This window comes from Nothobranchius furzeri, chromosome 1 (assembly GCF_043380555.1).
Source record: "Nothobranchius furzeri strain GRZ-AD chromosome 1, NfurGRZ-RIMD1, whole genome shotgun sequence".
Classification (NCBI taxonomy): domain Eukaryota; kingdom Metazoa; phylum Chordata; class Actinopteri; order Cyprinodontiformes; family Nothobranchiidae; genus Nothobranchius; species Nothobranchius furzeri.
Genome location: NC_091741.1, coordinates 44,485,568 through 44,629,388, shown reverse-complemented (window position 1 = coordinate 44,629,388; position 143,821 = coordinate 44,485,568). Strand labels below are relative to the sequence as shown.

Genomic DNA, 143,821 nt, shown 5'->3' with positions numbered 1-143,821 from the left:
GGATCCATATGCGGGTGCAAAGGCAGGCAAGCAGGAAGACTTTACAAAAGGTTTTAATAATAACAACACGCTGGACTACTGAAACAATGAACCAACAAGAGGCACAGGACTGAAGGGGTTTAAATACATGAGGGCTGGGAGCTTGGGTGATTGGAAAAACAAGAGGCAGGTAGGAGCAATTAACAGAGACACATGACTGAACAGAATGGGGAGACAAGACAGGGTGTGACACCATGAGGAGGAACTCCAGGTTGGGATGTGAACCCAGGACCTTCTTTCTGCAGTGCAACAGTGCTAACCACTGCACCACTGTGCAGCCCCGCCTTATATATAAATTAAAATTTTCTAAATATAATGCAAATGTCAAAATAACATAGAAATAAGAAGGAACAACTGTAAAAATTATATGTTCCAATACAGCAGCCTGATCACGTCATAATATGCAAATTAGATGAGTGAATTTGCTCCCAACACAAACTTTGGGTTCAACTGAAGATTTTTCTCATTAACAGTTTACCTTAATCTCTAACCATTTCCAAGCTGTAACCTTTTGAAAAAGGCATGTCAAATTGAATATTTCCTTGAAAAAACTCTGGCGCCCAAAGAGTTAACTTGCAATGCTGTTAAGCAAAAAACGTCTTGGCTAGTTTAATCTAACTGTTAGCAACACCACCACACGCCAGAAGCTCCTCCAGGCTTGTGTTAATTGTGGAGATAAAACATCCACATTGCAAATCAGTGGTAGAGTTGTGTTGCTGTTCTCCAATCCGGAGGGAGAGGTCCAATTATCAGAAAATAAGGTTCCAAACACTGCCTTCTGACGCTCAGCTGTGATGTGTGTAACTTTTAGGCCAGAGAAAGGGTAGATCTCTATTGTACACCCACCCCCACCCTCACCCCACAGCAAATGCATTGGTTAAACGAGTGAACTACTCCTTTAATGAATCGTCGTCTTTCTCCGCTTATCAGGGTCGCGGGGGCAGCATCCCAACTAGGGAACTCCAGACCGTCCTCTCCCCGGCCACCTCCACCAGCTCCTCCGGCAGGATCTCAAGGTGTTCCCGGACCAGATTGGAGATGTAACCTCTCCAACGTGTCCTGGGTCGACCCGGGGGCCTCCTGCCGACAGGACATGCCCGAAACACCTCCCCAGGCAGGCGTCCGGGAGGCATCCTGACCAGATGCCCAAACCACCTCAACTGACCCCTTTCGATCCGGAGGAGCAGCAGTTCTACTCCGAGTCCCTCCCAAATGTCCGAGCTCCTCATCCTATCTCTAAGGCTGAGCCCGGCCACCCTACGGAGGGTCTCGTTTTTTCGGTCATTACCCAAAGCTCATGACCATAGGTGAGGATTGGGACGTAGATCGACCGGTAAATCGAGAGCCTGGCTTTCTGGCTCAGCTCCCTCTTCACCACGACAGATCGGCTCAGCATCCGCATCACTGCAGATGCTGAACCAATCCGCCTGTTGATCTCCCGATCCCTCCTACTCTCACTCATGAACAAGACCTCAAGATACTTAAACTCCTCCACTTGATGTAGGACCTCTCTCCCGACCCAGAGTTGGCAAGCCACCCTTTTCCGGTCGAGAACCATGGTCTCAGATTTGGAGGTGCTGATCCTCATCCCAGCTGCTTCACACTCGGGTGTGAACCTACCCAGCAAGAGCTGAAGGTCAGAGCTGGATGAAGCTAGGAGGACCACATCATCCGCAAAAAGAAGAGACGAGATTCTCCTGCCACCAAACTCAACACACTCCACACCACGGCTGCACCTAGAAATTCTGTCCATAAAGGTTATGAACAGAACCGGTGACAATGGGCAGCACTGGCGGAGTCCAACCCTCACCGGGAACAGGTCCGACTTACTACCGGCTATGCGGACCAAACTCACGCTCCTCTGGTAAAGGAAATGAATGGCCCTTAACAGAAAGCCACCCACCCCATACTCCTGGAGTGTCCCCCACAGGGCGCCCCTGGGGACACGGTCATAAGTCTTCTCCAAATCCACAAAACACATGTGGATTGGTTGGGCAAACTCCCTCCATCACTCTTGCAAGGGTATAGAGCTGGTCCATAGTTCCATGGCCAGGACGAAAACCACATTGCTCCTCCTCAATCTGAGATTCAACTATCGATCAGACCCTGCTCTCCAGTACCTTGGAGTAGACCTTTCCAGGGAGGCTGAGGAGTGTGATCCCCTGTAGTTGGAACACACCCTCAGATCACCCTTCTTAAAGATGGGGACCAACCCCCCCCCCCCCCCCCCCCCCCCCCCCCCGTCTGCCACTCCACAGGAACTGCCCCCGATGACCACGCAATGTTGCAGAGACGTGTCAACCACAACAGTCCTACCACATCCATAGCCTTAAGATACCCAGGACGAAGCTCGTACGCCCCCGGTGCGCCGCCGCTGTGTAGTTGTTTGACTACCTGAGCAACTTCTGCCCCCGAGATTGGACAGTCCATCCCCAGGTCTCCTGGCTCTGGTTCCTCCTCGGAATGCACGTAGGTGGGATTGGGTAGCTCTTCAAAGTATTCCTTCCACCATCCGACTATAGTCCCAGTTGACGTCAGCAGCTCCCCATCCCCACTGTAAACAGTGTGAGCGAGTTGCTGCCTCCCTCTCCTGAGGCGCTGGACAGTTTGCCAGAACCTCTTTGGAGCCGATCGATAGTCTTTCTCCATGGCCTCACCAAACTCCTCCCACGCCCGAGAGTTTGTCTCGACAACTGCCACTGCTGCACCCCGCTTGACTATCCGGTACCTGTCTGCTGCCTCCGGAGACCCACAGACCAGCCACGCCCTGTAGGCCTCCTTCTTCAGCCTGACGGCTTCCTGAACCTCTGGTGTCCACCAGCGGGTACGGGGGTTGCCACCACGACTGGCACCGGCCACCTTGCGAACACAGCTTGCAACAGCCGCCTCAACAATCGCAGAGTGGAACAAGGCCCACTCGGAGTCAATGTCCCCCACTGCTCTCGGGACGCAGTCAAAGCTCTGCCGGAGGTGGGACTTGAAGACCGTCTTGACAGGTTCTTCTGCCAGGTGTTCCCAGCAGACCCTCACTATGCGTTTGGGTCTGCCAGGTCTACACGGAATCTTCCCCTGCTATCTGATCCAACTCACCACCAGGTGGTGATCAGTTGACAGCTCCGCTCCTCTCTTCACTCGGGTGCCCAAAACATATGGCCGCAGGTCAGATGATACGACTACAAAGTCTATCATCGACCTGCAACCTAGGCTGCCCTGGTACCAAGTGTACCGATGGGCATCCTTATGTTTGAACATGGTGTTCGTTATGGCCAAACTGCGGCTTGCACAGAAGTCCAATAACGAAACACTGCTCGAGTTCTGATCAGGCAGGCTGTTCCTCCCAATCACACCCCTCCAGGTGATGCTGTCATTGCCCATGTGAGCATTGAAGTCCCCCAGCAGTACAATGGAGTCCCCTGATGGAGCACTATCTAGCACTCATCCCAGGGACTCTAAAAAAGGTGGGTAATCTGAACTGATATTTGGCCCATGAGCACAAAAAACAGTCAGGACCCATTCCCCAACCCGAAGGCGCAGGGAAGCTACCCTCTCGTCCCACGGGGTAAACCCCAACACACAGGCAGAGAGTCTTGGGGCTAACAAAAAGCCAACCCCAGCCCTCCGCCTCTCACCCGGAGCAACTCCAGCAAAGGAGAGTGTCCAACCCCTCTCAAGGACTTGGGTTCCAGAGCCAATGCTATGTGTCGAGGTGAGTCCGACTATATCTAGCCGGTACCACTCAACCTCTGCCACAAGCTGATGCTCCTTCCTCGCCAGTGAGGTGACGTTCCATGTCCCAAAAACCAGTTTTCTTGTCCGGGGATCGGACCACCAAGGCTCCCGCCTCGGTCTGCCACCCGATCCACACTGCACCGGACCCTTCATGTTCCTCCTGCGGGTGGTGGGTCCACAGTTGGATGAGCCCATGTATCCTGTTCGGGCTGGGCCCGGCCGGGCTCCATGGGCGAAAGCCCGGCCACCAGGCGCTCGCTCACGGTTCCCAACCCCAGGCCTGGCTCCAGGGTGGGACCCCGGTAACCCTCTGGGCCGGGTACTCTGACTCCTTGATAGTTCATCCATGAAAGATCCTCTGAACCATTCTTTGTTTCACCCTTCACCTAAGACCAATTTGTCATGGGAGACCCTACCAGGGGCACAAAGTGCCCCTGACAACATAGCTCCTGGGATCATTAGGGCACTCAAACTCCTCCACCATGATAAGGTGATGGTTCAAGGAGGAGTCCTTTAATGAATAAATTCATCATTTAAAAGATGCCTTTTTAAAACTCAGCTCAAATCCTCTACATTACACAAGTCAAACACATAAATATTAAATAAATAACAAAGCTATTTATCCTTATTTTGCCCAATGTTGTTTTCCATCTTTCATGTCCATGGAGACATTAGAGGTGTTTTCATCATTAGGTCAAACTGAGATGCAGCCTATCTGCAGAACTTCCAGTAAGTAGTTGCATCATAGGAGACGAAAATTCAGGATGGGCGTGACTTTCCCGCAGCTGAGTCAGTGTCTGGGTTCACGTAGCCCAGGTTCCAGAGCAATCTATTAGGGTCACACTCAGATTGGGGGTTGGAAGTGGGGTTGTGTGTGTGTGTGTGTGGGGGGGGGGGGGGGTAGTCCCAGACAAGGCCAGGCAAGACCTGTGCTGGAAACAGACCATTTAAATGAGACCTGTAAAGAGCATGTGCCATCCCTCGTTCATTCAGCGTTCCTGGAGCCCAGTGGGACGTAGGAATTCAAAGGTAAGACAAATTACATTATCAGAAATTTATTTCCGTATTGGAAAAAAGGTGATTTGTACAACTTTTAAATACTTTTTTATTATTTCTATTTTTTACAAACACCACAAAAGTTGCACATTTTTACTTTACCTTATAGGATGCACATCCCTCTGGCACTCCTTTACATCGTCCTCATGGTGGCTCCTGAGGGAACAAGTCTTCCTACAAATGGTGAATCCATCAGAAATAACATCCACAGCATTTTAAACATTGCCCAGATAACTCTTGTGCACATCAGAAAACTAAACACAGAGGTATGTGCAGCATGCATTACAGGACATATTTAGATACAATTATTTCATGTGTGTGTAAATGTGTGACCAAAAGCTCTCCTCTTCAGTGGATGGTGCTTTCACAAATATAAGTTACGTCTCCACCCGTGACGAGCCTGGCTGAAATCTGTAAATACCTCCAACACTTGGACAGTGAACTGCAGAGCCCCTCCACGGAGCTCCTGAGCCAGATCCAGGCTGACGTCTCCAGCTTGGAAGGGAGGGTGCGCTTGCTCGCCTCCATGATGGACTGTCCCGTCCAGGACAGAACGAGCTCAGAGACCAGAGAGCATTTGTTCCCAGACAGCCAGCATTTCCTGACACTGGCCAAGGTGCAGCACTACCTGGAGAACCTGCACCTGAACAAGGACAAACTCAAGGTCTGCTAGCAAATGTTAAATCTGTATTTTTCTATTGCTTGTTATTTGCTTTTAGATTTTTAACAAGGCAACTTTAAAAATATGTAAATGTACAGGAATGAAGGGACAAAAGTCTTGAATGTGTCTTTATATATAAATATTTTTAGATATTTTGTTGTAAAACATTAAATCTGAAGGGCTTTTGCTGTTGTGTGCAACCAAAACTACAGTAAATATTACAGAAGCGATGATTTTATTTAAACTGAATGTTTATACTGATGTATTTTAACGAGTAGAAATACATTTTGCATTGCCAATATGTTTTAGGATGCTTTGTATTCCTTTATTTAATAAACTTTACAATGAAAATTCCAGAAAACTCAGAATATGACGTACTTTGGAGAAAAAAATCTACATTCTGTTATTTTAAACGTTCTTTTTCAGTATTCAGCAACAAAAAAGGTTAGATGACTGTGGACAGAAAGTGAAACAGGAATTTCCCAACATGTGTTATGCAATTTGTTCTAAAATTATAGCATGACTCATCACTTTTAAAACTATTGCTGGTTATATCCAGCACGTGCACGGCCCTGCTTCTTTTGAAGGGCGTTCTCTGTTTCAGCAGCATTTGTAACAACAGGCAGCTAACAATGCTTCTGAAACTCTGAGGAGAACATCTATGACTGATCATCTTCTGGAGTCGATCCAATCCAAGACAAACACCAGACATGGCTCTGACTCAATCACTCCTACTGATGCGGAGCTGAATCTTGGTGTGTTGGTGGATTAAAGTCATCCCCAAACAAATGTGCTGCAGTATCGTGTTGCATCACAAATTACATTTGATTTGACCCAAAGATTTATGAATCCATCATTTATCAACACAAGATCTCCGTAAGGAAATGTGTAAACAAACATAATTGGAATTTATTTAATAATCAGTAAAAATGGCACCCAATAATTAGTCTGTCTTTACATGGCCTTATCGGGTTACAGCTGTAGAGTTTGATGGATTGCACATGCAATCAAGAGACTGGTGCAGAATCAGTCCTGTTATTGTTGGTGGCTGCTTTAGGCTCCGCCCCTTCATGCTCCGTCCAGTAAACTTCCACCAAATGGATTTTTGGGCTTCCTGCCAAACCTCCTCTATCCCTCCTGCCAATTAACTCTTCTTGTCCTTTATCTTATCCGGGATGGAACAAAACAGTGAAGAATCCATAGCTGGAATTCTGTATGGAATTGCCACATAAACTCAATTCTGCCATGTGAATTACCTCGATTTTATTTTGTAAGAGCAAAAATAAGTCTGGAGAGATCAGATTCATATTTTTATTTTCTACTGTTGCGCAGAAACTAGATGCTTTCTCAGAAAACAACTCATAAATCAATATTTGTTGTTGGTAGATACACTGGTTACTGTGCAAAACAAACATTTAGAGTCAGAGTGACTTGCTAAAATGACCTTGAGCAAAAAGTATTTGCTTAAACTAATAAAACCCGAAACAAAGCAAATTAAAAGAGCTTTTTGGGTTTAAATCATAGTGCATGCCACAAATGTTCACATTTTAGGTATGAGGGAGCAAGTGGGCAGAGAGTTCAAGTAGTTCTGCAAAGTGGAAACGTACTCCTCCGGGTGGCATCGCAGGTGGGCGGCATGTGTAGACACCTCCCACTTCCTGCTGCTGATGGCCACGCCCCTTTGCTTCCAGAAATCCATCAGCCTGCCCAGGACAGCGGGGCTACACATGACGTCATTTTCACAGAAGAAGAAGAGGGCCGGAGAAGTGACTGGGCTGTTGTAGAAGACGTGGATGCTTCTCTCATAGAGGTCTGCAGTGTACGCTTTGAAAAGCCAGAAGTAGAACATGGCCGTTTTCCGGATGAAGCCCTCTAATCGAGGAATCAGGGTTTTGCCGAGACCTTTAAATGACAAGTTAGACTGAATTATGGAACAGTGTGCTTGCATGCACCTGAAACATGTGATGCTGCCTGAAATAAATTCATAAAGACAGACTTTGAATCACGGATGCTGATGTTATCGTCTGAAATTGGCATTAAAATGTGACGTCAGATATGGTCTGCGTGGGTTTTAACTCTTTTAATGACACAACTTTCACATACCATCCACATTTTCTACATTAAACTCTTCAGCTTCGGAGATCAATATTACTGAAAACACTATATGGAACAATTTGTTTTTGTTTTTTTACCTATGCTCTAAAATAAAAGGAATGTAATCCTGTTAAAAACTGGAGCAGAAGGTCATCAGATGATGAATTATTAACAGTTCAGACACACAAACCCACATCAACAGTAACCTGAGCTCCAATACAATTGTAGCAGATCACTTTCCCTCACCTGTTGCCATGTGCTCCAGTGAGCCGACCACTAGGCTGTCGTAGATGTGCCCTACAACCCTTTGTGCCAAACAGGCATGTCGTTTTGGCTCTTGAGCAACGTGGCTGAGCATCTGGGTGAAAGTGTATCCCCCGATGGAGGAAGCATGAACAAGTATGGCTCTGTTCGAGAACGATGGCTCCTCCAGAATACTCAGAACCTCCAACCCATAGCTGAGCCCCCATCGCGGCCACAGGAAGTGAATTACGCTGCTCTGAATCAGGAGGACATCCATGTCCCGGTCCAGGTAGAGGTCCCTGTATTTGGCCACGGCATCCGGCCGAGCGCCAAGCCAGGAGAAGAAAACGAGAAGTGGACGGGAGGAATATGACTGCTTTTGGGAGAAAACAGTCATGTGTGAAGCCGTTTCAGAGATTGGTGGAAAGGAGGAAGAATCTGAGAGGTCACTGACAGGCGGAGATGTGGGCGAAAGGGATGAGATAAGACAAGGAGGTCCAGAAGTATGGAAATCCTTGGCAGGACAAACCGCCTCAGATCGTGCCTCTGTAACTGGACTGTAATAATAAATCACACCACTGCGGATCCTTCTGGCTACAAATCTCTCTGTGATGACTTGATCAGATGTGGTTGAGTCTGTCTTGAAGAAACTAGAACAAAAGAAAAATCAGAATAGGTTTGGGTTTGATGAAGAACACAAAATTTTTCTACAAAAACACGTTAAATCATAAAAAGTACTCTAAGGTAGGGCTGCACAAGCGAAAAGAATTCAGACTCCCGTCAATTTTTCTATTCTGTTTATTTATAAAGCGCCAAATCACGACATGATTCGTCTCAAGGCACTTCACATAGTAAACCTCCCAATACAGGTCAGTTCATTAAGCCAATCAGTAAAACATTTCCTATATAAGGAACCCAGCAGATTGCAGACTTTACAGCAATCCTCATACTAAACAAGCATTTAGCGAGAGTGTGTCATGAGCCGGGGTGAGTACTCAGCACTTCATCTAATCATCTCGGAGTTTTTACCTGCAGGAGAGGGAGCGCAGCTGATCCGCATCAGACTCATCAGCGGGGCGGCTTTAAAAGGAGGACGGCTTTCCTCATTCGACGCCGGATGATTTTCTACTGCCTGGTAGATCCTAGCCTCACCGTGTTGTTTAAAGACTCGTCTCGTTTTTGCAAATCTTAAAACTTAGAAACTCGTTTTGACCTGAGCTCGTTTTCCTGGATATTCATCCACAGACTCAGACTCACCTCATCGTTGGATCCTTTCCCGTCTACGATTCATTCTCCGGTTCGTTTCCTGGATTCCTACTCCACCCAGCCGTCCCGCTCTCCACCGATCACGCTCTCTCTCCACTGCCTCATCCCCTTCCGCCTTGTCCGTGCCACTCACCACCCCGGTAATCACAAGTCTCTTCTGGATTTCACCCCGGCTCAACTCCCCTCCAGATTCAGCATGTACTTCCTCATCGTAAGTCCCGCCTTCTTACTTTCCTTCTGAACTACAATTCCCATCACTCACCTCTGGTCTCCCCCCTAGTTTCCGCTTCCGGATTCGTCCTTCCACTGGATTGCCGGAACGCCTTCAGTTCACGTCCATAATTAAATAAAATAATTATTTATTTTTCTTTACATCGTCTCTGTGCCTGATTCTGTATGTCTTGGGTTAGATACCTACCTCAAAACATGACAGAATCATCCGGCCAAGACTCTAACCCTACAGAATCGGCACTCGCTGACATTTCTCACAGATTGACCCAACAGGAACAGACCCTTCCGTTATTAATGGAACAGCTCTCTTCATCTAATCAACGCTATACACAATTGGAAGCCATGGTCCGTCAGATACATGAATCTCTTTCCCAACCTCGTCAACCACCTCCACCAGTGGAACCCTCCTCTTCTGCCTATGTAGCCACAGGACCTCCGCGACTGGAGGGAGCATCCCCCATGGAGGGTACCCATTTTCGCGTCGCCCCTTCACCACCATCTGTGACTTTCGGGGGTGAGTTCGATGAATGTCACAGTTTTATATTACAGTGTAAATTGGCCTTCGAACGTTGCCCTACAGCCTTCTCCACGGATTCATCAAGGATTTCGTACGTGGTGGGTCTTCTGCGAGGGAGGGCGCTAAGGTGGGCTGAAGCAAAGAGCCATAATGACTCGTTTCTAAACGGATCATTTAACGACTTTTTGGCGGACTTTAAATTAACTTTTGGTTGTTATGAGTCCTCCTCGGACATTAGAAAGAGACTCCTAAAGCTTTCCCAGGGAAGAAAAACAGTGGCGGACTTGGCGGTGGACTTCCGCATTTTGGCAGCCCGGACCACCTGGAATGAGGATGCCCTCATTGGAGCCTTCACCGAGGCGCTTAGTGACAAGGTGAGGGACCAGTTGGCCTTATGTCCTGAGCCTAGCTCTTTGGATGATCTCATCAGGCTGGCCATATCGATTGACAAACGCCAGCGGGAGCTAAGGAGACATGAACACGAGCCCCTAGCCTGTTCTGCTCAAGAACGTTCCCCTAGACCTCCTGGACGTCATGTTTCTGAACCCTCTGAGGAACCGATGCAGATGGGTAGGACAAGACTCACCCCAGAGGAGAAGCAACACCGTCAGAGATCTGGATTGTGCTTGTATTGTGGAACTGCTGGACATTTTGTTAATAGTTGCCCTGCACTGTTAAAAGGCAGAGCCCACCAATAAGGCTGGGACTATTGGTGGGTGGTACTTCTTCTTCTGTGAGTTCCCGGTGTTTCTTCCCCTGTGTTCTATCTGTTCCCTCCAGACAGATTACCATTGAGGCTCTATTGGATTCTGGATGCGAACAATCTCTTGTGGACCCCCATCTCGTGGAAGAATGGAATATACCCACTACCAAGCTGTCTATCCCTCTCTCAGTGTCCTCGCTCGATAACCGCAACCTGTCCACAATCACCCACCAGACCGTTCCCCTGCGCCTGTTGGTTTCAGGTAACCACACTGAAACCATAACTTTTTATGTGTTTCCCTCTCCTCAGTCCCCCCTAGTGTTGGGACATTCCTGGTTGGTTCGTCATAACCCTACAATGGACTGGAAGGAGAACAAGATACTCGGTTGGAGCTCAGAATGTTCTCTACTCTGCTTACGCTCAGCCTCTCCTGCCATTCCTGGTCATCCTTCTCCTCCATTGGAAAATATAGACCTGTCCACTGTCCCACCGGCTTACCATGACTTGAAACAGGTATTCAGTAAAGACCGAGCTTCCTCTCTACCTCCCCACAGGCCGTTTGACTGCGCAATAGACCTCCTGCCGGGAGCTCCCTTACCATCAAGTCGTCTTTACCATCTATCTAAACCAGAGAGGGAAAGCATGGAGCGCTACATCCAAGACTGTCTTGCAGCTGGAACCATTCGTCCCTCTTCATCTCCTCTGGGCGCCGGGTTCTTTTTCGTTCCTAAGAAGGACGGCAGCCTTAGACCTTGCGTTGACTACCGAGGTTTGAATCAAATCACAATCCGGAATAAATACCCTCTGCCTTTACTCTCCTCCACTTTTGAACCCATCCAGGACTCAACCATTTTCAGCCGTCTGGACCTCCGAAATGCTTATCACCTGGTGAGAGTGAGAGAAGGAGATGAATGGAAGACAGCATTCAAAACACCCCTAGGACACTTCGAATACTTGGTAATGCCCTTTGGACTCACGAATGCTCCAGCCGTCTTCCAATCCCTGGTGAACTCAGTACTAGGTGATTTTCTGAATCGTTTTGTGACTGTGTATTTGGATGATATTTTGATCTTTTCCCAGAACCAGGAACAGCACACTCAGCACGTGAGAGCGGTATTACAACGGTTGCTAGAAAATCGCCTCTACGTAAAAGCAGAGAAGTGCAAATTTCATGTGTCCACGGTGAAGTTTCTGGGATTTGTGATTGAGAGCGGGCGGCTGAGAGCAGATCCGGAGAAGGTGCAGGCTGTCGCAGAATGGCCCACACCCACCACCAGAAAGCAACTACAGAGGTTTCTTGGGTTTTCTAACTTCTATCGTCGCTTTATCAGGAACTACAGTCAAACTGCTGCTCCATTAACCAACCTGACATCCATAAATAAACCTTTTGTGTGGTCCTCCAAAGCAGAGTTAGCTTTCAAAGAACTCAAAAGCAAATTCACTAATGCCCCTATACTACATCGTCCTGATCCGCAGCGCCAGTTTATCCTGGAGGTCGATGCCTCGGACACCGGGGTCGGAGCTGTGCTCTCTCAGATCGCAGAGGGGGATAAGAAGCTTCACCCTTGTGCCTTCTTTTCCCGTCGTTTAACGCCAGCTGAAAGTAGGTACGACGTTGGTGACCGCGAGCTCCTGGCTGTGAAGTTGGCGATCGAAGAGTGGAGACATTGGTTGGAGGGAGCAGAGACCCCATTTCTCATATGGACGGACCATAAAAATCTCATTTACCTAAGGGAGGCAAAACAGCTGAACCCTCGCCAATACCGCTGGTCTCTTTTCTTTTCCCGATTCAACTTCCAGCTATCATACAGACCCGGTTCTAAAAACACGAAGCCTGACGCCCTTTCCAGGCAATATGCCTTGGATCGGGAAACTGAACCTGCCACAATCCTTCCCCCCAGCTGTGTCATAGGTGGGGTCACGTGGGAGATACGAAACCAGGTCCTGGAGGCGCTCAAGACCGACCCTGGACCTAACAACTGCCCTCCGGGAAGATTGTATGTGTCCCAACCACTCAGAAGTAAGGTTATCCACTGGGCGCATACAGGCAAGTTCTCCCTTCATCCAGGGGTGGGAAGAACGGTGGCCCTCATTAGGAGGTCGTTTTGGTGGCCATCCATGTACAAGGATGCCAAAGACTATGTTTCGGGTTGCCACACTTGTTCCCAGCAAAAGGGGGACCATCGTCCTCCGGCAGGATTCTTACAGCCTCTACCCATTCCGTCACGCCCCTGGTCCCACATTGCCCTGGATTTCGTTTGTGGTCTCCCCAATTCACGTGGTTTCACGGTCATTCTCACAGTTGTTGATCGGTTCTCCAAGGCATGTCACCTTGTCCCTCTTAAATCTCTCCCTTCCTCTGCAGACACAGCGCAGCTCCTGGTTAAACATGTCTTCCGTCTCCATGGGATTCCTGAGGAGATCCTGTCAGATCGTGGTCCACAGTTTGTGTCTCGTGTTTGGAAGGAGTTTGCGGAGGCCCTTGGAGCTCAGGTGGCGCTAACCTCCGGACACCACCCTCAAACAAATGGTCAATGCGAGCGCATGAACCAGGAGCTCGGAGCCATGCTGCGCTGTGTCTGCTCTACGCATCCTTCCTCCTGGAGCACTCATCTCCCTTGGGTCGAATATGCTCACAACAGTCACGTTTCCTCGGCTACAGGTCAGTCTCCCTTTGAGTCCTCCCTTGGCTACCAACCCTCACTCTTTCCCCAGCAGTCCCTGGTGTCACCCTCTGTTCCCCACTTCCTCCGTGGGGCCCGTAGAGCCTGGAGATCCACCAGAGCGGCGCTTGACCGCACGGCCAGGCGGAACAAGCAATTGGCAGATCGCCGGCGGCGCCCGGCACCCGTCTACGCCCCTGGACAGTCGGTGTGGTTGTCCTCCAAGGACATTCCCCTCAAGGCCTCGGCCCGCAAGTTGTCCCCGAGGTTCATAGGTCCGTTTCAGGTCCTCGACGTCCCCTCAGCCACCACTGTTCGTCTGGACCTTCCCTCTTCCCTCCGTGTTCACCCTGTGTTCCATGTGTCCCTTGTGAAGCCTGTTGTCTCCAGTCCCCTCTGTCCTTCTCCTCCTCCCCCTCCTCCGGCTCGCCTCTACAAGGGGGGCCTTGTTTATTCTGTCCGCAGGATCCTGGCCTCTCGTCGTCGGGGGCGCGGCGTCCAGTACCTCATTGACTGGGAGGGGTACGGTCCGGAGGAACGTTCTTGGGTACCTGGTTCCTTCATTGAGGATCCTTCCCTCATCCGGGAATTTGAGGCTACCTCTGCCAGGACGCCAGGGGGCGTCCGTTGAGGGGGGGGTACTGTCATGAGCCGGGGTGAGTACTCAGCACTTCATCTAATCATCTCGGAGTTTTTACCTGCAGGAGAGGGAGCGCAGCTGATCCGCATCAGACTCATCAGCGGGGCGGCTTTAAAAGGAGGACGGCTTTCCTCATTCGACGCCGGATGATTTTCTACTGCCTGGTAGATCCTAGCCTCACCGTGTTGTTTAAAGACTCGTCTCGTTTTTGCAAATCTTAAAACTTAGAAACTCGTTTTGACCTGAGCTCGTTTTCCTGGATATTCATCCACAGACTCAGACTCACCTCATCGTTGGATCCTTTCCCGTCTACGATTCATTCTCCGGTTCGTTTCCTGGATTCCTACTCCACCCAGCCGTCCCGCTCTCCACCGATCACGCTCTCTCTCCACTGCCTCATCCCCTTCCGCCTTGTCCGTGCCACTCACCACCCCGGTAATCACAAGTCTCTTCTGGATTTCACCCCGGCTCAACTCCCCTCCAGATTCAGCATGTACTTCCTCATCGTAAGTCCCGCCTTCTTACTTTCCTTCTGAACTACAATTCCCATCACTCACCTCTGGTCTCCCCCCTAGTTTCCGCTTCCGGATTCGTCCTTCCACTGGATTGCCGGAACGCCTTCAGTTCACGTCCATAATTAAATAAAATAATTATTTATTTTTCTTTACATCGTCTCTGTGCCTGATTCTGTATGTCTTGGGTTAGATACCTACCTCAAAACATGACAGAGTGGAGAGGAAAACTCCCTTTTAACAGGAAGAAACCTCCAAAGGATCCTGGCTCAGTATAAGCAGCCATCCTCCACGACTCACTGGGGATCAAGAAGACAGAGCAGACGTGTGTGTGTGTGTGTGTGTGTGTGTGTGTGTGTGTGTGTGTGATTTTTTTATTCTTTTTTAATATCTTTGTTTTTGATTTTTTTGTTTTTTAGTTAAGTATTTGTAGACTAGTGAACTAGACCAAATTCTTGCTTTGCAAAGTTTGGTCTGGGAACGCTCCTTTGGAACCTCCGCAGCCCCTAGCAGCATTCTGGCTGGCCAATCACAGCTCTCTATAGGGGTTTCAAACACAGAGAGAGCTGTGATTGGTCCATAATGGTGGGCCATTCATAACGCTCTATCTCCTTTGTGAACCAGTCACAGAGCTTTATCTGCTTTGTGGGCCAATCAAGGCCACAGGTGGAAAGTAACGAATTACATTTACTTGCGTTACTGTAATTGAGTAGATTTTTTGCGCATTTATACTTTTTAAGTAGTCTTTAAAATCTGTATTTTTACTTTTACTTAAGTATTGTTTTTTGTAAGTATTGTACTTCGCTACATTGTTTATCTTATCCGTTACCGAGTAAAAAAAACAACATTGTAAAACACTGTGTCGGCACGGTTCGCACTGGATTCATACGATGATTCAGACACAACCACAGAGAAGAGAGACGAGAGTATAAACATATACATATGTAGAAGCGTCTTAACGCGCTCGAGAGTGATCCAGCGCTTAATGAAGTGTCTATGTGTATATGTCTACACTGGTAAGACCCAAACACGAAAGTGCTGCGGACGCTGAAGGCGCGCACCAGAAGAACTGAGTGCTTAAGTTACGAGAGTGTAACGGGGTACGAAGGAAAGGATAAGAAACACTAACTGACTACTCGTATGACTGGAGGATCACCTAAGATCAAAACTTGTGAGAAGGAATGAAGGGATGTCTGAGCGGTCAACAGGTGAGTTGAACTTCTTAGTGTGAAGCATGTGTTCAGTGACCTTACAGTGCAATGATGATGGGTAGGAGAAGAAAATAGGTGCTAATGGTACGAGAAAGATAGCCTGGCCTGCCAGACTCCTCCTGTTTAATTCACGTCATACACAGCGATGCTCAATTTCTCATAAACAACGAAGACAGCGGCGGAGTTCGCTGCGGCTCTTTCCTCTGTTCTAAATGACTCAGATGTCTTTAAAACCACAAGTAGAAGCGCTACAAGCATTTCTTCTAAAAAATAAAAGATGTTTGTGCCATTGTCAGACGCTATTTTTTTTTTACTACAACTAGAAATCTACCACGTCGTGTGGTACAGTCAGGATTTCCTTCTTTTTTCTGATTGGTCATTTTTGAGCTTCCTAGTCCCGCCCCTCAAGTGATCTTCCAGCTAAAAGAAAAACTCAGCAGACTGGAGACTGTCTCCAAGATGTGTCTGCCACTCTTCAGAGCCATTCAGGATGGTGTCCAAAAGCACTTTGGTGAGATGATGGAAGACCCTGAGCTGACTGCTGTTGCAATCCTTCTTCCAAAGTTCAAGACCACCTGGACTGAGAGGCACGATATCATTGAAGCAGGCAATTTTTTATAATTTAATATCATACCTTAATCTGTTTCTTATTCATTTCAATCCTGTCAACATACTTAAAGTTCAATTATACGAGTCTGTCGACACAAATTATAGTGTTTGTAAGGCATGTATTACTAAAAACATAATTGCCAGATATATTAAATATTTGTTATGTATTTGTCATTCAACAGGTTTGATCAATATGAGAAGACATCTTGACCAGATGGCAGAGGCTGGGGCGGAGCAAGTAAAGCAACAGTCATCACATCTTACCCTCATCTTCAGTCCATCGGTCCCAGCGTGCTCTCTATAATTAATGCTTCTCTGGTTTCTGGTCAGGTCCCTGCTTACTTTAAGAACGATGTAATCCACCCGCTTCTTAAAAACCCGAGTCTCGACTCCTCTCTCCATAGCAGCTTCAGACCCATCTCTAAACTTCCGTTCATCTCCAAGATCTTGGAAAAGGTTGTGGCTAAACAACTCACAGCTGCTCTTGATGAACATAACATCTATGATAGCTTCCAGTCAGGTTTTCGTAGAGCTGATTCTACTGAAACAGCTCTCCTTAGGGTCTCTAATGACCTTCTGACTCACAGTGATGCAGGGGACTGTTCTGTGGCAAGGTCAAGTCTCTGAGCAACACTATATTAGACGCCATGTCTTCTACGGGAGCCTGTGAATAAAAAATTTATTTACTGATTTGTAACAAGTTAAAAAACTTTCTGCATTCATAAACTTCTTATAATTCATAAAATGTGTTTCTTCTCCGGGCTCTTGGAAAGTACAGATGCTTTTTTTTCTCCTCTCCCTCCCTCGTCATCCCAAGGCTCTTTGTCCTGTCTTTGTGCGCACGGCGCTTTCTGCATTTTTTCTGGAAACTGGAAATTATTAAAAATGGATCTGGTCAGTTGGTCTCTCAACGCGATTGACAACATTTTTTCAACGATGAGAACGGGAGAAGGGGCTCTGGGCTACCCCTCTGGGACTGAGCCAGCCGGGAATATCATGGACTCCTGGAAACAGTGGAACCTGATCTGCCTCTCTCAACTGTCTGTAGAGGATTCTGAAGATGTCTGGATATTCATGGTTTTGGTGTCAGGATTCCTGCTGTTTGGCCTGAGCGGTTACCTGGCTTACCGGAAAATTAACGAGCTTTCGAGGAATATTGGCTCAATACCGGAGCTCAGGGATGGAATGCATCGTGCTGTGAGCGCACAAACTCATATAATTGTCGAGATGAGTCGTAAGCTTGGAACTTTGGCTGAGATTCAGACTCTGGCACAGAAGATGGATTCCATCAAGGAGCGAGTTGATGGATCAGCACGGATTGGGATAGATTAATTACGCCATTATTGGATCTAGAGAGGTTGAAGACAAACAGAACACTAAGGCAGAGAGGAAATTGTCTCCGTCTGTCCCCAAAACAATTCTTATCTGAATCTGGTGCCCTTGGAGCCTGTGAGGCTGAAATGTAAACTCCCCCCTCAGAAGAAATGTGTAATGCTGCTGTCGCTATGGAAACTCTTTCTCCCTATCCCAGCCTGGGCGGGACTGTGACCGGTGAAGGCTGTGGAACCGTATCCAGGAGTCAATGTGCCCTCTAATCCATTATCTCCCTCCCCTGTCCAAACGGAGGTGGTGAGCGCTGCTCTTGCGGCTGCACACTCTGAAGTGAGGAGAGTCCCAACCCTACCTCCCCACCTAGAGGACACTTATGTAATGTTTGAAGTCTGTGTGCATATCTGTCTGAGGTGTTTATTTTTTTTTTTTTTTTGCATAGCAAAGCTGCCATCTCGGTTGAGGGTAACTCTGAAGTGCCTTTTTTCCCTCCCCCTGACTCTACCCTCATATAAACCCTCTTGATCTATAACGGTAGCGCGACTCGGGTTGCGAATGACCACAGTCACCAATTCTTGTCATGTGTCTGTGTATGTATGTCTGATCTCAGAATTGTGTGTACTGAAACTCTAATTTCCCTCTGGGATTAATAAAGTATTATTGAATTGAATGGAATTGAAACGTTGTACACATTTACCTCTTCGCTCGTTACCCGTGATGAAAAGGAGTCCGATGTGCTTGTTGTCATTTTGCTGGAGGTTGTGCTCCCAGAGGTTTTTGACCCTAATGGCCATCCGTTGGTAAGGTCTCACTCAAACATAAAAGTACTGTTTGCTTGCAAGGATTTAGGTACGTACTGCCCCCATCACCAAGGAAAGTACACATAGTCACATTAATAGTAATTCAAAAATAGTTTTACACTTTACCATATTGCTCCCATTGTAGTTGTGGACATTTAAATAACTGTGACAAATATAATATTGTGGTGTGTTTACAAGTTTGTAACTTAGTTTGGAGTATTTAACATAGGAACTCTACAATTAATTTCTTATTATTTGATAGCAATGTCCAAATGTGAAAATATCAGGTAACATTTTTAGATAAACCCAATTAACTGGCCTCGCTAAACTGAAAAGTCTCATTAATCCAGTTGACTGGCCGCCAGTGGCAACTTGTCCATAGGGGGCGCTAGGATGTCAGCCCACCAGTCTCACAGAAAGAAGAAGAATAAGAACGTAGGAATCATACACTGTAAAAAAAAAAAAAAGAAACTAAACGATCTACACATCATACAGACTATATGTGCTGTGTATAATCTGCATTTAAGTATAGTTTATAATTGTTATTTACACTTTTACCATGACCGAATCATCTTGTTATGCATTTCCTGTTCCTTTTGGGTGCAGTAATCTCACCCATTGGTCCAATCCCAATACTCGCACTGCACCTTGCAGAAAGTGCACTTGGTGAAAGTGTACAGTAAGGCTTAGAGTGCGTGGCACACAAATATACAAATAATTGCCAAATTGAGACCAGGAGCATTGCGAAATAGACTGCAACGAATGCCGGGATGCTGGTTGCTGGGATACTTTTTTACAAAAACATTTATTAACAACTTTCAAACAACAACCAAAGAATGATTGGAAATAAAATTTACATTCATTAATGCTTTGTCTAAAAGTTTCAGACTTTCATTAGAAAAAACATTTTCAGAGAAAGAATGCAGCAGTGGTTTGTTGTAATACACTTCACCCAGGTCCGCATCGCTGCTGACTTGGGTGAAGTGCAGAAGCATGAAGCAGGGCAACAGTAAAGATGCAGAAACTACCGTTGTTAAAAGAAATGTGTTTCATTTAAAAAATGTGGGCGCAATTTTAATTGTCAAAAACTCCAGTGAACCAACCAACCCCCCCACCAACCCAACCACTGCGGCCGCTTATCTGATCTAGGCCTAGTCCACACGTAGCCGGGGTTTTTTAAAAATGAATATCCGCCCCTCCAAAAACTTGCATCTACACCACCGCGTTTTTAAAAAAAAAAAAACGTCCACACGTACCCGGATAAATACGTTGTTAAGGACATGCCAGACCTGTAGGCGGCAGTACTTCCCCCGTTCTTAACCTCGTCCTTTGTCTGTGGTCTTCCGCAACGAGCAGTAATTCCACTTGCAAAAACAAACAAGCAAAAAGAGCTTGGACAATTGATGGATCGGGTAGTGACAGAGCGCAGCTCTGAGGGCATCCATGATGTCGGCTAGTGTAAACACAGGTCGCACACGTGATGTCAGCATTTTTTGTCGCGGAAAGTGACGTTGCGGACCTTAAAACTCCGGTTTTGTCCGTCCACACGCAGACACCCAAAACGGAGAAAACGCAGATCTTCACTTTGGCCGGAGTTTTTAAAAAGATCCGTTTTCGTGTGAAAAAAATCCGTTTTCGTGTGGATGACAAACGTAGAAAAATATCTACGTTTTGGCAGATCCCCGGCTACGTGTGGACAGGGCCCTAATCTCTAAATGGAGGCTGATCGTAGAACAGGTTGAGTTAATCGTTTCCTTTCCATAAAACTCCCTTTAGAATATCTGAACTGCCCCTTTAAAATTAAGGATATACATGATAAATGCACTTATAGCACCTTTCAGAGTCAGAGGACTCCAAAGGACTTTACACTTCAGTCATTCACCCCTTCACATGCTGGTGGTGATTGTAGCCACAGCTGACCTGGGGCATGCTGACGTAGGCAAGGCTGCCTACCACCAGTAGGCAAGGGGGGCAAGGGGGGATGAAGTGTCTTGCCCAAGGACACATCAGCAGACTTCCCAGCAGAAAGCCTGAATTGATCCTGCAACCTTTCGATAACTGGACAACCAACTCCTCCTCCTTAGCAACTGCTGCCCCAATTATGTTTAAATACACTGAACAAACATTGTTTTTGCTCCCATTTTCATTGGAGAGTAGCACACCTGTCTAATCAGCACCTTGATAAGCCACACCTGTGAGGTGGGATGGAGTGTCTCTGCAAAAGGAAGAACTCACTAACCCAGATTTATGAATAACATTTGAGAGTAATATATATTTTGTTTGTAGAAAATGTTTCAGATCTTTGGAGTTCAGCTCATGAAACATTGGAGGAAAAACAAACATTTATATTTTTGTTGGCTTTCCTTTGCTCCAGAATAAGGCTATTTATGGAGTCAGTGATGTGTTTTTCCTTCAGCGATTACAGAACTTAAGCCATTTTTACTGTATCATTTTCTGCTTTAAGATTACTTTTCTCTCTAAAAGCTTCATTTGAATTCTTACGAATCTTACGAACATTTTTTACATAATAGGCTACATTTCTGTCAACAATGAATGGAATTTTCTGCTTCAAGGTTATTTGACAACCCAACTAGACGTCATATCTCCGTGATGACGTATTAGTCTACAAGTGACGTATGCTGCACATCCCTAAATGTCTGTTTGGTGTAAATAATGATGGAAAAGCACAAAGAAGGTAACTGAATGTGATCGAATGGAATTTGAAACGTCATTCTTTGTTGTTTAAATGACCAAACGGTAGTTTAATGTGACGTCTACCTCGTGGAGAGTGGCAGGTTCCCCATGCTGAGACGGACTGGAGTGTGTTGTAGTCCTCCTGGTTCTCCGTAACGTCGGCCGGTTTCCCGTAGCTACGAGCAGCCAGCTGAATGTGCCGGTAACGGACAGCAGCCCCTGCTCATATAGATCCTCTGCCCCTTTAAATTCCCGCAGCCGTGAGCGCGCGCGCTCGCGCCCGTCAAGGACTCTCAAACAAAATGGGGCACTAAAACACCTCAACACCTCAACGTGAAAGAAAATTAACACCGTTAATCTAAATAAAGTGATTTGTAAGTTTGTAAGTGATACTTTGGAGGCCATCAGCATTAATGCAACAGAAACAGGCAGACCACTCATCAGGCTAAATAAAGAAACATGAGAAGGTCAAACTGAACCACTTTTGTTCTGACCAACTAACTTAATAACTGCCGTACCAGTGTTGCACCACAAGATGGAGCCAGATTCCTATAATTAGGTTGTCCCACGTCCTCGAGGAACGTGATTTTTCATTTATATTATGACATCATAGACAGACTGCTATAATGCCATTATTAATATAACTTTTAAAGCATTTAAAGACGGTGCAGGCTACCTCTTGTGCATAAGGTACCCGGTATACACATGAAATACCTTCAATCAAATGTAATCCTTGTTTAGATTTTCCCATACATGCTTATTTTAGGTCTGTTTTAAGCAGTACAACAAATAAATTCAAATAACCGAAAACATTTCTAATAAAGTTTTCATTGCAGGTGGGGCATTATAGCTGAATATATAATGTTTAATCTTTTTTCGATTCTCAGTCATCATTTCTGACTACTTTACAGCCAGACGGGGGGGGGGGGGGGGGGGGGGGGGGGGGGGGGGGCGGCGATGCACATGACCCGAAATAGATATTAATTGAATCTGGCAAAAAAGTTTTTGGGATTAAACTGGATTACTGCATCTTTACCGGCCAAAGGGTGAGTCAACCTGTGTGTTTTAGCTATTGTTTATTGAAAATCAAGCCACTTGTTTTGATTTGAATCAGAAGTGATTATTGCAAAGGCACATTTTTGGTTTAAATATGTAAAAACATGTATTATAATCTGAGATCTATTTCTGAAAACATATCACATTAAGGAATAACTCGATAGCAAAAAAAAAATCTAAATCAAAACTATAGTTTTGCTATTTTAACATGACTCTTTAGGCTACAGGAAAAGTCCGAGGTGCTTTTCTAAACTCAGTGGGGCCACTTTCAGGCTCAGCCAGCCAGAAAAAACGTTTAAATCCCACAATAACATAACTCTCACCATACAGAGGCCATGCTCCTCATACCAACAGCTCCCTCTCTATTCTACACATCATTCCCATTTTACATCATCCACTTGAACATCCCCTCCCCCATCACGGCTGATTTTCTATACGTTCTCTTTCGCTTAAAAAAAACCTCCATCAAAAGAAAAGGGGCTGCGGGGACCACCTCAACTGCTGGCACTCTACCCCAAGGTCTGTCCTTTGTTGCTTTGTTGCATGGCCGCTATTGTCCAAGCAAAGAGAGAAAGTTGGGAGGGAGGGGAATGCAGAGAAGGAAAAGAGGGAAGAGAGGGGAAAATGTGGAGGGGTCCACCCACATCAGGGTGTGGAAATTCCTCCACAGCTTCCTGCGTTTTCTCCCCGTCTTTTCCTTTCACTCAGTCATCCCTGTCACACGTTCACCCAGCAACAAGCATCGCCCCGTGTAAAAACTTCAGCTATGGGCTTTAATAGAAACTGAAGACTTGGGAGGGAAAATAAAACCAAATCCAAATACGAAAAAAAAAATGTTCAAGTTTGCGTCCTTCATGGTTTCTCCTGCTGTGAGGGTGTAGCAAATCATAATGAACCATGAAAAAGACTCTTTGGTAGCTCTTTGGCTCAGCAGTTCTGACTCTGTGGCACGACACGTAACAAGCGAGTTTGGTCTGGACTTGTCCAAAAGACAGGTACCCTCTAGACTCAAGTGATGCTTGGGTTTGACAACTCTCCAAGGTCCAAACTTCTTCACCGTAGAATGAAAACGGACAAGTAAACCAAGCGCTTTGACTTTCAGCAGAGCAGAGAGAGATGTCCTCATTACTGCAGGCACTCTGATCCATGGGTCTACTCTCGCTCCATCACTTGTTGACACCAAAATAATTAAACTCTGCATGAGGCAAAAACCCACCCTCCACCTAGAGGCGGCATTCCAACATTTTCAGGGAACCACTTCACACTTTGCTATTAAAACAGGCACCAGAGAATTCAACAATCAGGGAATCACATTTCTCATGCCTCCACAGAAGGTTCCCTCTGCGGTGACCGAACGCTTTGGCTGATAGACGAACCTTGGCTTCAGGAGGAGCAGGGTTCTGTTTAGGTTGTGGGACAGTAGCTGCTTTGATAAAATCTATAATAGTTAACATCCAGCTACAAACAGAACTCCATTTGCTGTTGGTCCTTGTGAGTTGATGCCCATAAGTCTGTGCTAATGGCGGTCACGTTCAGCTCCACTTCCATCTTTCTCCCACACAGCCCTGAAAGCTTTAAACATTATTATGATTCAAATTTTCCAAAACCAGAGCAGCAGTGCTAAGCTTGGCACGACTCTAAACGTGTCCAGCTACATTTTTCCATCGTGTTGCTTTCCCTAACCTTGTCCTCTGGCCCTATTCCTCTACTCTTTTTGCAGAGTGCCATTTGCATTCATATGATGAAAGGCTTTTGCAGCAACAACTGTCTTCTGATGGAGGAGCCTTGTTGTTATTGATCTTTTCTATTTGGAAACCATTAGAACTCCTCTGGTGGAGATCTGATGGTTTAAACTCACTGACTGATACAAGCACGAGGGCAAACGCCGTTCTAAACCCCCAGATGTTGTTTTTACTCTTCGCAAAATTCTGCAAAATGCATTTATTGTTAAAAATCGGACGCTCCCATCCGATGATTTTCTCTGAACGTGAAATAAGAATAAGAGTTGATGAAAAGAGATCTGATTCTTTTAGGATCCTGAGATCTTTAACATCTCTAAACAGCAGTTTAAACGCCCCTACCAGGGTGTGTGGACACAGCGGAGCCAACAATGCATTGTGAGAGTCCATTGTTTGTTTGTCTTTTAAAGAAAGCAACTTTCTTTGACCTCCACAAATAACCATTGTTTGGCTCTTTCCGTGAGCTGAGGCTGGCAGCCTGTTTGAGGAAAGGACAGTCGCACAACCACACAACACGCCGATGCTTACGCCAGCTTACACCAGTACTACTCAGCAGGACAGGAAAGGCGGTTAAATCAACCGTCAGTAACGGGAACATTTGTGCAGTCATCATAATGGTTTGAAGGTTAAAATCTATTAGTGTAAACCACAACAGTTTCCATCTTTTACATAATCATAAACAAACTCAGCTTTTTTGGTTTTTGAACATTTAATTAAATACCTGATTTTGATTTTAAATAATCTAATATGGACGTTAAAAATGAGTCAAAGAACAAAATAATTGAAAGAATTTTCAAAAATCTGAATTACCTTCAAGGGTCCCTTATTAATGTCACTTAGTGCATTATTAAGCATTAATAAACTATTTTGAAAAGTATTAACAACCGCTTAGCCATATTATGTAATGCATTATTAAGCAGACACCCTCCCTAGCCCTTTGTCCTAACCTTAAAGGGGTACCATGTGGTTTTGACTTGCGTTTAGCACCCTCTAGTGCACATGTGTCAGACACAGGGCCCGCGGAGCATTTTTATGTGGCCCGCGAGATAAATGTCAAAAATATATTAAAACTGACCCGCTGGCCGATTTTACCACAAGACTACAACTCCCATGATGCTTTGCGGCATTAGCACAGAGCCGAAGCGCCCTCTCTTTTGTGTTTTTTCCAGCGTCTGCTGCCGGTGTCTGCAGCTCCGTTGTCTCGGACAAACTAAACACTCCTCTCACTCAGCGCTGAGATTACTCAGCTATTTGCCGACGTTCAAGCCCAGAAACGGAGATTTTAACCGCTCAGTAATGTGTTCACGACTGAAAGAGAAAGTTTTCCAACTAACGTCCAGACAAAGCTGATATAACTCCAGCGAGCAGCGACACGCTCAAACCAGCATGACTCTGTGGCTGCTGTCGTTTTTCCTCCCCGACACACAACAACGTGGTCAAGCTGCTCAGACATGTTCAGCAGCACAAACCTATGTGAGCACCTGTTGTCATCTAATGTTGTCATTATTATGATGAAGATGAACAAAACAACAGGAGTCTCCTCCTCACCTCAGATCAACCCCATGATGCAGGTATCTGGCTGGAACAGGTGAGCATCACAGTAAACCAGTAGAGCAAACTGAGCTTTAAATATGTTGGTTTTATGCTCTTTTTCTGCTCCAAAACATGAAAGTTAACAGGTGAGATGTTGCATTTTCATTTAAGATTAAATAATATTTTTATTTTGTTGTTGGCACGTGAGAAAAGATTTAACCTACAGTAAAACAGGAAGTGGAAAGGTTGCAGATCGATGAATAGAATAGAAAATCCCTTTATTGTTCCTCAGTAGGGAAAGCTAGACGTCACAGCAGCGATGACACGTATTACAGGAGAAAAAAAGGAGAATAAAAAATAAGAAAAATGAATAAACAACAAGAAAACATAAATCCTGAATAGATTTTAAAAAATGCCGAATTTACCACAAGCAATGAATACCACTGATGTGTTTTATTCAAAATCGACTTGCTCGTGTGTAATAAGGTTGTTTCCAAATTAAAATGTTCAAAATTGCATACATGTTAATAAAGAAAATGTGCAAATTTTCCATCACTTTGCCCGTGACTTCGTCCCAGAGTTTCATTTCGGCCCAGTGTGAATTTGAGTTTGACACCCCTGCTCTAGCGTCTGTTAGTAAAACCAAAAGTGAAGCCTATCTGCATTTTGTGGCTTTTAACACCTTAATCTACCTGCTGAAATGTCTCTCCAGCCTTCATTAGTGTCTACAGCGGTTCATCCCTAAATTAAACAAATCAGCTGTGTTCACGATGCAAAACATGCAGGAAATGTGCCGGAAGCAGACTGCAGCGCTGGCGTGTCGACTCCACTTTACTAAGTCTAAAAGGTGACGGTCCGCCATTCTGGAGTTGTAATTGTGATTGTCTGGCTACAGAGGACGGTGTGGTCTGAGAGACATTTCATTAACACTTTAAAGGGTCACTTTAGCACACACTGGCTTAAGAGAACGATTTAAATATTTGAAAAAGTGGCATTTTACAGCATTAAGGACACTTAATATTTAACCCTCTCAGGCTCTAAATGAGTTTTGGTAAAAGGACAAACAACTAAGTCCTTCAGAGGTACTAAAAAATGCTCATGAAATACGTATGTGGAGTAACCAGGTAGGTAGGTTTTAACGTTGCAAATCTGCAATGCCTGCCTCCAGAGGGTTAACAATAGCAGTAATGTCAATAAAGTAACCCATTTTTTATTAACGCTTAATAACAGACTAACTAATGTTAATAAAGGGACCCTTATTGTAAAGTGTTACCAGACTATCCTTTATGTTGGGCTTTCTGTGTGGTTTAGTAATAAATAACAGATATAAAAAGGCCCTAAATTTCACAGTAAGACATTAGAAATTCAATGAGCTGGTACAGAAACACACCAGTGTGTCAAAGGTGTTATTGTTTGTTTTATTTTGCTGGGGCGAATGAAAGCTGATAATAATAGAAAGCAGAGTCAAGGTGAAACATGTTATCTTCAAGGCGATCTTCTCGGAGGCGGTGGGATTTAGCCGAGCCGCAGAAGGGGGCTTCATCACAGGCGGGAGCACTGAGCTGCCGCTCAGGAAATTATGTTTCCTCACTGATTGTTTCTATATTTGAAATTCCTGGGGATCATTACAGCAAAGATCTGAAGAATGTTGGGCCAAAGTTATTGCACAGCAGCAACACCCTCTCAATGTCATCAGAGACAAGTCTGGATGGCAAAACAATGCTCCAAACTGGGCTAAAGGTGAGCTTTAATTACCTCTTTGTTAAGTGATGTGGTTATTTATATCTGGACAAAGATGAAAACAAAGAAAATCTGAGTGTTTGGAGGAACCACGTTACATGAGTAGAGACATTTAATTCCCTACTTTACCAAGAAAATCAATTATTAAAAAAATATAAAAACTAGAAAATTGTTCATTTTCAAGATGCTTTGAACCATTTTCAGGTGTGTTTTTGTGTAGCTAGTTAGTTCCCTGCTTATCTGTTTTCAGAGAAATAACATTTAGATTATTCAGGATTGATAAGCTAACGGCCAGAAAGAAAGAAGGCATGACCAGGATGTATAGAGGTTGTTGGAGGTCATTTAAAAAATAAATCTGCACCAATAGTTTTTTACAAGGAATTTGTTGACCAGCAGCGGCAAAACATTAAAATTTGTCAGTTTTGTTTTTGCCCAAATAATCATGTGTTACTAAAACAACAGTATTGGTTTAGAACAGTGTTTGCTTTATTTACTTTACAATTTAAACAACCAGAGCTGTTTAAGACTGCATCTATTCTCTTTGGCCTTGGCTGTGCTCAGACTAGTTGTTAGCTTATCAATCATGAAGGACGTATAAGGCATTTCTCTGAAAAAACAATAAACACAAGGAACGCTATCTACACATAAACGTCTCAGGCCATTGGTTATCGTTTTAAAAGCTAGTTTGAGTCCTGTGGATCTTCTCGTGTTCCCGCCTCATGTTTCATCAACCACAAATGGGTGGAGCCAATGGCCTGTTAGAACTCCCCTGATGCATCGTGGTGTCATACGTTCTAGTCCTACAAAATACAGTTTTGTACCAAAACAAATCTGAAACTAGAGCGCTGCTTTCAATCGAATATGGTGAGTTTTGGTCAAATAAAAAATAAATGACATGCAAAAATCATCATAAACTCTGTGAATTCGTTAAATCCTGGTTGTTCTAAAGCTGTATTTCATTATCTTTAAGTAAACTGAAACATTATTTGATTAAACGAGCATCATGCTGTGTTAGTGACTGATGCGAAACCAACTAGTGTGGCTATAAAACAGAATAAAATGCTGCAAAAACATATATTAGGTGGTATTAAGGGCATGGGTATTTCACCTTAATCAAGTAATCGTGGTGTGTGTGTGCGTGTGTGTGTGTGTGTGCTGAGGCTTTGCATTCCCATAATGTGTGCTTGCATAAGTCGTCCTGTATCCTGGTGTCCGTGGGTTGATCTTTAGTAATGAACAATTTGCTCAGTGAGGTGTGACCGCAGGCTTTGTGACGGGAACCACACAGTGAACTACTGATGCAGTGAGAGAGAGAGAGAGGTAGGGACAAACTGGAAGAGAGAGAGGGATAATTGAGCAAGAGAGAGAGAGAGAGAGAGAGAGAGAGAGGGAGCAAAGCGAGTGGGAGGGAGGGACGCTGGAACTCTATTCCACACGAGCAAAGCCACCGAGGCTCTGAAAAACCGCCTCGCCTGCAGCACACATACCGCTCGCTGTGGATTCTCCATCTTATTCCCCACATATGCAGGTAAGCAGCTGACATTTTCTCATCTCTGCCTCTCAGTCCAACAATCTTTATGAGCTGATCTCTAAAAAGAGTGGCTGTATGGCTTTGATTTCTATACACACCCTGAGGGACACCCGCTACTGCAGATAAATGCACTGACACACTCAAAAACCTCATATTGGATAAAAAAAATGAGAGATGAATGTTTTTATTAACATCAGGGTAAAGAAAGGAACATCCTTAGTGACATGTCTGTAGGAAAACAAGCATCTTTGAGTGTGACATCTGGATTAATCACACAAGAAACATCTGTATTTGTCAGCAATATCCAGCTTTATTTACATCTCCGCAATCCATCCATGATTTTCCATCCTCCTCAGTATGACGGAATACACATATGCTTTTGTTTTGAAAGGAAAACATTCTTGCATGTGGGAGTCCTTCTCCAGCAGCAGAATCCAAAAGGTGCTCAAATACGTGGGATTAGAGTTGTCTTTGGCTTCGGCTGTCACCATGGTGAAGGCAGCCAGTGGAACGTCTGTGTTTGAGAGCATCCTTCAAAAGGAACAGGTCCACTGCAGTCATCAGCACCATGCAAACACGAGCATTAACCCAGACTATCAAAGTCACGCTCAAACACTGACCTTGTGTTTTTAGTGCGTTTTAAGGATGTCCAACTGCGTTTAACTCCTAAAAATGAGGAAAGCATAACAAGAGTGGATAAAATGCCACCTTTTGTTCTCAGTGGACCTGTAAGACCTGGAGGAACACACGCTTCAGATTAGAGCAGCGAGGGATTAATCTTGTTTGTAAATAGAGTGACTCGGGGTGGTGTGTGTGGTTGTAAAGCCAACCGCAGATAAATCACCTGTTGGAGTCTCACTTGTGATGCAGCTCTTTTGGAAATGGCTTTAGCTATTCTTAGACGTGGGAAGAGCTCTCATTACAGTCAATAATGTGCAGGGAACTATTGACTGTGGCTGGTTGCATAATTCAGTCTGTGGATCTGCAGCAAATCATTGCTTGATTATGGGACGTGGAAGATAAACGAGAAATAAAGATAATTATTGACAAGATATTAGAATTAATTTTAAGATGTAAACAGCAATCCTCTGTTTTTGCCTTTTTGTCACACCTGAATGTTTCAGGTCAGCAAACTAAATTTGATATCAAACAAACAAACATGAATCCAAGTTCATTCAAATGTTGATTTTATACACAATGGGCAAAAAAAAAAAAAAAAATCCAAAATGACCAAACTGGAATTTAGGCCCCAAAGAACTGTTTAATTCAGCCCCATTCAAGGGTTTTCCAACATGAAACACCTGTTTAAGGTCAAAGATCAAACATTCACCCTCAGGACAGGTTCTGTCTATTACAATGAGTGGTCCTGAAGCAGCAAAGCTCTCTCAGACCATCGCACTACCACCACTGTGTTTCACTGTTGGTGTGATGTTCCATTCATCCATTTTCATCCACTTATCCAGGGTCGGGTCGCGGGCGCTGCAGCCTAAGCATGGAGGCCCAGACTTCCCTCTCCCCAGCCACTTGGGCAAGCTCCTCCGAGGGAATCCCAAAGCTTTCCCTGCATGGCCAGACGAAAGAAATATTCCCTCCAGCGTGTCCTGGATCTTCCATTAGGTCTCCTCTTGGCTGGACATGCCCAGCAAACCTCACCAGAAGGCATCCTAACCTGATGCCCGAGCCACCTCAACTGGCTTTTCAGTTTAATTAAATTCAGTTTATTTATATAGCACCAAATAACAACAAGAGTCGTCTCAAGGCACTTCACAACGTAAACATTCCAATTCAGGTCAGTTCATTAAGCCAATTAGAAAAAAGTTTCCTATATAAGGAACCCAGCAAACTGCATCAAGTCACTGACTAGTGTCAGTGACTATACAGCAATCCTCATACCAAGACCTCTCCTCCTCCACCCATGGCAGACCGCCCGGCTGGTGGTCTTGGTCCTCTACCGCCCAATCTGCCACTACCCTATAAGGACCTGGCCGCAGTCTTTGATAAGCAATGCGCCACCACACTGCTGCCTCACTGCCCATTTGACATGGAGATCAAGCTACAACCAGGTACCAGTCCTCCCCGTGGGCGCCTTTTCTCTCTCTCTCTCCCTCCGAATCCAGAGCTATGGAGGAATATATCAACCAGGCCCTCCAGCAGGGTTTCATCCGACCTTCCTCTTCCCCGGGTGCTGCAGGCTTCTTCTTTGTAAAGAAAAAGGAAGGTGACCCTCGTCCCTGTATAGATTACCAGGGTCTAAACAAGATCACTATCAGGGACCGCCATCCCCTGCCACTCCTCACGACTGCTCTGGACTCCATCTCCCAGGTGCGGATCTTCACAAAACTGGACCTCCGGAGCACCTACAATCTGGTCCGCATCAAAGCTGGGAATGAGTGGAAGACCGCATTCATCACACCCACCGGTCATTGGGAGTACCAGGTCATGCCCTTTGGGTTGTGCAATAGTCCCGCTGTATTTCAACGCCTCATTAACTATGTCCTCCGTGACATGCTGGGCCGGTGGGTGTTTGCCTACCTGGATGACATCCTAATTTACTCCAAGTCCAAGGCCGAACACCTCCACCATGTTCGTGCCGTCCTGACCCGGCTCCTGAACAATAACCTATACTGCAAGCCTGAGAAATGCTCTTTCCACCAGCGGACCATCTCATTCCTGGGCTTCATGATTTCGAATCAGGGCATAACCATGGACCCTCAGAAGGTCCAGGCGGTCACTGACTGGCCCCTTCCTACGAGCCTAAAACAGCTACATGGTTTTCTGGGCTTCTGCAACTTTTACCGCCATTTTATTAAGAACTTCAGCACCATTGTGGCACCGCTCACCTCCCTCACCCGACCAAGCTCACCCGGCCAACCGTTCCGTCTAACTCCAGACGTCATTCGGGCCTTCCTCCACCTGGTCACCCGGTTCACGTCAGCCCCTATCCTCCGCCATCCAGAGACTACGGAGCCCTTTGTGGTTGAAGTCGATGCCTCGGACATCGGTGCCGGTGCCATCCTGTCCCAAGGCGGGCCTGACGACAGACTCCATCCCTGCGCCTACTTCTCTAGGAAGTTTTCCGCCACCCAGCAGAAGTATGGCGTGGTTGATCGTGAACTGCTGGCCATAACATGGGTGCTGGAGGATTGGAGACAGTGGCTTCTAGGCACCACCCAGCCTTTCACTATCTGGACAGACCACCAGAACCTGACTCACATCCGATCCGCCCAGCAGCTCAATCCTCGCAAGGCCCGCTGGGCCCTCTTCTTCAAGCCCTATGAGTTCCATCTCGCCTCCCGCCCTGGAACTAAGAACCAGAAGGCTGATGCCCTCTCCCGCCAGTTCACACACTCCACGCCCACGTCCGAGCCTGCACCAATTCTTCCAGAGCACCGTTTCCTGGCCCACCTAAGGTGGCCGTTGGAGGAGGCTATCCAGAACGCCCTCCGGGACAACCCCGCACCTCCAGAGACCCCCGCAGGTCGTCTCTATGTCCCTACATCCTGTCGCAGCGAGGTGCTCTCCTGGGCCCACTCGTCATGCCTGTCTGGCCACGCGAGATTCCCTTGAACTCTGAAGTTCCTCCAACGAGCACTCTGGTGGCCTTGCATGGCGAGGGATGTTAAGGAATACACTAGCGCCTGTGACATCAGTGCCCGCTCCAAGACACCCAGCCAGGCCCCTGTTGGTGTCCTCAGACCTCTTCCGGTGCCCAGCCGTCCGTGGTCCCACGTGGGTCTGGATTTCGTCACAGGACTTCCCCCGGTCAACAACCTCAACACAGTCCCCACGGTCACTGACCGGTTTTCTAAAGCTGTCCACTTCATCGCTCTTCTTGGTCTCCCTTCGGCCCGACGCACAGCGGAACTATTCCTGGAGAACGTGGTGCGCCTCCACGGCTTCCCTGTCGATGTGGTCTCCGACCGGGGTCCCCAGTTTATGGCCCGATTCTGGAAAGCCTTTTGCCACCTAATGGGAGCATCGGTCAGCCTATCCTCAGGCTATCACCTGCAGACCAATGGTCAGACGGAGCGGGCTAACCAAAAGCTGGGTCGGTACCTCCGGTGCTTTGTCTCGGCCCAACCCTTGCAATGGCCTAAATACCTCCTCTGGGCAGAGCTGTCCCACAATCTTCACACCTCTTCAACCACTCATATGTCCCCTTTCAAGGTCTGCTATGGCTACCAGCCCCCGGTCTTTGCCCACCAGGAGCCCGAAGTTGCTGTACCTGCCGCGCAATCCCTAGTGAGGCGCTGCAAGAACGTCTGGATCAAAGCACGAGCTTCCATCACCCGAGCTAACGCCCGTTACGCGCGCCAACATCTCCGCCGACACCGTCCTGGTCCCTCCTATGTCCCTGGGGATAAGGTCTGGGTGTCCACCGCGGACCTCCGCTTCCTTGCTGGATCCAAGAAGCTCGCTCCCCGGTTCCTCGGGCCTTACACAATACAGAAGGTCATCAACCCAGTCTCATACCGGCTGTGGTTGCCGGCGACTCTCCGCGTTCATCCCACCTTCCACATCTCCCGACTCAAGCCCTATGTGGAATCCTTCCTGCTTCCAGTGAGCCCACCTACACCATCCGACGCGTCCTGGACGCCCTTTGCAGGGGTCGGGGATGGCAGTACCTCGTGGACTGGGTGGACTACGGCCCCGAGGAACACTCCTGGGAACAGGCCCGCTCCATCCTGGACCCTACCCTTATCTCTGACTTATGGGACCGCCGGGGCCGCCCGGGGGGGGGGGGGGGGGGGGGGGGTCCTGTCAGAACCCAAGTCCCCAAACCAGCCTCTCCCAGCTAGCCGACCTCCACCATGGACCACAACTCCCAGCATGCCCCTCACGGGGATTTCCTCCACGTCGCACCTATGTCACAAACTGCGACTATATATGGAAGTCGCCTCCCCAGCTCACCACTCAGTCATCGTTTCTTTGGATCTATGATCAGAGTTTCCAAGCAACCGATCCATCTTACGAACTCTCAGCTCACAGTAAGTGTTCTTACTTACTTCTGGAAAACCCAGCATTTCCGTGTCACTTCATTGACGCTCGAACACTTGAGGATTCCTAGATTAAACCTTGAGCCGGCGTTTCACCGACGCTATCACTTCCGCGTCTGTGAGACCACGCTCTCTACAAGCTCAACTCCCGTATCCAGCCGACCAGTCTGACACAAGCGGAGAAAGACAACTGGTCGACCCCTTTAACGGGGCACAGAGGAGTTAAATGGCCCAGCTCTAGAGGGGTAAAACATGTGTGCCCACATGTGAGTGCACTTCCACATAACTGTGGAAATCCTGGTGAAAAGTAGAGCAGGTAAAACTGCACAGACACAGAAAACAACATTCACCCAGAGCAGAAGCTGTTTTCAGGAAGGTAAATGACTCCATTATTCTGGATGGTGTCAGTGATACGAAGGCCTCCCTGCTTCCACTGAGTTTGTTAAAAAGTAATGAGGGCGGCAGCAGTCAGTTCGTCTCAATTTGTGAATCCCCAGGGCGGAGAGTGTCTCTGTTTCAGTCAATCAGCAGAGACAAATGCCTCTAATTCAGTCAGCATGTTTCTAGTTTACCTCCCTTTCATAGCTTTCTCTTTCCTCTTGATCCACAGGCAGCTTTTTTTGATTACTTTTTTTTTAAGTTTTACCAAAGTAGAGATAAAACAATCACAGAATGGCTTGTTGAGGCCGAATCCTGACGTCAGATGGATATAACAAAGGGAGATACATAAACTACAGCAAGCAGCAGATTAAGATCAGATGGCTGATTGTGCTGAGTGAAGATATCAGGATGGGGGGCCGTCTCATGAGAACACACACGGCTCTGGCTGACAAATGAACGTCAGCATCAAGGAGACGGTTCAGTATGCTGAGTTTGTCTCTTTCACTGTCCTCATCTTTTTGCTCCCCGTCTCAGTTCTGCACCACTGAATGCAGCACAACGCCGGACACTGCGTGTTTGTCAGGAGCTGCAGATGATAGAGGGGCTGTTGTAAATTCACCACAGACACTTTTAATGCTTTTGTTCCATTTGCTCTAATGCCCGTCAGCCCGTGGCTTCAGCTGGCATGTGTCTGATGTGGTCAGTCGTGGCAGGAAAGCTGCAGTAGCTCTGGAGAAGGAAGCTAACATGTTGCATGTTATAAGGCTGATCTTTTAGCCATAAAAGCATCCACTTGGAAATGAATTAATGATGGCTAATCTGCTGTAATATTAGTGCAATGTCTCTCTACTTTAAACTTATCCATTATTGGTTTGGCTTTTTCCTAATCCCCAGGTTAGAAACTCAAACTCCTACTGCAATAAGAAATTTACTCTTCAGGTTTTCTAGCCTGGAAAGCCATTCTATATCTGGCCAGGTTTCATAGACGGCTCTCAGTCGTGAGGCGGGATCGACGGTTGCCTTTCAAACTGTTTCTGCATGTTATTAGATAACAAACAATGTAGCGTACTCACCACTACGGATGTCAGCCAGTGAGGCAGCTCACCATACTGTGCCAAAGAACGTTAGCGTGGCCTGCCAGACTCGCCCTCTGTCTACACAGAGGGTGATTCTGGTTACACAGAGAGCCCCATGAGGGGCGGGACTAGCCAGCTCAAAAATAATCCGAAAAAGCCGGAAATAAAGACTGCATCGCACAACGCTTTAGTTTTTTTTAGCTGTAGTCAAAGATGGCAAAATGGCGCAAACATCTTTCTTTAGAAGAAAGACTTTCAGCGGTTCTTCTCATCCATCCATTTTCTTCCGCTTATCCGGAGTCGGGTCGTGGGGGCGGCAGCTTAAGTAAAGAGACCCAGACTTCCCTCTCCCCAGCCACCTGGGCCGGCTTCTCCGGGGGAATCCTAAGGCGTTCCCTGGCCAGGTGAGAGACGTAGTCCCTCCAGTGTGTCCTGGGTCTCCCTTTAGCTCTCCTCTCGTTGGATGTGCCCTGAAAACTTCACCAGGAAGACGTTCAGGAGGCATCCTGACCAGATGCCGAAGCCACCTCAACTGGCTCTTGATGTGGAGGAGCAGCGGATCTACTCCGAGCCCTTCCTGGATGACCAAGCTTCTTGGTACCGGGCCCTTTGCTTCCCATAGGGAAGCATTGGCATGGCTGGCCAGGCTAAAAAAGATGCAGATGCATCCTTTTTCCAAATAAACTTAAGTATCTCTATCTGCTCTTGACTCAGAGAAAAGCCCAAGTCAAAATAGTCAAAGTTAATGCCAAAGCTATTTCAAACGAGCCGACACCATCTTTGTTTTTCGCTCGCTCACCATCAAAGTGCTGTGACTGAACCGCTATGAAGCCGACGTCATCTGACTTTTGCTCAGTCACACCCCTCCCACCTGGCTGATAGAGCTATGTGATTGGCCCACCAAACTAATAGAGCACTGTGATTGGACCACTACGGATGTCAGTCAACAGAGCAGTCTGCCATTAAACTGTGGAAAAAAACAAAAACATAAAACAAGACATCGTTTTTCTAAATAAACAAGCTGTGATTGGCCATCCACAGTAATGGTTGGGGCTGCAGAGGGTCCAATGGAGCTTTGCTAGTTAGGCTTGCAAAACAAAATTATTTTGCTTCATCAAGCGACGGTCTTATGACGGCTTAAAGGTTAACAATATCACAACAAAGTAACGTTAATAAAGGAACCCTCATTGTAAAGTGTTACCAAATGATTTTGCTCTTCCTAAACTGTTTTTGTGCACATATTTGATTTTTAATGTGTAAATTAATAAAATGTATGATTTTTAAATATTTTCCTTGATTAAATAATATTCTTTGCCAAAAATGTCTCCAACAAAACTACCGATAAAATCAACATTGGCCTGGTTTTTCTATATTAGATAGATAAAGTGTCACTTTTGGTTTGACTCACTGGACACACTCTTTTAAAGTGTCTTGTAAAAATAAATATTTATTTAGCCTATTTAAAGACTCAAAGTAGCAACACATAAATAAATCGTGCAACAAGATTCTTCAGAAATGATCACGGAGCTGAAAATTAGAAGATCATCAGAAAACACAAAAGTCTGCTTTCATTCTAACTTCTATAGCCGCTAACCTTGACTTATTATTACCTTTAAGATAAAATAGTTTCTTGATTGCATAAAATGAGACTGCTAATCCTAAGACCCTGATCCTGTTGCAACGAAACACGAAGTGAAAGAGATGCTGTTGGAGTGAAATGTGAGAATGTTTGTCTAAATAAATTATACATAGTTGCTGCTGATCAAATCTTGAATATTTAATGCATGTAATCAACAAACGAGCAGCAAGAAATAAAGATAATTTATTCTAAAACACGGCCTCCAGGTTGGATACCGTTGGAGCCTGTTGTGCATCTTCTTGAAGAAACCCAAAGGAGTGCATGTGTGGGTGTTCACACCTACTGCTTACCAGTGCATGTGGGCACAGAAGCACACACTGTCCTAACATGCAGAGTCAGGTCTGATTTCATCTACAGCTGAATGTCTGCCGTGTGCACGCTGCAAGATTGAATAAGCAGGTATCTAAGGAAAAAAAAAGGAAACCTCACTTCCTTGGAAACCAGTTTTCATGCAGCTCAATCAAAGCGCTAAAACTGGGCAGTGTGTGGGAAGCGCTATGTTTAACCCCGTGTTAGTCAGAACATAGTTTGGTCTCCAGGTTGCCTTCTTCCCCTGGGGCTTTAATACGGGGGGATTGGCGGGTCAAGCCCCTTCCCTTCTGGTTAGTTAAGCCTCTGAGGTAAATTCAGCTGGACTATAAACCCATGAAACGATCTAAGAAAGTTAAAGGAATTGTCGTGGATTAGGAAAAACATATGGCATGAGTGAAGTGGAATAAAGGTTAGTGGAGAGGAAGACCATTCAGTCTGATCACAGCTTTCCGTGAATATTGATTTTTGCTTCCACGTCCACACAAATATCATTCTCTGTCTTCTTTAAAAGAACAAATAAATCTGAGATGCAGAGAGACCCGGTCCAAAGCCGGGTGGGACAGAACTACAGCACACAGGTTGTTGTTCTCACAGAGGAAATTCCTTTGGTGTTCCAATCTTCTCACTGAGGCAACAGGCTGGTGACTTTGAACCATTTGGTGTTTTACAAAAGAATAGGAGGTCCCTTTTTTCTTGGGCTTTAAAATTAGGACTCCAGTTCTTAATGAACCACCCCCCCACCCCCCACCCCCCACACACACACACACAACCCAATTCACAGACGTTATTCTCTGAACACTCCTTCACTAGGTAGAAGTCTTTCTCTCTGTTTTGCAGATCAGATCATTTAACAGATAAAAACAGCACCTCATCTCTTGTTGCAGCTTGTGGTAGATTCTAACTGATCATAGCCTCAACGGGTGTCACCGTTTGTTTAAAGCAGGTCACTCTTCAGGTTTAAAGTTTCCAAAAGGGTTTTAGAAGTATGAACAGATGTGAATCTATCAAGACAATGCAAATGTGGCTGTCCTTGAGCGGGCAGTAAGTGTGTCACCAAGTGTCCTGTGTGTTTCTGTCTTCTAGGCCACTTTGTGGAGGAGCCAGCCATACCCGCCTCAGGGAGCAGGAGAATAGAGAACAACATGTGACAATCCGTGCTACGCTGTCGGCAGCATGCTTAGCTTCCACCGGACAGTGGCTTTCTTCTTCTGGTGCTTTCTGCTCCTTCACAGATGGGCTCTGGCTGATGAAGAGGCCAGATGGGGTCCTAAAGCAACAACTAACAATCCGTCTGAGAAGAAACACAGCAACTATTGGTGGACCCCATCCTTGCCCAAGATCCCTTCCCTTCCCTCGCTTCCGTTCAAAATCCCTTTCTATGGGGGTTCGGGTGGTGACGACGAGACAGCTGCTCTGACCACGGCTGCCAAAGGGCTGACAGTCCCGATCAATTCCTCGGAAGACCAAACGGGATCAGGAGAAGGGATCGATTCTGGGAAATCTCAGTTGCTCACCACGTTGACTCAGGGGCTCCTTGTGCCAGAGCGGAGACCTGAATCACTTCCCACTGAGACGTCAGATCCTCCACACAGCAGCATAGTTCAGAGAGACAAGGATGCTTTTGTTTCTCCCACAAGCACAAATACTCTGTCCACCAACAGTCCAACTAGCAGTAACACTCGGAAACAAAACACAGCAGATACCCACCCACCGTGGGACACCACAACAGTCACAGAACCCAGCATGGGTGCCACTCAACGACACCTCCCACATGAAACAAGTGTTTCTCAAGAGGCAGAAGTTTTATCTGTAAGGAGTTTTCCAGCAATGCCACCAGAAACTAAAGCCCCTACATCCCAGTCATGGGCAACAGACCAAACCACAACCCCAAACCCAAGACTGGTAAAGACCACGCTGCCCATGACACATGCTCTGAGGTCTGCTACTCACCCTACATTTGTAAGAAGACCGAAAAATTCCACTGGTAGCACAGTTCGACCATCATCAGTGGGCACAATGACAGAAATGTCCACCACTCAAAGTCAGGTGGACCAGGGCTCCTTCGAAACCAGAAGCATTAAGGTCGAATACCAGCCAGGGGTCATCTCCACTACCCTCCGGATTGATCCGAAACAAGTCCGGGAATCCATAACGAGCACAACTCAAAGCCCCAGGGCAACTTTTCCAATTGAAGGAGGTAAGCAAAATTAATTCAATCAATAGAGACTGGATTGACTCAATAGGTGTGATCAGTCATGTGCAGACAGGTCTTTAGTCTTCAATAGTTGGCTGCCAAAAGGTAGAGAGGTTTTGATTGATGGCGTTCCTTCCATGGAAAGTAGTTACTGGTTTAGGATTTGCATCAAACTAGACCCCTAGAAAGTAAAAGTAAAGGCTGGAAACAGCATTTAAGTAATTGCATAAATGTTTCTGGCTATGGTCTAACAGGGGCAATTAAGACTTTTTATCATGTCATGGTGTCATTCAGTGATGTGCAAAAGCTTCAGACTGCAGAACCTTTAAAGAAATAACCACCCCCTCTCAGAAATGTGAGTTTCTATAAAACAGCCACAGAATGACTCGTCTTTATTAAATTTCCAATATGCACATCAAGAACAAAGCTCATGAATCCATCGAGCAATGTGTTGTGGTTGACTTAAAAGACATTGCGTTCTGTGTTGTTTATTTATTCCGTTAATATCCTAAGTTAATTTTCCATGTCACCATTTCTCAAGCATGTCATTTGTCCCTCCCTGTTTAAAATTCTATCCATCCCTTTAACTGTAACCATCTCTGATGAGACTCTGTACAGCAACACCACTTCCAACCTGCATGAGTCATTGCATCCGAGCATGGAAGGGAAGACTGGCTGATTGAAGTCTAATGAGCGCTTACATTGAAACGGGAACGGTGATGAACAGAAAGAGCCACATGCAGGGTTGCAGGAGTGCCTGATACGACATTGATGCAGTTTCACCTTGTCCCTGCCCATCCCCCACACTGGTGCTAGCCTGGTTTCTGTAATGAGGCTGCAGGAGGAGATCCTCCTCCAAGTACAGACACATTCATCATGTAGGATCAAAGGCTGGACAAGGAAATCACGAGTCGATTATTCTTAAACCAGAGGGGGTTGGAGTGTTCAACAAAAGTCATGACTGATGAACTTCCTGTCCTAATGAATGTTTAGGTTTTAAACTTGGGATTTTTAACTTTAAAAAGGAGGGTATCCCCATTTACCCACATATAAAAGGGCAGCATGTTGATGAAGTTGTTTCCATGATCCCAGCCTAAAGGAAAAACAATTCCTGTTTCCCTTTCAAGGTGGACTTTCACTCAATTTTCCTCTCAAGCCAGTTGGTGGTTAAAGTTTGGAAGGAAAAATGAAAATATCCTGTAGTTATTTCAGTGCCTGTAACATTTTAAATAGGCTTTTACATACGGCTGCTTTGCTTATGGTTGTGGGTTAGGGTTAGGGTTTTGTGCGTGTGGACGTTACTCGACATCGTTGTTAATGACGTATCTATCTATCTAGTTACGTCTCTGTACAATAACCAGTTTGTCATCATTCTCCACTAAGCAACTATGGATGAACAAGTTATTGAATGAAAAATAAAAATCTCCTCATTCACTGAATGTCCTTGAACCTGAAAAAAGATTTGAATGAAAATTATATTAAAAATTTAATATTTGTTGTTTTTTAATCAAAACTAAAAATGTTTTTAAACAATATGCAACATGTTATGTTAAAGTTTTTGCTTGCCCCCAAATTATTGTTTTTCAGTATAAATAGGACAGACCATTTTTTTTTATTGTGCACTTTGACTAATACAAGCACTAATACCAAATCTCCAAATGTCTGTTTTTGAGCACTTCAGGACTAATTTGCTCATCAGCCAGAAGCTTAAAATCAACAAAAATCTATTTTGGGTCCCAGTTTTTGCATTAGAGTATAAAAAGTATTTTTACAGCAGGTTTACTGGTTGAATGTAAAAGTTGTTGCTCGTCACCGTCAGCTGTGATGGAATTCCAGATCTGGATCGCCCTCTCGGCTGAATCTGACGGATGTTTTGTCTGCGGCTCTTGTTGTGTCTGCTCTCGTGTGCACCGTGTGGTGGCCAGCGGAGAAAAAAGGGGGTTCAGATGGTAGGGGGAGGGCTTCGTGGATCAGTATTCTGAGCGCACGCTCAGCAAAAGCACTGTCCTACGGGACCGTCTGCTTGCCAGTTGCAGTTTAGGATGGTGAAGGGCCCTCTTGACATTTTACACTCCTCCCACAACCACATCCAACCACAACCTCCTGTAGACATGGATGAAACCCTTGACAAATTACCTCTTTACCAAATGACAGAGACAACATTTAACAAGAACCTAAGATCACTGAATTTTTACAATGTCGAAACGTTTCTTTACTAGTGATGGGGAAGACGGTCACCACAGCAGAGATCTGGCTGCTTTGATCAGGAGAGTATGTTCTATGTGGCCGTGCCCTTGAGGAGGCAGTCAGGAGTGAAAAAGCAGAAATGCTCTGCATGTGTGTCAGATCATCTAATAAGAGACCATGCAACATCAGCAAGCTGGAGCAATAACGAGAAGCACAAGGGGGGAAGAAGGGGAGTGTTTGTCTAAAGCCAAATACTGTTATTGTCTCGTGTCCTAATTCTTCTCCTCCTCAGTCAGCTTTAATATTGTATTATCAAGTAATGATCCATTACCAAATTCAGTCATTAGCTGAAAGAAAACCTTATATAGGATTCAAGAAATGTAAAGGTTTGATTGATCACAAAGGATTTATGCATGGGTTAAACTCGTGACACAAATATCTCACTCCCCTTTATAAATTATAAATAGAAAAGTTAGCTTTATTGCAAGAAGAAAATGCTGTGGAAACTTAAATATCAAGGTAATCACTCATAATAACCACAGTTTTATTGGGAGAATTTCAGAATTCAGTCCGCAGAAGGATTGATTTTGAGGAGACGTTGCCAATGGAAACCTCCTGGGATTATGCAGATTATTTTACACGCTGTAAGAGAGTCAGAAGTACAAGAACATGACGCAATGTGGCACAAGTAGCAGAAATCATAAGGAGTCATTTTTTTCCTAATTATGATCATTCTGGTCTCTTCTGTGCTTTTCATCGGCCCGTCTCTATTCCCACAGCCTCGGTGTTTTTGTACTAAATATGAAACGCAATCAGGTTTAAAGAGATAATGATGACACTGAGCACAACATGGCTACCGCTGGCTTAGGAAGGTATTGCTTTTTTGGTATTTCATTAAGGAAAAGCCTCATATTCTTATTGTTGGTGAAATAAATGTAGTTAATAACGTAGTTAGGGCTAAGGGACAACAAACCTGATTAAATATGTAATACAGTTTTCAACAGAGGACTTTATTTATTAAGGACAAGTCGTAATCCAAACTAACCTGCAGCTATCAAGCAGTTGTGATAGCTGGTCACGAGTCTGTCAAGAAGAAGGAATGCTGTCCCACACTTCTGTAGATATTTGTTGTAATTCATTAGAGGTTATTTTCTAGCCTGGCCAACCATCCTATATGTCAACACTTAGTCTGGCCACGCCCCATTGACGCTCTCAGTCGAGGCGTGGAATCTACGGTCGTCTTTAAAACTGTCTCCACGTGCTATCGGATAACAACAAATGTAACGTACTCACCACAACAGAAGTCAATCAGAGAGGTAGTCCACCACACTCTGTCAAAGAAGACGCAAATACCTCTTCTTTCTAAATAAACTTGAGTACCTCTATCTGCTCTCGACTCAAAGAAAAGTTCATGTCTAAATAGTCCAAAGTTGATGCAGTGTTGCCAACTGCTTTTGACTGAAAGCAGCTGAAGTTACCCCCAAAAGTCGCTAGATGTCACCAGATGACGTCACGTGCTAATTTACATATTGATGACGTCATCACGCCACATTGGCATTAATTTTCCCCATAGCATCTAAAAGATGTATACATATATATATATATTTTTTTTAATTAATTAATTATTATTAATTATTAGTGTTTAGCTCAATTTAATAAACATCATTTCCTCTTTTGTTATTTTGATTTTTTTTCAATGGATTTCTGGAACCAAATGAAAGTGAAAATCACAAACAAATCAGTTCCTCCTTTTTGAGCTTTCTGGGACTGCTGTTTCTGTTTTAATGAACTTCTAAAACTCCAGTTGCACTAGGACGGAGTCTGGATCTGCAGTAAGCCAGGATGTCCACACCCATCCACATCCACATAAGGATGTCAGTGTAATTGGACCACAGAGTCCCAGTCTCCTGCACTATGGATGGCTGACTACAACTAAGTGGATGACGGGCCGCTCCCTGACAGAACTGGGTTAAGAAATATAGTCCTTCCACTTTCTTCCAATTTCAGTATCAGAATGCGCTGAGCTGAGAAGAGAGATGGTTAAACTGTCCTTTGGCGAGCTCCAGGCCCAGTTTTACTAAGACGACGCAGGAGATGCAGTGTGTTTTGTAAATTAAATTATATTTCCAGCCGTTCTGAGATCACTCAGAGGTGAAACTGTGTGTGTGTGTCCTCCCAGAGCTGCCAGACCAAAGGCTTGAAGAAGAAGATGAAGATGGGGCTACTTCAGCTACAGATGAGGACACAAGTCTGAGTGATGTCTCCACTCCCTTCATTAAGTTCTTAACAACATCCACAGAGCAGAGCACAGGTGAGCAAACAAATCCAGTACACCTAAAGGACTTTTAAAAATGCTGCTTGTTATGTAATCTGTCCACATGCTCTAATACCTGTAAGTATGTCAGAAGGCTGGAACAAACATGTTTCCTGCTGCCTCTCCTTGAAGCTACTAATTGCTTCCCATGGGAAAGAAAACAGCTTTTAAAGGCAGTAAATTTAGAAAAGAAAGGGAATGAAGCCCACGTAATGAAGAATAAAGCTTCTGAATGTTCCTTCGTTTTAATCATCAGTGATCCAACAGAAGCTTCTTCATTTGAAAGTAAAGGTGCACCATCCTTCGCTCATGCAGGATTTTGAGATAAAAAATCTTAATTATTGCATTAAAAAACTAATTTTATTGGCAGATTTTAACACATTCTGCTATGTTTTTATTTGAATTTGCTCTTTAATAATCGTGTGCAATGTTTTAGTCGTTGAACGTGCTGAACTTCCACTAAATGTTTGTAATAAAGGCATTCATAAAAATACAAATTTTGAAGACAATCATTTCTAAATTGTCTTTTGCATAAATAAAAAAAAAGGATAAAAATTAGAAGCATCCTTTCAAAAATACTCTAGGGATGAAAAGTGTTCCCTTTTCTGCGTGATCAAAGAATTGGTGTTTGGTCTATCGTACTATAATTATGCAGCCAATTAAAAAGCTGAAATATTCCCTAAACCATAAAAGATCTCATATGTGGACGTTTTTGCTTCCTCAATCATAATTTCCAATTTATTCTGAAATTTGATCTTAACTGTTTTATATAAATCAGAATTTGACTAAATTAGTGGGGAATCTTCAGTCAGGTAATCCCTAAAACCATTTGTTGGTCATTTAAATTGATTCTAACTTAAATTTGAAAGATATAAATCTTTAAAATGTAGCTTTTCCCCCTTTGGTTGCAATTACCTTTAAAGGTGCATTATGTAAAAATGAAGTAAAATTGACATGGTAAAATGTGGTTACAGCAACCACAACTCTGAAGGGTTTTGCCGGCCGTTGTCAAATTTCCATAATCGGTGCTGCAGTATTAGCTCGCAGAAGACACAGCTACCCCACACTCACTGACTTTAAACAGTAGTTACGTCCCTTGGAAACGTAAAAGGAAAATCTGAAAATCCCCGCAGTCAGCTGGATATGAAATATGTTTCAGTATAACCTTCAGCCCAAAATGACTGAAACGTTTGATTCTGCTGGAATTTTCTCACTGTCAAATTCTCACTATATTCCTACATACTGCACCTTTAAGTATTTATGGGACTATTTTTAGAAGTGAATAAACACTTGGCAGCAAATAAATGTTAGTGGCATCATCATGCAGGAAAATCATGTGTCATGCAATAAAACTGAATGTAAACAAAAATCTTGTGAGCCACTTTTGGACATTGGATCACCAATAAGCTGATTTCTGGTCAGAGATGCTCCTTAAAACACTCCCAGTTGGCCCAGTTCACATGAGCAGATGTAACCTACATTAGCTCACCCAGAACAGCAGAAGATGTGAAGAGATCTTCAAAAATAAACCTGTCAAATTTTCCATGATGACGAAAATCCATGAGGCTATATTCGGTTCAGTGTGTCAGAAGAAAGAGAGTGAAACAAAATGATTATTTTTAGCTATGTTCACTTAATTTGTGGCTAAAATTAAAAATGACTTCCTGAATTTACATTTATAACTAACATCTGCTATTTTGCATTTCCCTTACATGCAATCTCTGTCTCTGAACGCGTAATGTAAATTCTCCCTGTGCTCCTGCACTTAATTGCTTTTCCAGAGGTGAGCATAATTGAAAATGAAAGCAATCAGATTGAAACTAAACTGAGTCCCTCCGCTTTATGATGCAGAATCAACTTGTAGACCATTAAAGATCTGAGAAGGTTTCCTTTGGTCCCTGTACTCTAAAGAATGCTTCATCTTTATTACCTTAGCTGGTCTACGGGTCGGCCGTCTCAAGAGAGACATTTAGGAGATTGATATCAAGGCTGAGGGAAATTAAAAACTTCCTTTTTGCACATTTTGCAATCAGTTCTTGTCATTAAAAGGAATAAAAAGCCCAAAATCAGTTTCAGACATGTTGATTTTAGACTTCAAATGTTCTCATTTGATGTCACTATGAATCTTTCACTGTGTGTCCACGGTGGTTTGGTTTATGCTTGCTTCAGATGTGTTAACTGTCCTGATCACGACAGACTCGCTCCCACAGGAATGTGTCAGATGACCGAGCATAATGCAGCAGAACGTCACGCTCCCCATCAGTCTCAGCCAACAGATCAGACGTGACACCAGCTGACACGAGCATTTAAAAAAGAAAAGTAAAGGAAGGAGGGGAAAAAGATACTAATTCAATACTCGTCACCGTTTCCACTCAGGCTGACTCACTGGCATCGACGCCCTGGCCCAGGAACGTAAACAAACAGGCTGACAAGTCCTTGACCAAACAGGCCGCTGCACCCCACCTGCTTTATCAGGAGCCTCCACAATCAAAACGCCCAGAGGAGCATTTGTTTTACACTCCAGGCACATTTCCTACACAGCTACTGTATGTTATGATAAGATAAGATAGCTGGAACAGTCATATTGTGCTAGTTTACGAGAACTTAGTGTTAAACTGAGCCGTCTCAGTTCAAGGAGATCAGATGATGGAGTTAGATCATTTAGTGCTGTGAGCAGGGCAGTGATTAATCTGTTTAATAGTTACGTTAGCTTTGGCGGCACCAACAGTCGTGCTCATGATGACATAAACACAGCACGATGAGCAAAGGCCAATAGTACAATTAGGTTGTTTCAAGCCATCTAATGAAGACTGCAAAAGTACAAAACATTATAGCAATTTTACATTTGGTTTTGAAAAATAACTGACATTAATAAAGTGAGAAAAACAAAATAGTAAAACAAAGGTTGAGTGGATGATGTTTTTCTGGAGCTATGTTTACCATATGGCTTGAAAAGCTCTTCACATACTGATTGTATCCAATAAGGTAAATGTTTTGACAAAAAATGTAATAATTTTAATGACCTCTGAAATGTACAATAGCTGGAAAAATCCTTTTTCATGAGTTTAATGTTTACAGTGGACATGCACTCGTTATTTGATAAATCTGTTGTGGTCTTTAGTATGGACAACTCCCTTGTGAGTCATTTTCAGTTTTTAGAAGTGATGAGATGTCTCTACAAATAACACAGGTATGAAATTGTTCTGCCATGTTGTGGAGTTGCTAATGCTAATGGTTAGTTAGCTTCTACTAGCTGCTAAATCGAAATTGCCTTCGGTGGTCATGAGCCAAAGGTGGCCATAAATCCTAATTTGCCCTGTGACATAGAGCTGTGTGGTTTGAGTTAGGGTTAAGGCAGGAGATATGGGTTCGAGGGCTATTTCACATTCAGCATGCATGTGAAACTCACAGTGACCAATCGTATTTCAAAAAGAACAAGTTAAGGTGTTGTTTTACATGTTCTGAGTCTGGTTCTGGTAATGTTGGGAAACATTTAGGTGACGGACCTGTTGTCTGTGAACGTAGCCTGTACTTTGTTGGCTGGCAGAGCTGTCTGACAGCTTGTTATCTTGGCAAGGTGTGTGTGGGAAGCCGATAGAGAGGAGAGAGCGAGTTGGAGGAGGTTCTGTAAGTTTTAGCCTGTTGTTTGTGTAATTTTCCCAGAATGTTGGTGACAATGAACTGCTGTACTAGCCTGGCAAGCCATCCTACATATGTGAATGTTTAGTCTATCCACGGTCCAATGACGGCTCAGTCAAGGGGCGTGATCTATAGTTGTCTTTCAAATGGTCTCTGCATGCTATTGAATAACAAACAACATGATGTACTCACTGCTAGGGATGTCAGTCAACAAAGCAGTCCACCATACTTTGTTAAAGAAGATGCAAGTACATCCTTTTTACAGGGCTATGGAGGTTCCAATGGAGTATTGCTAGCTAGACCGACATGCAAAGGAAAATTATTTTTGCTTTGGCAAATGGCGGTCTAGATTCTAGGCTATTGCTGTCATTCACCATAGAAATGCCAAATTATATTAAAGCATACTAAATTACTATATGGTTAAATATGTGAATTACTGTAGGAGTAGTGGCAAAATATGGGCCAAAAACATAAAACTGTATCTCTGGAACAACCATTTTGCACTCCTGTATTGTGGGGTGCAGCTGGAAGCATGGAGAAAGATGGTTGGACCTTTTCAATCTCTTATTCCACCTTCCACCTTATTCCATTTTAATTATCTGCATCAATGATGGACTAACCACTCTGCAAAGGTAGAACAGGCAGTTTAGCCCATTAGCTTAGCTGAGAAGATGCATGCCTCAATGAGTAGCGAGCAATTTTCTTGCAAAGTCATCAGGCGTCAGTTAAAAATACCATGCATCATCTCAAAAACAAAGCCACTCAAAAGAGATTACTCATTGTTTTCCTCTGTGAGGAAGAGAGGAAGCCCAGGACAGCTTGTGCCGCTGCATGGGAAAAACCTCTGCAACACACGGTGAGATGCACGGGCAGCTCATCAGGGGTGGGTCATACTTGCTAAAGCTTGGCATTTTCATCACATTTTAGGATTAGAATTCAACACCCAGGTCAGGAAAATAACCAGAAACAAAAACAATGGCAAAGACAACAGAGATGTCTGAAAGAGCTTTAGAAAAATCACTCATTGTCATGGTCTGTGTCTGCGGCCCTGTCCACACGTAGCCGGGGATCTGCCAAAACGTAGATATTTTTCTACATTTTGGCCTGTCATCCACACGAAAACTGAGTTTTTTCACACGAAAACGGATCTTTTTGAAAACTCTGGTCAAAGTGAAGATCTGCGTTTTCTCCGTTTTGGGTGTCTGCGTGTGGACAGACAAAACCGGAGTTTTAAGGTAAGCAACGTCACTTTCCGCGACAGAAAAATGCTGACATCACGTGTGCGACCTGTGTTTACACTAGCCGACAGCATGGATGCCCTCAGAGCTGCGCTCGCTTTATCAATTGTCCAAGCGCTTTTTGCTTGTTTGTTTTTGCAAGCGGAATTACTGCTCCTTGCGGAAGACCACAGATGAAGGACGAGGTTAAGAACGGGGGAAGTACTGCCGCCTACAGGTCTGGCATGTCCTTAACAACGTATTTATCCGGGTACGTGTGGACAGTTTTTTTTTAAACGAGGTGGTGTGGATGCAAGTTTTTGGAGGGGCGGATATTGTTTATAAAAAAAACCGGCTACGTGTGGACTAGGCCTCAGTCTCACCTCATGTGTCTCCTTTTGTCCTCATTCGTCTCTAGGTGCTCCTTTTGTGTCTTCTAGCGCCCTCATGTGTCGTGTCTGCGTCTTCCTCGTGTGTCTCCTGGAGTTCCTCATTAGCCCTCTAGGTTTCCCTCCTCGGACTTCCCTCTCCCAGGTCCTGTGCTCTCTTGGCCCCCTCTTAGCCACGCCCCTGTAGTTTCTTTCTGTAGTGTCAGCTTCCCCTTAGAATATTAGTTATGGTTCATGCCTTCTGGTCTTTTGTTTTTTCTCTAGTGTCAGTGACTTGATGCAATCCTCATACTAAGCAAGCATATAGCGACAGTGGAGAGGAAAACTCCCTTTTAACAGGAAGAAAAACCAAGAGGATCCTGGCTCAGTATAATCAGCCATCCACCACAATTCACTAGAGATGGAGAAGACAGAGCAGGCAGACAGACACACACACACACACACACACACACACACACACACACAAACCAAGCAATGTGTCAAAGGTTACATCGTGATTTCTTAGTAAATATTCTATTTGGCGAGAGATAGACTTTATTGTATTTATCCTACTGAATCTATAGTCAAACGGGTAAACTAGCAGTAGCACATCCAACGTCAAAGAAAGCAAAAAGTTATTATCAGGAGAGGTAGAATGTTTAAATGATTAGCAACAGTGTGTTAGACGTTAGCCCCCTCCATGAGGCCACCACAGCTCAGCAGAACATCATTGTAGCTTCTTCTGGGGAAAAAAACACTCAGAGAAAAAATAAAGTTAACAGCTGAAATTGCAGAAAATAATACAGTTAAAGAGCAGATTGTAGAAGAAAGTAGAAGTGTGTGAAAAGTGGTCAGTGTATCCTCCAGCAGTCTAAGCCTATAGCAGCGTAACTACAGAGATAACTCTGGATAACCTAGCCATGTTGGAGGCAGGGCAAGGGAAAGCCATCTTTACCGACTGTACACTCCACCTCCCTCTACTCCCCCACTTGTCCAGATTTACGCTAACATCAAATTTTAACCATAGGCCCTATCAAATAAAAATGTTTTAATCCTAGTCTTAAAAGTAGACAAAGTGTCTGCCTCACGGACTAAGGCTGGGAGCTGATTCCACAGGAGAGGAGCCTGATAACTAAAAGATCTGCCATCCATCCTATTTTTAGATATTCTAGGAACCACCAGTAAACCTGCAGTCTGAGAGCGAAGTGCTCGGTTAGGAACGTATGGAACAATCAGATCACTGATGTATGATGGAGCTTGATTATTAAGAGCTTTATATGTGAGAAGAAGGATCTTAAAATCTATTCTGAATTTAACAGGTAGCCAATGTAGGGAAGCTAAGACAGGAGAGATATGATCTCTCTTTGTAATTCTCATCAGAACTCTAGCTGCAGCATTTTGGACAAGCTGAAGACTTTTAACTACATTCTGTGGACTTCCTGAGAGTAATGAATTACAGTAATCCAGTCTTGATGTAATAAATGCATGAACTAGTTTTTTAGCATCACTCCTGGAAAGTATGCTTCTAATCTTAGCAATGTTCCGAAGGTGGAAAAAGGAAATCCTACAAACCTGGGATTTGAATGACATGTCTTGGTCAAAGATAACACCAAGGTTCCTTACTTTGTTCTCGGAGAGTAATTTAATGCCATTCAGGTCAGGTGATTGACTAAGCAATTTCCTTTTCTGGATTTCTGGTCCAAAGATGAGAACTTCCGTCTTGTCTTGATTTAAAAGCAAAAAGTTTAGAGTCATCCAATTTTTATGTCCTCAAGACAAGCCTGTAATCTACCCAACCGATTAAGTTCATCAGGGTTAATGGATAAATATAGCTGAGTATCGTCAGCATAACTGTGGAAGTTTATCCCATGAAGTCTAATGATTTTACCAATTGGGAGCATATATATAGTAAAAAGAATTGTCAAGCATTGAACCCTGTGATACTCCACAAGTAACCCTGGAGTATGAAGACGACTTGTCATGTACATTTACAAAATGAAATCTATCAGACAGGCAGGATGTAAACCAGCCTAGCGCTGTTCCTTTGATCCCTACAACGGTGAAGTGACTGCATCAATGCAAACACTGCAAAAATTGCAAACCTCCTTCAGAGAAAAGGATTTTGTGATCTTTGTTGTCCAGTGGCTCCAGAAACAGACATATTAAACATAACAGAAAATATGAAAATAGATAAGTGAATAAGAATTGTGCCATTAACAAAAATAAACTGACCAACTTCAGCAATAACAGACCCACCTACGGGAGTTTCCCCCTTTTAAAGGCATTCGTTAAAAGGAAATTATCAAGAGGAGAGTCGGGCTGGGAGGCCAGAAGTGGGCAGGAGGAGAAACACAAGGTTAAAAAAAACTTTAAAGGTAAAAACCACAGAAACTCGACCTTTAGGGTTTTCAGAGGAAACACATTAGACGTTTTAAATTTATTTGTGAAGACTGGGGGCTTTTGTGGATCTGACGTCTGGACATTTGTGGATTTTAAACACGAAACATAACATCACCAGCAGATTTAATGCATTTTCCATGTATTGTTAGAACTTAGTCACAAGTTTTTTTTACTGCTTCATACAAACTCATCTGGTTTAAGCCTCTTTATGGTTTAAATAGCAATTTTTTGTTGCAAGACATGTGTTTTTTACACATCATTAAACCCGCCACCATGTGATTAACTGTGGTTGTTTTTTTTTCCTGCAAGTGGTCCTCAAAAGCACCAGGCTCTTATTGGATGAGTTATTGTCTACGATAAGCCTGCAGCAAACTAACTAATGAGCCTGTGCGTGCAAATCAGAAGCTGCTACTGCTGTCTGTTGTGTTTGAAAAGCTAGCCATGACTTGGAGATGGTTATCATAAGAGAGAACCGGGATGTGACTCTCAGTGATGTGGAGGCAGGAGAGCAGCAAACGTCTCAGCTTCGAAGTTCTCACCCATCTGTGAGACATTATGCTGTGTGAAGCCATTTGTCTGCATGCACTAACAGAAGAATATTAACGTGTTCAGAGTCAGATGAGCTTTGCAGGCTTTGCTGTAAATTTCTCACAAACACACAAAGACATGGTTACTTCTCAATCTTCAAAGCTAAATTACTTCCTTTGCAGAGCTGAAACACGTCTGACTCAAGCAGAAATCTGTTTCTTGGAGGGTCCAGAAGAATTACATAACGTAGGAAAAGATAGGTCTGTGGTTCTGAGTGGCACACACACACACACACACACACACCTCGTTTTTGGATCTAGTCCAGTTTGAATTTGCCTTCCTATGGCTTTTATGCAGGATTAGCAGGAGCAGTGCTCTTCAACATCTTGGATCTGAGAAATAAGGACATTTATTAAATGTATCTTATTAGTACATGTTTTAAGGGTTTTAACGTGCATTTTTACAGCTAATTCAGGCTTGAATTTAAATCATTTTCTTCTCTCTTGTCAATTTGTTCAATCTACCAGTTCTGCCAAGTCAGTTTGATCACAATCTTGATCTTTCTTTGCAGGTCTTCTTCCAGAATCTCCATCAGTTCTTCTCTACACTGAGGACTGGCTGTCTAACCTGCCATTCACCGAGGGCACCTTACTTCCAGACTGCAATAAAGAACAATCTGGTATCTGCAACCTTTCCTACATCTGGGACACCACACCTCCTTTTGGCATCAAGCCCACACTAAACCGCACTGCCACAAACCAGTCAACCAACCCCTTCCTTGACCCGGCTCCACCCATGTTGGTGCCCTTGTACACGGACTGGAACAGTGCCATGGCAGCCTGGGGTCTGGCCTGGGAGGTGCATGTTTATGGAGTTGGTTGTGTCTTTGCCATGCTAATGCTAGCCTCAGCTCTGAATCTGCTTTGCTTGCCGCTGCGATGTCCATCAGGATGTGGCTACTTTGCACTAGTCAGCTTGTTCCTTCTTGCTGCTGGTTGCACCAGGTCCTTTTCACTCCTGTATGATGCATATGGTCACCAGGATCGCATTCCCTCCACAGAGGCCTCACTGGTGCTCTACGAAGCGCCTTTCCCCTGCCTCACTGCAGCTTTTGGGTTGGTTTTTCTTCTGCTCTCAATGCGCTCCAGAATGCAGCTGTCGTATTCAGCCTTCCAGAGACCCTGTTTCCTGTTCTGCCTGGTTGTGCTGCACTTCACCGCAGCATTTGGTCCAGTGACTTTCCTGAAGTTTTACCAGCAAAAACCACCCTTGTGCCTCCTTCTGTCACTTATCTCTCGCGGAGCCTTTGTGGCACTGGCAACGTTTTTGTCCGTTGCATATTTTGTCTTCTACATCTACGTTCGGGCAGACTCGAAGCACATCTATCACCTGAATAACACATCTCCAACCCCGGCTGAGCGCTACAACCGCTGTCCGTTTGCCGAGAGCCGAGACTGGAACCGGGCCGCTGTTACCGTTTGTGTTTCTGCCTTGTTTTCTTTAGCATGCTCAGGACTACAGTTATATGCAATGCTTAATGCTATGGGCCTTGCAGGTGGAAAAGAGGTTTTTCACCCTTGGACTTGGTGGGCTTTTCAGTTTAGCTGTAGACTGTGTGAGCTCGGAGTTTGTCTCACGCTCGCCTTGGTGGTTGCACAACCAGTTTTTTGTTCTGACCAGCTCCCAGCTGCTGGAAGTTGCTGGACGGAGCTCCTAGCATCCAAGTCGCCCATCCTGCCTGGTACCTACCAGTGGACACTCAGCCAGCAGGAAAAGCTTGCCATTGTTGACACGGTTGGGCTTGGCGAAACAGAAAGCCTTCCACTATACACTCTGATGGATGAGAGACTTGGGAGCAGCTTGAACGGCCTGGACCTCCTCTACCATAGCAACCGCGCCTTAGCATATCGCGACCTCGACTTGGATTTAGGCTTACACAGTTCCGAAAAACCTGAGGATGGGGGAGGCAGAGAGCCTTCAGGGGGATCCTCACTTACCAGTGACTCCACAGCAGATCTGCGGCCACCTTCGCCTATCAATCTACGCCGTAGCATAGACGAAGCACTCTTCAGCGAGGCCTTGTTTCCAATGAGTCTGTTCAGCCCCACAAGGCCTATCCTCTGCAGCGACATGCCTTTAAACCACTGGACGCTCCCGAACAGAAGCCCCAGCGATTCCCTCTCAGCTGATCCAGGTCTTTATCGAACCACCTCCTGTCAGGAGATGGCCTCTCAAAATCAACATCCTTGCCCCCCTTCGAAAGAAGACACTGGTGCTCCAGCATCTTCCTCCATGGGCTCATCCTCCAGCTGTTCATCACCTGAACACTGGAGAGGCAGTTCCTCCTCGTCCTCCCTGTACCAAAACTCTCTTGGAGGCTCCTCACTTGTCCTTTGTCCAAGTCCAGAAAGACATTCAAGACACCTTCTTCAGGATGGGAGCAAGAGCCACATGGCATGCTCACAGAGGCACTACCAAACTCTGGGAGCCGCCTCCCAGGAAAGCTTGGACCTGTCAGCCGCGACGGATCGATCTGTGCAGGAGGAATTCATCAGCGTCTGCAGACAAATTGATGCTTTAAGCATCTGCAGTGAGACTATTGACTTATAAGAGACTTGTACCAAGGAGGACCTGAAACGAGTGGCTGTTCCATACAGCAAGTGGACTTTGAACTGGATTTTTCACCAAGTACTTGATATTGCATGTTAGCTTTACACAAACTAAAATGGCTACAGCTGCCAAAACCATGTGTGGGAAGTTTGAGGACATTTATCAAGCATTTAGAGAAGATCTAGAGAGTTTAAGTGCCAAGACGGTCAAAAGCCAAGCAAACATTTATAAATTTTGGATGTCAGATAAAAGCTAATGAAGTTTGTAAAGAGTTTAACTGAGTGGTGATATAACAAGAAATGATTTGTATAAATGTTTATAAAGCATTAAAACATTCCAACAGATATTATTGTGACATAACTTAACTTTTAAATACTACTGCTATCTAAATGTAATATTCACCCAGTGGGACGTGCTGTCATGGCGCAGCGGTGCCCTCTGCTGATGAAAAATGCTCTAGCCTCTTTTCTGACCGACAAACTAATTTATTTATGTTTAAGTAAAACTTTGCTCAACTCTTTGTTTAATAAAGTTTGTTTTATAAAATTTGGCTCATAATTTTATTTGGAACTTTGGGAAAGACAAAAACCCCACACACAGTATTTTGCTTTTATTGATCTTTAACATATTAAACAGCAAAAGCAACTTTCCTCAGATGAGTAACTCACTGTAAACATGTCTCCAAATGATGTTCCTTTCTATCCTCTAACGGATTCACTAAACAGTTTTTCATCATTAGTCTACAAATAACGGGGCTTTCCTACAACACCTGGGAGTTGGCTGCTGAAGCCGACACCTTCTGGCTGCTGTTGGCAGACAAAAATGCAACAAAAAATATAAAAGGAAATGTTTACTTGTGCTTATTTTGGTAGGACCGGCGGAACTCGGTAACTAAAACAGAAAATGATGAATAACTTGAATGAGTGGGAAACTAAAAACAAGCAGCGGTCACCTCGAACCAAATCCAGTCACAAGCCCTCGGTTAGGTCAAAAAAACTACATTAACAGGTTAAAAGGAAAGAGCTGCTTAAGCATTTTGGACATTTATTGAAAAAAAAATGGCAGGGGCATTAAATATGACATTTGTTACACAACCTGAACGACAAACAGAAGAGATGGGAAGGTCTGTGGCGAAACGCGTGTGGATAGAATTTCACTGAGCTGTCGTGTGCAGCCGTTATCTGTTCAAGGCATACCTCTGGTGAAAAAAAAAAACTGAAACATTTAAATATATAAAACTTATCATCTATGCCAGACCATGATGGCATAGAACAACCCAGAGACATCATGTAAATGTTGCTGCATTAGTTTTGGTTTTTAGTTACAAAAGAGTGTCAGAAGAAGTGTAAACACTCGGCAGTACGTATGCAATTAAAGCAGAATATAAATATGAGCCACGATTGGCTTGGTGAAAAAAAAATAACAACATGCATTCTTAAAAACCCTTCATGCTCGATCCAAAGGTGCCGGGATTAAGCAAGTTCATTAAAAAGGTTCTGAATCAAAAACTTCCAAGTTACTCAAAGAAACAGTTTTTCCTGCCAACTCTTCTGCTGTGATTTTAACTTTTTATACACGATCTTCAGGTCTTCAGGTATTGGTCCCTTCCACGTGCAACATCCCAACACAATGCACTGAGATGGGACTGGGATTATTTGGCTCAGCTTGTCTGAGGGGTAGATTAATACTCACAGTAACAGACCGCGGGCTGGGGTTCTGACGTTGGTGCAGTTATTAACATTTCATACGTACAAATGCACGAAGGACGCAGTAAACATACGTGGTGTCATAAGCAGCTGATTCTCAAGTAATACACACCTGTGAGGACTTGGGGTTAAATGCAGAAAAAAAAAAGAAACTACAGAGTTGTCACAGAACGGCACACTGCACAGAAGAGGACGTCTTGTTTTCTGCACATATGTACAAGCATGAAGAACAACTGGGACAGGATCAGCTTGGTAAGTGTGGATGACAGAACCAGACTCTGCTGAGCTGCATCGAGGCAGATTTCTTATCAGGACAGATAAACACAGTGAACCTTCACTTTGTCCGGATTCTTCTGGATCACACAGAACCCTCGTTTCACCCGGTCCGTTCTCTCACAGCTACCAGCACACAGAACAGAGACAGAGCAGTACACTCAAGGTACAAGTGTGTGTATGTGTGTGTGTGGTTCTGAAAAATAACCAGGATGCCCTGCTTCTTCAGAGTAAAGTCCAAAGTAATCAGAGTCGGTTGTCAGTTTGAAGAGCCTCCGTTTGCTACGACGCTCTCCTCCCCGACGTCAGCTGGGTGAGATAGGTGGGAGTGGGCTTGATGCAGGGGGGAGGCAGAGCGGGTGTGTAGTGGGTGGTGCAGGTTTTGGCAGAAGTGGCGATTTAACATTTGGTCACTGTCAGACTGAGCATCACTCACTCCATCGGCCATTTAGTAAAGTCGCTTCTCGTAACTAGACAGAAAAGCAAGAAGGACAATTTAGTTAAGGTGAAGTCTCGTTAAGCCTAATTTATACCTCTCCGTCAGCTCCCCGAGGGAGACGCACACACATTGAGACATTTTGCTCTCAGACTTCTCCGTCAGCTGGAGAGCGTTGCAAAACAATTCCCCGCCAGGACAACAGGGGGCGTAGCGCTGTTCTGAGGTATCCTGCCACCATTAGTCACGTATCCGGTTGATGAAAAGTGTATTTACTATTGTGTTTACATGGTTTTAAAGTTAGAATATGGAACATTTTAATAAAAAGCTAGCTATATAAAAAAAAAACACTACCTTCACAGCTGCTTCTTAGAAGGCTATATTTCGAAAAATAAATAATCACTTATTTTGAAGGATAAACGACACTGAGTTTATGTTTACATTTACCAGCCACTAGAGGGCATCGTTGCACAAAAACGTCCACTCAGCAAGGGGAGGTTGGGACTGTGTAACATGGCAGACTAGACAAGTCAAGCAGCTGATTGTGACTCATGATGATGTTCTAACGGTAAATACTGATGTAAAATTAACTTACTAGTAGAAAAGAGTCCTTATCCTGTGTGATTTGCCCTGCCTCCAACATGCCTCCATCTAATCTAGGTTATCCAGTTATCTCTGTAGTTATGCTGCTATAGGCTTAGACTGCTGGAGGATACACTGACCACTTTCCACACTTGATTACCTACTTATACAATCTGCTCTTTAACTGTATTATTTCCTGCTATTTCAGCTGTTAACTTTATTTTTTCTCTAAGTGTTTTTCTCCCCAGAAGAAGCTACAATGATGCTCTGCTGAGCTGTGGTGGCCTCATGGAGGGGGCCATCGGCTTGAACACTTCACTAACCACTTAAACATTCTCCCTCTCCTGATAATAACACTTTACTTTCCTTGACATTGAATGTGCTACTGCTAGTTTACCCGAACAATTATAGATTCACTAGGATAAATAAAGTTTATCTCTCACCAAATAGAATATATTTACTAAGAAATCACAATATAACCATAGAAACACTACTTGGTATATATGTTGTGTGTGTGTGTGTGTGTGTGTGTGTGTGTGTGTGTGTGTGTGTGTGTGTGTGTGTGTGTGTGTGTGTGTGTGTGTGTGTGTGTGTGTGTGTGTGCGTGCGTGTGGGTTGGTGTATGCGTGTGCCTGCTCTGTCTTCTCGATCCCCAGTGAGTCGTGGTGGATGGCTGCTTATACTGAGCCAGGATCCTCTGGAGTTTTCCTCTCCACTGTCGCTAAATGCTTGCTTAGTATGAGGACTGCTGTAAAGTCACTGACTTCATGCAATTCGCTGGGTTCCTTATATAGGAAACTTTTTTCTGATTGGCTAATGAACTGACCTGTTTTGGAATGTTTACTGTGTGAAGTGCCTTGAGACGACTCTTGTCGTGATTTGGCGCTATATAGATAAACTTGAATTTAATTGATTTGTCTCTGAACGTGGTGCTGGAACGTGTCAGCAGTGAACAAACATCCCAGCAGCTGGAAAATAAGTCCTGTTGTTGCAATACCACCTCTGAACACAAGAGTTCGCAAGAGTGACGGTATTCAATATTCAACCTTTAATATATTTCAGAAACTTCAACAGACAAATTTGTCCCATTCCCCTCTACCTCTTCATGCGATCGGCACCTCTAAACTCACGTTTCGTGTCTTTTCCGTCCACGAATGAAACACTTGCTGAATGTCTTTGAACTCCTTCAGTCATGGATGAATAAACGTTCCTGTTGTCACACTTTTCCCCCGATGCATTCTTCAATCTGTTCCGTGTCTGCCGCTAACTATGTTTTTACTTTTTGAAGCGGCAAAATTTGTGCTGTTGACGAATTTACAGGAAGCAGCGTCCTGACCAATCACAAGCTTGCGGTCTCTGTCACTTTCGACGAACAGTTAAAATTAGGGTTGGGCATCATGTTTGATTTAGAACGATTCCGATTCCAATTCCTCATTTCGATTCCGGGTCCTATCGATTCCCGATTCAGATTCTTTCAAGGCATGACATGTTTTACATGAGCTAGCTAACCACATGTCCTACTTAATTAATCTCATCTTCAACATGAATTCTAACTCTATGAACAATAATATTACATTCATTTAGACAAAAACATATTTTGGAGAAAAAAAGAAAAAGACTTGCAGCACAACCAGTGTGTTTGTTTCTGACCACAACCAAAGTCTGGAAGAAGCCTCTGGGATGAGAGGCTAAATGTCTCCAACACATCCAGAAACATCCAGCTGTTTTCAGCTAAAACTCAGGATGATCATGTCCAGGATGAGACTGAGAACTACACCTCCATGCTGCAGCAGCATTCAGTCAGAACAGGAAGTGAAACTTAAACGTAGCTGCTGTCAGTAACAATCTAACAGATTTTAAACATTAAAACTCTCAACAGAAATAGTTCAGAAAGGAAATTAAAATGTTCACAACTTTGTGTGTGATTTATTATTATTATTATTATTATTATTATTATGAGTATTTATTGTGGCAGAACCTGGTGTGGTCCACCACGGAGAAGCTTCTCTAGCATGATGACTTTAATTACCGTATTTTCCGGAGTATAAGTTGCACCAGCCATAAAATGTACAATGAAGAAGAAAAAAAACATGTAAGTCGCATTTTGAGGAGAAATTTGATTATTTTTCTTACAAAGTCTGAGACCAAGCGTTTCACATTGCAAGACAAGTACCGGTAACAATAACAGAATAAACAACCAGGGCGCAGCAGCGCACCACGGTCTCCAGCAGAGGATGGCGGTGTTTGAAACCCTCCCAGCGGGGCAGAGGAGCTGAAACCTGGACCGGAGCCGGCCCGCAGCAGCGCGGTATACATAATTTGGTATATACCGTATTTTCCGGACTATAAGCCACTACTTTTTTTCCCACACTTTGAACCATGCGGCTTATAATGAAGATTATTATTATTATTACTATTATTATTATTACTGAAGATTTTCCTTCACCTGCAGGGGGCGCTTTAGCAGAAAGTGAAACAGGTGGAAGTCAAAAGTGGAAATCGAAGAAAGTGCTCATTTTAATTCAGCACATGCAAGCAGCCGGCACGACGAATATTTTTTTTCAAATCCATACCCCCTCATCATGGTAACTACACATATGAGTTCATATGATGCCGCATTTAAGTTGAAGGCATCGATCTGGCAGTAAAGGAGGGAAACAGTGCTGTCACATGTAAGCTTGGCATGAATCAATCCATGGTTCAGCGCTGGAGATGGCAGCGGGAAGAACTTATTCAAGCCAGCTTCACCCGGCGATGATGACAGCAACACGGACAGCGACACTGACATCACCAAAGAAAAGGTATGTGACGAAGCTCTTCTGAGGCTGTTCAACTCCGTCAATGAAGAAGAGGACTTTAATGGCTTTAGTGCGCAAGAGGAAGATGAGAGCGAATGACTTTCTGGTAGGCAAGTGTGTTTTATTTACTAACCAGGCATGTTTTGTGTGCAGTTTTTATTTTCTAATCATCCAGGGCTTATTTATGCTGTGTCAGCACTGTTCTTTTCTTCTAAACATGCAAATGACCGGTAATAACGTGTCAGTTCTGTTTTTATTTTATAACCATCCAGAAATATGAATGCTACCAGTGCTGTTTTCTTTTCTAAACTTGCGGGCACGTTCACCTGTGTTTAAAATTCGTTTTGTTGAATTAAAACAACGAAAAACCTCCGTGTAGCGTCTTTCTGTCTAATTATCTTATGTTATGGCCATACATGCGCTGTGCGCCGGAGACCTGCATGTGGCTGCTGTATTCGAGTGCGGCGTGTGTGTGTAGAAAACCTTTTTTTTTTTGTTGGTGCGGCTTATATTGAGGTGTGCTCTATAGTCCGGAAATTACGGTAAGTCACTTAGGTATATAAGTCGCAGGACAAGCCAGACTATGAAAAAAAGTGCCACTTATAGTCCGGAAAATACGGTATTCTACAGGTTATTGTTCAGCCTTCTGACGCTCACACACAACACACACACACACACACACACATACACACACACACACACACACACACACGAGTGTTGGTGAGCGACTGTGTCTGACTGCTGACGCTCCGTGTGTGTTTTTATTTCTGCAGTGAGACAAACTCACCTCACACAGTCCAGAGTTTGTTCTTTAAAGCTTCTATGAAATCCACCGTGTTGACGTATTTTAACAAGTTTCCTCTACGCTGCAGGAGTTAAAGTTCACATTACAGAGTAAAAGTCCAGCAGACGCCTTTGTTTATATTTGGCCGCTGTGCGCGGGGTGGGGGTGGGGGGTGGGTGGGGGGGTGGGGATCAGTTCTGCACACAGACAGCTGGTGTGATCAGCTCTGAAAAGCCTTTATCACAGTTTGCAGATCACGTTTATTTTTCATGGAGATCGGCCGCAGACTCCATTTCCGTCGGCATACTAGGAATAAAATAAATAAATAAAAAGTTGAAAGATTCCGGGAAAAACTAACAATTAGAACCGGTTCCAACCGATGCTCGATGCCCAACCCTGGTTAAAACTGGGGCATGTCTTCGTCACCCTCTGTGAGCTGGGCGAAGAGCTACTGCGCCGACACATAACAGCGTTGCGTGTCTCCATCCCGACGCAGGCAGAGAAGTATAAATCAGGCTTCAGTCATCATCACACACCGGTGAGATTACTAGTCCACTAGAAAATCAGTTCACTAGCATCACTTTGGATCAACCTAGTTAGCCTAAAAGAAGCGACTTGACGAAAAATATTTCAACATTTTTGCTCTTTGCAGACGTAAAGAAATTTTTTTAATCCATTTTGATTTTAGGTTTAGATTCATTTGATAAAGAAAAGAACGTTTCTGGTCCTGAGTAAAAGAAACCCAGCTGACTTTTTTCAACGCGCCTAAACAGAAGTTTTCCATCCAAGCAGGTTTGGATGTTTGATTTCATTTTCCGATTTATCAATTTTTATTAACATTTTAAAACAACTAAGCAAGATTAATTTAATAATAACCACATCAACTTTGTTTTTCCATTTCAACATCTACATTTAGCAGCTTTTGGTCTTTATTTGTACTTCTTCTGAACTCCAACTACAGGACTTGTTGGAACTTACGAGTGGAGCCCGTGGATGCCTCCCTCCACCTGAGCAGACATGGTTCGTTTCTCAAACTTCAGCTCCCCCGAGTACATCATGGAGCTGAGAAAATAAAGATCAGTTAGTGATGTAGGATCATAATTATTTTACCAACAGGTAATAAAACCCACCGGAGGACAGAGAGACTTTTTGCCCCGATGTCTTGGCAGCCATGTTGGATGCCTGCTATGAGGTAAGGTGCAAACTTGTGGATGGAGCCCTTGTCCTGGACTGAACCCGACACACCCTGGGCTACCTTCACTTTGTCGCCCTCGCTGAAGAGAAAAGTCCAGATTAATATTCAGTATTAATAAGTGAGTTTTCCCAGCTCTCACACACCTGAAATAGCGCTTCTGGCTGCTGATACTTTTCTCCATCGCGTCCAGCGAGCCCATACCCCGGTATTTCTTCAGCCGCACGCCATCTGAGAAGAAGTACTCCCCAGGAGCCTCGGTGGTTGCCGCTAGCAACGAGCCCATCATAACTGGAGCAGGAGATTAGGAGAGTCAGCTGGCACGAATAAATCCTGCTATAGTTGTGTCATGCTGTGCGAGATATTAAGAGCAGGAAGCTGCTGGGTTCTGGTTCTGTTCGTACCGGTCGACGCTCCCAGAGACAGAGCCTTTACCACGTGACCCACAGTCTGAATGCCACCGTCAGCGATAACTGGCACACCAAACCGCCGCGCGTACTCAGCCACCTTGTACACAGAGGTCCCCTGGGGTCTCCCACACGCCATGACTAGGGGACAAAGCAGAGACATAATGGACGAGACCCTCGATTCACGACCGGACCTGGCTCTAAAACCTGGGAGTTTAGCTGCAACACATTGAGTCGGAGGAACTTGTCCCGGTTTGAACATTCGAGGCTGGTCGCCATAGCAACAGAGAATAGAGGCCCGGGCAAATCACCATGAAAACTAGGAGTGGTTTCCTGGTCTCCGTTACCGGTAGAAACAGCCTTTTCTTTCGCTGTAGCTTCATGAAACAAGCTCGACGGCACGGTGGATCACGTTTAGTCTGAGCGCTGTCCTGTTGTCCCCTACCTTCCTGTGTGATGCAGATGGAGCCGCAGCCCATCCCGACTCTCAGAGCGTCCACACCAGCATCAATCAGATTCTTGGCCTGGGCGGCTGTAACCACTGCAGGAAACATAAAGACTGTCCTGAGGCTGATGCTTTATAATGTCGTGTGTGTGTATGTGTGTGTGTGTGTGTGTGTGTGTGTGTGTGTGTGTGTGTATGTGTGTGTGTGTGTGAGAGAAAAACTACAAACTCACCGTTTCCTCCGACGACCTGCAACTCTGGATACTTGTGTTTGATATAGTTGATCATGTTGATCTGATACACCGAGTTTCCCTGTGACGAGTCCTGGAAGCGTAAAAATCATCCAGAAAGAGTCAGGAAGCATAAAAATAAATCAAACGCAGATTTGATTAAAGCCTCTGGTCTGTCCTCGGTACCTTTAACAACACATTTATCATTGCTTAATCCTGTTTAATCACTAGTGCTGTGTTCATTTAGATTTTTTTTCTTCCGTTAATGTTTTTATTTACTTTTCTGTAGAGTCCTTTGTGTCACACAAAGCCATACGGAAAGCTTGGAAGCCTTTTACAAATAAAGCTTTAGTCAGAAAAAAATAAAAAAACTCCAGGAAGAGTGGTGAATCCATATTTTGTTGCAGATTTTACAGCAAAGCTAAGTACACACGCTCTGAAAAATGAAACAAATCCAACTAAATTTTATTATGTTGTGCTGTTTGCAGCTACAACAAAAAGACTGATTTATGTTGCACCCTGCAGGCTTTGGCTGCACCACTATTTCTGACTGGCACCACTTCATGCAGGAATTAAGCAGATTTACTATTTTACTATTAAATGAATGTTTTCATCATACAGCTGCACTGGAGCTGCACTCTCAGCAAAAACAGAAGCAAACACCCAGATGCGTTGTTCACATAAAGGTCAACCGAGGCCGAAAATCTCCTGCAGCTCAAGTACAACTGCAGATAACAAATATCAACAAGCTTTTTATTCCCTTCAAAGATTTTTTCTCTGAGCTAATCTTGAAATGCTCCCAAAGCGGTGAAGCGATGTTTATCTTTAAACACATGACCTGCAGCGTGAACACCCACCAGCACAACGGCGTCCACCCCAGCTTGCACCAGCAGGTCCAGTCTGTATTTGTCGTCCTCTCTGGTGCCGATGGCGGCGCCACACAGAAGCTGTTTGCGTGAGTCTTTTGAAGCTAAAGGGTAGTCTCTGTTCTTCTTCAGATCCGTCCTGGCGATGATGGCCACCAGCTCGTCCTTGTCGTTCACGATGGGAAGCTTCCCTGGTGGGTGGAGAAAGGGTCAGAAGTTACCAAATCAACTGGGAAGCACAGCTGCAGAACAAATGTTGGTTTACCCTTTTTGCTGCGCTGCAGAATATCATTAGCTTCTTTCAGGGTAACTCCAGCTGGAGCGACCACCAAGTCCTCCCTCTTAGTCATGGCCTGAAGACGTAAACGTGATTAAAGAAATGTAATAACAGCTCTGTTTTAGACTGAAGGAATCAAACTGAAGTTCACACCTCCTCCAAAGGTTTGTTATGGTCTTTCTCAGAGAGGAAGTCAATGTCCCTAGAGGTGATGATTCCCACCAGTTTGCTGCCCATTTTTCCCGTTTCTGTGATGGGAATCCCAGAGAAACCGTGCCTTACTTTGGCCTGGATCACATCTCCAACTGTGTGGCGTGGAGTCATCACCACCGGGTCTGTGATGAAGCCCTGCTCAAACCTCTTCAAAAGAGAAAAAAGAACAATAGCCAGTTAATGTGGTGGATTCAGGGAGGTTTATGTGTGAGTAAAGCAGCAAAAGCAGCAAAACTATAAAAGTCCAAACAAATGAAATAAACAACTAAATGCACAAACACACCTAACCAGAAAGGAGTGAACTACAAACAAATACACACAAAGACCAACCATTACCATGTCCTATTTAAGAAAAACACAAGAACAAATAAGAAAGGTCAAAAGTTTGACTTCAGGAGAGAATTATTTCCCCTTTGGGAGACAATAAAACAAAAACAAACACTAAACCAGCAGTAGAAATGTCTAAAACACACCATTAGGACAGTTTACATGTTAGTTTACCTTGACTTTGCGAACCTCATTAGCTTGGAATTCAGGCGTGCAGTTGTGGTGAATAAAACCGATCCCTCCCATTAGCTGAAGGATAAAGAAAATTAGTTTTAATAAAAGTTTTGATTTGAGGAGGTAAAAATCAGTGCTGTGCATAAAACCGTCCTGTTTCCTCACCGCCATTGCAATAGCCATGGCTGACTCTGTGACGGTGTCCATGGGGGAGGAGATCAGGGGTGTTTTCAGGGTGATCTTCTTGGTCAGAGCTGATGTCAGGTCCTGAGACAAAAAAAACAAAACAAAACAAGTTTGATGTGTCCACCAGGGGGCGCACTGCACCCACAAGCTGCTTCCAGCTCCTTAAACTAAAGCAAGTAAAGCAGGAATATAAAGTTTATTTATATTAAATCTAAGCAGCAGACACCCACAAAAATGTTTAATGATTCATTCCTGCTATTTGTTTTTCACTTGTTCCCACAAGACTCGTTTATTTTGTTTTCCACCACCAGGTGAAAAAACCACGGCATTCCTCCCACATGGGAAACCATGTCGCTCGCTGTCCTGTCGTCTCTGCTTCATCCTTTATCTGGCGGAGACATAAACTAACGATCGGCTCGTGGCGTTTCACACGTATTCACCTCAACTCTGTTTCCTTCCAAACTGCAATAACGTTTTAGACGAGTGAAATATTTCAGAAACATGATGAATGTCCCAGGAAAGCAGCACACGCATGTCAGATTCCTACGAGGCTTCATGGTGAACGTAAACCTGAAATCTCACGACTTCCTGATTCAAATTCAATTCAAAGATACTTTATTAATCCCACAATTCTGAGATCAGATATACATACAAAGGCATAGTCACGACAAGAAATGTTCATTTCCCACGTTTCGCTCACTTTAGCTTAGCCCAATACTTGGAAAGCAGTTTTTTTTTTAGCTCTGAAGAAAACCGAGATTATAAATGAATTAAAGTAAAATCTCTCAGAGGATTTCATTTAAAGCCTCAGAGATTAAGTCACCTACAGCTGGAGATGGACGAGCAATCGGCCAGACGTGAACACAAACACAACGGTGTGAAAGGAACTAGATGATGGAAACCAGAACAGTTTCTCTACTTTAATAAAGTAAGAGAAACACGGCGTGTTTGCAGAGTTTGCCACAAACGACATTTGTTCATCATGGGTAGTGTTGCTATTCAGTGGAGATTCCGAAAATTGACCAATCAGAATAACCTATGAAGCTTATTATATATATAAATATCCCGGATACTTCTTTATCGATCTAAGTTCATACATCAACCTGTTTGATCTAATTTTAATCCAAAGATTAATGTTTAATTTAGATAATTAAATTTAATAGCAAAAGTTATTTTAAATCAGAAGCTAGGATCTTTGCTTTCAAATAACCAGAAATATTATACCTTTTCTGTGTTTCGTGTCAATAAGGAGGCAAGTTTAAAAATGAAATTTTATTACTAACAATTTTAAACTGGAAGATTTGAAACGACAATTATAAAATGACAATTCATGGACGGCAATTTTAATGACAATTTTCAACAGTTTTGATATTAAACTTGTTTGAAAGCAAACCTGTGACTGAATGGAACTAAAATGAGAATGGTGAGTTTTGGATGCGTGAATGAAGTTCTCAGGTTTCTTTCAGAGAGAATGAAAGCGTTCTGGGTGGAATTGATGTTTTGCGGATAACTGAGAAATTTTGAGAGAAACAGCATCAAACGCATTCTCGTGTTCTACCTCACCCGGACCCTCTTGTGGATCCGGAGATCTGGAGGATGTGGTTCATCCGAGATGACACTCCGGCTGGTAGAGGAGACACAAGTGTCCGATCGTCTGGTCCAGAGTTGTCCTGGGTACACGGTTTATCAAGCGCTTGGCAGATGGACGTTCTCGTCTTAACTTCAGAAATCAATGACTCTGGTAGAGTCTTCGTTAGCTGGTGACAGTTTCGTTTATTCTTTAGCTATTCTGGTCGGCGTGACTAGAACAGCAGGTGGAGGTTAGGGACGGCCGTTCCCTTTCCTCGTGGTGTTGGTTCAAGAACTGACTTGAATCTGTGGCGGTTACAGTTTTACCAAAAGCTCTCAGACACTCCCACTCTCTCCGGAAGAAAGCTTGATCATGCGTCAAAAACATGTGATGCAGTTATTGTTTATCTGGACTCTGTGTTAGCTGGATAAGGTGAACCTGACCTTCTGTTGAACACATCTTTATAATCATTATAATAATTATTATTGTACCCAAAGCATAATAATCCATTTCATGTCATTAAAATACCTTTATACTGAACCAAGTGATCATGTTATGATGATTATATTAAACAGTAATAAAATCAATGAGTTTATTAATTATTATCTAATTATTATCATCGTGACTTGCAGTGTCCTTCTGGGACGGAACAGCAGATACTGATGTTATGATCTTGAGCAGACATCGTGGCTCCTTGGGTTAATCTGTGGATTCAAAAGTACTGACCCAGCTGGGCAAATGTGCCCTTTGCCACAAATCAGAGAACCTTCATCACGTTACAAAATATTCCACACTTCCACTCAACAGAAGCTGCCCTTGTTTCTAATTCAAGTTGCCAAAAGCGTGTGCACTCACCACTTCATCTGAGGTGAAGTCAATGAAGCCAGGTAAAATCAGGAAGTCACTGCAAGAGAAAACGCAAAGTAAAAAACAAATGGTCAAGACAAACTTCATCAAGGCAACATTTAAAAACGTGACCAGCGTTCGGTTCCAAACTCAGAGAGGCGAGTGTAAAAGTAGCTGAACAGCCATGGTGGGAAAAACATAAATACGTCTCGAAGTTTTGAATAATTAAAATTAAGTGACCTGGTAACAAGATAAAAATGGTGGCAGATTACAAATTAAATAAGAACCACTTTTAAAAAGGTCACAACGAAAGTGTTGCTTACAGGAACTCGCTGACCAATGGAGTGTTGTTTGTAAACCAAACAAAAGTCAGAAAATGGGTTGTTTCCTTTTTACCGTCTGATAACAGGAAAACTAAAAAGTATTTCTGTTTTGCTAAAAACAGAGAACAAAAATTAAGTAGTCTTAGTTTTGTTGGTGATTCAAAAGTATAAATCAAAAATAAAACAATAATTTAAGTCGTTTTTGATTCTGACCCAGAGATCCTTGGTGTCTCGGATCAAACATCATAGGAGGGGAACTCCAGCACACCTTCTCCACACATTCCTAGCAACAAGACTTTCCATTTACTGTCTTCTCTGTAATAAAATCCCCATATTTGTAGAAAGAAAGGTCCAGGATATTGATGTGAACGTGCAGAACGTAACAACCAGTTTTTTATACTAGGCTTGTACATGTTTATTGTGAAGTTGGCCAATCACAAACAATCCCTTCAATGGGCTCTTCTTTAATGTTTCACTGCAACTAACCACTATTTCACAACGTCTCGTTTGATGTTTGTCCAACTGTAAAACCTTAGCACTGCATTAGCGAGCAGGTCACCTATGAACAACGGGATGGCTCACGATCAAAACAAAAGAAAAATACCATTAAAGTCCAATTTTTGATTTCCAAATTTGAAACAGAAAATAAACTAAGACAACTTTTCATTTTTTGTTCTCTGATTTCATGGAAGAAAAAAAAACTGAAAAGAGTTGTTTTTTTTTTGTTCTCCAATTTTAAATGGTAATCAGTAAAAGGCAAATTTTCCATTTTTGTTTATTTCCAAACAAAAACTGTTAGAAGGGAAGTACGCAGCCCCTCACAGCCGCCTATTAGACCATTAGACTATTAGATCTTTGGGGTTGTAGCAGTGACAGCAACAACAGCTGTGGAAACGAGCTACAGCTGACCTCTTTCAGCTCCTTGCCTGAATAAAGAATAAGATACGTTGTGGAGAAGGAGCCAGACACAGGAATGTATTTACTCCTCTCCTCTGGTGGAGTCTGTATATACTTAGTGGTTTTAGATGATGGGTGTGAGAATAAACGAAAGGGCGCAGGAGTGAACAGAAGCTTTATACTTCTGGAGGAATGTTGTAGCGAGTAAAAGGAGAATCAGGTGAACACCACTGGTAGAAGATGAGCTAAAGGAAAGAGGGCTGATCCAGAAATAGATTCCCCTCATCTATTCTGCTTGAGCGTGGGTGGGAATGAGGAAAATCTCAAATAGAGGCACTGGACAGGACACCGCAAAGGGTGGGGTCACGCCCACAAACATTTATGCTCCAACATCTGCTCCTGCCCCAAACCTCAGCTGCAACGCTCAGGACGAACTGACTCAGGGTCAGCTTTAGGTTTACAGCAGCTCCTTATTAGATTTTATTTGAATGTTAAATTTAGACAAATGTGTGATGCAAAGTGTGGCTGGGTTTAAGCCACAACTGCTCTAGTCTCCACCTTCTGCTGCTTGTCTGACCACCAGAACCCGTCAGCAGCAGAGGGAATGGCGTCGGACATTTGGTCTGTGTGACATGAAGTTAATTTAGGTGAATTCTTGTGTGAGAAATATATTTATGAGCTTCATTGATGAGTTTGGCCAAAAACCCATCAGTAATAAATAATAACATGGATTCGTATTTCATAGTATTTTGTGGTAAAACTGTTGTTCACGAGCTTGATTCAAGGTAAAAATCCAGTCAACAGGTTTCCGGTCTAGTACCTTATATTCTGTTTAGAACGTGAAACAAGGCAGTTATAAACTTAATCTACATTTATTTTCTGTTCATATGTCTAGTTTACATTTTTTACAGCAAAATGCAAACCTGGAGATGAACAGATTCTGGTTTTGAGGGTTTTCTGGTTACTGTGGTAATTTGTTATTGCTAGAGTGAAGTAGCAACTAGCAATGATGAGTTAAATAACTGGGAAAAGTACTACTTTTTATTTCATCTTGGTAACAATGCATCTAAGAACTGGAAAAAATTTAATGAAAAAAAAAATTTCAAGTATTTGATTTTATAATCATTGGAGCTGATTAAGCTGGTCATGCTGGATACAGGACAGCTCCAGTCAACTGAATTTTACTTTGGTATAAATGAAATAGGGCTGCACGATATTAGGAAAACCTGCGATATTCGATAACAGTGCTTAATATTGTGATATCGATATTACTCACGATAAATGAACAAATACTAAAGTATGCAGTGTTGATGTCGTCTGGCATGTGACGTCTGCTCTGGGTTCAAAGCAAACACAAACTAATGCATGAATTCCATTACAACATGACATTTTTATTGAAAACATATGCAGCTGCACCTGCTACTGTATTAGCAGCAAAACAACAAACTGCATGCATGCAGTTTCTCAGTGACTTTTAAACATCACCTCCACCATAAAACTTTTTCTGATGCTCCAAATACAGAAAAACATCCCTTACCAGGGTTTTTGAATAAATAAAAAAAATCAGAAAATTACTTTAAATGTTAAATAATAGTTAACTTCACTTAAATGCAACAGCAAATTCTCTCATTGCTACTGAACATTTTCTCCACTTATGTGGTTATGATATAAGGCTGTCGCTGTAATTGGGACGTGAACTGTGCTGGGCCAAGCTAGGAGAATATTAAGATTTTCTGAGGGAAAGAGAAAAACAATTGTCTACCTTTCAGAAGAGGAACTGGCAAAAAACTACATGGAAAATATGTGAAAGCGTTTGTTTTTAACCCCAAATTGAACAAGTTTACCTAGATCTTAAAAAGCAGCTCAGATGATGAAACTGCAGCTATGATTATGATAACAAGCTAACAAATTGAACTAGCTCCTCTTAAGACAACCGGCTAGCAGAGCTTCTGACTGACGGTTTATGTGCAGCAGCAAATCAACTATCCTGATTAACAAGGTTATAAAAGCTCATAAATGAAAAGTCACTTTGATGTGTGGGGGAACTTTTCCATGCCCTCTTTAGCAGGGTGGGACTGGGAGGAGAGTGCTGTAGCCTTTTAGCTGGAAGCTAACCGGAGCCTGGGGCTAACATCACCACCCGGTGGAACACTAGCGACATGAAGGTAGGTGGGTTGGTTCACCGGCACGTGTCGGAGTCAGCCCGGTTATTATCAGCTGCTTAACGACACCGAGCAGACTCACGTTCACGTTTGAAAGCAGCGCTGATCGCAGAAACCTCAGCACAAAGTGCGTTCTTTATTCTGAGCCAGCATGACGAACAAGGGAAACGAGCGGAAGCGGAAAGCGGGGGCGGAGCGGAGAGTGGAATTTTGGGGTAAGGGTCTACGTAGGGGGCGGGCGTATTACGTGAACAGACCCATCTGATTGGCCGCATATCAGAGGGGCTACATTTGATTGGTCAAACAATACTTCACGTAAAAACAGAGCTGGTTTACAAAAAGTTGATGTATGACACAGATGGGAATGTTTGAACTAGTGTTGTCAAAAAAATCGATACCTAGATATGAATCGATGCTAAAAGTGGTATCTAAATTAGATATTCCATCCCTGTGGTATCAATATTATGGACTATTACACACAACCTTCTTCAAGTACACCGATACGCACGACAGCCAGATGCCATAAAGCAGCCTCCGCCTCCCAAACAAACAGAAGAAGATGCCGCATGGCTACATTGCAATTCCCCACGCGAGTTGTCTCCGATCCAAGTTTTGTCTGCCAAATAAATAAACAAAAACATAAACAGCAAATTTGGGAGGCGCTTCACAGCCCAACTTAATTAGCATACCAAGTCTGTATATTCACGCTTATATGCTTAAAGGAAAACTCCCGTTTATTGCAACCCGGACTTAATTTCTAGCATGCAGTACATTTGTTTACTCACGCTGACAACTTTGGTGCTACTTGGATTCCCCGGGGTATTTAGATCCATCGGCGAATCGCCATCAGTGTATATCCATATAACGGGTGCGGACGGGCACCCATGGTGCAGCTTCGAAATAAGAAATTATCTGCACCAAAACATCTCAATGTCGAAAGGTTTTGTTAGGAATCATTAACATGATTCCCCTGTTTGTTTGGAGTGAGTCTGGGATTTCTAGGCATAAACAGACTAGCCGCGGAGCTTTTAATGACGTCACTGCCGTGCGCCAATCTGTTTTTATTAAGATTACCGGTAGATGTACCTTTGTCCTACTGTGGAGAAATTTGTTTTCTCCCTTTATTGACCAACAGAGTTGTTCAAAAGTACAGAACAAAACATATGGCATTACAGCTTATGACAAAAATGCACCTTAAACAGAGTTTAAGCAGCAAAACATCACTCTGCAAATAGTGTATATATAGTGAGACAATTCATGATTTACAGTGTTAACTTTCGCCAGTTTTTGTATGCACGTTTTAAAAAATGCTGATACTTGAAGGTTTAAGCACTTTATACACTTAATTCTTAACATTTAATTTTAGCAATATAAATTGAGGAATGTTATTTTTTGAATAAACTTGTTCAATAAATTGGTGTTTTTAAATTGTATCAAAATCGAGTATCGAGTTTCCCCCCCCCCAGTATCGAATCGAGTTTGAAATTTTAGTATTGTGACAACCCTAGTTTGAACCAAACAATTATCGCCGTTTTTGACGTGCTTTGTGATGGGCCTATCGCACGTCCCGTTATCGAGATGACGATCATTTTTCGATATATTGTGCAGCCCTAAAATGAAACTAAAAAAATTTGAATATGGTGCAAAAGTTGGTTTATTTCAGAAATTCTACTTAGACCGAGAGACCATCGAAAGCAGGGGTTTCCAACCTTTTTTGGCCCGTGAGCTACTTTTACACAATGCAAGCACAGAAGAGCTACTGCCATACGATTTATTCACACTGATACTTACCATGTGTGAATATGCTTATTGTGTTAGAAAAATGCTATACTTACTATATTAACATGCATTGTATTCACAAGTTGATTTCTCTGTACTTCAATATGTCGTCATTATAAAAAAAACTACAAGGAAAACATTCTGAAAATCTAACTAAACATTTTGTTTTTTAACTAATCAGATACTTTCAAATAATGAAAAACAAATCTACTTCATGTGAAAGATTTGACTTTTTTATTTTTTATTATTATTATTATTTTTAGAATGGATCAGTAACACAGCACACAGGAACAGCTAACCGGTTCAGTCCCTGACCCTGTGCCCCGTCTGGAGCCTAAAGCTTGGTTTATGCTTGACGCATCCGCGAGGTCCACACAGCTCCACGCGGCAAAATTGCGTCATTTTAACAACCACGCCCCTCCACCGCACGGCCTAAACTTTCCGCACCGCGCACCTAGGAAATTTTCTAACCACGCGGATGGTCGGACGCGGAAAAACATGGCAGACTGGCAAGAACTAGTATGGCAGAGGTTCGTAAATACAGACATTTGTATGATTCAGCTATCAAAGATCACCGTGATCAACATGTTGTTAATAAATCTTGGAGAGAAATAGCTCGCACTGTCGGAAAAGATGAGGACGCTGTTAAAAATGCTGGAATGTCATGTTGTAAACAACAGTAATTTTTACTTCTACTATGGTGTAGTGTTGGATGCATGCCGTAGAGCTCCATGCTGCCCCCTACAGTTTGGGAGAATATTGGCTCACAGCAGAGACAAGCCACATGAACCATAAACACCGCAAGTTGTGAAGCGCGTTCCATCCGCGAGCCGCATCACCAAGCGGAAAGTAAATGCGTCAAGCATAAACCAAGCTTAAGCAGCAATGCTACTTTTTCCATAGCCATAGTGTTCATCTATTTTGTCACAGCTGAACAAATACCCTCCAAAACTATAAAAGGTTGGAGGTTTATCCCTTTTATCTGCCTCTGGATCAGCTGATGGCTGTGTGCAACACAGAGCGGAAACAGAGAGAGAGCCTCATGTTTTATTACTAAATGGGACAATCAGCTGAAACTGTTGAAGGAAAGCTGTTGAACCTAAATCTCAGGAGCAGTCCAGAAAGTCTGGAGGTCTGAGTTCATCACGGGTTCATAAACAGTGTTTAATGAGCGGTTACCACAAATAGAACTTTACCATCACCCAGAATATTTTACTGAGGAAGTTTGTTCTGAAATCAGGTCTGTAAAACAGACTTCTTTTTAAAACGCGTGTCTTTATCCACCTGCAGCTGCAGTCGCTGAGATCAGAAATCTGTGCTGCAAACTGAGCAGTTAATCTGCATATTTCCAGTAGAACACGTTTGCCAAGAGATTTGTGCAATAATCAGATTTTTATTTTACTTTCACAAAATGCCAATTCTAGATTAGATATTACAGAAAGCAGGGACGACTTGCCATCAAATAAAAGCCGTCCCTCATTAATTACAAGACAGGCAGGATGGCTCGCTGGCTGCTTCTAGGCGAGCGACTTTCCGTGCGAACGAGCTACGGTTAGCTCATGAGCGACGTGTTGAGACCTGATCTTAAGACTCAGGAACCCCTAGCAGGTGTAGCAGGTGTTCTGGATTCATCAGCTGATTCGAGTGTGACACTGAGTATATTGAACCTTTTCCCAGTATTACAATTTTCTGACATTTTGAATTTGGGATTTTCGTAGACTTTAAGCCATAATCATCACAATTATAACAAATAAATGAACTTTTGTAATTGTGTAAATCATGTTTGGGATTTGTGAAGGTTGCAGCATTAGCATGGGAGAACTCTTTGCTGTAAAACTCATTTTTGTGACCTGTTAAATGCAAAAGCACCTAAACTTGAGAACCTTTCAGAGTTGAGGACTGAAGCCGGAAAAACTAAATGTGTTTTTAAACATGGCATTGGTGCAGAACATTTCTACTCTCTCACTAAATTTTCTGTTTCCACGAGTCAGAAGACTGCTTGTGCTAATTTTCTTTACAAAGAAGAAAAATGAAAATAGTAATAACCGCATATGGGATGCAACGATACCACTTTTTTCCAAACCGATACGATACAGATACTTGGATCTGAATATTCGCCGATACCGATTAACACAGATAATTCTAGCACACAAAAAAATGCAACGATTTGGAATACAGATTTTATTTTTTTCTCTGCTTTCAACAGGAAAAGACTGTGAGGCAGATAAAAAGTAAAATATAAGAATAGAAATCACAAAACTAAAATAATAGGTGAACAGAAATGACAAGTTACAGTGAAGCCATTTTCAAGCAACTGCATTGGTATCGGTTCCTGGTATCGGTTAACTTTTACAGATACCGATACCAGTATCGTATCGGTGCATCCCTACATATGTTACATGTATTTAAAAGAAAGAAAAAATTAAACTAACAAAAAGTTTTTGTCTTCGTAAAAGACGGTGAAACAAAAGACAAAAAACACTATTTCAAATCTTCCAGTAAGCCACGTGATGAGTTTAGGTGGTCACTGATATAATCCAGGGTATATACAGCAATCCTTAAGTAAAGTTTACTACTTTTTAATACTTTTTTTACTACCTTCAGAATTTTTTTAAAACCATCACAACACTAAATTGCAAGTGTTAATCAGCGACCTATTTACACACATTTTAACATATATAATATACAAAAAGAATAGACTTAGAGACTCACTGATGTTGACAACGTATTGCACATATTTATTTTACTTAGAAAATAAGCCAGGCACTTCTGTTCAGCGGTTCAGACAGTTGACCACGAGGCCTGAAATGATGCACAACGACCACTGAATATGACGTCATCATTATGTGACCGGATATGCTAAAGTAGGGCTGCTCTATTATGGCAAAAACAATAATCACGATTATTGTGACTGAAATTGAGATCTCGATTATTTAAGACGATTTTTCAATTTATGTAGATTTTTATTTATTTTTTTTTTATTCAGTCATAAAACTGCTCAGGGCACAATCAGGGCAAAAATAAACAAGAAACAAGATGATCACTAAAATAACTCCTGATTCCCAGTATAAAAAGACCAATATACTTATAGCTCATAGTTTATGACCCAAGGGCTATAGACCTTGGTTTGACTCATTTAAGTCTAACCAGTACAGACCCAAATACCAATATCTTGCAAATACTGACAGCAAGAATTACACAGTGGCATTTATAACAAATACATGCAAATTGCTGTTCACTAAATGTTGCATAACATTTATTTAGTCGTGTCAAGGTGCTGTAGGAGCATGCACTAGCACCGTGTCCTCAGAGAGATTAGTTATTATTTATCAGCGAGAGGAACTTATTTCTACCTTATTTATAAACTATTTATTTACAAGTCCATCAGTTAATGTAATAATTGTCCCAACCACAGCTGCACCCCCCACCCCCCAACCCGGTCTCACAGCAATCAGGGGCAAGCTGCACGTGTGTTTAGCACGCCGCACGCGCACATTTAGCCGTTTTTATCGGCTCAGGAGTCCGCAGGTACGGTGTGTGTCACTCACTTTGGTTACTCCAACAGGGAGCCGGCTCCGAGAGCTGTTTCTTTAGCGACTGACACATCACTACATCATTCCCTTTCCTAATGTCCTGAAGAACGGTACGGAGCGCAGGCGGAGTGTTTAGCTAACCTGCAGGAAATGTCGACGACAGTTATCCAGAAAGTAGCTAAGGGTTACCAGAGATGTTTCTGAGGTGTTCGCTAGGTACTTTTAAGATTTAAAAAGTCAAGAGAGGGTCTGAGAAGCTGTTAGAAATAGCGTCAAAGTCGCTAAGTTAACTTGGCAACACTGGGAGGAGCGCTTCATTTGCAACTTAAGGCAGCGCAAGTGGGAGGAGCAAATAATCGGCTTGTTTTGTTTTTATAATCGTTCAAAACATTTCATTCGGAATATATTTCTATGTCGATGTTCAGAATACGACATCTGATAGTCTGAAAAAAATAATACCTAATTTGGAAAAAATAATACCTCTGAGACCAAATTTAACACTTTTAATGGCCTTAAATTTGACTATTTTTATTTATCACTTTTTAATACTTTTTAAAACCCCGCGGACACCCTGTAATCATTCCATCAAATATTATGTATTTAATTAAATCAGTGCAAAAACACTCAAACGCAGCAACATTCTCTCTTAAATTAGCTGCTAGAAAAAAGTCATGAAATTGAAGGATTTCCCACTAATGGTTCTTCAGAGAGCGCTGAGAGGGCATCTTTAAGTATTGATCATTTGCTTCACCCTCAAGCTAATGTATCAAACACACAAAACAAATTACATAAATAGATGTCTTATTACAGTAAATGTAATTATAGACGAAAGAAAACAATCCATACGAGCCAATCAGAACTCTTACTACTTATGTTTCATGAAAGGGTATTTCCACAGATCACAGATGAATCCTGTCAGTCACTATGAGCTGATTCGTGAGGCAGTATGATTCCAAGATGCTAGGAGGAGAGTGAGGAAGAGGTGAGAAAACTGATGCTTAATTATGGGCCATTCCCATCTGTACCGGGTCGGCCCGGGCCGGGTAGCGTAGGTTGTTTACATATCTGGGTGGCCTGGTATTTTTCCGGGCCAACCAAGGCTCATTCTCAGCCCTCTTCTCGAGGGGGTCTGCTTCAGGCCGACCAGGGCCAACACACCCACTGCTGACAGCAAATTCACACCTTCCATTAGAGCAAGCCTCTGATTGGTGGGTAGAATCAGCCCACATGGGCTTAAGGCAAGGATGTGTGGAATCAACCGGGCCAGGCTGGGGCCGACCGGGGCTACCCGGCCCGGGCCGACCCGGTACAGATGGGAATGGCCCATGAGATTTTTGACAGAGGAAATCATGAAGGGAAAGAGATGAAGTGTTAGCCATGCACTCTGTGTTTACAGGACACCTCACACACTTTACACGCTAAACAATCCATTACTTCTATGGTATTATGACCGTTCATGCATCTGAGTTCATGACATTAGAGTTTGGTATCAAACTAAAGAGTCTTCAGAAAATCGGCTTTCCCTTTTGAATTGGAGAGACAGTGGGTTTTTAATAAGTTTGAAGATGACTGGTTTACTCACTTGTAAGTCAACCCATCTCCTTTAGAGCATAGCTCTTCGGCCGTATGACCATCCGAGACAACACACTGTTGGTCAGATCTGCTGGTTCAAAATGCGTTGACTATTACAGAGCACTGGTGTGTACACTCCACCCACCATCACACACAAGTGAGGTTTGAAAAGATTTAGAAGAAAAAAAAACCTTTTCACACTTTAAAGACGTTCGGAAAACAAATCAAAACTTTGTGATGCAGTAAAAACTTACTTATATGTCAGGCCATCGCCGATTGAGAAGAGCTGCTGTGCCGAGAGTCCGTCATCAGGGACGTAGCCTGTGCCGCCGCTGATCAAGTAATCCGCCATGCTGCCAAATGATCAGAAAATGGAACAACTTCAGTTCAGCGAGTTGCAAAATAACTTAATGAAATGCAAACATGTAAAATAAATAATGATTCAATTATGCACTTTAGGGTTGTCACGGTTACCAGTGTAGCGGTAAACCCCGGTAAAAAAAAAGTTGACAATAATAATAACCGTCTTGTTTTTTAAAAACTATATTATCTCGGTGGATTACCGTGGCTGTGGTGTAGGCGCAGTGACCCTTACCAGCCACCGTATCATCTGCTGAAGTTGCCGGCGGCACATGTGCACTTTGTTGTTTACAACCAAAACTTTCTTGAAGCTAAACCTGAAATAATGGCCAAAGGAGGAGACGGCAGCGCTCAGGACATTTATTATCCCTCAAAGAAGACAAAGTGGGAAGTATGGGCATTTTCTGGAAATTTGAAAGAATGCCAAGGGACAGCTGATAGAAGATGGATATCCTGTTTGCAGCACGTGCAGAAAAAGTGTCTGTGAAAGGCAGCAACTCTTCAAATCTCATGACACATCTGCGTGACCATCACCCACAACTCTACAGTCAATGCAAGGCAAGCTAACGTTAGCGTTTTGGCTAAAATGCGTGATCCGAGGATTTGGGTTGAGGGAGAAAGCAACGAGTCGCTATATAAAGCAGCCGCAGCGCCGCTACCTGCATATAAACCGTGTCACGGACACCGCCATGTTGAAATGACGCTATGCATTACGGGGCTCCCAGGGGCAGATAAGAGTTGGTCTCTCTCTGAGAATAATTATGAATTTAACAATGATTACTGCCTGATGACATTTTCCCACATCTGCAAATCTCACTGGAAGGACACAAACCGAGGACAATATTTTCCTGATGTAGGGTTTATTACGGGTTTATTACTCAAGGGTAAAAAAAAAGTATCGGATTAGAAGGCTACTTGAGTACTGAGTATCATCTGATCTAATATTTTTAAAATGATGATATCAAACAGACAAAAAATAAGGTAAGGTATGGGCAAATATTGGTATTTTAAAGACTAATGGGGAAATATGTAAACAAATAAACAACATAATTACAACCAGGGTCCAAAATTAAATTTTTTAATCACCGGCCAAGTTGGCCGGTAGATGATGAAAATCTACCGGCCAAACATATTTTTTACCGGCCAAAATTCTAAATGATTTAGATCTACCTAAAGCATGCTATTCTATATTATGTTGATTCCAAACAGAGTGACAAAATAATTAAAACATCAATTAATAAGGAAAACAAATCTTTTGTCATTTTTACTATTTATTTATTTTTAGAGATGTTTTTATGAACTCTTTCACTGAAATCTAGTCAAGACTCCTTGTTTTCTCTGTCCATGAAGTCTGGCCTGCTTCTGACACCGTCTTTGTGCCAAAGCCTTACAGTCTCATTTGGGTCATAGTCCTTAATCTCTGGAGAACACAGCTGTACCACGAGAATATCTGAAAGTGTGTCAGGGCTAGGGTTGTCACGGTAACCGGTGTAGCAGTAAACCCCGGTAAAAAAGTAGACAATAATAATAACCGTCTTGTTTTTAAAATATATATTATCTCAGTGGATTACCGTGGCTGCGGTGTAGGCGCGGTGACCCTTACCAGCCACCATATCATCAGCTGAAGTTGCCAGCGGCACATGCGCACTTTGTTGTTTATGACCAAAACTTTCTTTAAGCTAAAGCTGAAATAATGGCCAAAGGAGGAGACAGCAGCACTCAGGACATTTATTATCCCTCAAAGAAGACTAAGTCGGAAGTATGGGCATTTATTGGATATTTGAAGAATGCCGAGGGACAGTTGTCTCTGAAAGGCAGCAACGCTACGTGGCCGTCATAATGTAGCAATTGTCTCACGACTCCGCCATCTACGGTTCGCCACTTTTCACAAAATCTTCTGGTTGCCACTGGTCCTGGTGGTTTTTCTTCCAGTTCGACAAGTTTTCTTTTAGAAGGCTGGCTGACTCCAGTTAAAAACCGCCACATTTCACCGCTAGTTTTAACACGAAGCTAACTGCTAACTTGATAAACTGATTGAATGGGATAGGTGGAAATGACGCTGGATGCAGCGCTCACGTTTCGCGTACATTTGTGTACGTTGCATGCAGGCGGGAGGAGTATCAGAAATCCATGGAAGATGACTGATAAGCATAACTAATTTGGTGCAAACATTTACTTGCCATGTGGCAGGTAGAGCTCAAAAATTTACTCGCCAAATGGAGCAATTTACTCGCATTTGGCGAGCGGCGAGTGTTAATTTCGGACCCTGATTACAACATAACAAATTTCAGGCAAAATTTAGACAAAAACTGAGGACAATATTTTCCTGATATACAGGGTTTATTTTGTTGTCTGAAAATGTAACACGTTTAAAAAACACCGCAATAATACCGAAAACCGTGATAATTTTGGTCACAATAACCGTGAGGTTAAATTTTCACACTGTGACAACCCTAATGCACTCTTTGTTTTTGTTTCTTTGTTTGGTCTCCTAAAATGAAATCTGGATCGGTTAAAGTTGCAGTAGGTACTGTACTTACTGAAAACACACAATGTAACAATTTTCATGGTGGAAAACAAGCAGTACAGCAGCTTAGTGCCAAACTGGTCAAAACTTCCAGAACCCTCCCTGAACCTCCTCTCAGTCGGTCTCTTCTCTGACAGCTCGCATTAGGAAACAAACTGACAGACAGCTCCGACAGCCGAAAGAGGACAGGCTGTGTTCACAGACAACAGGTCCATCACATAAACAAGAAGGAAACCAGACGCTAAACAGAAAATGTAAACTACTTAAAGAGCAAGTCACCCCCAAATCAACTTTTGTGCTGATAAACTATATAAATGGGTGTCTAATCATGCTGTAGACATGTGTAGTCAATAATTTGGCACTTTAATGCATCTTGGTTAAAATTTAAAATTTCTACCTAAAATTGTCAGTGTTGCGCCCTCTTCAGGTAAACAAAAAAACTCTGCACTGCATTTGAATTTAAATTTGCCATCGCTATTGGTACTTTATGACATCAGCTGAAGCCATATGAGGTCACAATGCCACTGAGAGCCTGTGTATTTGTTAGCGGCTCCGCCTTCTCAGTCTGCCAAGCATTTGTTGCATTTTTTTAAACTGGAAGTGGAGTAAGACTCTGGTAGGGGGTAACTTGCTCTTAAAATGAAATTTACATGTGACAAACAGAACGGAACATTCAGTCTGTTAAACCCCGCTCTAGCTTTGCTTCCTGCTCAGCTGCTTCTAGGTGGGAGGGATGTTCAGAGGGCAGTCTAACGGATTCAATCATTAAGAATAGAACAATCACACTAGGGCTGCAATGATTCGTTGACGTTGTCGACAAATATCGATAATAGAAATAGTCAATGAATTTCATTGTCGACATCACCAGACGTGTTTTTTCCGACCGAGTGAGGCATCTCCCTTCATTACAATCTCTGCCAACAGTCTCACATGCGCAATAGCTTATCTGCTGAGTGCCAACTAACAGAAATGTCGGCGTCCAACACAGCAGCTACGCTTACCAAAACATCAAAATTTTGGGAGCATTCTAGCCTGGATTCGGTGAATAAAAAGATGACCTGCAATATTTGCAAAGCAGTCCTCACGTATCACGGCAGCACCTCGAAGATGCATGAACACTTAAAGAGAAAGCACATCGGACAGTTGAATGAAACAGAGTCTGACTCACCTCGGTAAGATTTAAATAATACAAAAGCCAATACGTTTTGTTTTGGATGTACATTGAACATTTTTTAAAACGTATTTTCACTTTAAAAAAAGATTTACTGTTAGGGGGGTACACACGGGAGGCGACAAACGACAGCGATCAGCGAAATTCGTCGCTTTTATTACCTGACACACGGGAGGCGACCCGCGGCAGGGGCCAGCTGCAAAGCGTTCTGTTCCTTGGCGAAATTGAAACTTCCGTTGCTTTGTTTGGCTGTGTCAGGTTGGAGGGAATTAAGGTTAGCAGTTCAGAGTTTAAAAAGTGGTAGATATGATGTTTCACAAGGTGCTGCTAGTTATGTGAAATCTTACTTCTGATTTTACTATATAAAACATAATAATAATCAACTTCTCCTTCATGTTTGCTCGGAGATGTACGGAGCATTCTGCCCGCTCATTGGTCAGTGAATGAAACCTCCGTTGATTGGTCCTCGTCCGAGCGACAGTGATGAAAAGTTGAAAATATTTCAATTTTCTGGGATTGCGTCGCTGGGTCGCCTGTGCACGACACACACACGAGCGCAAAATTTCACACACACGTTTTTCACGTTTCGCTTAGCAGGAGGGAGACCCACGATTATCGCTTTGTTGCGCATATCTCATTGAAAATGAATGGAGAGGCGATGTCGCCTCCCGTGTGAGCCCATTATGCCTGATTGTGCCTGACAAAAGTATTTTAATTTTGTTTAAGCATTTATATCTGTACCGACTGAGCACTGTGCCTAATTGGTGTTAGACAGGGCATTTTTATTGACTTTTAGCATGAATTGGCCTATCAGCAGCAAAGTTCTATAAAATATGCATTTTCTATTTGAAGTACAAACTTTCTTGTGTTTACTATCATTTTTCACATAATTAAAGCAATCTCATGCTAAATTTAAGAAAAATTATCCGATTAGTCAACTAATCGTTTCAATAGTTGGTGACTAGTCGACTATTAAAGTAGTCGTTAGTTGCAGCCCTAATTCACGCTGATTGGTTGAGGTGTTTCTAGAACTGTACATTTCAGAAGTTATTAAAGTTATTCCTTTATTTTTTAATAAAACATTCATTTTATTGGTTGCAATCTGTACGTGAAGAGTGTTTAAAGCAATATGGCAAAAGATTCTCCAGAAAAACATCTACTGTCCCTTTAAACCCTGCAGATCAACACCCAACACAAGGATGTCTACAGGCAGAGTGGCTTGATGTTCTGCTGCAGCACCAGACATCTACTTTTCAGGCAGGCTGCTGGCCTTCTCACAGGAAGACATAACCATGGTAACATCAACACCACCTGCCTGTCTCGGGTCAATGCTTCAGCTGTAAGGTGAAAAATGCTTCAGTGTCCCTTAAATATTTTGTAAGTTAAAACCCTGCTGAATTATCTTTTCCTGCTCCAAAAATTTCTAATTAAAAAGCACTTCATCTCAAAAATAACAAAATTTATTACAATGTTGGTCCAGCCGTGATTGCTGCACCAGTAATAATCCTGCTGTTGTTTCCTAAATTAAAACGATTGAATCGAGAAATGGGAAGAAAACACGGCCGACTGACCTACTAACACACAAACGAACCACGGCAGCAAAAAACAAGCTGAAAGCACAAATGTTGTAGTTGAAAGCATTAAAAGCAAAAACAAAAAAACACAATATCCTCACAGACGTCCGTATCTCGACCTGTACATTACTGGCCTGGTGACCTAGATTAGATTATCGGTAACTAGCAAACATTAGCAGCTTGCACTGCACACTCGTAGATAAACATGCTACGTCAAACCCACCTTTGTTGTTTTAGGAAAGGTGAGTCAACGCAGCATCCGTGTTACATTATCCTGCGCAACCTTTAGCATCAATTATACTTAACAAGCGTGAGTACTGCCATACCTTTCTCTGTTTTGTATCATGTTTAGGCTCCATTTAGCCCTCAAAGACGCTGCTGGGCCATGTGTAAAAGTTCAAATTGTATTGAATATATGGATATTCTAGGAGTTAAACCAGTGCCGAATTAAAGATTAAGTCAAATCACTTAATATGAACCGTTTAACTTTCCTAAATTTGAAATGATGAATATCTAGGAGACTTACTGGTGGTAGTTTGACTGAGTTTTGAACTACGTTTGGTAATTGAGTGAACTTCTAATAGCGTGTGTCCACGGAAACTATTATAATTTTAACCCGTTAAATATGGAAGCTGCTGCAAACATGGTTATAAAACGCAAGTAAAATAAGAGTTCAACACGAGAAACGATGCATAAATAAATGATTGTTACGCTGCTATAAGGTTAGCTAGCTCAACCCTTCTTAGCCAAGCGGAATGCCGTCTTCTACTAAATGGTTACTCATCACCAGCTAAAATAAGGCTTATAGTCACTTTGACTAATATCCAAATGAGTGATCAATTAACTACTCCGTGTTTAAACCCTGGAACAATGTTTTACACGTTAGACTCAGACTTTTTCAGGTTTGAGAAGTAAAAGTGGTAATGTAACGATGCAAGTTGTAAAAACACACACGAAGATATGCGACACGTACATCTAACGATACCATGAAACTGCCAAATGGTCTCAATAATAAATTTAAACATTAATAAAGCCAATAACCCCGTGGAGGACCACATGACTGGTTGCAGACATGTGGGGTAGAGGCGTTAGCATTTAGCGTTAGCAGCCTTGTGTTTCAGCTTTACCTTAAGCAAAAGCTCCCGAGACTTTCCCGAGACTTTAAGCAACGGTTTAAAATCGTTTAAAATAGACAACAAAAGGTGATTAAAAACTTTGCAACTTCGTCTTAAGAGCGAAGCCGTTCAGCTTTTCGTAGAAACTCCAGATAACTGATGCCCACGTTGCCAAAAAGAAGCAACTTTCGGGCTAAAACAAAACCGAGAGCGGTAAGAAACCCGGTAATGTCGCATTACCTCGTTGGGCTGAAATAGATGAAAACACCGATGTTAGTGCGCTCCAACGTGTGAAATCGTGCAGTGGGGAGATTCAGAGGTGCTGCTGACTGTCTGTGGTTGCAGACAGTGTTGGTGTTTAGTACAGGCAGCAGCGTCAGATCTCCTCTCCTCCCCCCTCCGGGTCACCAGTTAACCCACTGCATCCTGCTGCTGCCACTACTGGGATGACAGATGAAGGGCTTTCATCCTCTTTCAGATGGATACCACATTTATTCATAAAGCACAAGATAAGAACATTATAGCAAATCAAAAGACTCACACGAGATGTAAAAGGTTTAAAATACAACAGTTCAGTCTACATTCAAGCCAGGGAATAAAAGTGAGTTAAGAGAATAAGAAACAGAGAGTGAGGGGTCCTGGAGAGGCAGACCGTTCCACAGTTCAGACTCTGGCTGCTGCTGCTAAAGCTCTCTCCCTCTTGTTTAGCAATGCACCTGTGGGTTTTTACAGCATCTGACCTGCAGGCCTAAGGTAACATGACTGTAGTTTAACCCTCTGCAGGCAGGTGTTGCAGATTTGCAACGTTAAAACCTACCTACTGGTTACACCACATATGTATTTCATGAGCATTTTTAAACTCAGAAGAACCCCTGAATGACTTAGTTGTTCGTCCTTTTATCAAAACTTATTTTGACCCTGAGAGGGTTAACCGTTTAGGCCCTAGGCCTTTTTTCTTTGGGCCTTGGCGCCTCCCAATTGGGGGCCTTTGGAGTTTCATGTCCCAAGTGTCAGTGGTTGTTTGCATTCCCCGAGCACAACTACAGCTACAATCAAAACAGTTTAGATTGTAAACAAAGCAATTTTTGGTTTTTGATACATTAAGATAAAATAACATTTGAACTTTATTTTAAAAGAGCTGCCCTGTGTGAAAGGATGGAGGTTGCGAGTTCAAATTCCATTTAGGAAATGTAGTCTATTGTTTTATCTATTCCAGGGATCCTCAACTACATTTGTCCATGTTTTTCTTCCCAGCAAACACCACTGAAGGTCAGATGCTCCTCTAAAATAAAGTTCAAATATCATTGTATCTTAATTTATTACAATTTAAAATGGCCTTGTTTCCCATCTGGGCTGTTAGATTGTGGTTTTAGTTGTGTTTGGAGAATGTGGACAGTTGTAGATGTTTGGGACATAAAACTGTAGAGGCCCCCAATTGGGGGTGGGGGGGGTTAGGGTTAAACAGGTTAAGGAGGTCCAATAGTTCTGATGAGCAGGTTTAGCAACAGTTGGAAAAAGTTTAACTGGAATCCTAAAATAAACTGAGTGCCAGTAAAGAGACGCCAGAATTGGCGTGTTGAGAGCTTTCTGAATCAGCTAAAGGCGTCTAAATACAGATGTACTAATTCTGATTTTGAAGGTTGATACAATTTCTGAATCACCAGAATGAAAGTTTTGGGAGAGAAAAAAAACATTGCAATGGTGAGTTCACAAACTGGGGAACGTGTCAGGGGATTTATTGCTGGTTGGCAATGGTTTAGAGTCCTCCATGCATGGACGTTGGGAGGGGACAACCTGCATGAGGACTGGGGAGTGGGGGTATCTTTACAGTAAATATACAAAAAATATGTAATATGTAAAGGGAACAGGCTTCAACACCAGCAGTTGTTTTCCGCTTGGTCCTAGTGCTCAACCAGTGTCTAATTAATATAGCGTACGATTGTTTTTGGACAATAAAATGCGCAGGGGATAAAAATGTACGTAAAAAAAAGTGGTGTTTAAACTACATCCATACCTCCACGGGACGGTTTTTAAAATTTTAATCCGACTTTCTGATCGTTGCTGCCTGTTCCTGCAGTCTGCTGCTGTCACTCGTGAACAATCCTGCAACATTTGCATCCAACCCGCAGACCCAGTCATTGATTTTTATAAGGTAGGTACATTACGATCAAATGCACATACATGCATGAAGTGTTTCATTTCAGAACAACAAATTTCCATTCTACATGCCAGTATTGTTTCACTCTTCATTTCCGATACAGATATAAACCGATATCGATATATGCTGTGTCCACCGCTCATGAAAAAGAAAAACTAAAACATTTTAGGGTTCTAACATCACATATTTTCTACATGTTTAAACTTTAAACAGGTTCTGTGCAAAATGACAACTACTTCAATTTAAGTTAGGAACAGGAAAAGGGCCATGTCTCCAACAGCAGCTGAGCCACATTCTCCCTAAGCGCGACGCCATGCTCATTAGTTAGTGATTTACTTTTACTTTTGTCTGTATATTGCAGCTATGGTGATAAAATATTTACAGATAAAGATCATCAGATAAGAAAAGCAGCCTTGGGTGAAGATTCTTGTTTTTGTTTTAGTCGGTTGTCACTACACGGGGCAAATTTCTACTTCACAAGTTTTGTCAAATTAACCCAATATATCTCAGAAACATTACCTCAGATCTGTCATATTTTGACATTTTATGAGAGAGAAGTAGCTGGAAAGTTTGATGCATAATATGTGTGTAGTATGTAAAAGTTGGGTCATTAAAAGACTGAAAACCGATATCGGTATGACTTTTTAATGCCAAAGTGGCCTGATAGTAATGGTAGACCGGTAATATCGGACATCCCTAATTTTAAGTAATGTGCTCTCGTTTGCCTGAGTCTTCCTGCCAGTTGTGCGCGATCCTCGTCCCATCGCTGGGCTCTACATAAAAATAAAAATAAAACTATCTTTAAGATCATCATTTTGGCCATTTCAGCTATTTTCTTGGTGCAACTCCCACTTTCAGCAAGAATTGTTGATGATTTTACGAGCAAACGTTTGAAACCACTCATGTCTTTTTTTACCCATCTCATTTAGTAGTTTAATTAACTTTCAGAAGGTTTTGCTTCACGAGAGATGTGAAGACAACCCAGTTTGAGTAGCTTTGTTAATTTTCCTTGTCTCCCGGACCAGAAAACCATGTGACTTAACCTTTTCCTGTGACACAATCTCAAACATAAACGCGCCTATTGATCGCTGCGACCAGAGTCAGACCTGTCACGCTCCAGCTAATTTCCTTCTACTTTTCAGTCACATGTAAATAATGTTAAATGGATTAGACGTACAAAAAGGTCAGCATGAATCACACTATTCACATGAAAGCAAATGTCTTTAAACAGTGCATTTTTTTCACCCTTTTTTGGGGGGGTTATATATTTAATTTGGCTAATTTTGTCATTTTACATGATGCAGCAAATCACAAGATTTTAAAATTTCACCAGAAGAATGAAAACAAGCTAATCCAGAACAGATATTTTGAGGAACATGTTAAAATGTGCTCTGAGGAGGGAGTTCTAAAGCTCTGCAGAAAAAAAGATGTTTGCTTCATCCAGCGTGCTGCTGGAGGTAACTCGGGGGATCCATCGCCCACTCCCGGTCTGTGAGATATAAATGTGGGTCATTCCAGATATGGGTCAGTGATTCCTTTATGCTCTCGAGCTATTCCGAGCCCTCGCTCCAGCCTTGTTTATCCATCCTGCAGCATGTCGCTCACTACTGCCTTCATGGTGCATCACAGAGCTGTCCGTGTGCAAGACGCTTAAAATAACACCTGCCAGATTAAGACGGGCGGGTATTTTTGTGTTAGCGTCTGCTAGTGAGCCACATCCATGGCCTTTAAATACACCCCTAAAGTCAGCAGATAGTCAAAGCAAGTCATTTGCAAACTGATCTATTACATATGAGTCTGCGCGGAAACTAACCGCATAATATGAAGCTAATTTACATGTATGACCTTATCGAGGAAGTGCAACACTCACAACATATTTGATTTCACATTATCATTGAGATTAATTCATTTCAATCTGTGAGCGTTTCTTTTTCTGTCACGGGGATTAATAGTTTGTTCATAATGTAAATAAAGTTGATATTTTGTGCTACATACTCACTTTTCTGGGCAAAGACCTGCTTGAATCCTTGTGGCGCTATACCTCTGTGCTGCAGTCTCGTGTCCGTAAACGTGGGAGTTGTGTCGAAAGTAATTCTCCCCCTCCTTGGATGAGATGTTGGATGGATGAGCATCCCCTACAACCCTGCTGTAGTCCACCTGCAGGATCTCCTTCCCTCCATCGCCAAAGTGCTCGTATCCAAATCCTTCCATCCGTCTGCACAAGGTCACAGTCTGACTCCAGCTGGCCGTTTGGCCTTGTTATGCAGCCAGTTACACCAACAGCTTCAGGGCTTTTGGACCGATCCACGAAACAAAGATAACCAACAGTTGAAGGTTTGGGAAGGAAAGAAAACAATCCCAAATTCCCAAAACGATGGGAAAGTCACAATCCAAGTTTACAGAAATTAACTTTTCAGTTTGTTAAGTTTTTTTTTTTTTGGATCCAAGTTCAATCCTGATTTCAAAACTTTGTAAAAAAAATGAAGAAGAGAATAAACAAAATACAACAACCTGTGTAGGACTGCTGCTTCTGCCTGTGCACGGGATGCACCTGCCTAACGCAAAACACCAGCCATCTCGAAGCATGTCAACAGAGGGCGTCGCCTAGGAGATTCTCCCACGGAGAGGGTGTCTCCGTGGTAATGATGATTGCAGCGGAGCATTGTGGGGAAGAGCCGGTTGTGCTGATGCTTCTGCAATCTTAGAACTTTTCCATTTCATTTTACTTCTTACTTACATGTAGGATCAAGCTCTCATTGCCCCGAGCAGAAGTAGAAAAGAGTGAGTGGTACAACTCCAAGTGCTCCATGCTCCCTTTATGTCTTTCGCTTTCTCTATGTAAGGGGTTAATCCAGCTTTCAGTCGTTTTCACAAAGAGGATTTCAGTATTAGAATAGAGCCAAGAGTACAAGCTCTGCTAAGAGAGGAGTAGACTCCTTTTCCTGCAACAACACTGTCACCACAGTGGGTGGTGTTAGGCAAAACAGGCCATGCAGGAAATAAAGCATTCCTCCTTAAACAAACGTTCAAAGTCACAGTCTGAGATCAGATTTAAAGATTGATTTAAAGCATTTTTCACAAGCTCTCGTTGTCAAAAGTAACATCCAGCATAGCACCAGAGTTTAACTGGTTCCATTTACGCAGGAATGACTGAAATTCAAGGAGGGAAATTTGTTAATTCTTCTTACAAATGTTCTGAAAGTTAAAAAGGTTCCTCCCCACAATCACATTCAGCATTTTTAGGACTGCCTGAAGGTGAAGGACTGTGTCAGTTTGTGAAACGTTAAAACGGCATCCAGAAAATTCCCCGCGTACAACTCATCTGGAGCAAGTGGGAACAGGCACTACTCACCCGGTAGAGTTACACAGAGCTGTGAGAAAGTCGCTGCCCCCTTACAGATTCCTTTTTATGATCACACTTAAATGTGATCAGCATACAAGTTCACATAAAAGACTCAAATAAACCGAGTTAATACAATAAGCAGTTATCAAATGTTGACTTCATTCACGGAATTAAAAAGCTATGCATGTGTCAAAAAGTACTTGAATCCTGGATTAACTGGGATTAATCACATTATTTGGAAAACAGTGTATAAATTTATTACGTGATAGAGAAATAAGGGAAAATGAAACTAGCTAAAAGATCTCAAAAAGCAACATATCAAACCAGCTCAGTGGTCTACGAGTGTCCAAAGACTTTAACAATGAGACCCAATGCATTGACACTCGGCATTAAGGGGTTCAATTTGGAGGTTAAACCTCCAAAAAGTCCCCGAGCGCGGCCGTGTCTGCAGCTCACCACAGCCCCAGGTGATGCGTCAAATGCAGAGAAATCATTTCAGCAGTGTGTGATGACAAATGGGAGTTTAACTTTAACATAATATTCAGATTTTTAAAGCACACTACAGAAGAACAGTTTGGTTAAAATACATTACAAATGAGAATGGGCGATGATGTGAGTAAAGGTGTATGGGAATATATAATTAATGATACTGACAAGAATTGTTAAATTGTCTAGACTACCATTATTATTATTGTTAAGATTTTCTTTGGTCATAAGGTTGTTGAATTTGAGTTTTTTCTACATATTGAATGTTAAACTATTAGTGAAAAATAGGGGTGGGCATGAATAAGCTTGGCTTGACTGAGATCCTCATCTGTGCCCCAGACAAGCTGGTTCCCAAAGTCAGAGACTCTCTTGGTCAGCTTGCTTCTCACACCAAACCTTCCATCAGGAATCTTGACGTGACCTTTGACCCAGCTCTCACCCTGGATTCTCATATCAGTTCTCTTGTTCACTCTTCCTTCTTCCATCTCAGGAACATTGCTAAACTGAGTCCCATTCTGTCCCGCTCTGAACTTGAGACAGTTCTCCACACCTTCATCTCCTCACGCTTAGACTACTGTAACTCTCTTTTCACGTGTCTGAGCAGAACCTCCCTGAACCGTCTACAGGTGGTTCAGAATGCCTGTGCTCGGCTTCTGACCAAGTCCTCCAAACACACCCACATCACCCCGCTTCTCCTCCAGCTTCACTGGCTGCCAGTCAACTTCAGGGTTCATTTCAAGACCCTGGTTCTGGTCTATAGGGCCTTACATGGACAAGCACCATCTTACATTGGTGATCTTCTTAGTCCCTACACCCCCAGCAGGTCCCTGAGGTCCAGTGATCAAAGCCTACTGGTTGTGCAGCACCAGGCTAAAGACCAAAGGTGACAGATCATTTGCTGCTGTGGCCCCCAGACTCTGGACCTCTCTCCCCCTGAGCCTGAGATCAGTGGACTCAGTGGTCTCCTTTAAAAAGCAGCTGAAGACTCACTTGTTCAAGCTGGCTTTTGGATGACCTTCTTCACCACTCTCTCTTTATTCTGCTCTCCCCACCTATTCCACCTTCCTCAGGATCCACTGATTTCCCTCTTTCCTATTCACTCTCTCTCTTTCTTAACATTTTTTCTTTTAAATCGCAATTGCCTATTTTTGTTCATTTTAAATATATTTTTAAACATTTTCTAAATGCTTTTTTATATTTTTACATGTTTATTTTTTTGTTTTTTGTTTTTGTGAAGCGCCTCGTGATTTTTATCTTGAGAGGTGCTATAGAAATGATATTTTCTTCTTCTTCTTCCGCCCACTCCCTTTCGAACATGCCTACGACAATGTCAACTTGATTTATTATTGATTTATATTCTGTTGTTAATTGTGATGTTACTGGCATGTTGGGAATAAATAAATGATGATGATGATGTTGATGATGATGATGATGATGATGATGATGATGATGATGATGATGATGATGATGAACATACCCCGCTCTAAAGAAATTCTACAACTAAAGAACCAAGAATAACATCCAACAGCCTGAAGACTTCACTTGGAAGAACCTTAAGGGTTTGGATTGATGACAAACGTTTCTGGAGGTATGCATTCTGTTGTGTCTAGTGTAAACCTCACCTGCATTTCAGAGAAAGAACATCCGACCAACAGTCAAACACGGTGGTGGAAGTGTGATGGTCTGAGGCTGTTTTGCTGCTTCAGGACCTGAATGCTGTAACTGATGGAACCATGAATTCTGCTCTCTAGCAGAAAACCCTGAAGGAGAATGTCTGACCTTCAACCTTAAACAGATTGTTTGTGCTGGACAGCTCTCTAACGTGGCTGAATTCAGACTATTTGCAAAGAAGAGTGGGACAGAGCTCCTCCACAGCAATACAAGAGCCATGATGGATAGTAACTGGGAAAAAAAGTAGAAGAAACGTTTTGTTTCACCCCACAAAAAATACATAACTTTGAATCTCTGACACTTTGAGAGAAACTTAGCTTCCTCCATGTTCTCTCACTAACCTTTGAGTTCTTGTCACATGCAGGACAACCCTTGTCTTAGTTCCACATGTGTGTGTCCTCAGGTCGTCTCGCCCCCTCATTTAATTGCATTATCATAATGATCGCCATGTGCTCAGCGTGGAGGTCTGCTAATAGTTCAGACAAACCAGAGTCACATGTTTTTTTTTCCCTAATTATTCCCAATAAGAGAGTTCTTGTTCTCTCTCTGTGTGTGTGTGTGTGTGTGTGTGTGTGTGTGTGTGTGTGTGTGTGTGTGTGTGTGTGTGTGTGTGTGTGTGTGTGTGTGTGTGTGTGTGTGTGTGTGTGTGTGTGTGTGTGTGTGTGTGTGTGTGTGTGTGTGTGTGTGTGAGAGAGAGAGAGAGAGACTGTGGGCTTCTCTCATCATATGAACTGATTTCACACCAAGGGACTCTGACAGAACACGGGCCTCATCATAACAACCAGGAAATCGTCTGTCGTCTTTCTCATTTTTAAATCAAACGTTGCATTGTGAAGAGTTAATGTTCTCCTTCTGGTAATTGCTGAGTTTTGTTTTAATCTGTAAATTTATTTTCAAACCTGCAAACAGAAACAATAGGAGAAGTGTGTTAAACTGTTGAACTGACACATCAAAGTCTGTTGATAATTAAATGTATTCCACTGAACTGAGAATTATAAAAACATGCTAGCAAATAAAAGGGAATGTGGAAATTATAGATTTTTGCTGCAGCAGGAGTAATTTACCAATACATTATTACATGATCAGGATGGAATCAGTGCATGTTTACGTTAGTGCAGGTCAACCTGTAAGATTTTGAATTTTCTCTCCTAATAAAGCTCTTGAATGGGTGGTTTGAGTAGAGTTAAAACACCCTTTAGCTGTTTTGTTTTTTATCTTGTTGTTTTCTGCCAATTAATCTTAATGTAGCTGCTGAACTTTGACCTCATAACATGAAGGACTGAGCTTTTTAATTGAAACAGTCAGGTGCTGCCATCTAGTGGACAATATTCTCTTGCACAAAGAAAACAAAATAAGTTCCCACTGCTCACAAATGTAGAATAATGCACTTATCAAATTCTTCATGGCAGATTTAGAATGCGTGAAATAATTAATTTCCTTATTTTATTTTTTTACATGTGTTTTATTTTAAGACAATAATCAGAATCTCAGATATGTAAAAAGTTCTCAAGTAACAACAAGCAAAGTTGGATAAACTAACTTAATTAATGATAAATGACCCGCACTTGTATAGCGCCTCTCAGAGTAAGGACTCCAAAGCGCTTTACACTACAGTGTATCATTCATCCATTCACACACTGGTGGTGATGAGCTACAATGTAGCCACAGCTGCCCTGGGGCGCACTGACAGAGGCGAGGCTGCCGAGCACTGGCGCCGCCGGTCCCTCCGACCACCACCAGCAGGCAAGTGGGGTTAAGTGTCTTGCCCAAGGACACAACAGCAGAATTCTCTGTCCGGAGCCGGGATCGAACCAGCAACCTTCCGATTACTGGACACACTGGATTAACACACACACACACACACACACACACACACACACACACACACACACACACACACACACACACACACACACACACACACACACACACACAAACACACACACACACACACTATAGTGGTGAAAAGAGACATGGTAATTGTTACCAAACCAAGAAGTCACCATGGAAGCAAAAGGAAACAGAAATGCATCTCTCTGAGAATGGCCTGTTAAAATTGTAGCAATGAAGCCCAGAAAGCAGCAGCTGATGTGCATGAGTGTGTGTAATCCGAGCTGCTGGCTGAGTCTGTGAGAATGGCATTCTGGAGCTACACAATAAAACCACGGGGTTTTAACTGAACCCTCCTGATGATCGGGATCGAGCTTGTTCATCATTACAAGGGATTGTTTTTATTTAAAACAGACCTTTTCCAAACACGTGTTTTAATCCACAATCTTGGACTGAGTTACAAAAAACTGCTACTGATCAAATCCTTTGTCTTGAATGAGCTAAGTGAATGTGTGAGGTTACATTCTTTCATCCAGTGTTTTTAGAGTGCATGCCTGCAAAAGCCTGTTGTGCAACTCTGGTTTTTGGTGCAACGTGAAATCATAAGATCGCATTCACACACTAATTAGGAAAAGTACGGTTTGAAAGTTGCCCAACTTGACCTTCAGCTCAGATTAGTAAGCCACCGTTCCCAGTGAAGCAAGGCAACTTGGTAGAAAGTTGTGTTATTTAAACTGTGACACTAAGGTTTGTCTTTATTCCTTTAATTTGGGTGAGAACAGTAAAGTAACACATTCACTGACTTTTTTTGCTTAATACATATATAATATATATAATTAACAAATCAGTGGCAAGTTAGCAGTATTTAAAAATACTCTCACTTCAAAGTCTGTTTGAATGCTGATAATTTAGCAGACTGTTTATGCTGTTTGTCTCCAAAATTCTGAATATCAGTAAAATAATGAATAACTGAAACTCTCTTGACGACACTTGGAGCAAAAAACTCATTCATCAGTGCAATGAATGCACTGTCTTGAATAATGTTAGTGCTGCTAAACATTTGCGTATCACTGCATTCAGCAAATATGTATTTAAATTTATTATTTTTGTTTTTCTTATATTTTGTTGTTTTGTAAGACACACTATTTGAGTGTCATCTAGTTGTAGCTTGGCAAGTCATCCTATATGTTATAGTCGACCCATAGATGGATCTCAGTCAGAGGGCGGAGTCTATGATTGTCTTTCAAACTGTGCCCACATGCTATTGGACAAGGAACAATGTGACATCCTCACCGCTACGGATGTCAGTCAACGGGACAGTTTGCCATGCACTGTTCAAGAAGACGCATATACATTGACACTCAGCATTAAGGGGCTGGATTGTGAATTAAACCACCCAATGGCTCCCAAGTGGGGCTGTGTCTGCAGCTCACCACTCCCTTAGGGGATGGGCCAAATACGGAGATCAAATTTCACACACACCAGTGTGTGTGATAACTAATGGGACTTTAACTTCAACTTAAGTTAATCCAAAAGCTGTTTCAAACGACCAAGTCTTCAATCAGCCTAAAAGACCAGGGGTCTCATTTATAAAACACTGCGTAGAATCCTTACTAAAACCGTACTAAAAACGTTCTTACGCCAGGTAGGTTTATGACCTATAAAACATGGAGTACGTTCTTATTCTGTGTGTGCACGAAGCAGTACAAGTGATAATGCTGCTGGAACTCATAATTGCATCCTTCTCAGCAGCAGCACTGCAGGTGCTCTCCATGTCCAAAATGTGCGTAAGCCAGGTCCTTAGTCAACTTAAAGTTGTGCACATTTTTCCGCTACGTTTTCTTTTATAAGTCCCAAAGTTTGCGTGGAAAGTTGCTCACGCAGTTTTCCGACCACGTTTTGTGCGTAAGCAAGCTTGATAAATGAGACCCCAGATCATGGATGTAATTTGGGGGGGGGGGGGGGCAGGGGGGACATGTCCCCCCCACTTTTTCCAAAGTCAAGTTTTGACCCCTGCACTTTTTACCATGCAAAAGTAATATTACTTTATATTAAATTGACACTGGTTGAGCTCTAGGACCAAGTAGAAATGTTTGTGTTGAAGCCTGTTTCCCATTAGAACATACTGTAAAGATTCCCCCCCGTGTCCCCCCCCCCCCCCCCCCCCACATCTAAAGTGAAAATTACGTCCATGCCCCAGATGTAGAATGACCTACAACGCACTACCAGAACAGGGGCGTCCTTGTCAATTTTCCAGAAACTCCTAAAGACCCAGCTCTTCAGAGAGCATCTTCTAAACTAGCAGCCTCCCAACACGTGTCCCCCACTCCACTACACACTCCATGTTCAGTTCCCTCTATGATTGACCATGCTGCCTCACTGCTACCTAGGATTGACTGAATAGTGTTTGTTGTTAGCCTCAAGGGCAACCTGATGGCTTGATTATCACCTGTAAGTCACTTTGGACAAAAGCGTCTAAATACATAAAAGTAAACATAAATACTAATACCTAAATGCTAAGTTGCTCCCATGCAGAGGTGGACTGGCCTATCTGGCTTATCTGGCATTGTCCGAGTGGGCCGCTTGCCAAAATTGTGCGTGTGCAGAAAAGATACAACTCCGCAAGTGCAAAAGCTCGCTAAGCTAATCTTCTCCTGTTATTTGCGTCCGGAATGGTCATGCCAATTTGGTGAGACCAACATTTGTCGTCTTTTCACACATAACCTTGTTATGTCGGCCGTTGTATCAGAAAGTAGGCAGAATATCCTTTTCTGAGCTTGATTTGAAGCTGCGTTACATGTAGCAGAATCAGGTATCCATCTTAACTCCTCTAACACATCTCTTCTTCACTCCCTCACATGCTTACGTCCTCTCCTAGGCTGAACCCTAGTGGTGGAGATAACAAACCTAAAATAACTTTTGCCTCCATTCAACAATGAGCACTTTCTTGTTCTATAAAATCTTGATCTTAAAGATCTTAAAGGCAGTCATCTTTCCTTATTTCCAGGGACCCGTGGTCGGGACGTAGATGGGCATGGCTTAGGCTCCCTACAGCAAACCCATACATCAAGTTAGACTTTGAATGCAAACACAGTCACGGAACACGCACCCCTTCCCTCGGTATCTTCCCTGAGATGCTTCTACTGGTACAGGAAATCCGCGATGACAGACAAAGTGAGATAGAGCTGTTGCAACACAGTCTCACACCCAAGACGTCAAAATATGACACGTGTGACCAAGCGTCAATATATGACGATTCGGGACGCCCCAGCGCGTCAGGAGACGACGATCAGGGACTACCCCCCCCCCCGGCTCTCTAGGAGAGATGAGGAGGGGAGTAATAAAAGTTGTGTGTGGATTAATAATAAACAAAGTGAAGTGTCGCTTAAAAAACAAGAATCTTTATTATAAAACGAATATTTATAAAGACCACAAAAAAAAAACAAACAAAAAAAAAACAAAGGAGCAATATTGAAAAAGGAGAAACCAAAAACGCCAACCCAGAAGGGGATGGGATGAAAGCAACCGAGAATATGCTATTTACACACAAGGGGAGATCCGAGGTCAGAGTCTAAAGCCAGTCCGAAGTCAAATTACCAAAGTGTCATATCTAAGTCCAAATTCCAAAACTGAGTCAAATACCGAAGTCTAATGAGCTAACCAAAAGTGAACGAAGAGAAGAGAATAGTGCAAACTCTTGCGAATTTACATTACCCTTGGACCTTCTCACTGAATGAGACCTAGAGGGCAGCTTTTAACAGCTGAGCCATGATTAGGAGCATGTAGCCACACCGGGAGACAGACGAAGCAGAAGGCCGCTGAGGCCATCCTGTGGCCAAAAAGGAGCGCTGCACGTAACAGGGACAAACAGCTGACGCAGCATCCCAGAGCGTCGGTATCCGACGCCGGTGGTGAGACGGACATTAGAACTACTTGTGAACTATACCTTCCCCTCACCCCAATCCTAACCTTAAGGTCACAGTTTATGGACCTTAAGGTTAGGATTAGGGTGAGGGGAAGGTTAAATAGTGACGCCAGCGGAGCCACGTGAACCAGCATGTCCCTGATCGTCGTCTCCTGATGCGTTGGGGCGTCCCGAATCGTCATATATTGACGCTTGGTCACACACATCATATTTTGACGCCTTGGGTGTGAGAATGTGGCTGATCACCAGTCGCCGTTTTCTAGGTCCAAACCTCTTTTGTTGTCCATGGCTTCAAATGATGTATTTCTTTTTGGGACTCTGGTAGTTTGTCCTAAAGTTGAAGTGGTAGCAGCCGGCTGTTTCACCTTCTCTGATATTATTGAGTGGAGAACCTCTCACACCATGGTGTTCTGTTGCTACAGAAGCGAGTGCATAAATCAGCTCTCAATCCTGCTCTTGGTGGGCTGGTATCCAGCACATTTTAGTGGTTTCTCTGCTCCAACACACTTGATTTAGTAGTAGAATCACCTGTGCAGCAGCTCATCCAGCTCTGCAGGAGCGTTAATCAGCTGCTGATTGAAATCAAGAGTGTTGAAACAGTGTTTGAACTAAAACATGCTGGATACCGGCCCATGGGACCAACAACTGGATGCTCCTATCGTTGCTTTTGGTGTTATTGGTGGAGGATTTCAGACAAACGCAAGAAACCCACTTTATTATTTTTCCCCGTTTTTCTAAATCTGCAGAATAAATGTGTAGCTTCACTGTGTTAGAAAATTGTTAAAAGACATCAGAAAATAATTAAGCTCAGCTGTTTTCCAAATTTGCTGTTGCAGCTTGAATTTTCACTTCTGCTCCACCAATAAAAAACCCTGATGGAAAAACCCTGGAGGACCGGATGCAGAGGTTCGATGTTCGTTCCGCGTCAGCTGCAGTCCGGAGCTGCGCCTGCTGGGAAGACGGTCAAGGTTCTGCTGCGGATTCTGGCTATTTGGATTTGAAAACTTAAATCGTTACGGAGGAAAAGATAATCTCACAGAGCCGTCTGGTGTAGGATTTTCAAAACACCGATCCCCGGTAGGAGCTGTTGTTCTGCGGTCGTCTGTGTTGCGCCTTTCTGTCCCTTAGCGGCTCTTTGTCTTTGTGCCATTACAAAAAATAAATATTAAGTAATCGCGACGAGTTGACAACGTTAACCAGCATCTAACAACATGTCTACTGTAATTGACTTGCCTCTGACAGCTGACCTTTTGGGCATTTCTTGATAAATACAAATTTCACTTCATCATTTGCCTGTAATACTCACCTGTAAACGCGCTAATTAAACAATTACATTTCTTAAAATAATTTTGTTTTTAAACGCATTTAAAATGAAAACTAAGCAGAAATGCAACCATCTGGTTTTTGAGAGGACTGTTGCAGATTTCTGTAAAGCCCTGGCTTGCTGATATAAAGTTGGATTTAATCAGTTATTATCCCATAATACTTCAGTTATGCTTCTGTTATTATGTGCATTAGCTCTTAGTGATGATGAGTTCAGGGACTGATGTAAAATGTGGAATATTTTTCTGGGAACTTTTTTTAATCCGAACTCTGAAATTCAAATGAATGCAGCCACACTAAAAACCAGCCAGTTATGACCACCAGCTGATTTCTGCTCATCTCTACGTTTAACACGGTGATTCCTCTCATTGCAGACCGTCTCCATGGGAATTATGTTGGTGGTAGCAGTAGTCCTGAAGCTATACGCCATTGGAACGGCACTTTCTTTGCTGGCCATCCTGTACGGAGTAGCGGACTCCTTCGGAGGGCTCATGTACTCTCCAAACAACCTTTATATAGATGAACGGAACCATCCGATACAGGAGCAGCTCGCCTCCAGCAGCCACCAACGAGGATACTCCAAAAACATCGGCTCCTGATGGATTTTCAATGCTGAACTTTACTTTACAGCTAAACTCAGAGAAAAATCACTGCACTACTAAATGATGGCTTGCACTAAAGCTTTGAAATGTTTGTTTGAAAAACCTTTTTTTTATTGGAGCTCCTGTTTGGAACAGGAAAAGCATCAGCAGTGGATTTGACATCACTGACGGGTCCAAACGTTGTCAGGACCTGTTCCGACTTTCTCGGCCCCTCAGGAGAGAAGCGTCGTGCCAAGACTGTGAATCACAATTCATTAGTGTTCTTAAACAAACTGTCATCATGACGTGTAACAGCAGCTAGATCCAGTATGTCTTTGTAAACGTGTGTGTAGTTTGTTCTGCTGATTGGATTTTTTTAAATAACGATTGAGATAAAAAGCAGAATAAGGTAGAAAATGAGAATTTTATTTCTGAATTAGGATGGATGCTGACAATAAATGAACAGAATGATGAAACCACTGGTGTTTTCGTTGAATTTGTCTCCAGCTAAGTGCACTCCTTTTAAAGAATTGTTTATCTTGCTGGAGGGCAACTTCTCAAGGTGAAATTTACGGTTTTTCCTGATAGAAACTACTCCCATCCCATCCTCTAGTATGTTAACCCACACAGCAGTTGACCGCGGTGACTCATGAGGATGTTTGATGTCGACATGCCTCATCAAGTAGCTGATCACAGGTTATGATTCACTTGACAAGCTTTTCAGAACTTGTCAGAAAACTTTGAGCCAAGCACAACCAGAAGATCAATATTCTGTCATTGTTTCACTTGTCATATAAAACCAGTTTAATCAAATATGTACTCAATAATTGTTTCTGAGCTAATTCGGTACTTGGAGGGACTTGGTGAGATTTTTTATTTTTAAACCAAAACAACTTTACCTTGTATATTATTATCTGTCCTTTATTTAACCAGGTGAAGACACACTAAGATACAAAAATCTACTTTCGAAGAGTCAGCTGGTCCTGGAAGGAAACACAAGGACAATACAGAGTTACACAGGGTCGCACGTTCAAACGGAGGCACAAAGACATTAATTTTAGTTAAGTGAAAATAATAAACTTAAAAGATTCTTTGAGTAAAGCAGCTTGGTGACCAGAAGTCAGGCCTTGGGAGGTGAGGAGGAGGTGCAGAGAGCCTCTTGCCTCGAGAATCAGCCTGAAAAAGAATAAATATCATGGATGAACGAATACAAGATGGAATGATGAAACATATCTGACCTATACCAGCTTCTAAAACGATTCAAAGCAAGCTGTTGTATGGTGGGGTGAGTACTCCTCCATCTCTATAACATCTTTGAGTTCTTCATTTCAGGAGAGGGAACTCACCAGCTGTGGGGCATTAGTAATCAGCGGCAGCTGCAGCTCCTCAGGTCATCCGCAGCGAAGAGGAGAGAGAACTACTACACTTTGCTGGATGATTAGCTACTCACGGCAGTATCTGGCCTCTCGTTCTAGGATAATGCTTGGTTTCTACTCTGATAATTTGCTGTTACAGTTATTGGAAATTTTTGGATAATTCCTGGACTCTTGTGTTGGATCTTTTTGGACTCAAGTTTGTATTTCTCTCCAGGATTCCTGGACAACCTTCCCTGACGCTCTGGGTTTGTTGGATCTGATCCTCCATCTGAGAAGCGGAACCAGTACTGGATTACTCACCTGGAAAGAACCATAACCTACCTGGACTTCACAGTTCGCCTCTCCTCTTATCCTCTGCCACCCCGCCTGGCTCCCTCTCCTGGACTCACTCCTTCACCCCACCTGCCCTCCTCGACCTCCTCCACCTGCAGAACTTTGGACTCTCTCTGGCTCCAGCTAATCTGGGACTATTCCAGGGACACTTTTTGTTAGATTCCTGCAATAAATCATTGTTTTTAACTTTCCGCCCTTTCATGTGGTGATTCTTCATGTCGTGGGTTAAACACATTCCCAGGAACATGACACTAGCTTCAAAAAGTCCATCGTGACTTAGTAGCTTGTCCAAGTGGAAAAACCAGGAGCTAGAAGTTGACATGATTAATTGTTATGGTCATGTTATGACATGATTGAGCTGTTTCTGCACAGCTCTCTGACGGTTACACCTGTGTTTCAGTAACATCGAGGTCTGAACTTGGACAGGACCATTACAACACCATTATGCTTTTCTGTTTCAGCAATGCTTTGCTGTTTGGTATCCTTCATGGCTGGTTGTAGGGGGTGCATGCAGGCTAAGGCCAGCTGCACTGTTAGAGAGGCAAAATGCCTTTAAAGGTGTGGATCACTCTTTTAATCAATACATTTGCAGTGGTCTCTAGTAGGAATGAATACCTTGCAAGTTGTACTCTGGAGAAAAAAAGCTCCAGTGCGCCTGTTTCATAAACTAGAAAATTGCCACATCACAGCTTCAGATGGCAGCATTTGGACTCTTATTTCCTGATATTTGAACATCTCACCTCTGATTGGCTAATAGCAACACGACTCTACCACTGACTCCAGCTGCTTTGCAACATTGATGTTTTATCTCCACAATAACACAAGCCTGAAGGAGTTTTGCTGCGTTGTGGAGTTTCTAATGCTAACGGTTAGCTTCTACTTATCAAGACGGTCTCTGCTGTCTGAACGCTAAACCAAAAACAGCATTCCACTTTGCAAGTCAAGATGGGTGAGTCCATAAATGTTAAGTGACAGTGTGACGTAGATCTGCCGGGCTTTTTAAATTCTAGAGTTTTACCGTCTATTTTCTATGAGAAGCTAATGCAGGAGATAGGTGTAGGAGACTTTTTTCAGGTTCAGCGTGGATGAAAAATGCAGAGTGACTGATCATAATCAGAAATCATTAAATATGGCTTTTCAGTGTTCCACACCTTTGGGGATTTCAAATTTCAAACAGCAGTTCAGTAACTGAACTTCAGTTACAGTTTCTTTAGCTTCCGTAGTTATAGTTTCAAAATATAATTATTTTGCAAATAATTCATCTGATTTATTTATGTAAAAAGTGAAAAGAGTTGTCTATGCTTCTTTTTTCAATTTCAGATAAATTGAAGCTTTTGTTCCACGTCTTGCATTGGGCTGAATTATCCAAAAAAATAAAAATCCAAACTTATTAATGCTTAGGCTCCGCCCTCAGAAGGGGTCATAGGGGGCTCCAAGCTTGCTGTCAGGGTGGAACTGCCTCACCCTGGACCCCCCCCCCCCCCACACACACACACACACACACACCACCACCACCACCACCCGAGCCACACCTGGTATGTTTTTTTTTCAGTTTCATGGTCCTTTTAGGTCAAAGTGTGGAGGACCGCTTTGCACCCAAACCATCAACCCTTCACCCTCGTGCTGGCAGTTGTTATGAAATGGGCTGATAAGCTGTGTTTGGTTTTCACTAAATCTGATGCTGTTAATTACAGGTAAGCATCTCTATTTCTGCTTTATTCAGAAGCCAAATAACAAAGCTTTATTCTGGAAACTCTTCTAAACACATACATGCTCTGTAATGAATAACCTGCTTAAGAAGGCTTGTAAACTGTTGAATGAAGCTCCTGGATATTTCCTCTGAGCACGATCCGACCAGTGTCTCAGGTGAATCATAGGCTGCTCTATTGTACAATTGAGGATAGATTTGAACTCTTTTTCGTCATACCTTTCAGCTGAAAAGCTGAAATACTACTTTGTACGATGACTAAACAAGATCCAGTTAAAAAGAAAGTCACTTTTTTTCTTGGTTTCTCGGAACCAGAAACGTTGTTTGACATGATTCATCACTGATGTGAAATCCGTTTTTACTGTGGGAATTTCTTACTTCATCCCTTTGCACAATAAAAAATGCTTTACCTGGAAGTCGTGTCTCGTTGCTACACCAATAATTTTAAAGTCATATCTGGAGGTTTTGAATAAACTGTTTGGAGGGAAAGTGAGCAAACTGACTTGGATTAGTTAACACATCAGCCAACAGCAAGGCGGTTCAGTTGCACAGCTGCCAACAAATGACGGGCAAACACGCTTGCACTTTCATGTCTTAAGTAAAACCAGGCGAGTAAAAGTATTTTGTCTCTCGAGGCAGTTTGGTGTCTGTAAGGCAAAGCAAAGCAAGGCCGCTTTATTTGCACTATAGCAAGAAAGAACACGTAGAAATAAAAAATACTCCTGTATTTATACATTTAAAATATTTTTATTCCTTTATTTACTTTTACTTTATACTTGTTTACTTGAATTACCTTATTTGTTCTGTAAGTAGATAAACAAATGGTGTTTTGATTCATGTACATGCCCTTAAGATATTGTGAGCTGACACTAAGACTATTTGACTTGATTTGAGTAAATTTTACTATAACTTCAAAGGAGAATGTTGCAAATGAAACAAAAACATTTATAATTAAATCTAAATATACCAAGTATGGCTGCTGTAGAACAAATGTATCCCACCAAAACAAAAGTGGGGTTCTCCAACTGCCTTTGGTCCTAAAAATGTCTCTGCGGACAATCAGTGTAAAATTAGGAAAAGGAATTCAGGAATTAAGTCTACTGCCGTCTAAATTCATTCTTATTTCTCAGTTTGCTTCATCTGTGTGAGCTACAGCAGGGCAGATGCCAAAATCAGCCGCATGACAGCTTGTTTATGTGAAAATCAAGAACCACCTGCTTTTACCGTCTGTAATATAAGTGCTGGGGATGGTTCTCGCCATCCAGGTCATGAGTATCCAAAGAAGTTTGATTGAAAGCAACTGGACATCTTCGGTTTCTTGGAGATATTTTGCTTCTCATCCAATGCTGAAGATTGACAAAGCTCCTTGGATGAGAAGCGAAACGTCCAGTTGCCTTCATATGAACCCCTTTGGATTAATCACCAAGTGGGCCGTTTGGGCAGCCAGGCCACCTGGGAAGTGTCTCCTTTCTCCCAAAGATCAGTCCGCCTCTGCTTGCAAGGCCCTAACCCCTCCATTCAATCTACATGAACATTTTATGTTTCTGCTGTTACAATCCACAGAGATTGAACTCTATTAAAAATAATGAGCGATCCCTATAGATCGATTAATGATAAAAAGTGGGTACCAGACCACTGGTATGTGACACAGAGGGAGCTTGACCAAGCGTCCATGTTTGAGTAGGGAGTGAGGGCATGCTGGTCTCCATGACACTTTAGCTTCCGTTGTTTGGTACAATGCCAGCTGACAAGTAGCTCTACGCATAGTGTTTGACAGTTGAGAGCAACTGACCAGGGGGTGGGGATGGGGACACATGGCGTGTAGGGAGCCCAAGTCTCCCTCCCTTCCATTCGGCACACAGGTCCCCTGGACAAAAGAAAAATCCATCTGGATGGGGCTAAAAATATAAAAGTTATTTTTCTGGTCCTCTTTCACACATATGTTGTACTTCAACTGTACGGATAATGAGATGTCACGTATGTGGCACCACAGCAGAATCATTTCTCCCCCAGTGGAGCTGCCAATGGTGGACTGGCCATCAGGAGCATCGCTGCCACACCCTGTGACCTCAGATGAGTCCTCCGGGTGTTCACACAAAACTTAAAGGAATTTTTGTTGTCTGTCAAAAATAAGCGCTTTTATTTGGCATGAAACTGTATTTTGAAAATTCACTGATTATCATACATTAAATCCATGGAACTTATTGGCCCACAGACTCCCATTCAGTTTTTTTGGCAGTAGGGACCCATAGACCTGAAGTAAATGGGCATCATCTCCTCACCTACTTTCATTTTACAGAAAACTTGAGTGTTTTCTGAATATTTAGTGTAAAACAAATTGCATTTATAATCAAATTTCAATATTAACATATTTGTACATTTTGGTAAATTTAACTTTAGTTGTTTAAATTTGGTTAATTTGATTAAAATAATAAATAATTTAGAATAAACTTTGTTACGTTTGGACTTTGCTCTAAAGATTATTTAAACTTAAATAGTGAGTAAAAGTTATTTTAACTTTGGACTTAATCATTTAACATTTAGGCTGAATAGCAGCTTGTCGACGCGCTACCACCATTCACGAGGTGGATGTTCTTATCTTTTTTTGAAGATGCTGATTTGTTGATCCTCCCTGCAGGTATCATGGATGCGGGTGAAAATGCACCTGCTGGCGAGGGAGGCGCCACTCACCCCACCCCACCCCACCCCCGCCCGGCTGCAGGGCGCAACACCTCAACTGACGCAGACGCATCGGCCACTGGATCTCTCTTCTCCCACCGAGGGCCCTGGCAGTCTCTGATATGATCCGCAGACCCGTGCTCCTCTGTGGGGGGTGCACCCTGATCCTTTTTCTAAGTCTGGGCGCAGAGAGCAGCCGCCGATGGGGGGAGTCTGTGACTTTCCGCCGGAGTCAGACAGGTGAGAGCCGGGGCAGGAGGGACACCGACCCTCCGACCCCTTCTCACGGTCCTGCCTTCCCCTCTTGCCAACTTCCACTCACCCCGACCGAACACGCGGTTCTGGATGACAACACACACGAGGTGAGTCTGAAACTTACGATCAGATCTGACTAACATAAACAAGCAGCGCTGACTCAGATCATTGCAACATACTGGAGTTTAATGTTATTTGGGAAACACAAGAAGTGAAAACAACTTTGGCTTTGTGATTTCAAACACTTTCACCTTCCAGACAGGATTCAATGGTGATGACGGCTCCTATGTGATTCTCACGTGGGTGGGAGATGAGACTGGAGTAAGTTTTGTGTGTGAAAACTGAACATTATGCCCGTTTAATCCTTGATTTTTTTTGTCATTGATTTAAAAAAGTTGTTTAATAGTCAAAATAAAATCAGAGAAAGAAATATGTCATTCCATCTCACATAAACAATGTTTGTATTTCTCAGGTGATTCTGGTGCTTTCAACCATAAGTACTCCGCTTGACTCGTTTTTAGAAGGAGGCTCATCTCGGCTTTACAGGAGGTGAGTCTTCAGCAGACGCTTCACCAACTAAAACGGACCAAACCAATCATTTTGTTTTCCCATCAGTACCGACTATGGCAAGTCCTTTCATGACATCTCCTACCTCATCAACCGCACCTTCATCAAAGAGGAGTTTGGAGTCAGCGTTGGACCGGGGAGCTCAGTGAGTGAAGCCAGTCAGGGTTCTTCTGGGAGCTCAAACAAGAATAGTTTCAGTTCTTTTAATGTGTTGCATGATTTTGAGGTCATGACTTTACTCAGAATTTCACAAACATGCACTTCTGCAGGAACTTTAAGATGTTTTTACAGAGCAAGGATGAGCAAAAGGCAGATTTTCAGAGTAATAAACATTGAATGATAAATTGAGAAAAGAAATATCTAAATTTCCTCTTGAAGTCAGAAATGCCAGACATGCACTATAGCAGGGGTGGGAAATCCAACATGTTGTCCAGCATGTATATGTTGTTCCCTTGTTCCAAAACACTTAATCACCTGTTGCATCACCTGTTCAACAGGTCATCAATGGTGTTAAAGCAGAGAAACAACTAAAACATGCTGGGTAGCGAACCTCGAGGACCAGGATTGCCCACTTATTCACTTTAGCCTGAAGTCTTCTGTGCATTTTCACATTTGTAAATAAAATGCTCCAAACTTAATTATGTTTGCAGAAATAGTTCTAATTTTCTCCGATTCAGGTTTTTAGGGTCGATAACTGATTTCGGCAGATTTTGATTCCTTTCATATAGAACTGGGATTGACCTTTTTTGTTTTTTGACTGATTTGGAAAATAATGACTCTGGCTGTAAAAATCCACAAGGTGAGTTTAGGCCAGGGTAATCTTGGCACTTTTGAAATCACAATGTTTTAGTTTCAGATTGGCTATTTACCACCAAGCTGAATTCAGACAGTTATTTTAGTTCCAGTCTGCTCTCATCTGCTTACAGGTGATTCTGACTGCAGACATACCTATCGTTGGACATCCAGGTGGGCTCATCTTCACCTCCAAAGATGCTGGGGCAACATTCAGATCCATCCAGCTGCCCTTTCACCTGGCTCAGCCAATCACGTACCACTTCCTGAACCCTGATTACCTGGTGGCCCTCAGCATAGATGTGAGCACTTTGACTCTTTGGTCTTCAATTCAGTTCAGTTCAATTCAAAGATACTTTATTAATCCCAGAGGGAAATTAGAGTTTCAGTACACACAATTCAGAGATCAGACATACATACATAGGCAAAGGCACATGACAAGAATTGGTGACTGTGGTCATTCGCAACCCGAGTCGCGCTACCTTAATAGAGATCAGAGGGTTGCATGAGGATTGGTTCAGTCTTAAACACTGCTTGTGTTTAAGAATTAATTATTTTCACATTTAGTTTGATTAACACACGGCCTCACATGTGTAGAACACACACATTAAGAACACACCTAGGAGTAAATGCAAATATTTCTGTTTTCTGACTCGCAGGGCGGCCTCTGGCTCTCCCTGGACTTTGGTGCTAAATGGACTAAAGTTCATGATGGGGTGTATTCTTTCTCATGGTGAGGATAAAAGGGAAATATAATTCGTGTGTGTGTGTGTGTGTGTGTGTGTGTGTGTGTGTGTGTGTGTGTGTGTGTGTGTGTTGTAAAAGCATCATTTGACATTTGTGGTATGTGTGTGAAGTTTGTATCGTGCTGTTTCCTTTAGGGGAGCAGGTATAAACTTATTCTTCAGCTGCAGCCAAGTCGATGCAGGTAAGAATTCGGAACATCTATTTTAGAAGGTACCAAATACTTAATACGATTTTTAAATCTCTTTAAAGGTGCAGTGTGTAAGAATAAAGTAAAATTTCTACAGTGAAATAATCCCAAAACAATCTAATGTTTTAGTCATGTTGGAAGGAAGGCTACACTTAACCCTCCCATTGTCCTCATGGGTGACCCCGCGAGAAAAGTTGACCATCGAGCAGGGCTGATGGTTTATCCTTTGACGTCCATGTGGCAGGGGTGAGGTGGTGCTCACTCCACACCCCTGAGTACCAACCCAAAAATATTATGTGCACCCCTGGTTATAAACATGTATTTAGGAGTGGGGCCGTCCACACCATTTGATCCATATCAAGCACCGCTCACGTTGTTTTCAGCTTTGGGAATGAATGGAGCACAACTCCTCCAGACAGTCTCTCTGGGTATCGACTGCCTGACTTACAGACGCTGTGGGTACAACGCTATCCATCTTGCTTGAAGCTGTCAGACCTCCTCACACAGTAAAAGTTGCTGTTATATGTGAATGGACAATAGCCGTTTTGGGGACGGGGCCGGCGAAAGGTCAGTTTGACTACGGCCAAATAAGAGCTCCATAGAACCAAAGCCAGTAACAAGAGCGACCCAAATGTTATTTCTTGTACCCAAAAGAAGCCACAGCGTATTTTTGTTTTACTGGAAAATTGGGTAAAGAAGGCTAGAGGCCAACATTAAGCTAACAATGCTAACAGTAACTTAGAAGCTACTTTTTCAACAGCCAAAAACTCGATATTACAGTGAAACGTTTGTGTGAAATGAATGATGAGTCAAATGTGGCATTTTACTTCTTTTAATGAGTTGTTTGCAGCAATGTCAGCAAACTAGCAGCCAGACGATTAAAACAGTTCTTCTATGCCGGAAACAAATTACCGTAATAAGTGTAGTAAGTGCTCCCTACCTTGTAACACCCAAGAGCGCTAACTCCAGCTATGATAACGTATTTTTCTACTTATCAACTTACAGTGTTTGACTCATCTTTGCTTGTTATCTAGAATCTTCTGGTCCTGATCCGTAACTGCAACAGCCATGAAACTCACTAAACAGGAGAGAGATAGATTGCAGTAACCAGATTTGACCACAGGATGTCACCTTACTTCATCCTTTCACACTGCACCTTTAATCTCCTTTAACCTGGTTAGTAAATACACAATAATTGTAGACCATGATGAGCTAATAGCTCTGCTGTGATTATTGGCCTACAAGAGTTTAGACGTTTCTCCATCTTTTCTTCCCCACCAACATTAAAACCCTATTTGTTAGGGACTGTTTCACATCTTTTCAAACACTGTGTGGGGGTCTCTCAAGGGTAGCCACAGATGTGCAACATAAAAATGGAAAATAAATGGAAATCCAAGGACTACTTTGAAAATCAATGTCTGTGTTACAAAAAAAGACCAGAAAATGCATGAAAAACAAGACTGAAGTTGGAAAAGAACTACTAAGAGTTAAAAAAGAAAGCAACGCTAACAAAATAAGCATCTCGTAGTTATTTGCAGGGCTGCGCAGTGGCACAGTGGTTAGAGCTGTTGCCTTGCAGCAAGACAGTCCTGGGTTCGCTTCCCCAGCCTGGGATCTTTCTGCATGGAGTTAGCATGTTCTCCCTGTGCATGCGTGGGTTCTCTCCGGGTACTCCGGCTTCCTCCCACAGTCCGGAAACATGACTGTTAGGTTGATTGGTCTGTCTAAATTGTCCTTGTGTGTGGTTGTTTGTCCTGTGTGTCTCTGTGTTGCCCTGCGATGGACTGGCTCTCTGTCCAGGGCGTACACTGCCTGATTGCTCATTGACCACTGGAGATAGGCACCAGCCCCCCCACCGCGACCCCATGTGGACAAGCGGGTTCAGACATTGGATGGATGGATGGACAGTTATTTGCAAGATTCTTAAACCTTTGCTAAAGTAAAACTCAAGAGCTTTTAAAGCACTTTCAAGTTGATTTCCCAAGATTTCCCAGCACCTCTTATTTGCGATATTCTAGATACAGTAAATCTGAATGTTTATTTAAATAATTATGTCACTACCAGGTCCAATAAAAATACATGTATTTTAAAACCAGTCCTTTAGTTGCAGTTTTAAATTGAGATGCACTGGTTCTGATTCTGAGAGCCAATACTGACGTATTGTGCAGCGCTGACCCGTCAATACCAATTTTTGAGATGTTTATTAGCACGTTGTGAGTTTACTGACCAGGAAACATGCCAGAATAACTGCTGTTTGGCATTCAGTTAAAAACATTTTGAGTCACACCTTAGCAGACCATGCTAATGCCGGCTATAGGCCAATACCGATCGCCAGCAGTAAAGATAAAGCAGGTACTTTTGCGCTCCTTGTGAACATCAACAACTTTATTAAGCAGTTTGCAACTTATTTTAGATTTTAATTGCCGTTTCTAGCCGAGCATAATTTCTGTCACATTTAGTTGAGGCAGAGGACAGAGGAGATTTAACGTTGAAGACGACGAAGGATCTGGGGAAAACGTTCACCATAATTCACCAGGACATCTACAGTTTTGGCTACATCGGTGTTTTTCTCTTCTTCTCTGTGATGGAGGACTCGGTAACAGTAAATTATTCTGTAGCACATAACTGCAGTTACAGAAGGGTTGTGATCACAAAAACAAATCATTTGTTTCTATCAGAGGTCTCCTCGTGAGATGTATTTCTCCTCAGATCAAGGCGAAACCTTCAGCCAAGCCTTACTGCCTTCTGCATCCACCGAGCAGGTAAGAGAGAAAAGTCCAACTAAAGTCAGATTTACGTAAAACGTTCAGGTCAAAGTTTTCAAATGCAGTGCTGTGAAAACGTCAATTTCTCTGTTTTTACATTTGTCACTTTAATCTGTCAAATCAGAAAAACTTAATCAGACATAAATCAGCAGAATAGATTTCAAGCAATGATTTCATTTATTAAAGTCAATAAATAAGTTATAATAGGTGTATCTATACCAAACAAGTTTATTACTTCTTTTGAACAAATGCCTTCTCACGATCGGTTTCATGGTTCTGTCACTGCAATGAGCTTTCGCTGGCCACACCTAAGATTCCCTAATTAGTTGCTAATCTTCCTTATTGTGACATCACAATAAGGGACATTTTCAAACAACTTTTAGAAGAATACAAATCCTGGAACCAAAATCTGACAGAAATTGGATGGAGGATTTTAATTCAGAGTGTTAGAGGCAACGGAAACCAAATGGCAACATAAGGATGCAAAAAATGAAAAGCGTCCGCTCGGAGTGAAACGTCTATATAACAGTCTGGAAAGTAATTCCCTTCATCATAAAAAATGCTCGAAAGTAAGGATGCATTCCCAATTACCATCCTGTTATTCCCTTATTATTGTATATGTCAAACAGAACTAGGAAGACCCGTGAAGACGCCAAACACAATGAGTGTAAAATAAAAAGTCTTTCTTAGGATGCAGAGTTACCAGAGGAGGGCGAGGCAGGAGACAGAGTCGGAGGGCAGGCGTGAGTCAAAACCAGATTGGCACAAGCAGGTACAGGGAGCACGCTGGAGACGTGGTAGAAGACAGGTGAGGGTCGTGATGGCAGGCAGAGTTCAAGGCAGGGGTCAGGAGAAAATCGAGGTCCGGAGGCAGCGATCAGGCAGGGTGGATGGCTGGAGAATTTACAGGCAACGGCTTTCAATAATCTGGCAGAGACTGGATAGCTGGATGGTTCCTTTATAGCAGGGGAAGCTGGTGTGTGAGATGAGCTGAGGAGTCAGGAGCAGGTGAAGTGGATGAAGCTGATGACAGGAACAGGTGAGAAGAATGGAGTTGATTGTGGTTGCCAGGGGAAACAGGGCTTGTCAGGAGCTTGGTGAAGGGACCAGGTGTGCTGAATGAAAGTTAAATGAGGAGGCAGAGGAGGGTGAAGGATGGGAGTCATGACAGCATAAGTAAGAAATCACTTATTGAAAATGAAACATCACCATTCGTTGTGTGCCAACTGCCATTTAAAACCCCAGAAGAAGAAGAAGAAGAAGAAGAAAATGAAAACGAAAACGAAACATGCTACAAGATCTCAAAAAGCAAATGGTAAATGGCTTGTATTTGATTTAGTGCCTTTTAGAGTCCTGGTTATCATCAAAGGGCTTGATTGCAGTTCTTACCACCTGGGAGGTTAGGACTAAAATGCTTTTTCCACTTTAGACCAGTTTGGTTTTGAAAGTGTTTCACTCTTCAATAAATTAAATCATCGTGTAAAAATTACATTTGAATTTACTCAAGTTGCACAGGTCTTTGAATTTTGCTGATATGAAACATTTAAATGTGACTAAATACTTTTTCACAACAATGTTTACTGAAACGCTGTTAATGTGGGGCGTTTAAGGGTGCGGTTCATTGAGAACCCATTTTTTCTGATTACAATCGATTACTCTGAGTTTTCCATGCAAGCTGGACATAAAAATAGTCTCCTACACCCATTTCCTTCATTAGCTTCTGATAGAAAATAGATGGTGAAACTCCAGGATTAGAAAATCCTGACAGTTCTACGTCACACTGTCACAACATTCATGGACTCACCCATCCTGACTCACGACGGGGAAGACTGTTGTTGGTTTAGTGTCCAGGAATCTGATTTGGTCAGCAAACAGACAGTTCTGTTCTGTTACAATCTGGTCATTTATTTGGAAACTGTGGATATTTTGATAACACTTTACAATCAAGGTCCCTTTATTAAGCATTTATTAACATTACCATTATTTTTAACTATTAAGTGTCCTTCAGGTTAGGACAAAGGGCCAGGAGGTTTGTCTGCTTAGTAATGCATTACCCAATATGGTCAAGCAGTTGTTAATACTTAATGTTAAGAAAGAAAGAAAGAAAGAAAGAAAGAAAGAAAACAAGAAAACAATCTTTTAAATAGCGAGGTGCTTCACAAAAACAAAAATAAGGTATAAAAAGATTTTTAAAAATTACAAATAGGTTTATAAAATATTAATAAAGGGACCCTTGTTATAAAGAGTTACCAATATTCTTTAGTGTACAACTGCAGAAAAATCTTTCAACCTTTCATAGAATGCAGCTCCCAAAAAAAAATCCAGATTTTTGAATTGAATCAGGTCTTTCTGCCGAGGATCAGTATTCAAACAGCTGCATTAGCTCCTCTGAAGGCGTCTTTGATGACACGTTTACATAGTAAAGTGTTTGTGTCCCGAGAAAAGACTCCAAACCATTTAAAACGAAGGTTTTCTTCAGGACTTTTGGTTAAAGCTTTTCTCTGAAGTCTCAAACATTCGATCCATTTTGATCCTCGTACATTTCACACACATGAATGGTTCGGACTCTTTTTAAAGTGAGAACAAGAATGGCAACATCTCCCTTTTCAACACCCACTCAACTCACACCTCCTGCCCACACGTTGTGTTGACACTGCAAACACTCCATCTCACAATCATTACACAATGTTTATTTAGGGGATTAAATTGGTCATAAATGAAAACAAAAATCTGCTATCCTAGTGTTTCTCACCCACATGTCCGTCCATATCTGTGTGTGTTTGCAGTTTTACTCCATCCTGGACGGAGATGAGGATATGCTCTTTATGCATGTGGACAACCCAGGAGGTATCAGCCACACACACACACACACACACACACACACACACACACACACACACACACACACACACACACACACACACACACACACACACACAGCCATTGCTCATTTCTGAGTCTAGATTTTCTTGTGAGGCATATATAATTTGGTGTTGTGGTGGAAAAGTGTGACGAGGAAAGACTGGAGCTGGTTCTACAGGTTCTACCGTGCTGACAAATAATCTTTTCTGAGTTTGTTTGCATTTCTAGCTGCTTTGTTCTTTTCTTTCTCTCTTGCATCAATACTTCTTATTCTCTCATCGCTGCTAATCGTTGTCATGTTGGGTTTTTTTGCTCTGGCACCTGCTGATCAGATCAGCATGGTGGGACTTCTGAACTGCTGATGTAAAACAAAGAAAATGAGGGGGAGATAGGCTTTATCTTTTATTAGGAGCTGGGGGTAGATTTAAGTTACACTGCAAAAGCTGAAATTTGTGTTAGTGGACGTGACATGAGGACACGCGCCATGATAAAGCCCTGTTAAAGGTGTGGAGCACTGAAAAACCCTTTCTTAATGATTATTTCTGAACATGAAAATAGTCTCCTACACCTATCTCCTGCATTAGCTTCTGATAGAAAATAGATGATGAAACTCTAAGATTAGCAAAGCCTGACAGATCTACGTCACGCTGTCTCTGAACATTCATGGACTGACCCATCTTGACTCACAACGGGGAAGGCTGTTGTTGGTTTAGAGTCCAGGAAACAGCAGAGAACGTCTCGGCTAGTAGAAGCTAACCATTAGCAACTCAACCTCATGGCAGAAGCTCCTCCAGGCTTGTGTTATTGATGGACATAAAACATCAGCGTTGCCAATCAGTGGTAGAGTCGCGTTGCTGTTATCCAATCAAAGGCAAGATGTCCAAATATCAGGAAATAAGACTCCAAAGCCTCCCGGGTGAACCTCAGCTGTGATGTGGCTCCTTTGAGGGGTGTTTCTCAATGCCAAGGAACCTCGCCTTGATGTCTTGGCCCCGCCCCGGTTGTCTAGGAGATACGTCATCAGGAACCGCCAAAACGTGTTCCAGTGTTCATGTTCTACCGAGGCGTGTGTTCTCTGTTTGTTAGCCGTTTAGCTAGCTGAGCAAGGATACACGGGAGGTGTCTTGTAGCCTAGCCTTGGTCAAAAATTACCCAGAATACACCGCAGTGTTTTCAAAAGGATGGCGGATCAGAAGCCGGCAGCTACTTTGGGGACAATTTTCAAGTTTAAAATTAAGTCAACTAATTTAAAATGTTTTTTTTAAATCCAAAGAAGTTATCTATAGTTGGTTATAGTTGCTTAGTAGTTGCAGCTTCGGTGGCTAGCAGGTTGTAACTCACTTATATATTTAATTTAACAAATAAACACAATTTTAAAAGTAAAAGGCTCGCAATATATTTATATTGAAACGAATACGTATAAAATATAACGTTATCTCCCGTGTCACGTGACATTACATGACTGCTGCGTAAGCCGTGGTCACGTGATTCAAGTCTGTTCCATTTAACCATTTTCTTTGACCAAGGAAGGACAGTGTCCTTGTAAGCAAGACGCCTGGCCTCGCAATACATCGCCTCGCAAGGCCAGATACCTTGACATTGAGAAACACCGGAGGTCTCTTGTAGCCTAGCCTTGGTGAAAAGTTTCCCAGAATACACTGCGGTATTTTCAAAGGACGGCGGATCAGAAGCCGGCAGCTTCTTTGGGGGTGAATTTCACTTTTAAAAGTAAGTCAGCTAATTTAAAATGTTTTTTTTTAGATCCAAATAAGTTATCTATGGTTGGTTAGTTGCTTATTAGCTGCAGCTTCGTTGACTAGCAGGTAGTAACTCACTTATATATTTAATTTAACAAATAAACACAGTTTAAAAACTAAAAGGCTCGTTATATATTTATATTGAAACGAATACGTATAAAATATAACGTTATCTCCCGTGTCACGTGACGTTACATGACCGCCGTGGAAGCCGCGGTCACGTGATGCAAGTCTGTTCCATTTAACCATTTTCGTTGACCAAGTAAGGACAGTGTCCTCGTAAGCAAGGCACCTGGCCTCGCAAGACATCTCCTCACAAGGCCAGGCGCCTTGACACTGAGAATCACCCCTGGTTCTCCGAAAGAGTGCACCTGTGATTTTGCCCCCGAGTACGACTTACAAGGCATTCTTTCCTACTGAGGGTCCACCACCTTTAATCAACCATCCAGGTACAACAGCACTCAGTCAGCACTGCCCATCGGGGATTTGGGTGCATTTTCCTAAAATTAGTTTTTCCAACCTTTTTTCCCTGTCATGGTCTGCGTCCTGCGTCCCCCTCATGTGTTCTCCAGCCCCCCTCTAGGTTCCCCTTATGTGTCTCCTTGTGTTCCCCAGCCCACTCCAGGTTCTCCCCATAGGTTTCTGTGCCCTTTTAGGTCTCCAACCCCTCCAGGTGTCCCTCTAGGATCCCCCTCATGTGTACCCAAGCTTCATGTGCCCCTTTTTGTCCCCAGCTCCCTCCCGGTCTCCATCATGTCTCCCCAGTCACCCCTCTGTAGTTTTTCTATAGGTTCAGCTTTTCATGTTATTAGACTCCTTTAGTGTGTGTTTCCTTCCCCACTTGTTAATTAGTCTCCCTTACTCCTCAAGTCATTAGTTATTTATACTTTGGTTCTCCTGTGCCCTGTGTGTCAACTTGATGAAGAAATATATTATCAACATTGTTTAACTGAACAATCACACGATAATAAATCACAATGCATTTTGTGCCAACCACAGCCTTAAGACATGTGTTGAACGTGCCCAAGTCCATACTTTTGAGAGCACCATGTGAGCACCTGTGTGTGTACACACGCTTGCATATGTAAGGTTTCTCTATAGGAGCGTCCAATAGAGAGTGAGAGGGGCCACAGATCTGCCCCCTAAAGATGTGCAGGAGATGGAGGGAGCTCCAAGTCCCAGAGATCCAGGAGCTGCCCCAGAGCACAGGAACCCCAGGGAGACTGCGACCAGAAAAGCACCTGCCCCCCTCGAGAGGCGCAGAGGATTGCCCTGGGGGGCCACAACCAGCAGCCGGCAGAGTCCCGGGAGATATCGGCAGCAAGCCCACAGGCCCGCCCGCAGCCTCCCTAGCCGGCCGAGCCTGGGACCCAGCGACCCGGGACCCTGGAGCGACCACCCACGCCGGGGACTCAGCAGAGCCCAGGGACACAGACCCCACCAGGCAGCCACCGGGATTGGTCAGGCAGACACCAAAAATCTTAAACTGAGTCGTGGAGGATGGCTGCTTATACTGAGCCGGGATTCTCTGGAGGTTTCTTCCTGTTAAAAGGGAGTTTTCCTCTCCACTGTCCCTTTATGCTTGCTTAGTATGAGGATTGCTGTATTGCAATTTGCTGGGTTCCTTATATAGGAAACATTATTTCTGATTGGCTTAATGAACTGACCTGAATTGGAATGTTTATTATGTGAAGTGCCTTGAGACGACTCTTGTCGTGATTTGGCGCTATATAAATAAACTTGAATTGAATTGAATTGAATTAAACCCCCTGACCCGGGAGCCACGACCCAGGCAGACCAAGGCACCGCACTCCACTCTAGGTGTGGCAGTATATCATCAAAAGAAGTCCCAGGAGAAGGGAGGAGTCAAAGGCCCCACCTGACATATACAGTCATACACAAACACTGTCACACACTCCCTCCCTCATGCTCACACATACACATACAACCAAAGACTTACAAAAATGCACGCCCGACACCCACTCATGCTCCCCATACACACCCTATTTACTCTGGTCCTGGTACTGCTGAACATAGGCTACAACCATTACCGGTTCCCAGGGTTCGACCCTTTCTGCTGGGGTGCAGATGAGCAGGCCCCCCACCCAACGCTGAGCACAGCAACCCACCACCCCAGACCCCAACCGGACGTCCGGCTCTCCCTCCTAGCCTCCAGTCCCAAGAAGCCAAGCGACAACAGAGGTGTGCTAAGACCCCTAGTCTCCCTCCCTGTGCTCCAATATGGTGTTAATGAGTGTTGATGAGGTGTATTCCATGGCTGTGGTGAGCGGGCAGTGCGGGCATCGTCTGGCCTATGCCAGCTGATGCCACCACACCACCCCACTTGCACCCACAACCCTCTGTGTCTAAATGCAGTTTAAAATTGGAAGTGGGCACCAGCACTTGGGATGAGGCTGAGAAATCCCCCTGCCAACTGCCATTGAATGTGCTCACTCCCAAGGCCCTAAGTGTGTGTTTGTGTGGAATGTCGTCAGTGGAAGTGTATAAGGTGCAAATAAAATTGGGGGGCAGGTTGCCACAGGAATGCGGAAATGGGGTCCATACCCGCACTCCCTGACTTGTCCACCCCCCAGTGTCCTATGTGCATGTTTGTGTGATGATGTGAGGGAGCAGGAGGAGAGAAATGTGTGGGGATGGGGAGGAATGGCTGGTTGGGCTTAGCCCTCCAGGGAGCCAGCTCCCCCACTGGCCCCATCAGGCACCTCTGTTGTCAAAATGCCATCCAGGGCATGGAGACCCCCAGCCCATCCTGCCAGGGCCCAAAGCAGCAGCATCACAGAGCCTCACCGAGTCCGAGGGCACCAACCCAGCCCCACCCCAGCAGAATATCTACACCCATTCCTGCATTTGCACAACTTCCAAGAAATAGGACATCCAGGTATTGTTGGGTCCCCCCCCTCCTGCACTTCCCCCTCCCCTGTGATGGGACAGCAGAGGAGCCAAGGTCTACCTGAGGCCCCTGTACCCGAGCCAGGCACTGCTGGCTGTTCCTGCCTTCTTCCTGGCAGCATACATGTCAGGACCCGACCCCCAAGGCCCCGCCCAGATCCCCACACGGGGCCGGCCACCCCCAGGCCCCCATCCTGACCCGCCCAGGGGCAATGCACCTGCCGGGCAGTGGTCCATGGCCACCGCCAAGACCTCCAAGGGGCCCCACTCACAATTTAGAGATTTTTAGGTTAGAGTTTATCCCCTCTGCTTGGTTTTCCCTTCCCATTTAGTTAATTGATTTCACCAGTCTCCCCTCAGTTCTCTCTCAGCACGCACCTGCTCCTCGTCTCCCAATCACTCAGTAACTGCGTAAACAACTCTGTCTGCGTCTCGGTGTTTTGTTGTTCCATTGTCCTTGTCAGCGTTGCTTGCCTAGCATGCTAGGTTTTGGCTTCGTGCCCTACTAGGTTTTCTTTGGACTCATCATTCTAAATATAGAATGTTTAATTTTACATCCTCTCCTGCCTCGTGTCGTTCTGGGTATCTGCGTATTGGGTCCTACACCTCCAACCCACAACATGACATTCCCATTCTGTTTACTAAGACCACAGATTAGTGGGACTGCAAAGAAAATAAAAGAGGAAAATGTCCTTTTTATAAGAAGACAATTTGAAATACTGTTACCTGAACAGTTTGAGGAGATGAACGCCACTGTGCTCCTCAACTCGACTGTATTATTTCTTTCGCTCCAGTCGTTGTAACTGGGGGTTCGGGGAGACTTTTTAGGAGTAAACTATAAAATCTGGTCTTTTGCTACCTTTGAGGAACTTCCTCTTGGCTGCTTCCCAGTAGAACTCATCAAACTCTCTTCAGTCCTTCACAATAAGAGTCTCTGACATGTACATGTGACCCAAAGACATCATGGTAAATGGCCTGTATTTATACAGTGCTTTCCAGAGTCCTAGAACCCCCCAAGGCACTTTACAGCACAATAATCATTCATCCATTCACACACACACATTCACATGCTGTACCCTGACAGAGATGGGGCTGCCACTGGGCCCTCTTACCTCCACCAGCAGACGATCTGGGTGAAGTGTCTTGCCCAAGAGCATGATGGCGGTGGCAAACTTAGCGGGGTGTGAACCTGCAACCCTCCGGTTACGGGCCGGTCACTTAGCTCCTCAGCCCTGAGAGTTAAAAAACAGATTTTTGTTTAATCTTACTCTGACCACCCTGAGATTAAAAGATCGTACCTGATGTGAGCTTTTATTCTGTGAATGCATCTGTTTCACCCCAGACACCTACTTCGGGACCATGTACACCTCGGATGACCGCGGGATCTTGTTTTCCAAGTCGCTGGAGCGCCACCTGTTTGACGGGCAGAGGAAAAGTGATTTCACCAATATTACATCACTGAGAGGAGTTTATCTCACCAATAGATTAGACATCGGTAGGTTTTAATGGTAATGTATAGGAGAAATGTGAACAATTGTAACCTCAGAGTTACACTCAGTCCTTTTGGACTTTGACTGGATTAATACAGTAGAGTTATTATTTTTTTGGACATTTTGTTTGTTGGAACCTTTCCTCTGTTGCAGAAGCTTGTTTTTGTTTGTTTGTTCAAAAACAGATTGCCTCGTGACTTTTAAATACTTCCAAGTGACACCCATGCAGAAGTCCTATTCAAACATCAAATATTCACAGCGTCCTGGAATTTACAACCACCTTTTACGTTGATTCAACTCATAAAATTGACAGAAAAAGCCCAATTTAACAAATAGAAAATGATATTTTTGCATGGAGCAGGTGATGCGACAGAGCTGTTAGCTAAAAAAGCAAACAGAAATTGGTGTGGTGGTCTGTTTATCCAGGAAAAGAGGAAACCAGAGAAGCACGCAACAGAAGGGAGGAACAAAAACACGCTGCCCACTGGAAACTCAAGACAGCTTTTTCTTAATGAACTTCCTGTTTAAAGTTCAACCTTTGGCTCACCTGATCTGAGCTCTTTGTTTTGTTCCAGACGGCCGAATAAGATCGGTTATTTCCTACAACAGAGGAGGGACGTGGAGACAGCTCAACAAACCAGACAACGTTGACTGTGAAGAGCGTGTGAAGAGTGTACGTTCAGTAGAGGAATCCTCATGTCTTAAATACATCCTCGTTACACTAAACTTCACTAACACACTCGTCTGTGCGTGTTTGTTTTAGTGTAACCTACACATCCATGGAGAACACAGCCGTAACATCCGGATCGTACCCATGCTGGCCCTGTCTGAGCCAACCGCTGTCGGTCTCGTTATCGCTCACGGTAACTGAGCAGGAGTTCACCCACATTTAGGCATTTAGGCAAAAACACGAGGGATTTTGTTGTCTCTTGTTCCCGTCAGGCTCCGTGGGTGATTCCTTGTCCTCGACGCAGCACCCAGACGTGTTTGTTTCATCAGACGGAGGGTACAACTGGAAGGGGACATTAAGGGGCCCTCACCATTACAGCATACTGGACTCTGGGGGTCTCATTGTAGCTGTGGAAGTCCACCATGAAGGACAAGTTAAAACTATCAAGTACTTGAAATCGCTTATTCACTTGCACGATAAACAGTTTAAACGTTTCAAATGGAGCTCTGAGTTGTGTTTGGCTCCTCAGGTTCACCACGGACGAAGGCCAGTGCTGGAAGTCGTATAACTTCACCGAGCAGTCCTTCTTCTTCGCAGGCCTGGCGTCTGAGCCGGGAACCAAGGCCATGAGTGTCAGCGTGTGGGGCTACCGTCCCGAGGAGGACGGCCAGCCCATGTGGGTGGCCGTCACCATCGATTTCCAGAGCTTCATTACCAGAGAATGTAAGCCGAGATGCAATAATAGCTTTTACTTCACAAATTTTCTTTACAGATTTGGCACCCACGAGCAGATGTTTTCACTAGATCGGGCTGACGCTGTCGGGCAACTGCACTCCGGTTTTATATCTAAATATTTATAGAGTTTGACCTTGCTTTGGTCAGTTTTGGTTTAGTGACATAACAGCATTCTGGCTGCAGCACTTGTGACATCTTTATTTATGGAACCCCAGCAGTGACAGGTTTGAACTGAATTGATCAGGTAGTGACCAGGACTACGAAGAGTGGCTTGCCCATTCCACGGAGGAGGCCATCCCGGAGAGAAACGGCTGTGTTCTGGGAATGAAGGAGACTTACAGGCGGTTGAAGAAGCAGTCGGTGTGCAGAAACGGGCGAAACTTTGTGGTGCACAAGAAACAAAGCCCCTGCTCGTGCACCAGGGAGGACTACATATGGTACATCAGATTGCTTTTAGCCTCATCAGAGAGGTTTTCTGAGGGAAAACGTGTAAATGTCTTTTAAACCTTCTTGGCGACAGTGACTACGGCTATTATCTTCATCCAAATACCTCTGATTGTGTGAGAGAACCAAGCACTCCAAATAAAACCCTTGAGCTCTGTCTGAACGGCGAGGAAGACGAGCTTCTGACTGAAGGGTAAGGATCAAGCCTCTGCATTCTTAAAAACGTCCGCTTCGTAAGGTAATCGGACTTTTCTCAACATGTCTACAGGTATCGGAAAGTACCAAGTGACAGGTGTGAGGGGGGGTTGTATCCTCATCTTAAAGTCCCAACAGTCATCAGACCGTGTGAAACTACAACCAGCCCTGGCCCTATCACCGAAAAAACATCTCCAGACACATACTTTGACACACCAGTGAGAGTTTACCTCGCCGATCTTCTCGTTTTGGGCACCGTTATGCACTTCCAGACTGAATCAGCTGTTGTTTTCCAGAATGAAAGGCTGGTCCTGGTCCTGGTGTGTACAGGAGCTGTGGCGATCGCCCTGGGAGCTGTTGTCTCTGCGCTGCTTGCTGTCAGGAAGGTGGTCAACAGAAGCAGGTGAGTAAGATGCACACGCTGCTGCAGCATGCAAGCTTTAATCATCAGGGGTCTCATTTATCAAACATTGCGTAGAATCCTTACTAAAACCGTACTTAAGCTCAGCAAAAAAAAGTACTTAAGTAGGTTTGTGATCTATCAAACATGGAGTACGCACAGCTGCACGCAATCTCCGCTTCATAAATCGGAGACTAACGAGAATGTTTCTCAGCAGCATTTTAGTCACATCCCGCCCTCACCACGCCCACTTACTGCCATAAATAGTCAATGCAAAGTGCCTTGTGGATCTCATGCATATACATAAGCCGGCTGTTGCAGCGCTCCGCCAATGACATGGCGACCGTAGATCAAGGCAGATCAAGGAAGCGTAATTTCACAGAAGCAGAAATTGAGGTACTTGTGGGTGAGGTGGAGAAATGAAAGGAAGTGCTTTTGCAAAACAAATAAGAGAAAATCCACGGAGTGGCACAGCGTTGCTGAACCCGTCAATGTTGTGAATTCTTCAGAGAGATCTGTGGTGGATATAAAAAAATGGTCCAAACGGGATTTGATCCCCAGACTCCTGGCTGAAAGTCACACATGCTAACCAGTCAGCCGAACATAGATCTCCCCTGTACAAGAAGCCAGGGCCCATGATCAATCAGGTCAAAGTGACAGGACACACACTGTCACAGACGCATGACATTCTGTCCCGATCTGTCCCCCTGTCCTTATTCTGCGCTTCAGGCTGTGTGAGTGTGTGTGTGTGTGTGTGTGTGTGTGTGTGTGTGTGTGTGTCTGTGTGTGTGTGTGTGTGTGTGTGTGTGTGTGTGTGTGCGTGTGCATGTGGGGGGTCTTGCTCTGTGTGAAAACGAAACAGTACAAGTGATAATGCTGCAGGATTTCATAATTTTATCTTTCTCAGCAGCAGCACTGCAGGTGCCCTCCATGTCCAAAATGTGCGTAAGCCAGGTCCTTAGTCAACTTAAAGTTGTGCACATTTTTCCGCAAAGTTTTCTTTCATAAATCCCAAAGTTTGCGTGGAAAGTTGCTTACGCAGTTTTCCAACCCCGTTTTGTGCGTAAACAAGCTTGATAAATGAGGCCCCAGGTAGGAACTCATGTTTTTGTTTTTCACAGGGCACCAATATATCGTTTCTCTAATCTTCGCCTCCAAGAAGACAATAACGGGGGTGCAGCTGATGTTGAAAGTGCCACCAGCAGTAATGGAACAGCCTGCCAACCAGATTCAGATGATGTAAGAGCCATTTATGACCAACTTAGGACTTCTGCTCTTTATTTTGTGGATTTATTTTTACATGATTTTTTTCCCCAGGATCTTCTTCACTGACAAAGAGACGACGGCACAAAAATAGAGACTTCTGTGAATATGAATGTAAAGAATGTAAAAATAACTACTGCTAATTTATTAAACTCAGCCTTTTTTTTTCTTTTTTTCCCTTCTTTCTCAGTTTGCCTTGACTTCTGTTGTGACTTGTACGGCATTTTTAATGTTATTTATTTGTATTGATTGTTTTGCACCAGGTATGTTTCTTTCTTTTTTAAGAAAACCTGAAATAATCCTGTACAAAATTCTTTTAAATCATCTGACTGATTTGTTGCTGTTTAGAGTAGTAGCCCAAAAATATGAATAAGCATTTTTAGTCAAGTCTGGTGTGTATTTAGCATTGGAAAAAAAAGAACTATAAACAGTAAAGTATGTTCATTTACAAAGCCATATTTTTTAAATTTCTATTTAATAATTAATTTGCATAATTATCATTATAGATAGTATCGTCTTAATATACATGACAGAATACATTTGAGTCAATAGATCCATCCAGTTTATTCCCTGAGCAGTGTCTTGTTCTCCGCAAGAGGGCAGTCGCAACGCGTCTCATCTGTCTCAACCATAGACTGTACATGGTCTCAACCAGAAGAAGAAGGGCTGCGTCTACGTGAACAGAGATTTTCTATAAGAGATGACTCACGCGCACAAAATCTTCCAGCGAGATGAAGTTAGATGTCTGCTCCATGGGCCACTTATAGCAATATGATTTTTTTAATGTAATTATTTTGTCATCGATATATATTTATTTTCGAATTCGCATATTTATTTGTTTTTTTGTGGAAACGAACACTTTTGCCTAGCCATTAAAAAAATTTACGTTTCCGTGAGGGGTTTTAATAATAAAATTTTCATTTGTCAAAAGTCTAATAATATTATCGTTGACATTCAGGAACCTTTCCTGAAATGACCAGATGAAACAACGTTTGCCGTTATTTGTTCATTTATTTATTATCTGTATATTTGGTGTTTCAAACTGTGTCAAATAAATACAAAAATGTAATTTGTGTGTGTGTGCGTGTGTGTGTTTTATTTGTCCTACAGTTTTTGCTCTAAAAAAGTTAAACCATTTTTTTGTAGTTGCTATATAGTTAGTATTCAACCCATTTTTTAAAATTTGTTCAAGGTTTCACAAAACAAGGAAATTGCCTCACTAACGCTTTCCCCCGCCGTTCGTTATTTAATTTGTGTTGTTATAATAGACCGGAATTTGTAACAGATAAACTTGTATTCTTTAAATATATTTGTAATTATATGGTGCGTGTTGATTTGCATGACTCCAACACCTAACCTCGTTTTGTTCCGGATTCTGTTCCGCCACCCTCCTTTTATTTCCATACGTAGTGAACCATAAGTCGTTATTTGACATCTCTGAAACTGAGCCGTCAAGACCGGAAAAGCTCAGGTTAACGCTTCCACCGGGGGATCTGTAGTCTCTGTGGTTACCGAGCAGGTAAAAAGCCTTCAAAACAGCGCCTAAAAGCTCATATTCACATTTTGCTGTTACGGTGTTACTATTACAGTTCAAGCACGGGTTAACAGCAGTAATTTGACACAAACTTTGTATCTAGTTTACGACTCGCCAAGTCACTAACTAGAGAGATGCTACACTTGTGCTAGCTTTAGCCGTTTAAAAGTCTAACTTTGGTGTTTCACGTTGTCGCCACTCACTCCTGACCTTTTAAATGGTCTTATTTTAAAAAGTAAGTGTTTTAGAATTCATAAAGTTGGGCATATTTGGGGAAATTTACCTTTATGTTGTAGTTAAGCTAATGCTAACATTCCCCAAATAGTAGCGCTTCCTTGTTCATTAGCGTAGATTTGCGTCAGGTGTGAAAATCAGTTAGAAACAAGACTGAAGTGTTCATGTTCTGCTGTTGAAGGTGGCTGACTAGCTGCGAGGAGAAGTGGCCCGAGGCTTCCCAAGATGGTCAGAGCCGGGGGTAGGAGCATGTCTTCATGTTGTTTATTCATTCACAGCTGGTCAACTCAAATCTTTGTTATAACTGGGCTGTTTTTTTTTTACAGGTGTTTTGAAATTAGCTGCGCTCATATTAGTGTTCCTGCTAGCCGTCTTTATGGCTTTTCAGCTTCTGGAGATCAACGTGGATTTTAAAATTGGCAGCATGGGTGAGTAGCCTACAAGGTGTTAGTCATTACTAAAGGCAGCACACGGAAGTGGGATGGTAAAAGTGAGGCAATCGTCCCAACAGGCTCGTGATAGCTCTTATCTTTTGTGTCACTCATGCTGTTCATTGCCTCTGTATAATTGTGTTTAGAGAGATGCTATTTACTCAAGAGCCTGGCTTGGTTGACTTATTTTTAAAATTATTCATAAAGTCCTTCATTTATTCTTGTTCTTTTAACTAAATGGGTGAATTTTTAGTGAACACATTTCTTGGAACTGGACACCAGAACCTACTGGTTCTTGGTTATTCTCTTCAGGGCACAATGGGGTGCATATTTCAAATATTTAGCCTTTTCTAGCGCACCTTTTTTTTTTAAAAAAAAAAAATAAGCGTGTCACTAAAGGCTTTTTCACGTCATCGGGTTTGTCAGAGCGTGAAATCCCTTAATTCACTCAGAACATTTCATCTCATGAAAAGGTTCTTGTGCTTGACAGTGAAAAATGCAGCCAGCGTTATTTCGTCTGTCACTGAACTCAGAGCTGTGGCTGATTTAAAAGATTTTCCTACGTTTGTAATACATTTTTTCCCCCCATTTTCAGCTAAATCTTTGCCGGTGGTTACAGGACGTAAGTATCCCTCACATTCCCCTGTCTTTTCACTTTTTTCCTCCTCTACCTGCTTACTTTAAAGTATTTCTACTCCTTTCTTTTGGTTTTTCCTTACCAGTCGACACAAAAGGGTAATGATTTGTTTATTATGTTGTGCTGTCGTAAGAATGCTTTTAAATATGGTAAATGGCCTGTACTTGATATAGCACCTTCTAGAGTCCTGGAGCCCCTCAAGGCACTTTACAACAGTCATTCACCCATTCACACACACATTCACACACTGGTGGGGATGAGCTACAATGTAGCGGCAGGTGTCCTGGGGCGCACTAACAGAGGCGAGGCTGCTGAGCACTGGTGCCACCGTTCCCTCCGACCACCACCAGCAGGCAACGTGGGTTAAGTGTCTTGCCCAAGGACACAACGACAGCGACAGACTGAGCGGGGCTCGGAACCTGCAACCTTCCAATTATGGGGCGAGCACTTAACTCCTGTGCCACCGTCGCCCCGGTAGACATTACTAAGTTAAAACACGGACAGGCATGTGATATTGTAAATCTTCTAATACAGTAATTTACTCAAGCTCATCAAGCTCCAGGCCTTTATTGGAAGGAGGGCCAGAATTGGAGGTAGGACTCAATTTCTATTTGAGCAAAATGAATACCAGTAGAATGAATAAAAACGGGGTGTGTATTTGAACCTATAAAATACTAGGTTCATTTATTGAAAATGTGCAGTTACCATAATGTGGTACGGTTTGCATATAAAACATTAACAAGGCTAAATTACAGTAGGGAAATACTGTATTGTAACAAAACAGTAGAAAACATACCTGTACTGCATTTTAAACGTTATTAAATACCGGTATTAGAAAAGGCAACCTTGCCGCTTCAAAGTTGAATCGTTTCGTCTCGTTTGGGTTGTAGTAAAAAATAAAATAAAACCCTCAAATTCAGTTCCTCTTCGGCTCCGCACCTGCATGGTTAAAGTTACCCTCACGGTCTATCACTGGCAAATCAAAAGTGAGACGGATGACACAACCGCCCCCCCAGTGGTACTTGCTTGTTACCACATCCCATCTGGCCACAATAAAAAAAAAACGGCCGTTATTCACCTCCGCCGACTCCGACACCGGCCAAAATGTGATACCCGACCGTTAATTGAATACAGGCCAATATTAGAGGATTTACGGTATTCTGTGTTTTTGACGTTATGCTTTGATATGTTAATAGAGGTTTTTTTTTTTCTGTGTTTACAGCAACAAAGCCGGCCATTCATAAATGCGGGCTGTCCAAGGCGTGTCCCGCTGGACATTTTGCCTTCAAAGTTACGAGTGGCGCCGCCAGCGTGGTCGGGCCTAGGATGTGCCTGGAAGACAAACTGTATGTGACATTTTACTTGCAGCCTTCTAGAAAAACCTATTTGAACAGGTTTTTAGTATTGGTGTTGATGCTTTTTTATTGACTGGATCATGGAAAACATTTCCTGCTGCAGTGCCACAAACCTAGCCATAACGGGCCAGGATGTGGGCACGTATGCTTCTGTAAATATTAGGGGTGTAATGGAATGCTAAAATTGAATTTGGTTCAGTGTTTTGAAGAGCTCGGTTTGATTAATTTTCTGTATATTATTTATTTATTATCTGAAGCAGCTCCTGTAGTGAGCAGAACCAAGTGTCATCACAGGCTGCTGATCTAGCGTGATGTCTAATCATTTCACAGGTTAGGGTTAGGGGCATGGTGGACAGTTCGTTTAAAGTTAAAGTCCCTTTAGTCATCACACACTGGTGAAATTCATGTCTGCGTTTGACCCATCCCCGTGGGGAGCGTTGAGCTGCAGCTATTTGGTGGTTTAACCCCACAATCCAACCCCTTAAAGCTGAGTGTCATACAGGAAGGCATTGGGTCCCATTTTTAATGTCTTTGGTATGACCCGACCGGGATTTGAACCCAGATCTCTCAGGGCAGACACTCTACCACTAGGCCACTGAGAAGGTATGTTTATGTCCAGAGTTTAATAGCGTTTGCATATCTCAGACCGGTGGACATCATCTGTGTTATAATCTTTGGGTTTCAGCATGAACCTGTCTAATTACTGGGAAACCTGCTTCTGTTTTGACCAACACGTTTCACATCACACTCCTCGCCGTGATGCTGAGAAACATCACAGCGACTCAGAGTCCCTGAACAGACAGCTCATCCCATCCTCCGTGCTCATGGACATTCCTTTTTGTTTTGGTGGTTCCCCAGTGTGCCCTAGACCTGTGCTGAAGTCTCGCCTCCTGGTTTGACACAGTCAGAGCTTTCTTTGCATAGTTTATGCAAGATTTAAACTCAAAACGGGAGACTGGAAAAAATGTGGGAATAAGAAGGTAGAAGCCCCGCACAAAGCGAAACATCTGGTCACCCTACCCTCCACCCTCGGTCTGTGTGGACTGGGGAGCGCCGGGGGGGGGGTTCCCCCTAGCTACCGCCTGGTGCCCGCATGCACATAAGGACAGATGAGTTTGGAGACATTTTGTTCCTTAATTAAATTAGGATTTGAAAACTTAATTTCAGTACAGGGAGTGCAGAATTATTAGGCAAGTTGTATTTTTGAGGAATAATTTTATTATTGAACAACAACCATGTTCTCAATGAACCCAAACAATTCATTAATATCAAAGCTGAATGTTTTTGGAAGTAGTTTATAGTTTGTAGTTTTAGCTATTTTAGGGGGATATCTGTGTGTGCAGGTGACTATTACTGTGCATAGTTATTAGGCAACTTAACAAAAAACAATCACATACCCATTTCAATTATTTATTTTTACCAGTGAAACCAATAGAACAGCTCCACATTCACAAATATACATTTCTGACATTCAACAACAATACAAAAACAAATCAGCGACCAATATAGCCACCTTTCTTTGCAAGGACACTCAAAAGCCTGCCATCCATGGATTCTGTCAGTGTTTTGATCAGTTCACCATCAACATTGCGTGCAGCAGCAACCACAGCCTCCCAGACACTGTTCAGAGAGGTGTACTGTTTTCCCTCCTTGTAAATCTCACATTTGATGATGGACCACAGGTTCTCAATGGGGTTCAGATCAGGTGAACAAGGAGGCCATGTCATTAGTTTTTCTTCTTTTATACCCTTTCTGGCCAGCCACGCTGTGGAGTACTTGGACACGTGTGATGGAGCATTGTCCTGCATGAAAATCATGTTTTTCTTGAAGGATGCAGACTTCTTCCTGTACCACTGCTTGAAGAAGGTGTCTTCCAGAAACTGGCAGTAGGACTGGGAGTTGAGCTTGACTCCATCCTCAACCCGGAAAGGCCCCACAAGCTCATCTTTGATACCAGCCCAAACCAGTACTCCACCTCCACCGTGCTGGTATCTGAGTCGGACTGGGGCTCTCTGCCCTTTACCAATCCAGCCATGGGCCCATCCATCTGGCCCAGCAAGACTCACTCTCATTTCATCAGTACATAAAACCTTAGAAAAATCAGTCTTGAGATATTTCTTGGCCCAGTCTTGACGTTTCAGCTTGTGTGTCTTGTTCAGTGGTGATCGTCTTTCAGCCTTTCTTACCTTGGCCATGTCTCTGAGTATTGCACACCTTGTGCTTTTGGGCACTCCAGTGATGTTGCAGCTCTGAAATATGGCCAAACTGGTGGCAAGTGGCATCTTGGCAGCTGCATGCTTGACTTTTCTCAGTTCATGAGCAGTTATTTTGCGCCTTGGTTTGTCCACACGCTTCTCGCGACCCTGTTGACTATTTTGAATGAAACGCTTGATTGTTCGATGATCACGCTTCAGAAGCTTTGCAATTTTAAGACTGCTGCATCTCTCTGTAAGATATCTCACTATTTTTGACCTTTCTGAGCCTGTCAAGTCCTTCTTTTGACCCATTTTGCCAAAGGAAAGGAAGTTGCCTAATATTTATGCACACCTGATATAGGGTGTTGATGTCATTAGACCACACCCCTTCTCATTACAGAGATGCACATCACCTAATATGCTTAATTGGTAGTAGGCTTTCGAGCCTATACAGATTGGAGTAAGACAACATGCATGGAGAGGATGATGTGGACAAAATACCCATTTGCCTAATAATTCTGCACTCCCTGTATTTACGCAGGGTCAGGGTACTAATCGTATCGTTGATTTAGATGTTTGTTAACTGATGTGAACATTAAGTGACATAAAAGCAAAAATGGTGTGAATATGAGGGGTAAATACTTTTTCACAGCTTTGTACGTTTGTCGTTCTTCCTGATCTAGTCTGACTTCTGTGCTCTTGTTTCCAGATTAATGAGCGGAGTGAAGAACAACGTTGGGAGAGGGATCAACATCGCCCTGGTTAACGGTAAAAACAGCAGCCTGAGCAGAAAACATCAAGATGCCACATCAGTCTGAAAACTAAAACATTATGTTTCTGGAAACCTATCATCTGTAATCCAACGGGAACCTTTTCTTCTTTCCAGGGAGAACCGGAGAAGCTCTTAAAACGGCTTATTTTGACATGTGGGCAGGAGGTCAGTGTTCTTTAACTTCTGACCGTTTGAAGACGACTTTAGTAAACTAAACATGCCTGACTCTGTGCAGATGTGGCTCCATTCATTAAGTTCCTGAAGGAAATTGAAGATGGGACGATTGTGATGATGGCATCGTTTGATGATCCAGCAACAAAGTAAGTTGTTATTTCCTGTTAACACTCTATGTAAAATGATTCCTGCCTAAATCATTAACAATACTCTTGTCTTGTTTAACAGACTCAACGATGAAGCCAGGGCGATTATTGCTGATTTTGGCAGCACGGCCGTGGGCGGTCTGGGCTTCCGGGACAACTGGATCTTTGTGGGAGGAAAAGGCATCAAGACCAAGAGTCCGTTTGAGCAGGTAACTGCACCCCCAACGTCTACAAATGTTTCCTCGTCCGCTGCTGCTGCTTCTCTTGAGTGAGTAAAGCAAGGCGTGCGTCATCATGTTCTCACACTGTATGTGTGGTAGCAACACGTCGGACCTTCAAAACTGGAATCGCAAAGACTAGAAACCTGGAAGAGAGGAGACTGTTGTGCTGTTATGGATGTCTGTTGTCCTTGAGGCTTGCGGTAGTTGTTGGAGCATATGCCGGGGTTTATGGGGGTTGGAGGCAGAAAAACAAATGTGATGTTGGGAGTGATCCGAAGTTTTGGGATCAGTTTTCATGTGGTACCAACACAGAAAACACGCTTCCTTGGTGACCGTTGCCACTTTGTGTGGAGAAAAGTGTGAAGATAATGATGTCTTTGGACAAGGACATGGCTGGGCGGACATGTTGTCCTGGTATTTGGATCATGCTGCTTCTTCCGCGAGATGCCCTCACGAGGGATGAGAAGAATTTCAAACATGCTTGATTTTCGTGCCATAGCCTTAAAAAACAGGTCAACCCCTACCAGAGTCTTAGTCAACTTCCTGTTTGAAAAATGCAACAAATGTTGTTACCTGGCTGACCCAGAGGGCGGAGCCGCTAACAAATACACACACACACACACACACAGGCCCACAATGGCATTGTGACATCGTATGGTACCAGCCAACATCGTAGTGCAGAGTTTTTACCTGAAGAGGGCGCAACTCTGACCGTTTTAGCAGAATATTTACATTTTAACTAAGATGCGCTTAAGTTCCAAATTATTGCCTACACGTGTCAACAGCACAATTAGACACTCATTTATATAGTTTATCAGCAAAATGTTGATTTGGGGGTGTACAACGAAGAACTGAAGAAAAAGTTTTATCTGACTTTTATGCTAATGGAAACCCAGGGAAAAGGAAACAAAACCATCATGACGCTGAGGTATGCGTCTCAGACCGGTTGGGTTAGTACCAAACCAGTTTGGTCAGTTCAGAAGACTAGTGTGTTTGACTGCTTAGGAACAAATGACCCTTCTCCCTGCTGATCATATAAGGCTCCCCATCGAGTCTGACTAAAGCCTTCACGAGGGAGAGACACACACTGACGGAGACCATTCGCCCTTAAGCCGGGTGTACACTGTGCGACTTTTTCACTTTTTTGAGCCGATTTTCCAGTCGTGCGAGAATCCACGACATCGGGGCGAGTTTTGCGCCGAGCGGTCGTGTAGTGTACAGGGGGTTACGAGAGGCGATTAACACCACGTGACCAGCCGCCGATCAGCAGTCGTGAGGTCGCAGGGACTTCTGGTGTGTTTAATATTTCGCTCGTCCCTCGTGAGGGTATCGCACTGTTGAAGCGGCGCTGCGAGCAGCTACGATCCAAAAAGTATCAGAACCGCTCACGACGCATGCGCGCGCAATCCTGCGTCAACGCCGGCCGGTCGCTCGCTATTTCCCTAATAATACACGCTGTTCGTTTTGTTTCTACACGTTTTTTTACTCAAAGATTGTCAAGAAAGCGTGTTTGTCGTGTTCATGTCAAATTAAACTGATCACAAAACACAGATTCACTTTCTTTATTTCGTTTTCCTCATCCAACCCCCATAAATCCCTGTGTGTCCTCCTGCAGCACTCCCGAAGGACAACAGGCAAGACAAAAAAGTCTGACGTGTTGAGTAAAAACTGCTATTTTTAGCACATTTTTAGGGCCGACGTGTTGCTACCAGACGTACAGTGTGAGCAGTCAGGTCGCATGCGAGAACTGGGTCGTGCAGTGTGAGCACATGACTCGTGAGATCTGCCCTGCGAGGAAGTCGTACAGTTTGAGCTGAAGCTGAACGCTACGAGTGAAAAAGTCGCACAGTGTACGCCCGGCTTTATACTTCTCCGTCTCCTGGAGTGTGGCAAAGCAATTCCCCACCAGGACAACAGAGGGCGAAGCGCTGTTCTGTGGTATACTGTCATGTATCCGGTCCAAGATGGTGTGTTTGTTTTTTGTATTTCAGAGACTTTAACGCAGAAAAATTTGTCCCTCATCCTCCTCCACCTCATGCACTCGCCACCTCTAAATCAGTGTTTCCCGTCATTTCCGTCCACAAATGAAACGCTTGCTGCTTATCTTTTCACTCCTCCAGTCACGGGAATGAAACATTCTTTTTTTTTTTTTTTGTTTTTTGTTTTTTTTTTTTTTTTTGTTTTTTTCCGCGAGGTATTCTTCAAGCTTCTCGGTGTCTGCTGTTAGATATATTTGGCTCTATTCTTCAATCAATCAATCAATACTTTATTAATCCCAGAGGGAAATTAGAGTTTCAGTACACACAATTCAGAGATCAGACATACATGGGCAAGACATGACAAGAATTGGTGACTGTGGTCATTCGCAACCCGAGTCGCTCTACCTTAATAGAGATAAGAGGGTAACATGAGGATTGGTTCAGGTGGAGGGAAAAAAAAGGCACTTCAGCTTTACCCTCCACTCTGCAAAAAAAAAACCTCAGATATGCAACAGACTTCAGACTACACAACATAACATGAGACTCCAATAGGAGGGGGGGGGCTGGGATTCAGTTTCCCCCATCGAGAGCAGCCATCTACGGCACTCATCTACTGTACAGTCACAGGTGGGAGGGAGATCTTGGGAGAAGCAAAAAGCAATGGCAGCGCTGTAGACGACAGCGGCGTCCTGACCAAGCTTGTTCTCCGTCTCAACGGACGGATGTTTAGAAAAGAGATCTTGATTTCCTCCGTCCTTGCGAGCCTGTCGGAGAGCTCGCGAAAGGACGGCTAATGGTGTCGCGTGCATCTGTCCCGACACAGACTGAGAAGTATTAATTAAGCATAACATCCTAGATCGGTGTCACACCACAGCAAACACGGCTCCTAGTTTAGTATTTGTTTTTCTTGCGTAGAACAAACATTTGAGCAGGACGTGTTACATTCCCATGTTCTCTCTCCATTTCCTTCCTCAGCACATAAAAAACAGTGCAGACACCAACAAGTATGAGGGCTGGCCCGAGGTTCTGGAGATGGAAGGCTGCGTTCCTCAGAGGCAACAGGAATGATCCCCGCTCCTGCATCATCTCACCAGTTCACCCTGTCTATCCAGCTGTTGGCATTAGCATCGTTGGCAACCCGACTTCTGCGTGGAGAGATGGGTTTTTCCATCTCAAAACATTTCAAAAGGAAAGAAAAGCTGCAGGAACTCTGACACTTGGCCCAGTAGCTCTTCTGTCGGATGGTACGGAGCTAACTGCTTTGAGGTAAAAGTGGAGCGCACTGAGATTCGTCTTCATCAGTTTGCGTCCGTAAATCCCAAAGACAAGCTTTTGCTTTATTTTTGACAAACATGAATGTCGTTGGTCACATTTTTATGAGGCTCTGCTTTCTTCTCTTCTTTCGTGCCTTAATGCTACTTTTTGTACCTTTTTGTAACCAACAAGTCTGATATTTGTATTTTTCCACTTAGAGTTGTTTGTTTTTTGCGGAAATTCTAACTAACAAACTTTGTAGACACTTTTCCAAAACTGATGTTTGTAAATAATTATTTAGTGAGGGAAACCAGATTAAAAAGATGTTAATATAATTAATGTATTAATATAATTTCTTTAAATAAATGCTGTGACCTTGTGTGTGTCTGTGTGAGTGCGTGCTAACTTTGTTGGTTAAAAGTTGTAACATGACATTTAGAACAGACAGAAGAGCTTTAGGAAGTTTCAGCAGAAAACCAGAATTTTGGCCTTTAGAGTGAAAGAAGACCAGCCTTTTCCATCCCCTGACCCTTAACCCCACCCACCCTCTGGTAAGTGGGGGTTTAGGTTATTTTATACTAAACAAGTTTAAGATGGTAAACTGGTGGTCATTAGTTTGCTCAAGTTAAACGTGAAAAGGTGGAGTTAATAACCGGATTGTTTATTTTATCCTTTAATCGGACACTAAGCTCTAATTTATTGGTGTTTATTGCATCATAATTTAAGATTTCACGACAAAGTAATTTTGGTGGAATTATTATAGTTTGTGCAGCAACTTTGTTATTTCTAGTTCATTAAGAGCCGATCATGTGGCGGCGGCACTTAGACACGAAGACTCAGATGTTCAAACTGAGCTTCAGAAACTGCCCATCTTATGGGATATTCACCGTGATACGGGGTTTTTATAGGTGTGCAACACATAAAAAACATTTTTTAAATGATTATTTCTGATTATAATCGTTCACTGAATTTTTCATGTGAAATGGTCTCCTACACCAGCGGTTCCCAAACTGAGGTCCCTACAGTTTGGTCTTTGCTGAGGTTGTGAGGTCAGTAAGATTTTATTTGTAAACATTACATGTATAAAGTCTCAACACACCCATCATAACGCCATATAAAAGTTATAATTCTGTATGTCTGTATAAAGTTTGCAAATGATCACATAATTCACAGCCCAAATCCAACAGAACCAATCGGGCTGATTCGGTTCGGGTTCGGTCTCAGGTTACAACTCCAGTGTTCAGCCCTGCAGTACCACATGCAGACCAAAGTTTCCTACCCGGTAAATACACCGGCTCTGACGCATCTGGAGGCTACGCTGGTGCGGCTGTTAAAATAACAACTACATTCCACTATCATTGATTATGGTACTCTTCTATGATGCGGCATCGTTAATGCTTGCATCTCATGTAGTGATTATTTGATTCTTTTCCTCAGCTCTAACTATCCTACACCTCCCCGTCGGCCGTCGGGGGTGGGGGGTGCGCGCGGGGTTTGGAGGCCACAAAGAGCGGGCTCGCGGGTCACGTCCGCGGATCACTGGCTTACTGCCAATATGCATGACTGCATGTGGCTTTGTAATTATTTTTCTTCAAATTATTCTCTTACGTGTTGGTGCAGCTGTAACAAGTGAATTTCCCCACTGTGGGATCAATAAAGCCTATTCTAATGTGTGGGAAAAGTCTTGGGAACCATTGTCCTACACCCGTCTCCTGCATTAGCTTCTGATCGTCAACTTTTCTATTCCTCTAGGATCGGAAAAGCCTGACAGATCAATGTCACACTAAAATTAGCATTCATGAACTCACCCATCTTGACTCACGACAGGGAAGGCAGTTGTTCTTTTAGTGTCCAGGAAACAGCAGAGAATGCCTAAGCTAGTACAAGCTAACCATTAATATTAGCAACTACACCATACAGCAGAACTCCTCCAGGCTTGTGCTGTTTGTAGAGACAAAACATCAGAGTTACAGAGCAAATTGAGTCAGTGGTAGAGTCATGTTGCTGTTGGCCAATCAGAGGCGAGATGCCCAAAACTTGCCTTCTGAAGCTCAGCTCTGATGTAGCTCACTTCTAGTTCCTGGAAATGGTGCACCAGTGGTTTTGTGAAGTGCCTAATGATTTTTATCTCGAGAGGCGCTACATTAAATATTGTTTCTTTCTTTTTTGTCCCCTGAGTACGACTTACAAGACATTCATTCCTATTAGAGACCGTTGCAAATGTACTAAATAAATAGGTGTTCAACACCTTTGAATAAATGTCTTAAATCTGAGATAAATAATCCCCTTTTTTCTCTAAGCACAGCTCACAAAGGTTGTTTCATGATGTCAGTCTTATCTCAATTTACAGAACCAACCTATACTTTACTTTTTACAAAAGGACCTCACTGATGCTTTACAGATGAGTCACCTCTCATGGGTGTTGCTGCTGCGACATTTTAACTTATTTTTCAGTTGGAGACTTAAAATGAGAACTTTATTTCTTAACCCTAGAATAGCACAGTAAAGTAAGTGAAACTGAAAAAAAGCAAAAAATAAAAATAAAAAATATCAAATTACATTGAAACAATTACTGACACCCATATAAGGTGTCATTCAGGCATGACTGTTTTTGTTTGGTTGTAATAAGGACAATTCCACCAGAGGGCGCTGTTGTATCAATCTGACCCGTCTTTTCTGGATTTCTGCAATAATTTAGTGTTTCTTGAGGGATGCAGCAGGATTTATAATCATGCAGCCATGTTTATAATATAACACGTCTGATTTAATCCTTGTCATGAGGAAGCAGTCAGTTAGTAATATTACAGAGGTGTTAAACGCTTTAACTTCTTGCTTGTTTTCTTTGCTTTGTCTGTCTTTGTCAACACAAGGTTTTATTTTTACACCAGTGAAGTGACTTTCTGACACACACACACACACACACACACACACACACACACACACCTTTTGTTTTTTATAAGGTTATGCAGGATAGATTTTTTTCCCCAGAATGACTTGTGATGCAGGTACCTAAGTCATAGTTTGTTTCTCTGCGGTTAGAAATGTACAAACGTGTATTCTGTCTGGAGCCGGCATGGGCCGAATGTCCTCCACGTGGGAGTGAAGCAGCTCCAAACTGGTCTCGTAAACAACACGACTCACGGTGATTATGCACGAATGTGGCCCGTCTCCATGACACAGACCTCCGTTAGTCCAGCGGGGGCCTGAAGGCACACAGATATGAACTTGAATATGAGAACAACACACCCTCACAAAAGGTGCATTTAAAGTCCGGCCTCTCTCTTTCTCCGTGCTCCCAGTATAAATCTGTCCCAGTAAACAAAAGTTGACTGGCCCTGGAAAGGCTTCTGAAGAGCTTTTCCTTGTGACCTCTGACCACCTGACTCAGAAAACGTCAAGAAGGAAGCCGTTCTCGTTAGATAAAAACTTGTTGTCAGTTCCTCCATTCTGTTGGTTCAACGAAGGTTTAGTAGGTTTTTAAACGAGCTTTGTTTCCATGAACACCTCCTTCCTCTTCAACACAGGATGGCATTGTTGCACACAACTCCGGAACGCGGGATTTGTTGTTGACGGGTTTTTGCCTTACACAAGATAACCTTATGAAGAGCATTTATTATTTAGTCCATCTAACTCATGTCCCCCACAGGAAGTTGACTCTCCATCACTTTTATCAGATTATTTAAGGATTTTTAATGTTTCCCAGAACTTCTCATGGGTCGGAGTTCTTTATCTGAACGTAAACATTCTGTGTTCCCCCCGATCCTTTCTCTGATTCCAAACAAAGCCCGACCGTCTTGTTTACTTTCAGCACATGGACCGCCCCACCTCCCACCCCCACCTAACTTTTTCTACAAGCTTCTTTCAGGATTTCCGACCCTCCCCCTCTACGTGCACACCGCCCTGGTTTTCTACACCACCTCCCATTTTATGACTGCCTAGTCCCAAACACACATGTGCACACACACATACACTCATGCACACACACACACACACACACACACACACAGCTGTGTTTACACTCTGCGGTAGCTTCCTCCTGACCTCAGCACAGACGCCACGCTAATCACAGACTGTGATCGATAACCGATCATATGGATGTTTTCACACCGATCCTCCGTAGATGGATCCTCCCAGTTGTACTGTATCGCTCTAGACTCTAAAATGAGGCGATTGATGAGATTAATCTGGTTTAAATGCTGAGAAACAGCTTTTATAACCCCCACTAGTTCTCTTCGTGTTGCCTCTTCTGTCATGTGTGAAAATAAAGATCTCATTCATCTTTCAAAGCATCCAGCTTAACGTCAGAAAGCCGAAGTTGACCAGATTGCCACCGGCAACAATCCAAGTTCAACCACTATATTTGTTGACGTCCCTCGAGCAGATGCTTTTAAAGATTTGAGTTTTTTTGAACACAGTAAGAGAATTTGCTTTTAATGCTGTTGTGTCTGAATTTTACCTTCCAGTTACACACCAGTAGATCCAGATGTTGTACCCTTTGTTTATGGTTATTATACCATTTTCAATGATGATTTCTGATTATAATCAGTCACTTTGAGTGTTTCATGCAGGCTGAACATAAAAATAGTCTCCTACACCTATCTGCTGCATTAGCTTCTGATAGAAAATAGACAGTGGAACACTAGGATTTGAAAAGCCTGAAAGATCTACGTCACACTGTCACAACATTCATGGACTCACCCATCTTGACTCGCAGCGGGGAAGGTTGTTGTTGGTTTAGCATCCAGGAAACAGCAGAGAACGTCTCAGCTAGTAAAGGCTAACCGTTAGCATTAGCAACTTCACCACACAGCAGAAGCTCCTCCCGGCTTGTGGTATTTGTGGAGATAAAACTTCAATGTTACAAGTCGGTAATAGTCACTTTGCTGTTATCCAGTCAGGGTGACCAAATATCAGGAAATAAGACCCCCTCACCCTCCGCCAAGAGACCACGGCAAATGTGTTGATTGCTGTGTTCCACACCTTTAAGTCAAAATCTGTAAAATTCACAAAGTTGAAGCCGTCTTCATTTGGATCGCCTCTGAAAGTTAACCAGTTGTTTCTGTTTATCTAATGATCGATTTCTGAGAGCTTCTCTAAAATCCATCATGAAATGTGTTGGTAGAAAACAAAAACAGGCTTGACTCCAACAAGTCGGAGTTCACATAGAGGACGGCTCTCAGCTACTAAAGCTCCAACTCAGCTGACCGAGTTTTCGCCATATTTGCTTTGGCAAATGCTGATTAGCTATGACTGCCATCTTGAATCCCATTGACTCCAAAAGCTAAACAGCTGTTTGCATAAATCCAAAAATAGATGGTCAAATAACTACAAATCACAAAATATTTTATAAATGGTCTGTATTTGTAAAGCTCCTTGAATGAATGAATGAATGATTAATTTATTCAGTCATCTTAAGATAATGTGTACAATAACATGTCACACAAATAGATACAAATACCATTTCTCACTAACATATGCATTCATTTGTACATGGTGTCTATTTGGTATCTCATGACTGAATAGGTTTAGGCAGAAGCAATAGCTTAGATAATTGTCTAACCTACTTACAAAACAAATTTTCAATTTCCCGCAATGAACCAACAACCCAAATAAAAATAAAACACAAATCCATCCATCAACATCAAATTAATACTCTTCAAAAATATTTTTACTGATAAGTTTTTTAAGAACTGAAAGAGAAGTTGCTAATTGTAATTCTATTATAGCCTCATTCCAAAATTTTACTCCCATTACAGAGATACATCTCCTTTTCATGCCCTTTTTGGCTTTTTGTAGAACAAACATACATACACCTCTTAAATCATATTTACTTTCCCTCTTTGCAAAAAACATTAGTATATTTTCTGGCAGAGCCGTTAATTTTACTCTAAACATAAATTGCATTATTTTATAATAGTATCAATCTTCTAATTTCATAATCTGTGATTTTGAAAACAACGGGTCAGTATGAGCATAATAATTGCTCTTGTTTATAACTCGAATAGATTTCTTTTGTAAAGTTTTTATTTCATGTATATGTTTTAAAAGTTGAACCCCATATTTCTATACAATATGCCATGTATGGTTGTATTAGTGAACAGTATATTACACGATATATATATATATATATACATATATATTCTTAGGGTTCTACAACCCCCCAAGGCGTTTCACAACACAATCAGTCATTCACCCATTCACACGCTTTTAGATTTTAAACAGGCGCAGCTTTAAATACTGACTGAGCTTGCTAAGGTTTATCTGCCTTAACAGCTTTATGGTGGTACTTTATGACTTTGCATGTATTTTCTTGTTGTTCTTGAAGACTTTCTGGCATAATATTGGTCATGTTGTTCCTGGACTTCCACACCTTCATCCGTTATACATCTGCCTAGACAACACTCATCAATCCAACTCCCTTTATAGTGAAGGTACAATCCTCTTCAAGACTCATGAACATCACACCTTAATTTATTTTTTATTTTCTGCAACATTAATGTAAATACGATTATTCTAGAAGAAGCAGTTGAGAGATTTGGTTTCTAAAATCAATCATCAATCAATCAATCAATCAATCAACACTTGCTGTTTCCCCCAGCAAGAGCAGCCATCTACGGCACTCATCTACTGTACAGTCACAGGTGGGAGGGAGATCTTGGGGGAAGCAAAGAGCACATTGACTCCTCCAGTTGATGACCTCGCCAGGCTGAAGTCCACCAATCCGATGGGGGGGGGGGGGAAGCTAAAAATGTGGCAAAAAGGTCAAGAATGCAGAAAATCTGTATATTTTACAATAATTTATGATGCTGTTAAATGTAGCCTAATGTATTTATATTAAAATCAATATAATTAAGTTTTTTGTGTTGTATTTGTGAATGCGTTTAAATTTGGCAGTTTGGGGTCAAATAAAAGATTTATTCATTATGAAAAATTCAAACCCCACATGAACATTTACCAAAACATTATTATTAAAATATGAAAATGACTTTTCATGCTTGTTTTATTTTATTGATTAACATTTAGGTCATTTACCAAATCTTCAATCTTGCCTTTATCATACCAGAAGGAAAATTCTGGGAATGTCCCGTGCGTGTCTCCAGTCGGTGGTCGTACGTTAGTCTGATAGGCTGAGTTCACACATGTTTATCCTAGAAATATTAACTATTGACATGCTGCATTGGCTAAAGTAAATAACACAGAAGAAAAATTCAGCCCTGGATCGATCTAACCCTCTAACCGTAAATTGTGAAGCTGTTCTTATTCTACTTCTGCATCAACAACCTGTTGTGTAATTTCAGACTCACGAGGGTGTTTTCATGTAGGTTTATACAAATATTCAGAAGGGAGGCCCCAGACATGGGTGGGCTTCCATGCTCCTGGATGGAGGTTTCTCTGGAAGTCGTGTTTAGTTGAAAACCGAGCACACGCCCCTCTCCTACAGACTTCTTTGCTGGGTAACTTTTTCATTCGAAACCACCGTACAAACAAACTTAACTATTTGGTTGAGTCCTTCTTTGTTGATCTGTGAACTGATTGAGTCTCTAATCTAATGTGCCATCAGTGAAACCCTAAGATTATCTCTGAAAGGGCCTGACAACACCTTGGATTACGCTCCTATTGCAACATGCTTATCTTGGCTCGTCCTTTAACATAACTCAGGTCATGAGCGATGGTGGGCTGATTGGGAACCAGTTAGCTGTCATGTGGTTCGATGAGAATCTGTGACTTGCTAATCACCTAATCTGACACCTTAGAGACATTTTATGTTGACCTCTTGTTCATTTTTACAGCAGTTGTTGCCAAATTACACCTTATTTTTGATTAAAATGAACAGAAAATGCAAAGAAACTGAAAACTAAACTGATTTTTAAAATCACATTTTTTTATTTTCAGTGTATTCTGTGCCTTCATAAACATGCAGTGTTTGCATTGTTCATTGTCTTGCCGCGGTTTTAATATTTTAACCCCTGAATGAAGAAAATAAGCCTGCGTCTAGTTATTACGCCTGTAATTATACATATGAGAATGGGAGTCGGACTTCCATCCTTCCCATCAACAAGTTTTTCCTACTTTTGTTCATTTTCTGCAAAATAAAGAAATAAAGCAAACATTTTGAACAATAAATCCTGTTTTGGTTCTTAACATCTGAGGAGATAATTAGATTATTATGAGAACTTCATTGTATTGTTCACACAGTTCTTGTCTGTTTTGACTGGGAGGATGTCAAAGTTAGCAGAGACCAGTAAAAACAGCCATGTTGCTTTACCAGTTGTGTACTTTGACATGTTGCCAAGGTTAACTGTAAACTGTGTAGTACCTCATGATTTGCCCTGTAGTACAAACGCTGAGCTGTCAGCTGGGCGTTTCGGCTTCCATAAAAAGGATGCAGGTGTTTGGGTTTAACCTACACCTTCACCCCATGGTGGGCCTCAGCACACATGCCGCATTGCTTCACACTCCTTCACAAATCTCCACCGTAAGTGCTAACTCTGTGTCCCGTGTTGCAGCTTTCCAGTTCTTTTTTCAACAACAAACTAACTTTAGAGTCTAAATCTCAGATGTAAACATGCTACAACACATAAACAGAACTTGTTTATGAGCAGAATGCAGATCGGGTTGTGCAGAGCATTGCCCTCGGAACGAAGGTAGGTCAG

General features: G+C 43.1%; 6 protein-coding genes and 1 long non-coding RNA gene across 11 annotated transcripts; 5 read left to right on the top strand and 2 right to left on the bottom strand.

Moving 5' to 3' along the window:
• Nucleotides 1–4,815: 4,815 nt before the first annotated feature.
• lepb (leptin b) lies at nt 4,816–5,497 on the top strand. The gene is given in 2 exon segments (XM_015959790.3): nt 4,816–5,090; nt 5,177–5,497. Coding segments are annotated over 2 exon segments (477 nt in total). The 5' UTR covers nt 4,816–4,934.
• Nucleotides 5,498–6,782: 1,285 nt separating this feature from the next.
• On the bottom strand, nt 6,783–21,242 carry LOC107385704 (transmembrane protein 53). Of its 2 annotated transcripts, XM_015959778.3 has the most exons (3): nt 21,082–21,242; nt 7,826–8,472; nt 6,783–7,387 (listed from the first exon to the last, which is right to left on the bottom strand). In XM_015959778.3, the coding sequence occupies exons 1-3, from the start codon at nt 21,105–21,107 to the stop codon at nt 7,026–7,028; spliced, it is 1,035 nt and encodes a 344-aa protein (XP_015815264.3). In that variant the 5' UTR covers nt 21,108–21,242; the 3' UTR covers nt 6,783–7,025. The 2 variants fall into 2 exon arrangements, 1 of the variants encoding a protein (XP_015815264.3); XR_011519199.1 differs by lacking the exon at nt 7,826–8,472 and having other exon boundaries at nt 7,249–7,387; nt 21,082–21,218.
• Nucleotides 21,243–28,443: 7,201 nt separating this feature from the next.
• On the top strand, nt 28,444–54,802 carry prrt4b (proline rich transmembrane protein 4b). Its single transcript, XM_070548678.1, has 4 exons — nt 28,444–28,593; nt 38,085–39,198; nt 43,562–43,693; nt 52,420–54,802. Exons 2-4 carry the CDS (start codon nt 38,175–38,177, stop codon nt 54,456–54,458), a joined length of 3,195 nt encoding a protein of 1,064 aa, XP_070404779.1. The 5' UTR covers nt 28,444–28,593; nt 38,085–38,174; the 3' UTR covers nt 54,459–54,802.
• Nucleotides 54,803–55,053: 251 nt separating this feature from the next.
• impdh1b (IMP (inosine 5'-monophosphate) dehydrogenase 1b) lies at nt 55,054–85,827 on the bottom strand. Of its 3 annotated transcripts, none has more exons than XM_015959811.3 (16): nt 85,024–85,827; nt 78,291–78,389; nt 78,047–78,127; nt 67,780–67,828; nt 65,334–65,435; nt 65,169–65,243; nt 64,608–64,814; nt 64,443–64,530; nt 64,169–64,368; nt 63,315–63,405; nt 63,082–63,177; nt 62,634–62,777; nt 62,376–62,520; nt 62,168–62,311; nt 62,016–62,099; nt 55,054–56,907 (listed from the first exon to the last, which is right to left on the bottom strand). In XM_015959811.3, exons 2-16 carry the CDS (start codon nt 78,386–78,388, stop codon nt 56,886–56,888), a joined length of 1,626 nt encoding a protein of 541 aa, XP_015815297.1. In that variant the 5' UTR covers nt 78,389; nt 85,024–85,827; the 3' UTR covers nt 55,054–56,885. The 3 variants fall into 3 exon arrangements, with proteins under 3 accessions (XP_015815297.1, XP_015815303.1, XP_015815312.1); XM_015959817.3 differs by having other exon boundaries at nt 78,047–78,124; XM_015959826.3 differs by lacking the exon at nt 78,047–78,127.
• A 12,535-nt stretch (nt 85,828–98,362) lies between these two features.
• Nucleotides 98,363–100,579, top strand: LOC107385758 (uncharacterized). The gene is made up of 2 exons (XR_001573016.3): nt 98,363–99,273; nt 99,894–100,579. It is a non-coding gene; the product is annotated as an uncharacterized lncRNA (long non-coding RNA).
• Nucleotides 100,580–106,160: 5,581 nt separating this feature from the next.
• On the top strand, nt 106,161–125,264 carry LOC107385764 (sortilin). The gene is made up of 22 exons (XM_070553287.1): nt 106,161–106,309; nt 106,433–106,558; nt 106,661–106,772; nt 106,924–107,000; nt 107,067–107,163; nt 107,945–108,112; nt 108,470–108,543; nt 108,692–108,738; nt 111,204–111,340; nt 111,423–111,506; nt 114,296–114,356; nt 120,381–120,533; nt 121,104–121,201; nt 121,292–121,391; nt 121,471–121,645; nt 121,728–121,921; nt 122,178–122,370; nt 122,454–122,570; nt 122,646–122,790; nt 122,869–122,975; nt 124,094–124,211; nt 124,290–125,264. Exons 1-22 carry the CDS (start codon nt 106,161–106,163, stop codon nt 124,302–124,304), a joined length of 2,547 nt encoding a protein of 848 aa, XP_070409388.1. The 3' UTR covers nt 124,305–125,264.
• Nucleotides 125,265–125,612: 348 nt separating this feature from the next.
• On the top strand, nt 125,613–135,546 carry fam3c (FAM3 metabolism regulating signaling molecule C). Of its 2 annotated transcripts, XM_015959886.3 has the most exons (10): nt 125,613–125,754; nt 126,185–126,244; nt 126,330–126,431; nt 127,030–127,056; nt 128,294–128,417; nt 131,331–131,389; nt 131,508–131,558; nt 131,629–131,713; nt 131,796–131,922; nt 134,889–135,546. In XM_015959886.3, the coding sequence occupies exons 2-10, from the start codon at nt 126,229–126,231 to the stop codon at nt 134,979–134,981; spliced, it is 684 nt and encodes a 227-aa protein (XP_015815372.1). In that variant the 5' UTR covers nt 125,613–125,754; nt 126,185–126,228; the 3' UTR covers nt 134,982–135,546. The 2 variants fall into 2 exon arrangements, with proteins under 2 accessions (XP_015815372.1, XP_054595713.1); XM_054739738.2 differs by lacking the exon at nt 127,030–127,056.
• The last annotated feature ends 8,275 nt before the right edge of the window (nt 135,547–143,821 follow it).

Coding starts and splice junctions, on each gene's coding strand:
- LOC107385704 (XM_015959778.3), bottom strand. CDS start 21,107: ATGGGGAACCTGCCACTCTCCACGAG. Junction 8,473..21,081: donor AACCTGCCACTCTCCACGAG/GTAGACGTCACA, acceptor CTTTTGTTCTAG/TTTCTTCAAGACAGACTCAA. Junction 7,388..7,825: donor ACTGGAGCACATGGCAACAG/GTGAGGGAAAGT, acceptor TGTCATTTAAAG/GTCTCGGCAAAACCCTGATT.
- prrt4b (XM_070548678.1), top strand. CDS start 38,175: ATGCTTAGCTTCCACCGGACAGTGGCTTTCTTCTTCTGGTGCTTTCTG. Junction 39,199..43,561: donor AACTTTTCCAATTGAAGGAG/GTAAGCAAAATT, acceptor GTGTCCTCCCAG/AGCTGCCAGACCAAAGGCTT. Junction 43,694..52,419: donor ATCCACAGAGCAGAGCACAG/GTGAGCAAACAA, acceptor CTTTCTTTGCAG/GTCTTCTTCCAGAATCTCCA.
- impdh1b (XM_015959811.3), bottom strand. CDS start 78,388: ATGGCGGATTACTTGATCAGCGGCGGCACAGGCTACGTCCCTGATGAC. Junction 62,521..62,633: donor GTCTCTGGGAGCGTCGACCG/GTACGAACAGAA, acceptor CTCCTGCTCCAG/TTATGATGGGCTCGTTGCTA. Junction 62,312..62,375: donor AGCCAGAAGCGCTATTTCAG/GTGTGTGAGAGC, acceptor TTTTCTCTTCAG/CGAGGGCGACAAAGTGAAGG.
- LOC107385764 (XM_070553287.1), top strand. CDS start 106,161: ATGGATGCGGGTGAAAATGCACCTGCTGGCGAGGGAGGCGCCACTCAC. Junction 122,371..122,453: donor ACCAGGGAGGACTACATATG/GTACATCAGATT, acceptor TCTTGGCGACAG/TGACTACGGCTATTATCTTC. Junction 122,791..122,868: donor ACACATACTTTGACACACCA/GTGAGAGTTTAC, acceptor GTTGTTTTCCAG/AATGAAAGGCTGGTCCTGGT.
- fam3c (XM_015959886.3), top strand. Junction 126,432..127,029: donor TTTTAAAATTGGCAGCATGG/GTGAGTAGCCTA, acceptor CCCCATTTTCAG/CTAAATCTTTGCCGGTGGTT. Junction 128,418..131,330: donor ATGTGCCTGGAAGACAAACT/GTATGTGACATT, acceptor TCTTGTTTCCAG/ATTAATGAGCGGAGTGAAGA.